This window comes from Micromys minutus (genome assembly GCF_963924665.1).
Source record: "Micromys minutus genome assembly, chromosome: 13".
Taxonomy (NCBI): domain Eukaryota; kingdom Metazoa; phylum Chordata; class Mammalia; order Rodentia; family Muridae; genus Micromys; species Micromys minutus.
The window spans coordinates 45,131,438-45,253,333 of record NC_137982.1 but is presented as its reverse complement, the minus strand read 5'-3'; the positions used below and the strand labels follow the sequence as shown (position 1 = coordinate 45,253,333).

At 39.1% G+C, this 121,896-nt stretch overlaps 1 protein-coding gene and 1 pseudogene across 2 annotated transcripts; one reads left to right on the top strand and one right to left on the bottom strand.

Annotated features, from left to right (window-relative positions):
- Positions 1-4,379: 4,379 nt before the first annotated feature.
- On the top strand, positions 4,380-118,333 carry OLA1 (Obg like ATPase 1). Its single transcript, XM_080927226.1, has 11 exons — positions 4,380-4,494; positions 5,782-5,882; positions 16,080-16,223; positions 19,645-19,772; positions 62,139-62,314; positions 74,149-74,229; positions 74,530-74,627; positions 111,605-111,745; positions 112,431-112,527; positions 114,550-114,672; positions 117,797-118,333. The coding sequence occupies exons 2-11, from the start codon at positions 5,782-5,784 to the stop codon at positions 117,896-117,898; spliced, it is 1,191 nt and encodes a 396-aa protein (XP_080783352.1). The 5' UTR covers positions 4,380-4,494; the 3' UTR covers positions 117,899-118,333.
- Positions 26,031-26,878, bottom strand: LOC308428665 (protein FRA10AC1 homolog; annotated as a pseudogene). The gene has a single exon. The product of its transcript is annotated as a protein FRA10AC1 homolog (transcript).
- Positions 118,334-121,896: the final 3,563 nt, after the last annotated feature.

Genomic DNA, 121,896 nt, shown 5'->3' with positions numbered 1-121,896 from the left:
AGTATACTTACTACAGCCGATGAACTTGGTTGACTCCTACTCTTCAAAGTCCATGCCCTAGAGTTTACTTTGGGGCTGTAAATCCTTGGCTTAGATGCATATCAACTACTTAATAGCTTTATGCAAGGTCGTCTCATTTCTCTAACACCCTTTGTGCTCAGTGCTCCCTCCCCTTTCCCATAGCACCCACAGTGCCCTCCACCCTTCTTCCTTTGTGTCTTTTCATAGTGTTCTAGACTTGGACTTACATCGTGGTTTTGGAATGGCTTTTCTGACTTAAGTTCCCCGAATGTAGTTTCTTCTTGATAGCTTCTTTCTTCTCTTTCTTTCTGAGGCAGGGTCTCATTATGAATCCCTGCCTGGCCAGGAACTGGCTGAATAGATCAAGCTGACCATGAATTCATAGGGACCCCTCTGCCTCTGCCTCTCGATTGCTGGAATTAAAGCATGCCTGATGTTTATTATTCTTGTGTGTTGTATCTACATGTGAATATGTGTGTGCACATGTGTGGAATGAACATAGGACAACTTATTGGAGTTGTTTCTCTCTTTTGACCATGTGGATCCCGAGGATCAAACTCAGGCAGTCTGGCTTGACGGTGTCTTTACTTGCTGAGCCATCTTGCCAGCTCTTGGATTTAATAGGTGTTTTCTTTTCTTTTGCTGGGGGGAGGAGGGTGGGTGGGTCTGGGCAGATGTCTCAGCAGTTAAGAGCACAAATTGCCTGCTCTTGCAATGGGCAGGGGTTCAATGTAAACACCCACATGCCAGCTCACAAACATCCATAAAACTCTAGTACCAGGGGGATCTAACACTGTCTTCTGGCCAGTGTGGGCAGCAGGCTTACATGTAGCACAAACATATTATATATAGGCAGAACACTCAAACACATCAGTACATTTTAAAACAGAGGTGTTCTTATATCAACCCCACAACAACAAAACTAATCATTATCTCCCCAAAAGATTATGTGGTGCTTCCTGAACTCATCTGATCCCACATCCTCCATTCAATAGAGCGTCTTGGAGAATCACAGTTACACAGAACACACCCTGGGAAACTGTTGTATAATTTCAGACCACAGGCGAGAGGAACAATGTGCTTCCGACATACATTAGGATAGTTCTCAGGAGGCTATAAGTTCTCTGCCTTGGCCACTGCAAATACTGCTTGGCTATTGGAAATCCACTGTAAACCAATTTAAACAGAAAATGGAAGTTCTTGGTAGAAAGCAAGGTTATCAGAGAGCCTGGGGATAAAAAGTAAACAGGCCACTCGCTGGATTAGACATTTGGAATTGAACACTTAGAACTTGTGATTGCTCTCTCCTCTCTCAATTTCTCCGGAAGCGTCTTATGATTACTTGCCCCTTTTCTGCCTTATTTTTCTTTCTTTAGAATAGCCTTCTGCCAAAAAAAAAAAAAAAAAAAAAAAAAAAAAAAGTGCCTAACATAGTCCTTAGTCTTGGTTTTATGTTCTTCTCTAAGCAGCCAATAGTATTTGTTATTACGGTTTGACTCCAACTGCCAGAAAGAAAAAGAATCTTGATTTCTTCAGCTTGGATTTGATGGCCCAGGTCCAACATTATGGCCAAAAGGTCCATGTGCTGCAAACAGCAAGGCTTGAGAGGAGCCTCTAAGGGGCCTGGGGTAAGTAGGTGCCATGGTAACACCAGTCATCACATTAGGAGACTCTAAGTAGGGCAGCCTGTGTAAATATGGGTTTGCTTATCTCCAGTCCCAACACTCAGGTAGCCGAGGCAGGTGGACTATGAATTTGAGCCCAGTCTGGTCTAAACAGTGAGACTACATCTTTAAAAGAGAAGGGCAGGGAGGTGGCTTCCGTGGTAAATACATGCTGTGCAAGGATGAGGCTGAGTTTGATCCTCAGCTCCCATATAGAAAGCTGGGTATGAAGGCTATGTATTCATAACCCCAGTGCTGGGAATCTGTAGTCAGGAAGACCAGGGCTCGCTCGTTAGCCAGCCTTCCTAATGAGTGAGCCCCAGGTCATCCCAGTGAGACACTCTGTCCAGAAAACAAACAAACAAACAAACAAAAAAGGCGACTGGCTCCTGGGGACTGCCATCAGGGGCTAATCTTGGCCTTCTTACACACATGCACACATCTACCTAAACATACACATATATTTCTTTAAAAGGGAAGAGGTTTTTTTCCCCCTAAGTTTTGTTTTGTTTTTATGTATATGGGTGCTGTGTCTAGATGTGCACCATGTGGCTGTCTGATGCCCTCAGAGGCTAGAAGAAGGCATTGATCCTATGGGACCAGAGTCACAGTTTTGAGCTGGGAACCGAACCTGGGTTCTCTGGAGGAACAGCCAGTGCTCTTAGCCACTGAGCGATTACACCCCAAATGCGGCATCTTGGTTCCTGTACTATATAGCCCCAACCCCTTACCCGTGGTTCCACTTTCCACAGTTTTACTCTATCATGCCCAATTGCAATGCTAGAGTACTAAATGGAAAAATTCCAGAGGTAAGAACTAATCTCCAAGTTTTATACCATGTCATTCTGAAGAAAATGATGCAGTCTTGTGTTGTTTTTCATTCCATCCTGCCTGGTCTGTAACTAATTTATCTTATTACCTAGCACATCCACACTCCAAATACCCCTCACCTGTGAGTCATGAAGGATCCACTAGTTTGCCCAATAAAATGAAAGGTGTCTGGCAGAGGCTTCTGAGACACGCTTCCTCTTTTCCTAGAGGTCCACTAGATGACAAGCTTTCCTCTCTTCTACTCCCCGTATTTTAATGGTGTCCAGAACTGCAGTGGGCTTTTGGTTGTTAGCCAGGGCATGGGAGCAGATGAAACCACAGATACATAAAGCCATGATATGTGTGGAGGAGGGATCAGAGTAATTGAAAAGGGTTATTTTTGAATCTGTTTGACCTTTGTGCTGTTCCTGCGAGTTAGATCTATGGTGGCTACTAGTGTACTAGTTACCCCTTACCCCTGTGGTCTATTTTACAAATACATTGTTTAATGACAAGGATGCTGGGTTGAGTGTATAGTGCATTAGTAACTGTATAAAGACATAACTGTATAAAGCTCTGACAGTAACAATCTGTAACTGAAGACAATGACCCAGTCTTTAAAGTTCACCAACGGAGCTCTAAGGCTTTCCTCAAATCATCTCGCGGAGTGACAAAAACCTTAATGCAATGTTATTATATTATTATTAATTATAACATGTATTACTATAAGCAGTGGCTCAGCTGCTGTTTATAAGTCACCATTCAAAAGGATTCTGACAGGAAGTGGCCAGTTTTAGATCTGTGAGATGGCTCAGTGTGGAAAGTGATTGTTAAACCTCATGATGAGTTTCATCCCCAGAGCCTGCAAAGTAGGAGAGAACTGACTCCAACCTGTTCTTTGAACTCATCAGAACAGTTGCATGCATGAGCTAATCCACACAAGCACACACACAATAGACAATAAAATAAATAAAAAATAAAATAAATTAAAAAAAAAAAACTCAGATTTTGCAGTGAGATCAGGGTTTGAAATATCTTTTGTCGCTAGTTTGGTTTTGTGATTTTTACCTGATACTTTTCCGATACTATTCTGTCATCTGCAAACTGGGGATTAGCAACCAATTCACACCCTTTCCTTTTATTTGCAACTGGTATGTTTGAAAAAAAAAATTATGTTTTGGACATTCACTTCAACAAATACTTGAACGTCACTGGAGAAAACATAATTAAAAAAAAAAAACTTTTTCCCAGTGGATCTCATAGTGTATAGTCAGGCGACTTTATACATATTATTTGATTTAATCCTTCCAATAACCTCGTGAGATGGATCGCAGGAGTCTCATTTTATAACCAGGAAGAAATCATGTTTCCTTCTTGTGGTTCTTAACCACGCAGAGGAAAGGAACGTACATGCAGCGACGGGTCAGAAGATGGTGACTCTTTAAATGCTTTATGTATTTCTGTGGCTATTAGGTGCATCTTGGATACGAAGTTTTCTTTGGTCCTTTTTTCCTTGAAGAAAGTTTAATGACCTCTCACTGTTAGCCCATCTGAAAGAAGTTACTGGAAAGGGGAGGATAGCGGCGTCCTGCAGGTGGCGAAGGCAGATCTCGGCGCGATCAGTCAGGGACAAGAGGGATCCGAGTAGCATGGGGAGCCCGGAGCCCGCAGTGGAGCGGAAAGAAAACCAGGAGGTTCGGTTGAAGCCCACGTGGAAAGACAGAGAGACGCAGAAGCCTGGGGAGGCTAAGGGCCCGCCCCTTGCAGGCCCCGCCCATCCGGGCCCCGGCATTCCGGCCAATGAGCGCGGATCCCCTTGGGGGCGTGGCCTGCGCACAGGTGCCGCCCCGGCCCGCCCGTTCCGTCGCCTCTGCCGTCGTGCGTGCGGCTCGGCGGAGGGCCGGGCCTGAGCTCTCTCCGCCTTCCTCCCCACCTCCGGCTGCCGGCGACACCGGTCTTTGCAATCCGGGACCCCGTGCGATCGTTAGCCTGGTGCACGGTGAGTCCCCGAAGGAGCCCATAGGCACCTGGGACAGTGGCTCGGAAGCTGGCGCCAGGCCGGCGACCGGCCTCCGGGACGGGCTGAGAGCAGCGGACTGCTTGAGGCATGTGGATGAATGAGGCGCCCCGGACTAGGCCGCGCGGCCACGAGATTGGCCCTGGCCGCAGTCTGGGGGAAAAGCTTTGCTTTAGGGCTGGACGCCAGTGCCGGGTCGGGAGGGGAAAGGTGGTGCGCGGGGGTCCTGCTTGACTGGGCTACGGGGGCACCCCTTGTAGTTCACCCCAATAGGCCACAGAACTGGACGGGTTCTCCCATGCAGCTGCTCATTGGAGGCCCGGAACAGGTGTCAAGACCCTAAAAAGGAGAGATCCTTGTCCTCCCGTTCTGGGATTACAGGTTGGAATATCACTTCTGGGGCGGGCGGGGAGGAGGAGGTACAACCCAGCCAGAAGGCAGGGATAGTATGAGTTTCAAGTTTCTAAGACACGAGGTTGCAGTTCTTCGTTGGTTCCTATTGCAGTGTTAAAAGTTGAGATCAATTTTGTACAGTGGACCTTGGAGCCAGGACAAGCAAGAAAAGACAGAAAGTTTGGACTTGTCAATCAAAAGGTTGAAAGTATTTGAAATGGGGCTATAGTGTACTGGTAGACTTGTTTTTAGCATCATACCTGAAAGCTTTAGGTTGGATCTTAAAAACGGGTGAGGTGAGTGCCTTCAGAGTTTTCAGTTTTGAGTGGGTTTCAAAAGCTGTTTATAAGGATTGATTAGCCGTACCCACAGTGTCAAGGGCGAAAAGGCCTGGGTTGGAAGGACCCCCAGGCCCAGTGGTGACCAAGAGTGTGGTAAACGTTGAGTTGTGGAGAAAGGCAGGTCCCAAGTGGCGGAAGAATGGTTGCTGAGAGGTGACCAAGTTGCTGGTATTTCTGTAATGGGTGTTCTTTGACTTGTGTCGCTGCTCCTGCTTCGAAATGCTTTCCTTCAAATAATATGACAGGTTAAGAAGGCAGTTGTCAGCGGCCAACATGGAAGATTGGAACTAAATTTTGTGTTTAATCTTTGATTTCTGCTGCCTCCGTGTTTCTGGAACTAGCAATGACTCGGGTACAAATTTTAGAATCAGACCTGTTTACAGAGCTCCTCCCCTCCCCCAAAATGGGCTTTGTTCTTATTTTGGTTGTGGATTGATAATATACAGTAGGTTTTCTTTTCTGTTACCCAGTAATATATTCTGTAGACAGAAGTGTGTCTTGTTTGTAGTTTCAAAAGTTTATTTTGCTATTTTAGATGCCCCCAAAAAAGGGAGGAGATGGAATTAAACCACCTCCAATCATTGGAAGATTCGGAACCTCACTGAAAATTGGTATTGTTGGATTACCAAATGTTGGGTAAGTAAAAATGGGGACTTTTCTTATTTTTATTTTATAAACCTTTCTGTCCTGCTGTAAAAACAGAAGCGTACAAGGCAGTAAGAGTTCAAATTGAAGTAAAGGGGCTGGAGTATTGTTACAAAGCTAGGTGTTTACTTACATGCATTCTATTTACTTGATTTTATGCTTTTTTGCACACATTGAAACGAGTTATTGACATTGTTTGCTAAACTCAGGAAGGAGCAGTGAGAGTTAAAATATTATTGAGGCAAATTAGCTACATTTGCTTGAAATGTTGGGAGAAGCATCCCATTGGCTTGGAGTTGTGCTTCCTGCCCACACTGTTGCTAGAAACCTAGCAGTAGAGCCATTTAGGAAGTAGCTTAAAAACCTTTTTATAAAGCTCTTGAGAAGAGGGTTGTCTGGCGGGTGCAATTTTGTTGGAGAAAAAAGTAACTACTTTGCATATACTGTTAGAATGTAAGTAAAAGGTTTCTGTTTCTCCATATTTAAAAGCCAGAGCAGGCAATCCACAGAACAAGCTGGCTAGCCCCCGTTTAGAAAGTCTTGAGCTCCGAGTTCAGCAGCAGACCCTGCTTTAATAATAAGGTGGCCCGCAGTTGAGGAAGACACTTGACGCCAGCATCAGGCTACCATAAGCACCACATGCACCTGTGTCTACACACATTTGAACAGGCGAATGGATGCCACATGTGTGTACACAAAGGGTGTTTAAACTTGGGAATTATGAAAACAAAGTACTGAATTTGTCATGTCTTTAAAATTAAAGTTAACCATGTATATCATATATTTGCACATGAGACAATGATAGAAGATATATGTGGGATTAGTCTTACAGTTTTTTACACATGTAACGTTAATGTTTACTGTCTGTCCTTTTCATTTTTTAAACTATCTTAGCCAGGCATGGTGGGTCACATCTTTATCCTCTCACTTAGGAGGCTAATGCAAGACCAGTACTGTAACATTGAGGCAGCTGGGCTCTAGAGAAACCTTGTCTCAAAAACAAGAAAATCTCCCTCCCTCCTTCTCTTCTCCCTCCTTTCCTCCTCCTCTTCCTTCTACTACTACTACTATTTCTTTTTCTTCCTCTTCCTCTTCTCTCCCTCTTCCTCTCTATCTCAAGTGATTAGGGTAATAGACACAGCATGTGTTTATGAAGATCACTATGGCATTTTGGGATGTACGTTTAGATGTTTAGGTTAGTGGTATATAAGACAACTGCGGTGGTTTGTGTGCTCTCTGGAGCTCCTATTAGAAAATTCTCAGTGAGTAGAGCACAGTGTGTTCAAGTTCCCCAGTTCTTGGATTCTTGTAATATAAAACATAAGCGGATGTGTTTGTCTGAGGATCCGTGTCTTCCAGAGTGGGCTATATTTGAAGTGGTCTCTTTCTTTGCTAGAGTCTACCAGTGGAGTAATAATAAATAAAGAGTGGTAATACAAATATAGCCAAACAGGTAATCAAGCCAAGTACTTGCAGGGTACTGCCAGTAAATTGAAAGCAAAATCTGATCATAATGTTTGCAGGGAGTTTTTCTGCACCAGTAGAAGATCTTAAAAATCTTAAGTTTTTTTTTTTTTTTTAATGTTAGGCTTTTTTGGAGTGCAGTATAGAATATAATAATAATTAGTACTTTCAACTTCAAAATAGTCCTCCTCTTCAGTTTTAGTGAGGCACATTAAACACAATAAAAATTTAACTTAAAAATATTTTCAATTGCATTTTTATGTGCATTTTTTTTGTTTTGTTTTGTTTTTGTCTGCATTTATGTCTGTGTGAGGGTGTCATGTGGGTGCTGGGAATTGAACCCTGATTCTCCAGGAAAGCAGCCAGTGCTCTCAACCACTGAGCACTCTCATCCACTCCAGCCCCTTGAATTGCATTTTATTCCTTTGGTTTGTGGGTAATGACACAAATATTGGAGATGAAAGGACGGCTTGTGGAGGTTAGTTCTGGCATGTGGTTAGGGGATTGACTTCAGGCCACTGGGCTTGGTGGAGTGTCTACCTACTTAGTCCTCCTGCTTGCTTGAATTCTCTGTTTCAATAGGGAGGTCCTGAAGATTTAATTCAGGGCTTATGTGAAAATTCACTTATTTTAAAGCAATAGTTTACTCAATTTTGGCAATTGTGTTTGCTTGCAAAATTCATTTTTATAGAATGTTTTTTCTATTAAACTGTATCAGGTAGGGTTGACTATAAAACACAAATCTTTTAAGCAAGAAAAAAGATGCTTATTAGAAGAAATGAAGGAGTGGACAGCTAGACATCAGAAGGATAAGAGTTCAGGTGAGGCAGGTTTGTACCGGTCCACATGAACTCACCACACCAACTCTTGACCTGGATGAATCTTAGCCGGGATGACTGTTTTATTGTACATACTCCTGGGCAAGAAAGGCCAATTAGGTCTGTCTAGCTTTGAATGGGTTTACAGGAAATGGATCGGAGGTTCAGGGTAGTTTTCTAAAGAGTAGTCTACTGGTTGCAGTAAGAACATTCAATTTAGAAACTGTTTTAGTTAGGGTTTCTGCCATTCTGATGAAATATCACAACCAAAAGCAACTCCTGGAGGCAAGGGTTTATTTGGGTTATGTATTCTGAATCTTGGTCCATTGAAAGAAGCCAGTGTAGGAACTCAAACCAGATGGGAACCTGGAGGCAGGAGCTGATGCAGAGACCATGCAGGAGTGCTACTTACTGGCTTGCTCCTCATGGCTTGTTCAGCTGCTTACTTATAGAACCAAGGACTGCCAACCCAGGTATGTCCCCACTCACAGATAGCTGGGCCCACCTCTGTCGAACAGGAATTAAGAAAATACTCTGCATTCTTGCTTACAGCTGACCTTATTGAGGCAATTTTTCAGATGAAGTCCTCTCTTCTCAGGTAACTCCTGCTTGTGTCAAGTTGGCATAGAACTAACCAGGACAGACACCATCTGAAGAATCTCTTGGTATTAGAGAGCTAAGTGAGCTTGCTTTTTAGTGTGTGTCTGTAAAGCTAATTACAGAAGCTAAATGGCTGTGTTCATAGCTAAGCTGTGTTTTATGTTTTCTGTTTGTTTTTGAGGCAGGGTCTCAGGATGTAGCTCTGACTATCCTGGAATCCACTGTGTAGATCAGGGTGGCCTCAAACCCACAGGGATTTCCTCCCTCTACCTCTTGAATGCTGGGATTAAAGGCATGTGCCATTATACCTGAAGTCATGTCTCATTTGTGACAAAGTCTCATTCATAGCACAAGCTGACCTTGAGTTCCCAGGAATCTTGAGCCTACTGAATACTGGGACTATAGGAATAGATCCCTTTGCCTAGAGAGCTAGTCTGGTACTTATTGAACAGTCTCTGTTCTGACTGTTGTACATACTATCGAATTGAATTAGCTGTTTGGCATCCCCGAATAGACTTTCAGTTCCAAAAAGGAAGTGGTAGTGTTGTTCCTGTTTATTGACATATTTCTAGTGCCTAGACTGGTGTTAGTAAATAGTGAACACCCAGTAATTATTTGTGGAAGGTAGTAATTATTTGTGAATAGGATAATCTCTCGTCTTTGATAGCTTAGTGATATGTAGGCTTAGTGATAAAGAGACGTTTTAATGCAGAGAAAAGAGTATCAGGGTAAGAGTATGGCGATTTGGTTTCTACTTCTCTCGGTTTCTTACCTCAGAATTTACTTCGTAAATTACCTTTTGTTAGAACAGTGTATTGTTGTGAATGTAAGGTTTAGAAGCTCTTGGGGGAAACTACTTAGTGTTTTAGACTTGTTTCAAGGATAGATTTTCTTGTGTGACATTAGATTGAGTTATAGAGGTTACAATATTCCATATAACCATGGTTTAAAGAGTTTATTGTATGTTTTGCACACAATAGAATAAAAGTGTATTTTGCAGTCAAAATGGGTTCGTTAGTAGTAGCAGATCTTCTGTATGATAGTTTTAGGGAACACAGATTCTTAGCTTATAGCTCAGCAGTCCCTAGGATTGTAGCCTTTTCCTATTGGCCTAGGTTGCTATGAATTCCAGATAGTTGGTTACCCAAAGTGTCAAATAATTTAGCAGCATTTTCCTTTAAACTGCAGTGTTTAGTTGCAAGGAAGGTTAGAAAACACATGCATGTACACACATGCACTCACGTGAAAGCCAAAAGTTAATAATGTCTGCCATAGTTGATTTCCATCATTTTTTAAAAATTGAAAATACATCTTTTTCACACAATATATTCTGATCCTTGTTTCCTCTTCCTTATCTGCTCCCTACCTCCTCCACTCATCAAACTCCATGCCTTCTGTCTCTCTTTAGACGTCAAATAGACCAGTATAAAACAAAACAGAAAAAAGCCAAAGAAAACACTTTGTGTACATATAACATATATACATATATACATATACATATATACATACATACATGCTGACACACACAGATTGACCCCATAAAAACACAAAATTGGAAACCATATATAAGCAAGAGACCAGTAAGGAAAAAAAATGTCTATACAAAGCATTATGAGACAAAATTCTCCAAAATACCATTGAGTTTGATTTGTGTTAGCTTCCCTTAACTGTTTTTTTTTATACCCAATGAGACTATTGGAGAAAATGTTTTGAGCATTTGGAACTTGGAGATAGCTTTTGAGTGAGGGATGGGACACCATCTGGCTTGGAGCTGTGTAGACTCTGTGCCCACCACGGTCTCTGAGTTCACGTGTGTCAGTCCTGTTGTCTGGGAAGCACTGTATCCTTGGTGTCTTCCATCTCCTGGGCTCTTACGAGTTTTCCTCCTCAGCCCTGAAGGGAAGGCTTTGATGGAGACATCAAAAGTTGGAAGGTTTAAGACTAAGTTGGAAGGTCTGTCACTGCCCCTTGTCCAGTTGTGGTCTCTGTATGTGTTCCCATCTGCTGCAGGAGGAAGCTTCTCTGATGCTGGCTGAGGGAGACCCTGGTCTTAGTCCAGGTCTGGGGATCTTAGAAAGTGCTTATAGATGTGGGCTGACCGGGTGGGCTAGAAGGGAGGACTAGGAGGGTGTAGGAATGAGGAAAGCTGGGTCCACCGTGAGCTTTGGAAGAGTAGCCAAGGAATAGGGGTTGTTAGGGCTCAGAAGATCTAGACTCAGGTCCTCATGCTAGTATGGCAAGTACTTTACCAAGTGAACCTTTGACCCAGGCCCTCACCTGTTTTTCAACAAAAGGAAAAAATGACTTTTAGACAATTTCCTTTAAAATTCAAGAATGGTATTAAGAGACTAATAATCTGACCTCTACATTTGACCATTGTTCCTGGGTGTGTTACTGAATTTAGGTTCCTTTGCTGAGTAGTTAGAATACGAATGAGCTACACTGACCTGTGCACACACATACATTAGCAATCACTTGTCTTTTCTGTTTCTCTGCTGAATAGATGCTTTTAACAATTAAGTATCTAGGTTCCAAAAAGCAGGGCTGATGAGATAACTCAGCAGGTAAAGGCACCTGAGTTCAGTGTCTGGGACCCACGTTGTGGGAGGCACTGTCCCTAACCTCCATACATGGGCAGTGGCTGACGTGCACCTTGACATACAGGCACCAAAGTAACAAGTGAAAAATATAGTTATGGAAAGAAAAGTCTGAAAGGACATTCTGCTTTATCTGTGCCTTGGATGTGTGGTATAAATGGTTAATTCAGTATGCTGTGGGAATTGCATTCATATTCATATTTTCTCTTACCTACTGAAATTTTCATAAAGATTTTAGGTAAAACCTATTCAATTAGATTATTTTTTTTAATGTACTAAGATGTTATTTCCAAAGTGAAATTTGTATATCTTAGGTAGAGGCCTACATATTAAGTCTAGCTACTGTCTTCTGTTTGTGGTTTTGTTCTTTCTAGCACAGGCTGGCCTTAAAATCACTGTGTAGCTGAGGCTAGTTTGTTAATCCCTCCTGAGTTGTACGATTACAGGCATGTACCACTAGGTAGCGTTTCTTCAAGTCTCATTATTGATGAAAGTCCTTTGTGCAAAGCAGTCTTTCGTTTAGGTTTATTTATTGTTATGTATATATGTGTGAGTGTGTGTAGCACAGATACACCTGTGCTCACGGTGCTCATTGGGGATAGAAGAGCGAGTGTCCCTGGTACTGCAGCTTCACTTAGTTGGCTGCCGTGAACCAGCACATGAGCACTGGGAGTCACACCCTGGTCCCCTGTAAAGCCGCAGTGCTGCCGGACCCTCACCTGTTCTCCAGCCTTCAAACTCACTCACGTTTGAATTTTCTATAATTTGAGTCTTTCTCTTGTTTTAAGTCTTAATAATAACCTCACAGGATTTAAATGTATATGTATGTATAAAATTTCATTTCTCAAAAAAAAAAAAAAAAAAAAAAAAAAAAGCCCATGGATTTTTTAACCCATCAATCTTAGGCCAAAACAAAATTATTTGATTCCACAAGGCATTGCTTGAATATACTTTAATAGATCAAAAATGTCTTTGTTGCCATTGAAATCCATAGTAATAATCTTAAGCTATTTCTAGTTCTTTCTTATTCCCTCCCTCCCTCCCTCCCCCCCTCCCTCCCTCCTCCCTCCTCCCTCCTCTTTCCGTTTTGTGCACACAAAGCTATTGGAAGGCAGATTCTTTAGCCTTCCCTCAACTCTGTAGCGTCTGTTTCCTCCTTCCTCATCTCCTTTTTCATGCCTGTAGAATTACTGGATTTCTAAACTGGAAACCTATGTAAGATGAATTGGTCTATAGAAATGGAAATTGTCTTTCATGTTGAGTTTGAATGTGTTACCTTTTCTCTCTCTAAGAACAGTAGCAGTTTCTTCTGGTGTATGTTTTGGGATATGGCTTGAATGTTAAAAGTTTTTTTTTCTTTTTGTGATGCTGAGGATTGAACTCTTAGTCTTGTCATGGTGCGTGCCACTGAGCGATATTGGACTCGCTTGTACTGTCTTTACTATGTGGACAATGAGAATATATTTTTGAGGTTTATCTACAGTATGTGAATATTAAAATTATTTGATTTGTTAAAAAATGTGTTAATCATTTTGATTGGGGCTTATCTTGATGGAGTTTTCCTTAGTTGGCCATTTCAAATTGCTCCAGGATAGCTTTTTCTTTCTCTCACTTTCTTTTTTAATTTTTGGTCATGTTGTATTACCAAGGTTGATTGATAGCTACTGGGTATAAGCCATCCTCCTGCCTCAGCTCCCTGAAACAGTTGGCACAGCAGGCGTACAGTTATTTTCATTGGACTCTATGACTATCAATAGCTTCTTTGTGTTTTGAGGGAAAAGTTGAGATTCCAGGTTATTTTTTGTTGGTTTTTCTGTGTGGATGAGACAGTAAACAAACTCACAACCCTCCTGCCTCACGCTGGAAAGGCTTGTAGGCATGTAATCAGCTTGTCTGACTTTCTGTTGGTGTTGTTTTTTTGGTGCAGATCTTCTGAGAAGTCTTGACCATTTTTAATAGGTATGACGTTTAAAGGCCACAGTGCAAGTGCAAAATTTCTTAAAAAGTATCTGCTCTCTGGGTTTATATACTAATGTTGTAAATTATGTTCTCCTATAGTCTTTTAAAAATTAAAATATATATTATTTTACATGTATGTATATGGTATGTGTGCGGGAATGTGTGCATGCCTTGGTTAGTGTGTAGAGGCTGGAGAACAACTTTATAGAATACATTCTTGCCACCTGTGGTGCCAGAGATTAAATTCAGGTTGCCGGGCTCCGTGGTAGGCAACTCGTTGAGCCTTCTCACTGGCTCAAGACTTACCATCTTTTTTGGAAGTAAATGAATTATACCTTTATAAATATACATCCTTTAAAAATTAAGTAGTATGACATCTGTCTTCATAAGACTGAAATTAAAGGACACTTCTATAAAAGAAACCAGTGAGTTCAAATCTCTGGTTCATTTTATTCCTAGAGCTTTGAAATTGTTCCTAGCACTATCATGAGGCTTGGGTCCTGGAACTCTGACTAGGGGTGACAAGGAAATGAAGAAAGGACAGGAACGTTAAAGAAACAACATGTGAACAGGAAAAGGTGGGGTCAGGTGGGGTGTGTGCTTTGATGGAGTCACACCTTCTCTTAGTCAGGGTTTCTATTCCTGCATAAAACATCATGACCAAGAAGCAAGTTGGGGAGGAAAGGGTTTATTCAGCTTACACTTCCACATTGCTGTTCATCACCAAAGGAAGTCAGGACTGGAACCCAAGCAGGTCAGGAAGCAGGAGCTGATGCAGAGGCCATGGAGGGATGTTACTTACTGGCTTGCTTCTTCTGGCTTGCTCAGCTTGCTTTCTTATAGAACCCAAATCTACCAGCCCAGGGATGGCTCCACCCACAATGGGCTGGGCCCTCCTCCCTTGATCACTAGTTGAGAAAATGCCTTACAGCTGGATCTCATGGAGGCATTTCCTCAACTGAGGCTCCTTTCTCTGTGATGACTCCAGCTTGTGTCAAGTTGACACAAAACCAGCCAGTATACACCTACTATTTCAGAAACCTGGAACTGCAGTTGTTAGTTTTTTGTACACAGTGGTCATTCTGCAATTGCCCCCCCCCCCCCCATGGAAAGCTTTACCATCCTACAGAGACTGTCCCATGCAGGAACAAGCTTGCCAGTTTACCTGTGTATTCAAGGTCTTGATCTTTCCTTACTGTGGCCATGTGGGTGTCAACAGTGCACATTTGTTCAGGACATCCTCTACTAGGTTGTTACGCATTGCTACTATAAATCCTTTAGCAGTCACTATTGGTTGTTTAGCTGAGCATGAATCTAGCCTCGTGTCTCTAAAACCTGACTTTATACCATGTATCTGAAGTATATTTAAAACCTGGGCTTGAATACTGGTAGGTCCTGTAATAGGCCTCACAATGCCCACCTTTACTGTCTGCAATGCAGGTAGCAGGCCTTCAGAAGCGCTGATTTGACTAGCAGCAGTGATTTTGTCTATTTGGCACACGTTTCTACTTGACTCTGAATGTGGTGTAAGCTCAGTATTTAAGGACTGGTAGGTAGGCATCACTCAGTATTTTGTTGTTAAAACACACTTCTTACTAGTAGCACTAAGAAAAGCTTCGATTGTTACCTTCTTTTCATCATGTTTAATAGGGCTCTCAGAATTAAATAAAAAAGGACTTGTTTCTTAGTTTAAAAGTTTAATCAGATGTGTTGTGGTTAAGATGGTTTTTTCCCTGATGAATATAAGATAATTAGACCTCATTTGAAGAGACAGTTTTACCTTAAATTTTTTGTGGGGGGGGTTAGGGAAAAATCATCATCTTTAATTCACATAGTAACTCAACTTTTATACTTTTTGAGTATTGTTTATCAAATTTAGTCCATGTGCAAACATTTTTACATAATCACATCTAACCAAAGTTTGTAAGTGCTGGCTTTATAATTACTGACTAATCCTTAGCCACTTCCTCAATTCTAAAAAACATTGTATAACAGCAATTCTCACTTAAATTCCTTGTACCCTCTCTGGAGCAAGGGAAAGTTACTGTAGTGAGGTCTGTACAGCAGTCCAAACCAAATCAGCAAAATCTGTAAAATTCCCGTTTTGTTTCAGATTTTACTCCACTTTTTAAAAACTCGGCACATTTTAAAAACATGACTGGTGTTCTATGGGTTGGTGTGATCTTGTGAGTATATCTCACGATATGAATCAGATGATTGGAAAATGGTTAGTTTCTCTGATATGAATACACTTTTTAATCTTGATTTAAATTCATCTATTTACTTTTCTTTTACTTTTCACATATTTACTTTTATTTTATTCATAGTTTGAGGCTTACCAGTGATCTTTGTGTAGTAACAATTAGCAATTAGTATGAGCTCTGACTCAAGTTGGAGTGCTTTGGGAACAGTCATGCTAGCTCTCTGTGTTATGTTAGGAAAGTTAAGTTAGGTGTGATGAAATGATACTGGCGTTATGGATAATGGCACATTGTGCAAAGAATGTTTCGTGACATCATATGGAGCTCCAGATATCTTCTATTTCAAACTCCAAATAGACTGAAATAGGGAATATAACCCGATTATGAAGTTAAATTGTCAAATTTGATATTTTGCGTTAGTAAAAATGTTTCTGCCTTCCCAGATTTGTCCTTATAATATTGAGCTCTAACAGCATCAGGTGTGTGTGTGTGTTTTTTTTTTTTTTTAGCAATTTAAGAATTGACTGAAAGAGCTTTCCTTTATTTTAGGAAGTCCACCTTCTTCAATGTACTAACCAATAGTCAGGCCTCGGCAGAAAACTTCCCGTTCTGCACTATAGACCCTAACGAGAGCAGAGTACCTGTGCCAGATGAGAGGTTTGACTTCCTTTGCCAGTATCACAAACCAGCAAGGTAAGAATACATCACACCGTTATCTCTTTGCTTGTAGATGGGGAAATGCGTGTATTTGTTATGTTCCGGATCAAGTTTCTTCCAATGTTAATGTAGCAGTTCTTTGGATGATTATGAAAGCAATGTAGAACAGAAAAGGAAGAAGGAAGGATCTTCCTTGTTAATGTAGTTATTTTTTCTGAGATTGTGAAGTAGAGGGAGGAATTAGCTTATACGATTTTATAATGTAATATTGTAAGGCTATACGTTTGTTATACATAGGAGGAGGTTTGTAAAGAAGATCCTTAATTTATTGACAGTAATTTCTACCTTTTAGATGGTTTTGCTTGTTTGTTTATTTAACAAAAGGTTTGACTATGTAGCCCAGGCTGGCCTTGAACCTGTACTCTTCTTGCCTCAGCCTGGAATTTACAGGCATGCATTACTACAGCTGTTTAAGGTGATTTTAGTAATCAGTTGTCCCTTGGTATCCATGAAATGGGAATTGGTTCTTAGACTCTAGAGACATCAAAAGCTGCTCACCTAAGTGCTCTAAGCATTTCATGCATGTAGCCTTTGCACCGTTTCCTATGCACCTCACACCCTCTCCACTTTACTTATACGGTAATTCAACTGTTACAGAAATAGGCACACTCTATTGCTTAGGGAACAATGACAAGAAATCAACTTTCATGCCCATTACAGGTGTGGTTTCTGTCTTGTGAATACTTTTTGATCTTTGATTGGTTGAATGTGAGCTTTTATAACCTGTAATACTTAATGCTGGTTTTTGTTTGGTGTTGTTTTTGAGACAGTCTCACTATGTAGCCTTGGCTGGCCTGGAACTCACTGTGTAGATAGACCAGGTGGCCTCACATTTACAGAGGTCAGCTTGGCTCTGCCTTCTGAATGCTGGGATTAAATGTGCACCACTACTCCCGGGCCTAACTGTATTCTTAGTTCTACTGTTGTGTTTTCATACAAGTAGTATTTTGACCTTATAAACTTCAGAAGATAGGCTTCCCTTCAAGTTCTTTATTTCCATAAGTGCCATTAATTTTTTTTTTTTTTGGAAAGGAAAACAAGGATGTTTTTGAGAAATTCATACTTTTAATTTCTAAAATTTCAACAGATTTGAAATTCAAAAGATTTATTGTAACTCCATATCTTATAAAATTTCAGCACATGGCCATGCAGTCTAGCTGTGACAAGGGTCTATACTAGCAGGGAATTCAGTAGGATGAGATGGCAGCATGCTGGCTGCTGGGCCTACAAGGATTGCCTGTTGTCAGAAGCACAGCCTCACAATAGCCAGGGGCGAACGGGAGGGAGGTCTGCAAATTAGATGGAGTGAAGGGGGTGGTTATAAAGAGGGATTCAGCACACACCGGGATCTATTGAGGATTCTCAGAGCTAGAGAAGGGCAAACACGATAAGGAGAGAACAGCATCGACTCTGCAGTGCTGGTCAGGATTAGAGAGAGCTGGTGTCCTGCGCATATGCTCAGAAATAAATGCAGGGTCGTTCATACTCTAGGGAAACAGCCCAGGCTTCCGTGTACACATTCAGCATCTCGTACAGAAGAATATTCCTCTCCATGTAGATATGCCTGTTCTCTCACCGTATAGGGAGAAGAGGTAGCTTTCACTTCTTACTATGTTATTGCTTCTGTCCCCATGTCCTACAATGCATTATCTTATTTTCTCCTTAATAAGGTTTCAGTTTTTCTAATTAAAGATAAAAGGCATACTTAAATAACTTTCTAGATTAACGATACAATTGAAACTATCATTTTATTACCTTTTTAGTACTGTCATATACAGTATATTTACTATTTATCTATTACTACTGATATATACAATATATCATTTTTATTACCTTTTAGTACTATGTCATATACAATATATTTACTATTTATCTATTACTACTGAGAATTTAGTATTCTTTTTAATTTTTTACTAACTTTTCATTCATTGTTGTATTCATTCACAAAACATTTTTATTCACTATTTTGAGGTGCTGATAAATACCAGGTTTCTGTTTTTAATCCTAGCTTCTGCTGAATCCCAAGCATATCTAGCTACCTTCTTGATTTTGAAACTTGATATGTGTATGTGCCAGTAGAACTTTTAGTAATATTACTGATGGGAGTTTTAATTTCAGAAATAGAACAATAGTTTCCTCCCTCATTTTCCTAGGTAAGAAAGTCTTAATGTGGTCTGTGGAAATGGCTCCGTGGATAAGATGCTTGTCATGCAAGCATGAACACCCAAGTTCAGTCTCCTGAACCTACATTTTAAAAAGCCAGATATAGCCAGGTGGTGGTGATGCGCATATTTGATCCTAGCACTGGGGAGGCAGAGGCTGGTGGATCTGAGTTTGAGGCCAGCCTGATCTACGGAGCAGGTTTCAGGACAGGCAGAGGTGCACTGTGAAACCTTGTCTAAAAAACAAAACAAAACAAAACAAAAGCAGGGCACTATGGGCGTGCACTTGTAATTCTAGCAGTCAGTGGCAGACAGGTGACTTCTGGGATTTGCTGGTCACTAGCCTAGCCTAGTTGGCAAGCTCAGATAATAAAACCTCTGTCTCAAGAAGCAAGGCGGATGGTAGCTGAGGAATAACACTGGAATATGGCCTCTGGCTCTCAGGGGTTACATTCACATGTGGACAGTCACAGTTGCATGCATACTTGTGTTCACACATGCACAAAAAAGGGGGGGACACGGGAGCTGGCTCACTCAGTGAGTAGGGTCTGGAGTTCAGAGCTCTAACACTCATGCGCATGCAGTGTGCTGAAACAGAGAGAATCCCTGGAGGAAGCTGGCTGGACAGACTGGCCATGCCTGTGAGTTCTGTGGGTTTGATTTTTGAGTTTTGTTTGTTGGGTGACCTTTCTGAATGAGTAAGGAAGATAATGATTGAAGAAGACTCCTATGTAAACTTTGGGCCACTTCATGCACTTGACACCTGTGGATGCTCCTGCACACTCTCGAGTGTACACACACACACACACACACACACACACACACACACACACACTGGAGGAATAGTGAGATGACTCAGTAGGTAAAGGAGGCTGCCTTCGAACCTAATGACTTAAATTAGACTCCACATAGTGGAAGGAGAGGACTGACTTCTGCAATTTGTCCTCTGACCTCCAGAGTGAACTGTGGCACATGCACGACCCTCCACCCCCACCCCAGTGCCCACTCAGACACACACAGACACACATACAAATAGTAATGTAATAGAAAGTAAAAGAAAGAAGTCACTGCATATAGAAAGTTTGTTTATTTGGGGAGCTATTAATTTATTAAATTAGTATGTACATTCCAAACCTTGTTTCAAGAAGTAAATAGTTAATTTATATGAAATGTATGGAGAATTCAGTTGGTTGGATAGCAGGTTTTTTATAATAAAATTATCTTCTGTATTTCAGCAAGATTCCTGCTTTCCTAAATGTGGTGGATATTGCTGGCCTTGTGAAAGGAGCTCACAATGGACAGGGTTTAGGGAATGCCTTTTTATCTCATATTAGTGCCTGTGATGGGATTTTTCATCTAACACGTAAGTACAGTTGTTTGTTTATTGATGATATTTTTTCTGTATTGCACAAACAGAAGTGAGTGGTTTATAGAAGATAGCTTTGTTTTGCAAGATGAATCATGAATTAGTTTACTGATTTCTAACTTTAATGTCTCTGTCATTTCCCCATAAAGTTACTGAGTAGCAAGTGCATGATATAGTCTGGTTGGAGGTTATCCCTTGTTCTGAATTAGAGACCCGAGGTGTGTTTCTGTGTTTCTGACTTGGGCATTATATAGGCATTTTGACTTTTAAAAAATTGTGCTGGGTTGAGCCCAGAACTGTGTGTGTTTGGGTAAGAAGAACTACACAGGCTTTCCACAGCATTCCAGCTCAGTGGCTCGGGCTCTTCCAAGGGGTTTTCCCGTTACCCTCTGGAGTGAGATGCTGAAGATAGCTGTCCTACACACTGAAGATCCCTTGAGGCTCCATCTTCATTCAGTGCCTGTGCGGGGTCCATGGGAAATTTGGACTAAAATACAAAGTTTTATGAGTTTCTAAGTCCTGTTAGGTAACTGTTGTTTATGTCATTTGTGTTACTGAATTAAACATGTACGATTTAGGCTGGAGAGATGGCTCAGAAGCTAAGCAAGCTTCTGTTCTTCCAGAGGTTCTGAGGTTGGTTCACAGCACTCGTGAACTTCCTGGTATCTAGCTCTAGAACATCTGGAGCCTTCCTCTGGCTTCCACAGGCATCTTCCTTCACACATGTGGTCTACATACATATAAACATGCACACATTTAACTCCCCCCCCAAAGAAAAAAAACCCATGAGATTTGATGGTTTTTATCAGGCAGAAAGTTAGTAAAAAGAATTTTATGGGTCTAGGGATATGGTGTGAGCCTGTGTCCTGTGCTGGGGCCTTGGGGACTAACATAATTTTGGGGTGGGCCAGCCATCACAACCACTCACTGAGCTTTCGATTCAATGAGAGATCTTATTTCAAAAACTAAGAGCATGATTGAAGAAGGTATTTGATATCAACTTCTGGCTTTTATACACACATTGGCCTTTATATAGGTCCCTCACACACATTTACACTTATCACAAATGTGCACACCTACCAGTATACACATAAAACTTACTCATTTCGACTGCCAGTTTAGTTTACCTGTAATCCTTAAAGGAGATTCTGGTTTATTAAAAACTTGTATTAGGGTCTGGAGAGATGGTTCAGGAGTTCAGAGTATGTACTGATCTTCAGAGGACCCACGTTTGCTTCCTAGGACCTACATTAGGTTGCTTACAGACACCTGCAACTCTAGTCCCAGGTGATCTGACACCTCTGATCTCCAGTGACTCCTTTGCACATGGGCAAACCCATACACAGATATGCACATATATACACATAATTAAAAATAAGGTAAATCTTAAAAAACCCACACACAAAAAAATAAAATAACTCTTATTAGGGATGGGTGTATAGCTTGGTGGGAGAGAATTTGTCTAGAATGTTTACAAACTGTTTTGTCCCCAGCAATGCCATACCCCCAAAGGAAAGTGTCCGGTATTTATAAAAAATACTCGAAAGTCTTATTCCAAAGAATTATTTAATAGATTAAGCTGCTTTTGAAAATAAGTGTCTCTTATGCTTAGTGTATATTACTTTTGTGGAAGATTGTATTGTTGGGAACATCTGTTTGTACCAGTTTGTTTATTTTTAAATCTTTTGAAGCTAATTACCCAAAATCTCTTTTTAGGTTAGTCATTTACATGAACTAAAGCAGGTTTTTAAAATAAAATAAAATAAATTGTCAGAGACTTCATTTACAGTGAAGCAGAAATACAAGTAACTCAGAATAGTTTGAAGGAGCTCCATAGGTTAACTGTTTAGGGGCTCACTGAGGCTGCTCTAGCTCCAAGACTGTCACTCAAATGGTAGCATGAAAACAAAACGATCACCAGGTTAGTTTAAATTTGAGGATGAGATAGTTTGAATGAATATAGTGTGTGTGTGTGTGTGTGTGTCTGTCTGTCTGTCTGTCTGTGGGATCCTATCCTAGGTCACTGAATGCTAGCCCTACCACTGACCCATACCCTAATCCTCTCAGCATGTGTTTTAGAATCAAACTGATTGTCATTATTGGCTCTGACTAATAGCTATAAAACTGTGAAAATTTCTGAACCATAGTTTTCCATGTAAAATAAGAGCAGCAGTGCTGTACTATCTGTAAAATTATTTTGTAGTTGAAATAATTTGAAATGAGATATCTTTTGTTAGCACATATAAACTGTTGTTTATAATGCTGCTTTTTTGTGAATATAGGTTTTTAATATATTTTTTGAGATATGGTCTTACTATGTTACTATCTTACTAGCGCTAAATGTTTTGGAACTCGCTATGTAGACCAGGTTGGTCTTAACTGGCGATCTTGTCTTTTAAATGCTGTGATTAAAGGCATATGCCACTATGCCCATGTGTAAATGCAGATTTTAAATGGCAATATAGTTTCTGTTTTTTAATATTATTGAAGATTGTGTTAATAAGCATAATATTGCCTACTTTTAGTCACTGTGATGAGTGATGTTCAGTGTATTATGTGTATGCCAGTTGTCCCATAGCCACTATCACCATCCATTGTTAGAGACTTTAAAAATATTCATGCTAACTATGCTTCTTCTAGATTTTAAAACCGCATATTTTTACTTACATTATGTGTGTGCACTGTGTGGACGCCTGGTCCCCATGGTGGTCAGAAGACAGCGTTAGATCCCCCGGCACTCAAGTCAGACCAGGCTGTAGCTGCCATGCCAGTGCTTGGAATCAGACGCAGGCTCTGTGGGGTACGAGGACTTTTACTTGATGAGCCATTTCTCTAACCCCCACACTTTATTTTTTATCTATATAGGCGTGTGGCCTTTAAATATGTATGTGCACCACAGAGGTCACAGGAGGGTGGCAGATCTTCTGGACCTGGAGTACAGATGCTTTCGAACTTCCATATGGGTGCTAGGAACCTTGTCCTCTGCAAGAGCAGTAAATGCTCTTAACCAATGAGACATCTCTCCCGCCCCTTTAAGGGACTTCTTAATCTTCTCAGACGGAAGCTCAGCACCTTGTCAACAGCATTCCACAGTGCTGCTTACTAGCTCCAGTTCCAGCTCCAGAACCAGCTCTATCTCTGAGTTTGATTACATTGTTTATTTTTTGTCTTTTTTTTCTGAGATGGGTTTCTCTGTGTAGTCCTGACTGTCTTGGAACTCACTCCATAGATCAGACTGACCTCCAACTCAGACTGTCTTGTCTCTGCTGGGATCAAAGACAGGTGCCACCACTGCCAGGCTGAATGTGACTTTATTGAGACTAGCCTATTTCCTGCTTTGTTATTACTTCAGTACTACATCATTGTCCATGGGTTGGCGAATAGTTTCCTATTTATTTATTACTTATAACGTTTAAAAATTGCAGATATTATTGCTAATGAATATTCTTTATCATGACTGTCTTCTTTGTATATCTTTGGTATTTCTCAAAGTGATAGACTTAGCAGAAAGATTAGTAAGTGAGGGATATATAATACACATTTAAAATTCTGTTAGCTATATCTATGAAAGTTTTCACTTTCTAATACTAATTTTTGAAAAATAGGTGAAACAGGTTTAAAATCTGTAATAGGATATATATATATATAGATGTAAATTGAAAATTGTTCTTACTTACTTTATGATTGTTTTTGACTTTTATATCTAATGATTCTTAATAGCTTCCTGGGTGTGTGTGTGTATGTGTGCATGTGTATTTTAAAGATAGGCTGTCATTGTATAGCCAAAAATGACCTTGAACTTCTGATCCTTTTTTTTTTTTTTTTTTTTTACTGTCTGAGTGCTGGGATTATAGACATGAACCACTACTCCTGATATATTTTGTGCTGGGGACTAAATGTAGGATTTTGTGCATGCTGGACAAGCATTCTGGCAGTTGAGCCGTCTGCAGCCTCTCCTGCCTCCTATTAGAGTATTTCTTGGGAAACGTTCTTTAATGGCTAGTTAGTAAATACATTGCTGCATTGCATATTGTGTTTATGTGCACTTGAGACTGTGCATATGTTATGTTTGCTTGTAATGCTTGAAAGGTACAAAGGTCATAATCTAAAGCTGTTAGTGTGCTGATCTCTGCTCTAGAATTTCTTCATGCAATACAGGCTCAGACCGCTGAGCCATCTCTTCAGTTCCCACTGCACAAAAGCTTATTTTTATGTAGTCTCTTCTGTTTATAGTTCAGGCTGGCTCTGGGCTGCATGTTCTGCTCAGGAAGTTCTTGCCTCTTCCAGTGTCTTGAAGAGAATTCCCTATGGATTTCTAGAAGTTTCAGCATTTCAGGTTTTAAATTACAGTCTTTGACTTATTGTGAATTGATTGTACAAGGTGAAGAAACCAAGCTTTCCCAGTACTGTGTATTGAACTGTACTGTGTATTGAACTGTACTGTGTATTGAACAGTACTGTGTATTGAACAGGCTGTTTTTATCCAGCACACGTTTTTATCTTCTTTGTCCAAATTACATGGGCATAACTATTTTTGGGTCTTCTAGTGTGATCCATTTCTATAGCAGTACCAGGGTGTTTTTGTCACTGCAGCTCTGTATGTCATTGGCCAGGTACTGCAGTGCCCTAACAGTGTGTGTACCTTTGGTTATTCATAGTCTTTTGTGGTTCCCTATGAACTCCTGAGTTGTTTCTAAGTCTGTGAAATGTGACAGCAGAGCTTTGGAAGATAAGTTAATTTTGGTAGTATAGCTCCCCAGTCCAGCCCCTCACTCTGTCGGTCTTCCATCTTCTTTGATCTCCTTTTTGTCTTGCAGCAGATCCCTGAAGCTCATTTGCCTTCTGGTAATCTAGAGGAATTGGTGAACTTCAAGGTCCCTGACGGACTGTTTTTAAAAAGTGAAAAGTTGAGAGTGATTGAGGAAATATACTCATTGTAGCCTCTGTCCTCACATGTGCACGCAAGCAAACCAGAATACACATATGCACATACCTACAGCTATGCCCACACATGTGCACGTACACAGTAGAGGGTGAGTAGGGCATCTATGGACTTCTGACCTTTGAACGTACATACAACAGGCAAGTGAGCATGAAAGCCAGGGACGGCAAAGACAGTTGCTGTCCAGTGTGTTGTAGCTAATTTGAGAGCAATGCGTTACACAGGGTTGAAAGCCATCCAAGAAAATTCATATTCCTCTTGTGGGAGACAGAAGATAGAGGAGGTGACAGGAATTTAGTTATTATATCTGGTAGGCTCTTCCTAATTTAACACACGCACGTGCACACACACACACACCCCAAAAAAGGAAAAAAACAGAAAACTTGCCTGTAGTAAGTGTCAACTTAATCAGTGTCACATAAAATTGATGGGAAAAATATCAAAATGAGTTACAGAGATAAATGGATTAGGTTATGTAAATGTCAGGATTAAAGAATACACTTGTATTTTAAAGTAGTAGATATGTTATTATTATCATTATTTAAGAAAGTGCATAGCCTCACAGTCATAAAAAGGAATGTAAAGATACTTGGTGGAAGAAGACTGAAAGTGCATGTTAACATCAGCAGTCAGTGTGGAGGCTCAGTATAGGAAGGAGGGAAGGAAGGAGCAAGGGTTGAAGGGAAGGAGGGCGGGGCTCCAGAACTCAGAGAAGTTCCCAGATTTTGCTGTAGATTTTGAGTTTTGAAACATTGCTATTACCCTCATTTTTCAGAGCTCTAAAGAAGATTGTTTTTGAAATGAGAGAATGAAAGCTATGAATGGCAAAGACATTTGCTGTGTAGTGTGTTGTAGCTAATTTGAGAGATACGCGTTATACAAGTTTGAAAGCCAGCAGAGAAAATTGGTATTCCTTTTGTAGGAGGAGGAGGATGACTATGTGATAGAAGCGTAGGTGTTTTAACTACTAGACCTTCCTCATCTAATACTTATGCCTTAGTTGTTTTGATTTGATGTTATCTCTCTCTCTTTTTTGTTTTTTAGAATAAGACACTAAATAATTTATTTACAGCTCAATGCTTATCACTCCATGTTCAAATGACACTTGAAACAAGTTTATCATATACTGGGGAGCTAGGGCCAAAAACAGGTTTTAGATAAACTACTGAGAAGCCACACAAGTGAAGGAGAAAATGTCTGAAATGTCCCATGCTTCTGAAGTATCTGTCCCAAAGGCTGTACAGACTCAACAACATGGACACGTTGAGTGTGTGTACATTTCCTCATCAAGGAACACGGTTCTCTCTCCCAGCTCACAGAAACAAATCCTGAAAATAAACATCAAATTCTTCTTGCTGTGACTTTTTATTTGTCTCCGGCAGTGGACCCTTCCAGAGCTCAGAGTCTGAAGCACTGTCTTCCTCATCAACATTTCTGTTTCTAGAATCTTCTGACCTTTTTGAGGATGAATGTCCTTCATCCTTGGAGGCTTCCTCTGAAGATGATGATTTGGATTTCTTATGAGGTGACTCACCAAACTCAGTCTTGGTTTTAGATTTTCTTATTTATTTATTTTTTTTGACTTGATTTCTTTTCTCCTGTGATGAAAATTTAATTTAAAGGAACATTCTTGGCACAATCTTAATTTAACATGTGCATCTCTCTTGTCTCGGTGCTCAGTGTAACCGAAGTTGACTTCCCCACTCTTCAAGCCTTCTTTTTCATCACATTTATTTCCACAGAAAAACTGGCCTTTTCCTGAAATTACTTCTTTTTCTATTCACCACCTAAGTCCAAACTTATTTTCTTTGTATCTACTGAGATCAGCTATATAATATTCCTTGAATAATTTATAGTAGTATTTCTTTGCAAGTCTCTTCTCCCGAGTCATATCTGCCTCATCCTCCTCATTCCATAGGAATCTATGATTTTCTCGTATAACATCCAGATCTCTTACCATTCTCCCCCAACCACTTAAAGTCCTCTCTTTTGCCACCATAGTACAAAATATAGTCATTTACAGATTTTGTGTGCCTTTGATAAGCATCCATAGCTATGAGATGAAACCTTCTGTTTCTTAGACTGTCTTCCTCTTTTTGCTGGACCCTCCACCTTGCTCATCATCACTGAGGTCAGAGTCATAGCCTCCATGCCTGTGCATCCCTTCCCTTCCCCTCCTGTCTGGCAAGTTCGCCCCAAGAGTCCTGACAGCTGCAGCGATGAGCCACGGCCTCAGTGAGCCTCTGCAGGTCTGTGCTGGTCCCAAGGTTACCGGCTGGGAACAGCTTCCTTGATGTTATCTTTTAACTTTGTTGACTTGTCTGTGCAGTTAGGGGGTGGATAAGCTCATAGATAACCATTTGATTTGCTTTCTGTTCGTCCTTTCAGTAGCAAGCTCCTCCCCTCCCCAGTGCCAGGCGTATCTCAGAGGCCTGGAGCTGCAGTGTGATGCTGGATGTCCCTTGCAGATGTAAAGGATGCCAGTTTTGGAACATGGAGATATCATAATAATTATAATACTAAGCTCAAGATTTTTTGGCCAGTGATTTATTCTTTTTAACTTTATTTTTGTGCTTATTTCATAAAGTAAGAGTCTATTGTAGGAAATATAGCATTTCAGATTAAAAATAATTGCCAGTTGTACCATGGAACTTTAATTAATTAGTTAATTAGTTAATTAATGACAGGATCTCTCCATTATGTAGTTTTGGCTTTTCTGGAGCTCCTTATATAGATTAGGCTTCCATTGAACTCAGATACACCTGCTTCTGTCTCCCAAATGCTCTCAGATTAAAGGTGTGCACCACCACTACCTTCCTGTGCCTTGGGCTTTTGTTGCTGGGTTTCTTCCCCCCTGAATATACAGTCTTAATCCTTAGAAAACACTTTCCTTTTTCCTCTCCAGATGGGATCGTAAGCATTTGCTAAGTTTGTGTCCCTCTTGGTTGTTTTCCGCTCTTAAGCTGGTCAGCCCAGTTCTTACGGACAGAGCTGAGATCAGATTGTGTAAAGATGGTTTCTTGGTTTCTGTGCAGATGGTTAGAATTTTTGGCAAGGAGAAATAAAGGCCCTTATCCTTTCTCCTGAATTATTAATGGCAGATGTGTCTTCTTTCTGTTTTATATTACTAGTCCCCTATATCTGTTTGAATTTCATATGTCACAATTGTTTAGTTAGATATTTAACAACACAGTTCCAGAGACCTCCTTTAGTTTTGTTGTGGGCGCTTGGCTAAACAGAGGGGAAGGTGGGACTCCAGATTTCAGCTGCCTTTTTAGTTTATTTGGAGTTATAGCCCTCAAGGCACTACTACTTTATTGAACTGCTAAATGAGAAGGTAAAAATGCCTTCATTCAATTGCTCCACCCCCTTAGGTTAAGTTAGGTGTTTATATGTTAGTAAATCACCTTTAATTACTGTGAACATAAATTTCTGTTTTCAAGAGCCCACCTTCCCCCCTTCATAAGCTTGTCATTTAGAAGTTTTAAATGAGTCACACATTTTTGCCTAGACACAAATTGCCAATATAAAGTTGTCTTTGATTGTATTCTAAAATGATGGAGTTTTCCCCCTTGGGTTCTGTAATTATCTTTTTTAGCAGTATTTATTAAATTAATCTAGTATTAGACTTCAGCAAATACTTTGACCAAACCCTATATGTTTTGTTTCTTCAGAACAAATTGAATGTAATCAATAATTCCATAGTAGTTATCCTCTACATATACAAGAGATTCTAATAACCAGCCTCTGTTTGCTATGGAAAATACTATGGTAGAAACAGTTTCTTCTGCTTTAAATTGCAGTACTGTATGGAACTGTTTTGTGTACTAGTTACTTGCCGTTTAATTGTTTGGATATATCCTTATATCCTTGGTGGTCTTATATCTTATATTTTAGGTGATTGGAGCGTTCTTACTTTTTCTCAAATATCTTTTCTGACATAACTTTGAGGTCTCATTTTCTGTCTTCTGCCCATAATAGCCAACTGTAGGGGTCGCTTTGTAACTCTTGTATCATTAATGAATTTAAATTATTTAGGGCTGTGAGAGCAACTTCTAACGTCTAGGAGACTCTCTTGATCTTCAAGCATCAAGTTTTGAAACACATTTTTCTTTAGTTGTCAGAACTCTGACTTTTTTTTTTTAAGATTTATTTTATGTATAAGAACACACTGTTGCTTTCTTTAGACACACTGGAAGAGGGCATCAGATCTCGTTACAGATGGTTGTGAGCCACCATGTGGTCCCTGGGAATTGAACTCAGGACCTCTGGAAGAGTAGTCAGTGCTCTTAACCGATGAGCCATCTCTCTAGCCCAGAGCTCTGTCATTTGTTAAGTTAAAAATGTAAGTATTGGAACAGGCTTGGTTTTGGAAATGAATGCAGTCTTTGTTATACTTGAGTGAATGCAATCAACCTCCCATAACCTGTTCTTCCCATGGATACTCTTAGCTCTCTGTGTGTAAGTGCGGTTCTCCAGCAGTGGTGACTCTAACTGCAAGACCAGCCACACTGCAGCTGTCTGTAATCCACACATGTCCCTAGTTGCCAGTAATTATAGTGGTCCCTTGATTTAAGTAACTGGTGGAGGACAAATTACCAATGGTGGGATAGATTGAGATTTTAGTTAGGAAGATGAAGTATGAAAGGGAAATATGGTGGGTAAAGTAAGGATTGAGTATTAGATTGACTCTGAAAAGAAAATAAATTTAGATGGGTAAAGTAGCTGGGAGGGGAAAGCTGAGATAGTGTTAGGAAACATGATTTAGAGATTGCTAAAGGTATATAATGTTTTAATTAAGAAGTAAAAACAAGGAGTGAATAAAGATGAGAATGAGGAGACAGGATAAGAGGTATTAGAGAAAGATCTTCTGGTAAACAAGATGTAAAAACCTTAAGCAATAGTGGTAAAACCTAACTGAGCAGCATACAAACAAGAACAAACTCACCATAAGATGTATGTAAGAGTGGAAATGAAATATCAAAAACAAGACTTAGAATACTTACCGAATGAGTTGCTGGCATTCCTTCACCGAGTTGAAAAATGTGAAGTTCTCAGCTCCGTCTCCAACAGGCTGCAGGTGCCTTTGTTGGGAGAAGGGGTCATTATAGCCTCAGTGTTCTTGGGGTTCTGGAACATGGGGGTGGGGGGGGCAGTAAATCCTTAATTGATAGTTTCTTGGGCAGCCCCACCCTCTTCTGGTCCTGCTGGTCCCTAATGTGATGAGTAGCATCTCTTTCCCCTCCAATGTCTGCTGCTCTACCCTGAGCAGCTTCATTAGGCAGGTCTTCTAGCTGGGCAGTGCCTATGATTGTCTTGTTTTGTTTGTTTGTTAATGTGTCTGTGTGCACACACACATGTGAATGCATGGTCCAATGTATATGAGCCCATGGGAGTATGCAGTAGGGCATGCATATATTCCCACATTTGTGTTGGGGCTACAGGTTGACACTGGATGCCTTCTTTGTTCATTTTTTATCTTACATGTTAAAGCAGGGACTCTTACTTGAACCCACAGCTTACCTACCCATGTGATTTCACTAACCAGCTTGCTCTGGGAACTCCATCTCTGCTTACAGAATGCTGGGGTATAGCTTGGTCACCATGTCCTTAGGTGGTTCCTGTAACTCTGAACACACATTTATTCTCTCTCTCTCTCTGTCTCTCTCCCTCCCTCTCCCTCCCTCTCCCTCCCTCCCCCTCCCTCCCTCCCTTTCGCTTCTTTTCTCCCCCCACCCCCTGGGGGGTGTTTGTGTGTAGTATCTCTGGCTGTTCTGAAGCTTGCTGTGTAGACCAGGCTGGCCTCGAACTCACTGAGATTCACCTGCCTCGGCTTCCTGGCTGCTGGAATTAAAAGCATGTGCCATCATACTGGGCTTGAGACAGTATCATATGTATCCAGTTTGGCTGTGAATTTACTACGTAGTTGCAGCTGGCCTCAAACTTCTAAGTCTTTTACTTCTGAGTGCCTGAATTAGGCTATAATTCTACATGACCACTTTTCCTGTCTTGTAAGAATGTATTTTTAAAAATGTGTATATGCAGCTTGTATTCTTATAGACTATTTGGCAACATATTGATGTACTGACAATATGTCGAAACACTATCTCATACAAATAGTTTTATCCCAGAATTAACTCTGGTTTGTCTGATTAAGCCTTTTCTTTTTTATGTTGAGAATACTGTATTTCTGTTTATGAAATGTTTCATTATATAAAGATTACAGCAAATATTCTAGGAAATTATATTATAAAAATGTTGATTATGAAGTGATAAAGCTTCTCTTTATGTGTTATGTGTGTGCATCTGAGCAAAGTGCTCATCCTTTGCCAATCATCTTCCGAAGTACAGAAGTGACTTGCGCTTGCTTTGCAAGGTGTTCTTCTGTTTTTGTGATATCAGCTTTTTTATACAACTAAAGTATTATACACTAGAATAATACCAGTTGCCACCACTAAATGGAAGGGCGTAAATTTGTTGACTAAATGTATGTAGCTGTTGGCTACGGTCTAACATGATAGTTTCATTAAAAATCATCTGATTTTGGTAGCAAGTGAAAGTATGGTTTATATTTATATATATTATCTACTTACATTTATTATATTTTTATCTTTTCTAATTTTAACGTTGATCTTCCTTCAGTGTGTATTAGTAACAGATTATAACCATGCATATGTGAAATATCCTGCAGTTGTACAGTTTGATTTCTGATGACTTTACTGCTTTAGACAAATGTTCACTGTTGCTTTAATGGTGTTGTCCTAGTTTTCACACATCTGCTAAAGTGTGCTACAGTTATTTTTATTCCTTTCCCTTGTTGGAAAGAGCAGAGTAGTATAACTATTCCATTAAGGTTTAAGATTGATGTATAATAATATTTAGACTGTTAGCTAACTTCTTTTATACTTGCACCAACATTAACTGTGCACTCAGTCTACATGGGTAAAGACTTTACCAAAGTCTTTTTGATTCTAAATTTCTCCCTTGATCTGTTAAATAATTCTGGTTTTAATTTACTTGCAATGTTAATAACCTTAGAATATTAACATTATTTAAACTTACAAGTCTTTCTTCAGATAATTATTTCAATGAACAGGTTTTAGAAATAATTGAAAATTGCTCAGTTAATTTTGTACTAATTGCTTATACTTTGTTAAAAAACCTTAAGAATGTTAGTATTTAGATTTTATTGTAATAAATTGTGAAAGGTTAATTCAGAATAAGGCATTTGTTAGCAATGACTAGTGTTGTGTCCCTATGATAATATTAGACTTTGTAAACTGCAGCACTGGACCTGTATAGAGAAACTACATATCTTCAGTGATTAAAAGGAAAGAAGCAGTTGCAAACAAGACTGCTTATCCTTTTTAGAAGCAAACTAAATTCAGATGGAAGCTTTGCCATTTACATAAGCAAGATGTAAGATTTGTGTTTGGCTCCTTGGCTGCTGTGATGTGAGTGTTCTAATATAGTGGACATTGGTGCAGAATGAGTAAGTGAGTCATAGGGACAGCATCTGCTCAGAAGGCCCTGGAGACAGCCTGAGTTACGCTGTGAGATCTCCAATCAGCGCATCTGTCCCCAAGACAAGGATAGTTCTCTATTTTGGCGCACTCACTGTATGAAGACAGCATATTAAATTTTCTGTCATGAAACTGGAGTATTTGTGCTGGTGGTATCTAAATAGTAGTGTTACAGTAATGATGCTGAGACTGGAAATACATGTATGTTACCTTCAACTATTTTCTTGTCTTCAACTGGTTGTTTATGGTACGAGTTTTACATTTCAGACACATAAGTGTTAATGTCTTACAAAATACAGGGAAATGTAGATGGAAGCCAGATGCCTAGATGCAGATAGGATGTCTAAGAAGAACAAGAACATAGCTAGGTGCCTCCTGAACCTAGGTGGAGTGGGGTGAGGGAGAGCAGAGATAGAGTGTGTTGTGTTACATATATGTATGTGAACATATTAGCATGCATTTTGTGTTTTAAAAATCACCCTTAATTTCACTGCTTAACAAGTCTTTAAATGGGTGGTGTCCACATGGGATTCTACAGGGAGATGTTACCTTACTGAGAGATCGGAATCTTATTTAAATTTTTCTTTTTTCTTTTCTTTTCTTTTTTTTTTTTTTTTCCTCTGAGACAGGGTTTCTCTGCGTAGCCCTAGCTGATCTGGTACTTGCTCTATATAGACCAGGCTGTCCTTGAACTCAGAGATCCATTTGCCTCTGTCTCCTGAGTGCTGGGATTAAAGGTGTGTGCTACCTACCACGTACATCATTTGAGATCCGAATTTTATAGTTTTCATTATTTCAATATTCTCTAGGCTGCAGTTCTTTATAAATATTACCAAATTTAGTGTATTTTGTTCTTTTAAAAATAATTACTTAAGGTTCTTTTTTGTTAAGATATTTATATGAGTGCACTGAAGCTGTCTCACCAGAAGAGGGCATCAGACCTCATTATAGATGGTTATGAGCCACCACGTGATTGCTGGGAATTGAACTCAGGACCTCTAGAAAGAGCAGTCTGACTCTGCATGTGTGCAATGGTGCACACACATGTGCATACACACAACATAAATAAAAGTAAAAGATATAAAAACTATTTGCTCTGTTTAAGGTATGTGAAAAGTGTTTCAGTTTGTGCTGTTCCCTACAGGGTGGTTTTTTTTTTCAGTAGAAACTTATGAGGCATAGAAGACCAGGGAAAACATACTAATAGAAGAATCAGTGATTGAAACTATGCTCAAGTATTCTATATATGTTTCGATTTCACAAGGAATTTGAAGTAGCTGAGTTTTGAAGAAGTAGACAGTGTGCATGACGGGATGGGCAACTTCAGTATTGATGAAGGATGAGAGGAAAGAGCAACTGGAAGGAACACTGGAGATAGAGACTACGGTGGCTGTCCTGGCTGTGGCATTTTGACACAAGCTGTAGTCAGCAGAAACACCTCTGTAAGATTGAGTCTAGGCAAACCTGAAGGGCATTTTTTTTTTCTTAATTAGTTATTAATGGAGGTGGACCCAGCTCATTGTGGGTGATGCCATTTCTGGGCTGGCAGTCTTATAGCTGGGTGCTATAAGAAAGCAAGCTGAGCATGGGGAACAAGCCAATAAGCAGCATTCCTCCATGGCCTCTGCATCAGCTCCTGCCTGTTTGAGTTCCTGTCCCAGCTTCTTCCCATGATGGGCTACAGTGTGGAAGTATAAGCCCAATAAGCCTTTGCCTCCCCAGCTTGCATTTAGTCAGAGTGTTTCATCGAAGCGATAGAAACCCTCTAAGGCAGTGACAAATTGTGGATGTTTTAGACTCATTAACTGAAACTAAACACAAAGAGAACTTGGCAAAAAACTGAAGAGACTATCAAGAGAAATCACAAGGTCTAACAACTGACATGTAAAGGAAGGGGCATGCTATGTGTCATTTTATAGCAGGGACGTGTTAGGTGATGCCATCATTGTGTGAACAGTATAGTTTGCATACAGAAAACTATGTGGGGGGGATAGCCTACTACATGATTAGACTGAGTAATGTAGGAAATTGCAACACAGTATTAAGTTTTGTGTATCTAAACAGAGTCTTTTTAGTTAGGGTTCTATTGCTGTGAAGAGACACCATGGCCAAGGCAACTCTTATAAGGACAACATTTAATTGGGGCTGGCTTACAGGTTCAGAGGTTCAGTCCATTATCACTAAGGCAGGAGCATGGCAGCCTCCAGGCAGGCATGGTGCAGGAGGAGCTGAGAGTTTTATATCTTGATCTAAAGGCCACTAGAAGACTTTTCAGGCAGATAGGAGGAGTGTCTCTAAGTCCACCCCCATAGTGACACACTTCCTCCAACAAGGCCACACCTTCTAATAGTGCCACTCCCTGAGCCAAGCATATTTAAACCACCACACACAGAAAAATTGTAGTAAAGTACTAGTTAACAGGATTGGTCAGCACACACCTAGAAACCTAGCGCATGTGTAGCAGGAGTATTATCAAATCAAGCCAACCTAGGCCACACAGATTGTGTCTCAAAGACAAGCAGACAGCAAACACTTTAAGTTTAGAAAGTTTTAGTTTAAGTATAATCTCCTGGGACTTTTATTGTATATAGTCTATTGTTGACTAAAACATTATTGTGTGATTCAGGCCCCCCATGTATGTATGTATGTATGTATGTATGTATGTATGCATGTATGTATGCATGTATGTATGTATGTATGTATGTATGTATATGTATACATAGCCAGGTGCTATGGCTCAAACTAAATGCCTTACATATACCAGGCTGTGGCTAGTACTCTACCACAGAGTTAACGTCCCTAATGCTCACCACTATATTTTAAATGATGACCAAGGATTTTCCAGAATGAATGAAACACATTCCAAGAAGCTTAGATAATCACAAACAGTATGAATAACATACACATTAACTCATATACACACGTAGACCCAAGTTGCTGAAAACAAAGTAGAAGGAATTTGGTCTGGGGGGTTGCTTAGTGATGGCACACATGCCTGGCATATGTAAGGGCCTGGGCTTAGTAACTGGTGCTGGTAGAAAACCAAACAAGAAACAAAGAAGGGAGTCTCAAAGACACCCACAGAAACATTACTTACAGAGAATAAAGGTGGAAATTTTGCAGGGTGTGACTGTAGTCCCAGAAACTTTTTTGTTAGAAACTGTGAAAGCGGGGGCCACTCGATGATGTAAACTGGGCATCCAACGAAGGGCAGGTCTTGTTTCCGGCTGGAGAATTCGTCAGGTTTCTGAGGTGGCGCCTCTGCTGGCTGTTAGCAGTGGCTCAGGGAGCCCCTCAGAGCCACTCGGGCCCCAGCAGCGCCATGGGGGGCGGTCCTCGGAGTCTTCTCTTGCCAGCTGGGCTATATTTGGGAAGTACATTCTGTTGAAGAACATTTTCAAAGTCCCAGAATCATGGAAGAACAGAAGATAAGCACTACACCCCCTTTGAGTTGACATTCTAAATGTGCTGTAAGTTTACAAGTAGTTTCCCCAACATTATTGGGGACATTTACCAGCAGAACCTGCTGGAAATCAATATGAGAATTAAGGAAGTAGAAATGTTTCTGTTTGCATCGGCTCCGAGTTTATGAATGCAATCAGTGTGTAAAAGCGGAGTTCTTCCTGTTTTCTTCAAATATGGGAATAACCCCTTGTAGAAAATGTATGCTATAAAATAAAGACTTTTGGTATGGGGTCCTTTCAAAGCCTACACATCTCAAACTCGGGTTATGCAGGAGTTTATTATAATAAGGCAGAAGCTGGATCAGGACCAGAGAACATACTCGGAACATAATGAGTGACTTGTAATGCACACAGATCACCACTGTGAACCAGAATGTTATAAACCTGCTGTCCCACAGTCAGAACTCTGACCCAGAACCTTTTCTGACTGAAAGAACTGCTGGAACAAAGATGGAGAAAAGCTAGAGGGAAAGGTTGTCCAGTGACAGGCCTAAATTGGAATCTAGTTCAGGGCGAGGCCCCATTTTATGATGCTGTTACTGATGCTATCCTGTGATTACAAACAGGAGCCTGTCATGACTGACTCCAAGTCCAGAGGATATTTACTTCCATAGAGGTCCAGTACACACATAGTACACATATAATATATATATATATATATATATATATATATATAAATAAAGGCAAAACACCCATACACATAATAACAATGTTTTGTTTTGAGACGGTCCTATGAAGTCTTGACTTACATGGAACTCACTATGTGGACCAGGCTGGCCTTGAGCTCATAGACATCCACCTACCTCTAAAGGCATGCACTACTAAATCCCACAATAATTTGTTTGTTTTTGAGACCGAGTCTTACTAGGTAAAATCATTGACTGCTCTTCCAGAGGTCCTGAGTTCAATTCTCAGCAACCACATGGTGACTCACAGCCATCTGTAATGCTATGTGTCTGAAGACAGCTGCAGTGTACTCACATACATAAATAATATTTTTAAAAAGAATTGGTTTAATACTATGTCTAATAAGCAGAGTAACAGTAATAGGTTCTCTCCAAGGTGTCTGTCTAGCCAGAGCTTTTTGCCCCTGGTTATGATGCTGCCAGACATATGTATTACAAAATGGGCTTAAAACTAGTCACAAGGTTGTTTGATTCCTCACATTTGTGCCACTATTACACAGTGGGCATATCCTGCCATGTCAGGATTATTGTAGCTCACAGGACTCACAGCTGCGTAAGAAATACTGATTCTTTTCTCTGCTAGTGTGGACAGCATCTTCTAGCACTGTGAAAGTTGGCCATTAGGGGTAAAACTTCCAGGTCATTATCAGCTTGATTTCTTCATTGTCCATGGCTCAAGTATGTAGCATCTCCTGCAATAGGTTCTTAACTCCTCTCTTTTCCCCTTCCCCTTCTCTATTTCCATCACTATATGTATGCATATGTGTATGTATGTTTTAGTAAGGGTTTTTTTGTTTTTTTTTGTTTTTTTTTTTTTTTTTTTTTTTTTCTGTGAAGAAATACCATGACTAAGGCAGCTCTTATAAAGACACCATTTAATTGGGGATGGCTTATAGTTTCAGAGGTCCAGTGCATTTTTATTGTGGCAGGAGGCATGGCAGTGTCCAGGCAGACATGGTGCTGGAGAAGGAACTCATCTTGATCTGAAGGCAACCAGGAGAGAGTATATTCCATAGGGGGTGGAGCTTGAGCCCCAGAAGTCTTCAAAGCCCACCCGCACATTGATGCACTTCCTCTGACCAGGCCACACTTCCCAATGATAGCAGCACTTTCTATGGGCCAAGCATATCTGAACACCACAATGTATATATGTAATATACATTTATATTTAGACCCCTGTTTAACAGATAAATAAGCAATCTCTCTCTCTCTCTGTCTCTGTCTCTCTGTCTGTCTGTCTGTCTGTCTCTCTCTCTCTCTCTCTCTCTCTCTCTCTCTCTCTCTCTCTCTCTCTCTCTCTCTCTCTGTGTGTGTGTTTCCCACATGATTTTTGTAATGTTTGTTTCATGTTGTCTTTTTCCACTCCCATGTCCCACTAAACTTTAGATTTTTGTCTTAGTTTGGCCATGTACTGTGGTAGCTGCCCTGTGTATATATGTATTGATTGAAGAAACACAGCACAAGCACACATACATATAGCCACTTGTACTCTGGTTCTATGGCTGGATTTCTGATGTTTCAGCAGTTGGTGGTCAAATGTAATACTGTTAATAAGAATAAAAATGAATGTACTTTTAAAAATTGTACTAGTGTTACACAAATGTAAAATTGTTTTTTAACTTAAATATATTCATAACAAACTTTTATTATGGATTTTTAAAATCTTTATCGAGGGAAATGTTTCCACTAATGTTAATTAGCTAGTAACTGCTGTTTTCAGTATGCTTCAATTACAGTATGTTGCTTGATTATATGTTACAAAGTAAATTTAAGGTTACCCTAGGCAGTTAGATAAAGTACTTTGTGGGTTAACTCACTGTTAGGCGCAGATTTTGTACATATTTTTTGAGGGAGGGAAAGGTATGAGTAAAAAATAAAGATAATACGAAAACGTCTATTATCTCATTAAATTAATCTATTTGTATTTCTCATTCTTATTGTGTAACTAAAAATTAATTGTAAATTTAATTGCCTGTGCAGAATGTTTCAGAAACACGAGGTAGCTAGAATTATTGTCTAGAAATTGAGAGCAGCATTTATTAAGTAACTAATGTCATATGGAAGCTCCATAGATCCAGACTAGTAAAATTAATAACACCATCCTTAAGTTCAAAAAGAGGAGAATAAGATAAATCATAAAGTCGTTATAACTCAGAATTAGGAAGTAGACCTTACAGACTCTAAGGAGTGTGTTGTTTTATATTGGTCATTATGGTATTGCTACCATCAATAGAGATATCTATAACATGTTTATTCCATTTAGGCCCCTGTTTGACAATAACTAAGCAAAATACTGTTAGGTTCCATGATTGGTAAAGAAATGTTTTAGAGTATTCCAAAGTTAATGTAGAGTTCCCATAAGTGAACCTTTAGGGCGATGAAGATACGTATTTCATGTTCAGTGAATTAACGTTGTTTGGAATATTTAATAAACTAGACTCAAGAAAAAAGAACACTGTGTCTAACCATTTTAAACGGTTTCTGTTTATTTAGACTTAGATTTATGATAGAAATTATTCACACTGACATAATCATAAAACTTGGGAATTAGAATTTCACAAGTAAGCTATTTTTTAATTTAAAAAATTTTACTTTCTTAGTTGTATTATATTCCTAAACATAAAATAAAATATGTAGTGTTAAAAATATACATGTACACACGTATATACATTTTTGTTTTTTATTTTAATGTAAGCATTATCCTTGGTTTAAATCTCTATTTAACATTACTTTGTTCTTTATATATAAATTGATTTTAATGTAAGTTACATAGCTCAGATCGTAAGCCAATTCGAAGTAAAACATGGTATGATTGGCGTTTTTCTCTCCTGCCACCTCCTGTCCCCTTGCTTCCCTTTCCTCCTTTGCTCCCCCAGTGTCTCTTCCTATGTAACCCAGGGTGGTCTTGAATTCAGCAGTCCTCCTGCATCAGCTACCACAGAATTATTGTACAGGCTTGCCTTTCCTCCCCCAGCCTATCTTTATTGCTGTGTTCATTCTTCTGGTGGGAGTTAACTTTTAAAACAAAAAGTAGTATGAAGAATCAAATTTCAAGGTTGAACTCATTGAAACAACTGTCAGTTCTGTTCTCATTCAGAGTATTTACTTAGTCTTCATAAGTCAGTAGTGTCTCCATCTTGTGCTTTTATTACTGCTGTTCTCAGATTTATAACATTAGATAATTTTGCTGTCGTCCTGTTTTGTAATCATTTAAACCAGGTGCAAAGCTTGTATGAAAGATTGTGACCTGACTTCACTTACACATTTCCTCTGGAGACTTAGGTCCAGTTACAAGTTGAAGTTAGTGGCACACTTTGCTTGGAAAATAACTGTCATGATTTGATTGTGTGAGGAGTATGTATGCATTTGTCTTAAGGAGGTAGAATGTTGTATTTTTGTTCATGATATGTTTTAGATCTATGTTTCTAAATCATTGAAACTACCTGGATGAAAGAGGTAGAATTCTTGTTTGTGAATTCTTATATTCTAAAGTTGTCTTATTTCTTCAGAAAGAATTGTGATTCAGCTTAACTATTAACTAGAGAAAAAGTTGTTTCTGCATAGGCTTCTAAGACCCATTGAACATCTGTAATTAATACACCTCCAGGAGTGGTGGTGTGGGCCTAATATCTCAGCATTTGAGAGACTGTCTTGGGGCCCCTAAGGAGAACATGTCTTATAAGTTAAAACAAAATGAAAAAAAAAACCAAACAAACAAATCAAAAATTGGAAATAAATATCTATAATTGGTACTGTAAATGCTGAAAATTAATGAACTTATTACTTACAACTTCGAAAGGGTTTAGATAAATAATTAAATACGGCTTAGTAGCAAGTGGTTGAATCCAGTATTTTAAAACCAGGAAAGTTAGTATAGTTTGGAATTATTTGGGTATTAATGTAACTGAGGAAAGGTAACAAGGTTACTAACATTCTATAAATTATGATTTTTTAGGATATATCTTTTTATAAATCAAAGTTAATTTCCTGAGTTGACATTAATCTTTTATTGTTTGTGATGAAGTGATTTAAAAAACAAATAATCCAGGTACTTTTGATTTTATTTGACTGACTGTTTCTAAGGTGCACTACAATTTGTGTCTGGTTTTTGGCAGAGAATAATAGTGCTCTTCAGTTGGATTAAGCTAACTTTTAAAGGATGCACTTGTTCTAAGTAGTGTAAGAAGTGCCGAGATCCACGTCAATATTCAGAATTCATATTTGTCTTGAACAGAAGGTTGTGATAAAATGGTACATGGTGTGTTTTCATTGCCTGTTGAAAGACTTTCATGCAGTTAAAATAAGCATTTTGATGGTGGTTGAATTAAGAGTTTTTGTCAGTCTCTTCTCATCATGGATGATTAGACTAAAACGTCTGCTTGTCTTGACTTGAGATCACCACAGCTTCAGATAACATGCTTTGTGATTGAAGGTCGAAATATTTTGAATTCTAATAGGCTGCCAGATGAATTGCTTGAAATAGACTGTAAAATTTCAAGGCATCCTTTTCCATCTGCTGTGAAAAGAACCATTGGGAATGGTTGAGCTTGATGATCATAGAATTACTGGATGGTGATTCTAAAACCCTCAAAGGGAAGTTGCTATGGAGATCTTGTTCCAAACTGTGAAATGATTCACCTTTGAAAGGCTGCAGGGTCTGAGAAGCTGAACACATCATTGTTCAGGTGGTCATTGGTTAGGAAATTGCTGGTGCCTGTGTAATCAGCACTCCTGTGGTAGTTAGCGATCTAAAAAGGTTTGTTCTGAGTGCTGTGGGACAACAGCAGTGTGCATAAGGCGATTCTCTCAGTCCCTGTTCCTTTAGTCTGGTGCTTGTAATGCAGTGAACTACGCAGCTCAGAACAAACTGCTTTGTTGAGGAAACCTTTTGAAAACAAGATTTTTGCACCAGTGAGTTTAATGTCAAAATAAAATGGTTTCTTTTGGAAATAAAATATTGATAGAAATAGGATTTCTTGGTTTGTCTTTTTAATCCCCTGTACATGTTGGTGGTAGGGTGCTCTGTGTCTCTTTCGGTCCAAGGCTTACACATGGTGGGGTCACCTCTTACCATGCATCACATGGTCAAGAACCTTCTCAGGGCTGGAGGAGCACCCGAGGAGCACAGAAAAGTCGAGGACACATTGTGATGAGTAGGAAGAGAACATGATTGCTTTTCCCGAAGATTGTTTCTCATGTGTATTTGTAGCTTCAGATTGATTTTTCTGGTTTTGTTAACTTAAATATTCAGAATCAACTTTTACTTCTAGAAACTTAATGGAACAGTTTTTGAAATTTATATGATCACCCAGTAAACTGCTATGCTCTCTTGTAAGATTTTCAAAATAAATCACTGTGCTTGATAACTGTCAGTGATGTTAAGCTTAAGTTAACATATATGAAACTTCCTGAAAGACATTTATATATGAAGTTTCTCTATATGGTGTTTTCTCCATTACTATATACATGTATGTATATGTGTGTGTGTGTGTGTGTGTGTGTGTGTGTGTGTGTGTGTGTGTGTGTGTGTAGTATGCAGTTTTATGGATTCACTGTCATGGATCAGAATATACAAGGTTTTCACGTTCTATAAGTGATTTTTATGTTTTGTTGCTGTTGGTCCCTTCCACTGTCATTCATTATAGTTTTATCATGTTAGAATTTCATGTAAGTCATATGGTATATAGTGTTTGAATATGTAAGTGTTTCACCTCACTAGCAAGCACAATTTTAAGTTTGTCTATGGTTTCCCTGTTGATATTTTATCCAGATAGCCTTTAATACTATTGAATATCACAGTTTGCCCATCCATTTATGGGCTGATGACTTGTAATATGTTCCCAGGCTTTACTGCTATAAAATGTGTACACAAGTGTTTTGTGGACATTCATTTCTATTTTGGGGGGAGGGTAAGTACGTAGAAAGAAAATTGCTGGAAGCGTGTGGAAATGTGTTTATCTCCAAAACACTACCACAATGGTTTTCAAAATGGCTGTAACAGATTTTTACAGGGCATGTGAGTTCCAGTCCCTTCATATCTTGTCTAACACTTGCTAATAAACTATATAGACAAGTTGGAATGATAAATCACCAGTGTTTCTAATTAAATTCACTGTCATAACGATCTTTTTACATAATTTTAGATTTGCCAAGATTTTTGCTTGTGGTCTTTATCTGATTTCACTCTACGGCAATATTAGCCTTGTGAATTCATAGGTGACTTTCGGATGGGTTTGCTGGAGGTTGTTCATTCTCTCCTAAATGATAGAATTTACCAGTGGAGCCATTTCAAGGCCTAGGTATCTTTGTTTATTTGTGGTGAAGTTTCTATTTCAAATTCTGTTTGAATTGATAAAAGATAATTTATATTTTTTGTTTACTGTTTATTTGTTTCTAGAATTTTTATTGTCTCAGCTAGATTATTGAATTTATTAGCATAAAGTTATTAATTTATCATTTGGTGTATTAAGGCTTACAGTAATGCCCCTTCTTTTATTCCTGATATTGGAGCAAAAATCTAATTTTTTACCTTTTGTCCTTTCTTGATTAATGTATCTGCAACCTAGTTAATTAATTAATTTTTTTTCTCTTTGGTTTTTTAGGCAGGGTTTCCCTGTGTTGCCCTGGCTGTTCTAGAACTCATTCTGTAGACCAGTGGTTGGCCTTGGACTCAGAGATCTGTCTGCCTCTGCCTCCAAGAGTGCTGGGACTAAGTTTACCACCACTACCCAGCTTTAATGATCGTTTCAAGAGACCCTGTCAGCTGGTTTACTTGCTGTGCCTCTTGTCCTATTGTTGACTTTATTTAGCTCTTGTTTACAGAAAGCTCTTGGCTTCGATGTGTGTGCTAGGACTGAGCCACACCACAGCTACTTGTTAACAGAAAGCTCTAGGATTAAAGGTGCGTGTTAAGGCTGAATCACACCACAAGAAGAAACCTTTTTCCAGTTCACAATCTTGGGGTTCACAATGCAATCAAATATCCTACAACAAATGTCATATATTTTGAAGGTATTCTTAGGTATCTATACATAACATGCTATGCCTTTATGTGTATATTCCCAGTCAGTTTACTTTTGTCCCTCCCCCCACCCCAAGTAAACTACTGTCCATTGAAACTGATTAATCATCTTTGCCTGCATCTGGGATAACTCCCCTCGTGTATTTCTGGTGTAAATTACTTGAACTCCATACTCAGAAACCAGTTTAGTGAGTCCTTTACTGAAGAGCTCAAGGGCTAGGCTAGCCAGGGAGCATGTCTTCAGTCTTAGAGAACATAGTAAATGTAGGAGTCTGAGAGCTCACCACAGTAAAATTTGCCATATTACTTGATGAGACAGGACTTGGTTGTTGAGCTTGTCATGAATGCTCATTGCCCTTGGACCACTTTCTTTGGCCTTGTTTCCGGACTTGTTTTTTGAGTCTTTGACTTTCTTTGCTGATTTTCTAGCATTTCTTCTTGTGTTCTTACACAATTGCTTTGACAGAACCTCAGAAAGCAATGGCAAACCACTCTTGCTGATGTTCGGTAGCAGTCCCTATCTAACTAGGATTGTTTTCTAGAACCTATCAGACCCTGATTTATCATGCTTGTTTTGACAGAGTATTTATTTTCAAATCGCTTTTATCTGATTAACAGAGCTGTTGTGGTCTTCTATCTGCTTACCCCAGTCTATGCATGTCTTTTATGCTTAGATTGTATCTTTTTGGAAAAAAATTTATTTATGTTTTTTTTTTTTTTAAATGTAGGAGTGCTCTGTCCGCATGTTCACCTACATGCCAGAAGAAGGCATCAGGTCCCTTTATAGAGCCACCATGTGGTTGCTGGGAATTTAACTCAGGACCTCTGGAAGAGCAGTGTCCTTAACCACTGAGCTGTCTCTCCAGTCCCTAGATTGTATTTTATACAATATATGGTTATATTTATTATCCGTTCCGTCAGATACTTGTCCTCCTACCCCCATTCTGAAGATCAAACCCCTGCCCTAAAGTATGCTAGGTGAATGCTCATAACCTCAACTCTGGCCTGTTATTTAATAGGCTTATTTATAGGTTTGATTTGTGAGTGTTTTGCTTTGTTACCATGCTTTATTCCTGAGGATTTTTTCTGTCCGTCTTTCTGGTACTTTTTGGTTATTTAAATATCTTACAATCTTAATATTAATTTTGCTACTTGACTGTATTTGTATATCCATTTTTAGGGGTCCCACCAGTGATTACAATCTATTCTTAACTCTTAGTTTGTGACGAGTGTTCTTAACCTTTTTATAGTTCATGTTGTAACACTTCATATAAAATATAGAATCCTTGACCTTTCCTTAGGGTCGTTTTCTGTTCTGTATGGTGTAGTTGTGCTAAGTATGTGTATCCCAAGCCCTACAACTTAAAGTCTTGAGCTAAAACTCACATTACAATAGGCCATTTGTATTTCTAAGGCGCTCATTTACTGACACTTAATGCAGCCCATAAGCAACTTTCCTAAATGCCGCATACTATTTGTGTGTCTGTGTTACAGGTCTGAAGCTCCGCCTGCTCTACCACCATTCTCTTAGCCCTGAAGACCTTTAGCAAAAGGCTGTTGGCAATTCATTATATAAATACCTTTCTTGGAATAAATTGGGCTAATTTTTATTGATTCTTTAAAAAAATTTTTTGCCATGCTTTTTTTTTTCTCTCCTAGGTCTCCAGTTGGTTGCATTAGGCCATTAACTTCTAGTTGCTGGAACTCTGTTCATTTTTATTCAATTTTATTCATCTGTATCAAACAGTGTCACTTGATTTGAGTGAACACAGTCACTCTACATTCATCACAGTTTGTATATTAATGTCAGTAGTTTCCTTAAAGGTATTTTATCTGTGATTTCTCTCTCTCTTACTGTCTAATGGGGATGTGAATATTTTTGCTCATTTTGTATATAATTTATTGAAGATAAATCGAAATTTAAGGGACATATAAAAAATATGAGCTACCAGTATTCTGGTCATCTCCAAATTCAATCTCATTCATTTTCTTTTAATAACAGGCCTGCCCCCCCCACAGGCAGTTTTGGAGTGTACCTGACGTTTAAATATTATAATTCCCTATTGTTTTCTCCAGTACCGAATGCTTTCTTGTATAGGTTAGACATTGGTCTTAGATTGTCGGTTTCTCATCTTAGGGTAGCTCCAGCCTCGCTTCAGACATAGATCTGCATCGAGTCTGCCTTTCCCATCTCTGATTCTCATAGGAGTCGAAGACACGAAGAACTTTAGGGGTTTTTTACTTTTTTTTTTTTGGCTTTTTCCTTTCCCTTTAGCTTTTCATTGACATAATTTAACAATTTTCTGGCTTTAGTTTTGTTCCTTCCCAAGACAGGAATAGTTTGTTGACTTACTTGTTGAAGTGTGTTGCCAACAATGGCCCCTGCTCAGACTCATAAAAAGAGGAATCATCATGAACATGTACACTCAACAAATATAAAATGGCTTTTGTTAGATACAGTTTTTAGTTCACATCTCTCTAGGATGAAAGAATGACTTTGTCTCATTCTCTTTAGTAAACTTATTCCACCATGAGTAGTTAAGTCACTTGCCTGGTCCTTGAGTAGTTCTGTAAGAAGCTGGATAATGTGATCCGAAACTGCTTCAGTGTCTCAGAAGTGCTGGGGTGACTGGAAGAGGTACGCTGGGGAGTTCACGGAAGAGCAGTCAGCCATTGTCAAACTTGAGTGCTGTGCTGACTTAGAAAGCAAACTGTAAAGCCAGGTATAGTGTGGCACTCTTAATTCTAGCACTCAGGAGGCAGAGTTAGGTGGATTTCTGAGTTCAAGGCCAGCCTGGTCTACAGAATGAGTTCCAGGACAACCAGGATTATGTAGAAAGACCTTTCTCAAAAAGCAAGTAATGAATGAATAAATGAATGGAAAATATCTTTCTTGTCATGGTAGTACCTCATAATACCGGTTTAAAAGATACTGTTATGAGAGTTGAAGCAGTATAATTCTGATGAAGTTTCATTGTTAGAATTGTAATAAAAATATTTCCTCTTCATTAACTATGTAGTAAAGTTCATTGTTCATGAAAATGGCTGTGGGACATTTTTTTGTGGACAACCAAACATAAAATCGAGTGGTACTCAAGGCTCCCTGGTCTCAGAATCAGTTGGTTCTGGTTCTGAGCTGTCTGTACCATTAAAGGATGACATAGTGTGAATCTAATTATTTTTAGTCTTTATTTGGTTAAATGAAGTAGTTCTGTACTTCAAAAGAGGGAGGAAAAGTCTTGGGAGAACCTTTCACACAGGCATCCTGTTTTCATATATCTGTAATACTGATGTGTGGTTGCTCTTGTGAGCCATCTAGTTTGGTTAGTCTTTTTTATTATTGTATTTCTACCACCACTTAATTGATTTTAGTGATAAAATGTTGTTGAGTTCTCTCTCTCTGATCAGTGTGCTCCAGAACCGTCTGTCTCACATACACCTTCTTAATGCTAAATCACAGGTGTGGGTCCTAAGCAAGAAGAGTGCGGGTAGTCAAGCTGATGCTGCTGAGTAGACTGGAAATCACAATCTCCAGACGTTCTTTTTAAACTTTATGTTTCCACTTTTATTGTTATTTTGTGTGTATACATGTTTTACAAGCATGTATGTCTGTATACTATGAATGTGCAGTGTCCTTGTAGGTCAAAAAAGGGATCTGGATTTCTTGGAGTTACAGATGGTTGTGAGCACTTTGTGGGTATTAGGAATCGAACCTGGGACCTCTGAAAGAGCAGTCAGTGGCGCTTTGTTTGTTTGTTTTACTATTTAGAGAGTCTCACATCATGCAGTTCTGCTTGTGCTCACCTCCCAGTCTTCCCACTTCTGCTTCCCCAGCCCCCGAGATCCCACATACACCCTTCCCCCAAAAAATGAAGGAAGGAAGGAAGAAAAAGAAAGAAAGAGAAGGAAGGAAGAAGGCCATTTTATGTTGCTCATATACTCACTGAAGCATAGTCAAATTCCTAGTGGTCAGCCCCCGGGGAGAGTGAGTCTCCATCTGCATCCACTCCAGAATCCAGCAACTGAGGAGAGAACTGTGCAGGGGCTGGAGACCGCCCGGCCAGCTCTCCCTTGTCCATCAAGGGGAGGGATAGCTCCCCTCCCCCTCCCACAGACACTAACATAGCTTCAGGCACAGCTAGTGCTCTTAACCACCAAGCCATCTTTCAGCCCCCTTCCCAACAATTTTTATATCACAACATAATGAATTCTGTCCAGGAAGTTTGGTCCCATACCCTGGTGGGGTTGGGGAGGAGCCTGTTTTTCAGAAAGTAAATTATGTGTTTCTAATCATCTTTAGAAGGATATATTGTTGTATGCTTTAAAATATACATAAATGGAAATCTAGCAGTAGCTGACTATTATTACAATGGCTGTTGAGTTTTATCTGTGCTGACTGTAAGACAAAGATAATGAGTACATGAGCACATTTATTAAATAGAGAGCAGTAATTTCATACTTGGTATGAAGCACAGAAAAGGAACAATCTCATCTGGGAATATAGCTAATATTCCAGGGGACCAGATTTTTTGTGTTCATCACCTTTAATTGTTGGTGATGGAACTGTTGAGAAATTAGAGGGATCACCATTTGAAGTCATTGCACTTGGTTATGCTACTGGAGTTCCTCTTCCTCCCTAAGATATCTCTAAGGCTCTTTGTTGTTAAGAACTAACCTTTTTTTTTTTTTTTTTTTTTTTTTGATTTATTTATTTATTTAATGTATATGAGAACACTGTATGTGTCTTCAGACACACCAGAAGAGGGCATAGGATCCCATTACAGATGGTTGTGAGCCACCATGTGGTTGCTGGGAATTGAACTCAGGACCTCTGGAAGAGCAGTGAGTGCTCTTAACCGCTGAGCCATCTCTCCAGCCCAGAACTAACCTTTTCTAACATGCTCTTTCTGCTCTGGATTTCCTCAGACAGACCTTTGTGTCTTGAATGTGCCTTGTCCATTCCACCCTGTCTTTGCTTAGCAGTAGCACCATTTTCTCCTGAAGGGGTTGTGTGTTTTGTGATCTGCTTTTCTCTACCCGACGTTTGTCCTCTCCTTATGGTCTGGGAGTTCAGAATCCCTCTGAAGGCAGGTTTATTCGTGCAACGGTGTCTTAGTTCCACGTCTACCTATTCTTATTTCATGGACTAGACAGTTATCTTCAAAGTGTGTTTCATGCTGTTTACTTGAGTCTCTCCAGATGCCTACAGTATGCTTTTGATTGAGCGTCAGTATCAGATGATTATCCGTTTCATTGCTCATACTTGTTTCTGCTTTAAAGTAAGCTGGTATAAATTGTGACATGGTAGAATTTTGTACTTCTTTACTTTGCTGCCTAAGATAACATGGCAAGTCAATTTTAGATAAGTGAAAATGTAATTTTTATATTTCAGCCTTTTACATGCATTGTTGGACTTCCACATCACAGGGCTTTATGCTAGTTGCATGTAGATTTATATTTGGCATATGTACAAACAATATAGATACATTTGTACTTACATTGTTAATTTGCATTTGTTATTATTACTTCAATTTTATATTGTCTTCAGTATTAATACTTTTATTTAGGTCTAATCCTTAGCTGACAATAATGTGGTATCATATTTGATACAATTTAGCATATTTTATAGGCACAAATTTATATAAAGGCAAGGAAGCTTTATTTGAAAGATGAACTGTGCTATTTAAAATAGGAATCTGAGATCTTTTCCACATTGCAGCTGAGTTAAACAAATAATCTTTCCACCATTATAAGTAGTACATGTAGTTAAAAATACATTTATACATATTATTTTTAAAAACCTAGTTAACTTTAAAATATGTAAGTTTTCTTGTCGTTTAGGGTTCTGTGAAGCTGATCATCAAGAGGGTTGCAAATCATTGGTGGTTTCTATTTTCAGATTTCCACATCCCGGAGTAATTTGCTTTAATTTCACCCAATTTAACCTATACTTCACACCAGCACCATTCAGCTTTAATAGCTGTTCTATGCATAAGAAAAGCAGATAAATGTCCACAATTAGGCTGCAAATGATTACAACTAGTTAGGGCTTTATGAAGACAAAACTTAAAGGGCTGTGGCGCCAAACAAAGCACAAAGGACTCTGGAAATGCGGCCTGAGAAGTCAGGGCTGCTGTGCATTTGATTTACACTGGTAGTTGATTTTACTTTTCTTAATGTATTGGCAGGTGTGCCTGCTCTGAGAATTGTTCATCGTTAAAGAATATTAGTGCTTTGTTGTTAATTTACTCTGCTTTTAAATTTATTTGCTCCCTTGAATTTCTACATAATCAGGTTTAATCAAAAATATATTGAAATTGTAACATTTAAAAAAATATATAAATAGTTCATTTGAAATGTGCTGGTACTTACATGCCTTGTCAGCGTATTTGTGAAATGAAGACGTTTCTGAAATCTTTCTATGAGTTAGCTGCCCTATAGTACCTGTGCTGGACTTACTGCTTCTATAATTCTATATGGAATTATCTTTTAGCTAGGACTTTGTGTGTGATGTTCTTTCCTTGTGTCCACACAGAGAAGACTCAGAACTTATTTTAATTCTGTCAGTATGCTTTCCCTCCCCTTTCTATGGCTCATGTTCTAGTTGATGGTTAGTATAAATATTGTTTTAATGTATAGAGATTTAGTTTGCTGTTGAGATTTTTTTAAAAAATTAGTCATTTTTAAGTAACAGCATTTTAGAAAATGTAATCATTTTAAAATTAAAATAATGTATAAAATAGCAAAATAACAAAGTAAAAATTATTATTTTGGTTCATGTATCTCATTGCGTCTCATAAAATCTTTCTAATATTTTTCTCGAAGTCTGGGGTGTAAAAATACTTTTCTGAAAATTACTTACAATGAGTATAGACATAATATAAAACTAAAGTTTTGTATTAGAGTTCAGCTTTTATCATCCTGTCAGATACCCTCAGAAAGAAATCTTACACTGATAAGTGTAATATGTATTAATATGTCTTTTTATACTTTCTGTGCATCTAGAGTTTCAATACAGTACTCATTTTATAAATGCCACGTTCGCTGTTGTGTGAGATAGCAAAGTTATTTAAAATATATACTTATTTTAGATACCTATTTTCTTAAATAATAACCAAATAATGTCATCTTAGTTTGTTTAAAGTCAGGTGTAATTGGATATTTCTTGTAGTTGTGTTATATTCGCTGTAACAAACATGTTTATAAGAGCAGACATAGTTGCTAACTTCAGAAGAATGCTCAGGAATTAATCCTTCAGGCACCTTTCTTTTGAAAACCAGTCTATGTGGGAAGGTGAACTGAAATCTAACTTAAATATCCCAATTTTAAAGGCATCAGGCAGCCTTCCCTCCAGAGGAGACCAGCATGGTCATAGCAGGACAATATGGGCACACAGCATCAGTTGTTCAACTAGTTTCCTCTGCTATATCATAAAACTTTCAGTCCAATCAGCAACTAAATTTAAATACTGCAAATTGTAGCAGCAAAACAATAATTCTGCTGATTAGCCCCTTTCCATTTCTTGTAAGTGAACTGTTTATGCTGTTGAGTACCTTTTGAAAAAAGAAAAAGCCAAAACAGCCTTGATTAGTCAAGGAGTAATTGGATGACTTGATTTTAGCAAGAGAATGAATTGGTTGATGATAGCCTGTAACTAAGTGTAGTGGTTCTGTTCAGATGAATACATAACATACAGTCATCAGATCTTGACAGGTATGACTTATAGTAGGTGCTAAATGTCTGGCATGGGGGTGATAGGGTAGACATGGAGGGCAGCTCGTTTGCCATAAGGTCTTTTGTTGGAGAATTTGAGCCAACTTTTGAAGGAGTTCAGAAGAACATTTGTATTTCCCCCACTTTGGGGGCCAGTGAAAAAAATCTTTTATGTCATTACTAGAGTCCCCATTTCATGCTGTAAAGATGGGGAGCGAATATGGGCATTCAGCCCTTTCAATGGGGTCAGCCATGCTGCAGCCTCTCACTTTTGTTGAAGACCCTGGAGTGAATGAAGACCATGGTTTTTAGTGTAGGCATTGGGTAAAGCTTAGTCTACGTTGTATTCATATCTAACTGCTTGAAGTCTTGGTTATTCCAGAATGTTTGTACCAATGCTCTTATTTATATCTCCCTAATTACGTTAGAGGCTGTATATGAAGTAGAATACAGTTTTTTTTAAAAGCATGTACCCATTTATAACTACTCTTCAGTAAACCCAGCTGTACGCTCATCCTCCAAAAGTATAATACACTAATGCCTTCCTGCGCTTTAATGTGCTGTATGGACCTGCAAGTGTCAATTGCATAAAGTATGGAGTCATTTTTTTGCTGTGTGAATGACTGAAATAGCGGGGGGGGGGGGGGGGGTAGGCCTGATGAATGTCACAAGGTACAAAACCTTCTAAGTTGCTCTGGTACTGGCTTTGATTTGGCACCACCTGGTGGTGAGTACTTGCTTTGGCTTAACCATCAGTGGTAATGACTAGATTTCTGTGAGAGGATCTCACAGAGGAGGCTTCTAGAAATCTCTCAAGTAGTCAGTACCTATTTGTTGGGCCAATTTGAGTGGTTGTGTTGGAAGACTATTGGGAATGTAAGCGCCTACTTACACAGTCGGCTTCCAAAGGGCATCTTGCTTATGGTTCTTAGTGTCTCTAGTCTCTACTCCTCCTCCCGTGTTTCATTCACCAGTCAATAACTGTGAGTCATGTTATCCAAGACTACAGGTAGTTTTTGATATGTGTTGCCTGGTTTGGAGGCATCTACTACTTTCATGGTGCTTTTTTGTTTGGACCCACGTTGGGTAGATATCATCATTCTCTTCCTATTCTAGTACCAAGTAAATGGTGTGTTTCTTTCCTCTCTTCCCCCTACTGTATATTAGAAAACTGAATTTGAAGTCAGAATCCATTGATATTTTGATAAAAGCTGTAAAATACCTGTTTTTAAAATTAATAGGGAGCCATTTTTTATTACTAGCTATTACATGTTTACATTTTCAAGCATTTAAACACCAGCTTCAAATTTCAATGGAAACAGTATTTTCTCTCTTCTCACAGCATCAATACATTTAAATATGGCACTAAAAATAATTTGTACTTCCATCAAAATCTGTTCAAGAGTCTGAATCTAACTTTTATTTTGCAACTATATAACACTTGCTTTCCAGTTTGAAACTGTGAGGTGGTTTTTCTAAATTTACTTTCTTACATTTATGTTACGATCTGTCTTTCCTACTTGATTGTAAATATCTTACAAGCAGAAATGAACTATTTTCAGTTTTTTTCCCCTTTCTATAAAGGTCTTATTATGCGTAGGAGAAGAAAGGGGACTGGGCTCTTCTTGGCAGCTGTTTTCCTCATGGTGGCTCAGACACTGCTCAGCCTCTTTTCTGTTGTGTGTCCCTGCCTTTGTTTTGTGAACTAGAGGGTCCATTCAGTCTTAAACACTTCTTGCATAGTTTAGCTTCATGGTTAGAGTGGTTTGGGTTGGATCATTTCTCATGGAAGGTTGTTATGATTGTTATGATGTCTGGGATCTGGGCCTCATCGTACCTTGTTCTCTTGGTCACCTTGTGTGCTCTTCTGAGGTCTACAGTTGTGAGATGGAAGGCTCAGAGTCCTGGAAGCCGCTTGGCAGTGACTGCTGCAGTTTTCTTATCTTGGAGAAGTGTCCTTGAGCTTCTGGTACTCTTTTTACCCAATATCCAATAGAAACTTGTAGAAAGAAGTCTTTTACAATGTGTATTTTTATTTATGTTGGTGTACATATAACATCCAGGATACAGGAGATAGACACGAGGATCAAACAAAAAGTCACTCATCCTCACAATGCATAGCTCGCTCTCCTTCATCAACAAGGCCAGCCTGAAGGAATTCAGATCCAGTTCTCTATCATCTCACTCGTAAAAGAATTATGGAGATTTCTTTGGAGTAAAATACAATAAGATGACTTAAGTAAACTGTCCTAAGTGTGATTCCAGGGACAGATATTTTATTCTAAATATAGTGTCTGAGAAGACGCAGTTTTGTTACTTCCAAGGAGCACTATTCTAAGTTGAAGAAAGCCGAGGAAGTAGAAATGGGTTTTCACTGCCATCTCTGTGTACGGTGAGAAAAAAGGTCACAGGAACTGCCTGTCATTCTGTAAACTGAGCACAAATCTGAGTGTTAGCTTTTCTAGCATTGGTACCATCGAAGCCCACTTCGAGACTCAGCCTTCCCACCTTTCACTTTCTACTGAGAATGTTTTCTCTTCTTACCGTCCACACAAATCCCACACAGTATGTTTCATAGCCTTAGTTTCACTGAAATGAAATCTCCATGACAGTGTTTTCCCTGTCATAAAGGCCTACCCTTTATCTAAATCACTACAATAACATGACCATTCTATTCCTATGACTTGTAACATGCACATTAAATATTGAAGCATGTGTTCCTAGCTGCCTGATTTTGAAGATTGCATGTTAACCATCTTTCCATTTTCCACCTGTGCCTTGGTCAGAGCAGATACACATACAGTTTGGTATGAGGTAAAATAATGAATAAGAGAATCAATTAATGAATAAATTATTTATGCAATTATTCATATTGAGAATAAATAATCCCAAAGACGAACTGTAAATGTTAAGCTAAAACAGCAAAAGATAAATTTTGTAATATGCATTAAAATAATCAACAAATATCGTGATGGAGCTAATGCTAAGCATACCAAACATAAATTAGTAGATTCAGCAATGTTTTTGTAATTTCTCTTCACCTCTGAATTCCTTGACTGGTAGTGCTGGGTTCTAGTCTTTTAGATTATAAAGCACCGGTGTACACTTCCACAGAAGTGATCTTGTGGTGTTTCTCACTTGCTCACTTACACTCTGTCTGAGTGATCCATGCCAGTTTGCATCAAGACCAGTTCTTAAGTAGCTCCATGTTCCTCTGTCTGCATGGCATCCTTGGTGGAATCCAGTGTGAGAGCTCTCTTCCAACCCTGACTGTAAGCCCGGTCGAGCACTTAGGTTCTTGGTATAAAGATGACATGAGAACAGTCAGGTGTTAAGTAAAGTACAACTTACAAATACTTTTTGCTTAGTGGGTAAGAAATTGTGATATCAAATTGAGGGGGAAATGTGGCCAGCTATCCAATTGGAAACGTGTAACAGTTAAAAATGTCGGATGTTTAGCAGGATGTGACTTAGAGAGAAGACAGTAAAGTAAAAGGAGATTGAGGGACTCTCAGGACTAAGGAATCTGATCCAAGAGTTTGGCTTAGCTGAGGATTTACAGACAGGGAAGATAAAGTTATAGAAAGGCATTTCTATAGGCAGAAGGCAAATGTGTTTTAGAAGTTCGGAAAAGTGAGATGGTTATTTTAGAGGTAAGTAGAGCAGAAGTAGCTCAGCATTGAGTTGGGTGGATCTCAATAAACACCACGTTTACTTTTGTGTGTGTAAAGTATCTATTACTGTGTTGTAGAACAAGCGGGGAATCTTGTTGAAAAGTGAATCCTGTTCTCATTAAGGAACTTCTTTTCTGTCTACTTTTTGGGAAAGAGTTGATGTGTTACAGCAACTAAAAATGTAAAATCCTTGAGCAGTTGAATATAATTAACTACAGGTGTTGACTCTGAATTATAATTCATAACTTTTAAGTGACTTTAAGGATTTCTTAAATAGTATGATTGTATAATTATCTGTGGTTTAAGTATAGTTTTAGTAACTGTCAGGCAGAATTTTCTGGTGTTCTGTATGTACATCTGAAAAGTGTGTTATGGATTGTAAGGTCAACCTTCGTGTTAGTCAAGAGGTGTCACTCACAATCAAAGGCACTTTTTGCTTATGGCTATTCCAGTAGAAGCTTACATTTTAAACAGTTTATATTTTTATATTTATTTCTTCTCATCTCATCTTTCTTACCCAAGATTTTGATTCATTGATTAAAAGTATATTATTTTTAATTTTAACGAATTCTTAGGAGAAAATAATAGAGATTTTTTAGAGCTTTCTTAGAACTCAACTGACTCATTTTATCATTGTTTTATGTTAAATACTTACTTGTCTTAAAATCTGGATTATTTTTAATTACAGCATTATTGATTACTTCATTATAAGTTAATTAACTGTTTGGTGCAAAAGCCTTATGTGAATCCATTGATTTGTTTACTTTTAGATTAAACAAGTGACTCTCAAAGTCAGTGACATGTTCATTTTGTTTTACTAACATTTAAAATGTTTTACTTTATGCGTTTGAGTGTTTCGCCTGCATGTATGTATGTGTACTGTTTGAGTGCCTGGTACCTTCAGAGGCCAGAGGAGGGCATCAAATCCCTGGAACTGGAGTTCCAGATAGTGGGTGCTGGGAACCAAACCCGAGTCATTTGCAGGAGCAGCCAGTGCTCTTAACCACTGAGCCATCTCTCCAGCTCCATTACAGAGATTCTCAAGAACTCATCAATTCCTGAATATGTAAGTGGAGTGATAGCTTTCTTCCTCCGTGCCAACATTTGGTTTTAGATCTCCTTAATGCTGGAAGAGGAACACGGGAAAAAGAAAGAACTAAGGCAATACAGCTCACTCTGGATTCCTGTTCCACCACTGAATAGTTAACCTCTAGTATAAACAGTAGGCATTTGTGCTGTGTATGCGTTTTATATGCACACACTTTTTGCAGGATCTCAAATAATAGGCTTTCTCCTGGAAAGTGAAAGAGTTATGAGATACTGGGTTTCAAAGCAAAGGCTTTTTTCCAGAACAGGCAGGCCCTGTGCCAGCCGAGTCCTATCTCCAGCCCTTAGTTGGTTATTTTTAAGGACAGCCTATCCAACCCAGTTATGCTGCTCCATTCATGCTTTTGTGCTGAGTGATTAGCAGTTTATTACTTGACTTTATATTTCTGATTACAAAATATATTATAAATATAGCCAACTAAAATAATTATAATTTAAGTGACACAATTTTTCATTTATTTTAGACTTTGAAGGCTTAATTAAGACTTAAAATTGCATTTAAAGAGATTTTTGTTAATCTTCATTTCTTTGTTTTCTAAAATGAGTTTTGTTCCCTGATATTCTTAAATAAGAAAAATGGGCTACTTACTTATTAATATGTGTGTGTTCACATTCACATTTGAGTGTATCTTGTGTTTCCAGTAGAGGTTAAACGTTGCTCTCGAGTGTTCTTCCTGATCATTCTCCACCTTGTTTTTTGAGGTACTATCTCTCACTGAATCTGGAACTTGTGGTTTTGGTTTGGGATGCTCTCCTCCCCCGTCCCTTCCCGGCGCGGCTATGCCCGACCTCACTTAGGGCTCTGGACTCAGGCTCCCATGCTCAAGCAGCAAGCTTACCTCTGTACTCTTCAAAGTAAACAAAATGTATTAAAGTGCTCTCTCTCCTTTTGTAACTTAAAGTAGTTAGTTATTTTAATCCATAGTTATAAATTACAAATTTTGAGGCCCAGCTGTGAATTAGATTCTGCTTTCTTGTCAAGGTGGGTCCTTTTCATAGGTCAAGACTAGAGTTTCTGTAGATCTCTAAGCTGGGGTTTAAACTGCACTTCTAAAATCAGAACATTAAGAATATGCACTAAATAGCTCACTGCTCCTACCTCAACTACCTCTCTTCTATTCAATGAAACATTCTTGTTGTGTTATTTACAAAAAGTAAATGTGCCCTGCGTTTTCCAGTGTTTGTGAATAAGGCCGTGAAGATGAGAGAATTGCAAGCTTACCTCCTGGGTGCATGAGGCTCGGCCTGATCCTAGTGCCATCAAAGAAGACAGGCGCGGCTGCTGGGCCTAGCCGGCTTGTCTATTGGCTATGCTACGAGAAGGCTAAGGAGGGGGGTTTCTGGAATTCAAGCGTTTGAGTCCAACGTAGGAAACAGCGAGTTCCAGGATAGAAAGAGGGAAAGGGTATAAAGGAGTTGTGAACGGAGGTTTGACTTACATGGAGTTTTGAAGACTTGATTAAAAATTTGAAAAGTTTTAAAAATGATATTCTTGTCTTGATCTCCAACATTGTATTTAATGAGAAATCTGCTTTAAAAGGCTGGCTGTAGCTCAGTGGTAGATGCTTGACTAGTGTTCTCAAGATCCTAAGGTGAAAATTAAACTGAAAAGATAGTAATACAGGAGTAGAGTGTGCAAAGGCCCTGGGTTTGATTCCCAGAACTGATCGAAATAGTAACAGAGCTGTGGCCAGTGAGATGTCTCAGTGGGTAAAGTCACTTGTTGGTATGCCTGATGACATGTTTGGTCTCCAGAACCCATGTGTGGTAAATGACAAATGTCCATATGGTCCTGGGCATTTGAGTGCTTGTTCCAAGTTGGTAATGCAGTTTGGGAAAGATGAAGAGGTGTGATGTTGTTGGAGGAAGTGTGTCACACTGTGTGTGGTGACTGTGGTTGAAGATGTGAGCTCTGAGCTTGCTGCTCGAGTCATCATGCCTGCCTATTGCCATGCTTCCCTAGGAAGGTAATGGACTCATCTGTCCGGAACCGTAAGCAAACAACCCCTTCCTTCTGTGGTTGGCGTGGTCATGGTTTTTCCTCACAGCTATAGGAAATGAACTAAAATAGCATGTGACAGTGGAGAGAGAGTGCTCCACAGATTTATCCCTTACTGCCACATGTGCAGTGTGGCACCTGTGTGCCTCACTCATACAGAGTGGTAATGCATGAAAGCGTCAGAAAACTGTAGGCAGATGGGGACCTCATCACCTTGTATGTAGACTTAAAAATAAAAGCATACGTGCACATATGTCTTCTGCTTTCGGAGTGTGGCTTCCTAACATTCTAGTGGCTTTAGCAGGGACGAGTCAGGATGTAGACTTTTGAGGACACTTGCTAATTTCCTTGAAAGACCCTGGGCTATAAGGTGAAACAGTACAGTCTACAGATGTCCTGATGGTGATATAATAGGACTGTGTGTTGTGTAGTGTTTTATCTCTTTGCCCAGAGCAGTGGCTCTCACCCTTCCTAGGGCTGCAGCCCTTTAGTACAGTTCCTGTGCTATAGTGACCCCAACCATAACATTATTTTTGTTGCTACTTCATAAATGTAATCTTGCTGTTATCATAGCAAATAGTTTGTAATATAAATACAAACTATTTTGTATTTACTTCATAAATGTAGTTTTGTTATTGTCATAGCAAATAGTTTGTTATGTAAATGCAAACGTGTAATGTAATAGTTTTGGAGATAGAGGTTTGCCAAGGGGCTGTGACCCACAGATTGAGAACTGCTGTGCTTGCAAGTATGCATTTGGTTATGTAGTACCTTTTGGCTTTGTACCTGGATTAGGCATTTAACTTTGTATGTATTGACTTTATAGTAAGCATATAAAAAAGTTTCAGTCCTTTGGCTTGAAACTCCATGGTGATCTCATCTCCTCTTTCTGCCTCCCACCTACTTCATTACTGTTTTTACCCCGTTGAAGTTGTTTTCTGTATCTCTCGCTGTTCGTCCTATCTTTATATCTTCCCTTAATACCCATCGAGATTTACAGTGTTTAGAGTGCAGTTTCTATTCCTGGTCAGTCTTTTAACAGTGCTCCTCACACTTGGCACTCACTGCCATAAGGGCCGTTGCTGACATCCTGCTGACTGACAGTAGAGTCCGCACTTCGATCCTGGTATCTAATGATTTCCTATCATCTACCCCGTCTGAGAAGCAAATGCTTATTATCAGCATAACTTCTTGTCACTATGCATTGTTCATTTAAACTTTCATTTTTAAAAATAATTTATTTTTATTTCATGTGCATTGGTGTTTTGCCTGCATGTGTATGTCTGTGTTCGGGTGTCAGAGCTCCAGAACTGGAGTTACAGAAGTGTGAACTGCCATGTGGGTGCTGGGAATTGAACCTGAGGCCCCTGGAAAAGCAGTCAGAACCTCAAACTCATACCTTCGGCTTCCTTTTCTCAAATACGAGGACTCCATGAGTTGCCACTGTACCTGGCCAGTTCCCGTGGTCCTTGCTGTCACGGAGGCACATGGTGTGAATGACAAAGAGGTTAAGATGTGGAGGCTTAACTGCCATAGACAGTGCTTTCAGAATGTTCGCCTCTGAGCTGGGGGAAGGAAAGCAGTGACTAAAATGAAATTAATGCCTGGAATGAGTGACAGGCATATTTGACTTACAGACAATTTTAAATTTACTGAAATGCTTGAGGGAAAGAATTCTTGAAATGGTAGAAGTCCTAATACAGGAGAAAGACATAATAGCTTAAGGTCTCGATAAGTCAGAGGAAGTCTGTGGGAGCAAACATTTAGCAAACATTTATAGGAAGGGAGGGAGGGAGGGCTTAAAAGAAGAAATCACTTCTGTGACACTCAGTGAAAAAACATCTTATACAATTGTCTATTTATATAGAGGCCAGTAACTATAGTGATTATTTTACAACATCCCTCCAGTAAATGCATTAGGAAATTTTAAATGGTAGTTTCTTAATTACAACCCTCAATTTTATCCAAGCAGATAATGGAGAGGAACCTGGTATTTGGAATTCTGTTAGAAGCATAGGAACAATGTTAATTTAAGCTTCTTTATCAGTTTTGTCTCACTTAAACTTTCCACAAAGAACAGTTTTTATGAAAACAAGCCACTCTTTTTCTAAAACACAATAAGCAAATTTGATTTTCAAAACAATATCTTAAGTTGAGTTACAATTTTGATCTTACAGTAATTAGCCAGAATGAGAAAATCATAATGGCTGTATGTTGTGCCCCCCAACCGTGTGTGTGTGTGTGTGTGTGTGTGTGTGTGTGTGTGTGTGTGTGTGTTGAGAGAGGGTGAGTCTGAAAATATTAAATATAACAAACCTTCATTTTTCAAACTAGGTCTAAGTTGGATTCCACCACAAAGATTTCTTACCCAGCATCCTATCATGTTTCCTTTAATAACATTTTCATTTCAAGCCTGTCTGTTTCCCCTGCCTGCTTGCCTCCCATCCCACCTCAACTCTGGTAAATTACCTAGCCATAGGTCTCAGGAAACACACTTGGCATTTATGAAGATCCAGTTACCGCTTTAGTTTTCATCAACATTTCCTCCTTCCTGGAGTAAAGTAGGAAATGCTCTCCTATGCCCAGTGCACCCTGTGCTGTCTACACTGTGCACTCAGATTTCCAGGGGATGATCACTGTAGTCCTTAGAAAGGACTACACCTCTATAGAAAGACAGGTGTAGAGGGTACTTGTCATTCTCAATGATACACTTCTTTTTTTATCCCTACCTCCCTTCTTTTCTTTTCGACAAGATTTTGTGTAGTCTAGGTTGAGTTTACTGTGTCATTAGACATGACTTTGATGGATCTTTTTTCTACCCCATGAGTACTAAGGTCGCGGGTGTGTCCCGCTATACCTAATCTAAGCACTCTTAGAGATCAAACCAGGGCTTCCTGCGTGCCAGGGAAACACTGCTGTGTCAGGCACCCCAGGCGACTCAGCATCCCTGCAGCTGTGCTGCTTATGTGGCCTCTTGTCTTTCTGTAAAGTAAGTCATAGCAGGAAATAGTATTGTGCCCAGGGCGGGGTGGGGCTCTGACATCATCTAATACATCAGTTTTGTGCTGAAAGCACTTAAATATTTAAATACCTATATTATTACTGAACAGTCCACATTAAGATTAAAAGTGACCTTTAAAAATACTAGGCAGTTGCAATTTAGAACTCTTTATAACCTATAACAAGAATATCCTAGTCTATGTTGCATAGAAACTAACTATATTTGCTGTTTCTTTATCAAATTCAAGCTAACTCATGATCTCTCTAATGCCTCTGTCTAAAATAATTAAAACTCTTGTGTTCAAAACCACCTCTTTTAATCGAATGGATGATTTTTATAAAATTAATTTGTTTATAAGTGTTTATTGTTTTGTACCTATACCATTGCTTTCTGTTTATAATATTTCATAGCATTTATTCATTTTTTGTGATACTGTTCTTTATCTGGTAATTTGAGTAAATCCCAATAGAATTATGTTGCCACATTATGTCTTCAGAAGGGCATAAAGTCAGTACACATGCTTCAGTAATATCTGGTTGTTTTACCCTTATGTTTCTAGTTGGCAATTTGAAATTATGGCTTCAACTGCACTTTAAATATGTGATAATAGCATGTGTTTCTAATAAGGGCCAGCACCATTTTGTTCAGATAGTGTGAATGGTTGTCACTCATATATGACAAATGCACCTTCATCTGCTTCTTTGATAGCCCCCTAAAAACCATACCCTCAAATCAGGCCGATGAAATTAGCTGCTGTGTAAATTGTGTGTCTGAGTGGTTCATTATCTAATCACCGTCAGAACCACAGTGATAAAGTAGATTGAAGCAGAGAAGAGGTCTGCCAGATGATTTGAGCCCCCCACCCCCCCAAATCTGGTTTCCCTTGGAAACCCTAATAGTGCAGTTTAAAACTTCAGGCTTTCGTGCCTGGCATTCAGTATCTCTTATATACCACACTTGAAGCAACCAGTAGTTCTGAATTCAAATCTTGTTTTCCTATTTTACTTTGTCTGTATCAGTTTTTTGAGTGTTGATGCTCTTGAACTACTGTGTCTGTGGTTAGTATGTTAAGTATTACCAAATGGAGGCAAATACTATGGTCTGCTTGAAAAGAGTTAAGGACAGTTGATTTGCTGTAGCTGGTCGCCCACTGTCTAAAGTCCTCCACTCTGCACTGTGATTACAATCACCTTCTATATCATGTTTATTGAATTCATTTTTAATTCATTTTAGGTGCTTTTGAAGATGATGATATCACGCACGTAGAAGGAAGTGTAGATCCCATTCGAGATATAGAAATTATTCATGAAGAGCTTCAGCTGAAAGATGAGGAAATGATTGGGCCCATTATAGATAAACTAGAGAAGGTGGCCGTGAGAGGAGGCGATAAGAAGCTAAAGCCTGAATACGTAAGTAGACACTTACAACTTTTAAAGAAACACTTACGTGCGGTTTTCTTGGTTTAAAAATAGAACACAAACTATTTATGTTATTATTGAATTTTAGAACAAAAATTTATTTTTGTTGAAGTTTTTTGGAGAAGTTGCATTTGAGCACACAACCAAGAGTCATGATTATTAGCAAGCCATAGTTAGTAATATTGAGAATTTATGTGGTTATGAGGTTGATTTTTGAGCTATAGTACTTACAGAAACATAGTTTTGCAGTGAAAAACTTAACTGGGTTTAGGAAAATGATGAATATATGAACTTCATAGGTTTGAATTAATGATTTACACAAAAGATTGCTTGGTTTTTCCTAGGGAGGGGCAGAATGAATGTGTGTGTGTGTGTGTGTGTGTGTGTGTGTGTGTGTGTACTCACACACACAAAAAAATACATTTCTGAGTGGAATATAGGTGCACGTATGGTACAGTGAACATGTGGAGGTCAGGGGTGGTCCTTTCTTTCCATTTTCTTTGAAGCCAGGTCTTTGGTTGTTTGCTAGCTGGCCCGTAGACTGCAGTGGACTCTCTTTTTGGCTGAGGAACATTGAGATTACAGGTACTGATCTATTTATTATGTGTGGCCTCATGTGTTTCTAGGGATTTGAGCTTGGGGCTTCATGCTTCCATAGTAAGCACTTTACCTAGTGAGTGAGCTCCAATTCCTGGTTGTGTCTTTTGAGATAAGGTCTTAGTTTGTAATGTAGTGTGGCCTCAGAGTTACCATGTAACCCAAGCTGCTCTCAAATTAGCTGTGATCTGGTGAGGGCAGGCACAAGAATAGGCCAGGCCTGTGACTGGGGAGTGAAAAAGAAAGGCGGGTGGAGAATTTAATAGAGGGATCAAGAGTACAGAGAGAAGAAGGAGCAAGAACATGGAGGAAAAGAAGGATGACCCAAATTCATGTCTATTTACTGATATAAATCTGATAAATTACAAGCCTAAAGAGTTTTGATTTTACCAGCTTACTGAGAATTGTGAGTGAGCAGAGTCCACAGCAAGAGAGCTGTTAGGTAAGCTCACTAGCCATGCAGATGGAGAGACTGCCGGAGCCAGAGAGCAGCCACCAGTAGCGTGTCCTGGTGCCTTTTTACCTTATTTAATATTTACCACCACGGTGATCCTCCTGTCTCAGCCTCCTGAGCATTGCAGTTACAGACACTAGAAGAGGGCATTAGATCCCATGGTTGTGAGCCACCATGTGGGTGCTGGGACTTGAACTCAGAACCTGTGGAAGAGCAGTCAATGCTCTAACCACTGAGCCATCTCTCACCCCCCACCCCCAGCTGAAGTGATGTTGACATTTAACAGCTTCTGGAGAAGGAAGAATCAGGTTTTATTTCATGGTCTGTCTCTTGTTGCATTGCCTGTGCTCTGGTGGATGGCCCATACTGATGATGCAAATTGGACTTGGTGGGTTATTTAAAAAAAAAAAAAAGACAAAATTTCAGTGGTTGATCTTAAAGGAGATGAGGTAAATATGATCAAAATGCATTGTATGAATTATCAAAGAATTAATAAAATATGTTGAAAGATACTACTAAGGACACAAAAATACCATTCTTGTGGATAAGGATGGTGCTCAACAGTAGAGTGCTTGCTCAGCATGTGTGCATAAATATAACACCCTGTCACAGATGAATGTATCCCCCTAGTACACTGCCTAAAAGCCAGGCATGGAGGCAGTTCTTGTCAGGAGAATTCTGACAAGAATAAAAAGGCCTGTAATATACTTGAGAGACCAAGGCAGGAAGATCAGGAGTTATAGACCAGCCTTGTGCATTGCAAGAGAAACGGCCTCATAAGCAAAGTGGGGTGGCTCAGTGGATAAAGGCACTTGCCACCCAAGTCTGAAAATCTGAGTTTGATTTCCCAGAATACACTTGGTAGGAGAAAGAAACCTAATACTGTTGTATTCTGACCACATGTTCTCTGTGGAAAGTGATACACGCACACACATGCATGCATATGTATATACATACATAAATACATGTTTGATATCATCTCCTATCTTGTTTTATATAAGCTTTATTGTTAACCTTCCATTTAAGTTTGTGATCTGTCTAAGATTTATTTTTGTTTTTAGCAGTGTTCAGGTAGTCATTCAGTTAGATTCGGTCCCCCATTTGGAATGCTAGCACCCTCTACTAGGGGAAAAAAAAACTAAAATAATTCTACTCAAATGAATGTTACCGTGGTCATACCTCAGATGGCTCTGTGGCATTTCACCTTTTTGCTGAGGATTGGCAGGTGGTAGCACAGTGTCTAGTGTCTTACTTAGGGTTTTACTGTTGTGAGCAGACACCATGACCAAGACAACTCTTATAAGGACAACATTTATTTGGAACTGGCTTACAGGTTGAGGTTCAGTCTATTATTATCAAAGCAGGAACATGGCAGCATCCAGACAGACATGGTGCAGGAGGAGCTGAGAGTTCTACATCTTCATTTGAATGCTGCTAGGAGAATGCTGGCCTCCAGGTAGCTAGGACTAGGATATTAAAGCCACATCCACAGTGACACACCCACTCCACCAAGGCCACACCTCCTAATGGTAACTCTCCCTGGGCCAAGCACATACAAACCATTACAAGGAGTAGCAGGGATCCCCTTTATCATAACCTTTCCATGCTTGTTTCCTCTGTCCCTCTGTCCTAACAGCACTCTAGCTACAACGATGCCAGTCATACTAAAGACCCACCCCACTTTACTGTGGCTTCATTTTAACTAATTCTCAAGGGGAAAAAGTAGAATTCTTGGAAGGATGTGTTAGAGACGTTTTGAAATGTGTAGCCCAGGCTGGCTTTGAACTATGATCCTCCTGCCCTTGGGCTTCCGAGTGCTGGGATTTTGGGTGTGTAAAAAATGGCTTAAGCTATAAATAGTCTTAAATGACTTAAATATAGCTTCTTGTTACTGTCATTGAGTCAGATTATCACATAGCCTAAGCTGGCCTCAAACTCTGAGTAGCCAAGGATGTACTTGAATTCTTGATCCTCCTGTTTCCATCTTCCAAGTTTGGGGATCTCGGGTGTGACACTGTATCTGGCTTTATGTTCTGTTTAGCATCGAACCCAGAATTCTGTTCATACTAGGCCATCATACTGCCATCCAACTTACCTCTTCAGCCCCTAAAAACCTCATTTCTAAAGGAAAAGATATGAAGAGAAGTAGTTATTGATGCTGAAGAGCCCCCTTTCATCTTCCTGTGCAGTCTCCAGGTAACAGAGGCTAGCTGTTTAAAATGAAACCCTTGTCAGCTAGCCCAGGCTGGACTGGAACTCACTATGTATCTGGTTTCACACTCATGGTAATTTTCCCACCTCAGCCTTCTGGGTGCTAAAGTTATAGGTGTAAGCCACCATACTTTGTTTTTCTTCTTCTCCCCCTCTGCTCTGTGCCGGACAGGCTGCTGTTGTTGAACTCAGTAACTTCCTGCCTCCATCTCCCAAGTGCTGGAATTAACAAGCATGCATTGTCTTGTCCCACAGTCAATGTCTTAGTTACCCATTAAGATAAGTGCTAAAACACAAGATTTGTGCTCTAAAAATGGTGTTTATTATGGTAAATTATACATGATATAGCATTGACCATTAAACAGTTTTAGGTATATAATTTGGTGATGTTGAGTAGTCATCACTTGAGTTTTTCATAAACTCAGTAAAAGAAATTCTGTCGTCTTTAAACATTGACTTCCCATGGGGCAGCGGAGGTGGTGCACACCTGTATTCCAGGGTTTGGGAGGCAGAGGAGGAAGACACATGTGAGTTGGAGGCCAACATGGTCGGCCGAATGAGCTCCAGGACAGCCCGGGGTTCAAACAAACAAACAAACAAACAATTGGCCATGATTTCCTACTTTCTTATCCCCACTCCTGGTAACTTTTGTATTCCTTTCTCCGAAGATTTGCCCATTCTTGATGTCTTATAAATTAGAATTATATGGTTTTATTCTTTTCTGTTTGGCTTATTCCATTAAAAATAATACATTAAGAATGTCAAATGCTTAGGCCAACTACGTTTTTACCACTTTTATTTATGTATTTTGTTTGTGTGTGAGTGCTTTCTTGCATGTAGAGGCATGTAAATGTGAGCACCTGGTACCTGTAAAGGCCTGAAGAAAGTCTCAGAACTACCTGTAACTAGATATGAGCAGCATATGAGTGGGAACTAAACTCAAGTTCTCTGTAAGAGTAGCAGTACTGTTAACCTCTGAGTCACTGCGCTAGACTCTTTATAGCTATTAAAAAGTAATTTATAGAAAGCAAACCCTAAAGTACATTAATCAGTTTAAAACTTCACAATGCATAGGCTGGGAAAGATAGGTCAATTGGCAAAATGCTTGTAAGAGGTCCTGAATTTGATCCCTAGAAGCCACATAAAAAAAGCAGAATGCTCTGGCACACGTATATTCTCTCCCTGTCCTAGAGAGACAGAGGCGGCAGGAGCCCTCCGACTTACTGGCCTGCCAGACCAGCCTACTTGGTCAGCTCCAGGCCAGTGAGAGACTCCCGAGGAATGACACTTAGTGTGTCCTCTGGCCACCCTATGAACACTTACACAAGCACATCTCCATGTGTAAGATCCATGGGCATAAACACACAGAGAGAAGAGCAATGAGGACTGGAGAGATGACTCAGGTATTAAAGATGCTTACTGCTTATCAGAAGACTAAGCTCAACACTCTTGTCCAGCACTTCACAACGTAGAATGCCACCTTGTAGGGACCCAGTGTCCTCTTCCAACTTCTGCGTACCGACAGACACACATACACATATATACACACCTTTTTTGAAAAAAAAGTATTAATCAAGAATGTAGGTAGATTATTATGGTTTATTATTAGAATGTACATAATACATATATTTAGTTTGATGTGATGATGTCAGTGTGGGACTCAAACTTTGTGTCTTTCTTCCCCATTGCCATGTAGTGACACCATTTATGAAAGAAAACACTTCATTGGGGGCTTGCTTACAGTTTCAGAGAGTTAGTTCATGAGCATCATGGCAGAATCTGGTTGTCGGAAGGCATGATTCAGGAGCTGTAGTTGAGAGCTTTCATCTGATCCACAGCTTCAAGGCAGAGAGACTAACTGGAATGGTGTGGGGTTTTGAAAGTCAACAAGGCCACACCTAACCCTTCCCAAGACCATTCCAGCACCTGGGGCCCAAACACTGAAGTACATGAGCTCATGGTGGCCTTCTCATTCAGACCACCACGCCGTGGCAGGCTGAACTACTTCATGGCTCCAGAAGGAGTTATTCTAAATACTGAACATGCTTTTAAGCAGCCGTGGAAAGGGTCGAGGGTTGAGCTAGTTTTTCCTTTTCGCTTTTTGCATGAGAACCTCTACATAACTGACTACAATTAACCAAATAATCTCTTAACACTATATTTTGCTTAATTCACAGTCATTTTTAGCAGAGAACTATTGTTAGATTTTAGAGAATAAAATGACTTCACATTTGGCTGTACAGCATATGAACATATGGCTAAAAATTGCTAGAGATGAAAAACTTCTATGCCATTTACTCTCAGAAATGCACTTTTACTTTTAAATTGAAGCTTTTATTTGTAAGGAACAAGTTCAGCCTAATACTATCTTAAGAAATGGGATTTTATTTTTAAAATACAGGCAATAAGTGCAATGAAATAAAATATTCAAGAGCGGTTTGTTCTATAGTCACCTGCCTTTTAGAGTTGAGTTGTAAGCCGTGCCAGAACAGCTCCAGGGACTGTACCGCTCATAGAGCCAGATATGCTGGTCCTCTGTCACCACAAAGAAGCCTCCTTCCCTTCTGTTGCCGCTAGGATTTATGTCTCTTGCCTTATATATCTGTATTTCCAACTTTTGCATTTTTACAATTTATGCCTACTTCAAGCCAGCTTGCTTAACTTCCGGTGGTTTATTTTTATTCTTTCCGTATTGTATTCTTTCACGAGGTTTTTATGTTTCCTCTTTCTATTTTCTGATCCAGATTCATGAGCCTGAGCATTACATTGCCTTCACTTCTATTTTGGCAGCGCCCTTGCAGGACACCACTGCATAGGGTCAAATGCCCCTTAGAGACTATCTTGGGAATGATTAACCTCAACACAAGTTGTGGGCTGAGCCACATTACTTTGGAAAAGGACTAAGTCAAGTATGAGTCTTAGTATACCCTGTTCTCAACTTGAGGATGGAAGTGTTTGAGCCCTCCCAAGATGAAGCAGAGACTAGACCGATTGACGATCATCAGTTTGTTTAGCATGTAAGACAAAAGTTAATTCATCTAGGAACTGATACAAAAGGCGAGACACTAACAAATTTTGTGAGTTGTAACAATATTTTATAAAATAAACTAATAAAAAAAGGCTAGACATGTCAGTGGTATATACCAGTGGTAGAGCACTTTCCTGGGATGTATGTAGACACCAAAAACAGTGGTTCCAGAGTGGGCTTGGTGGTATATGCCCATAATTCCAGGAGTTCAAGGCCATGTAGGAGTTCATTGTGAGACGCTGTCTCAAAAACAGCAGGAAAAAATTAAAAATAAAAACCAGAGGCATGGTAGCTCACACCTGGGCAACAGGGGCAGGACGATCACATGCCAAGGCCAGCCTAGTCCACAGCACTGGGGCTTGTGATAGATGGGCAAATGACAGAGAGATCTAGGCTGGGGACATAACGGGACATAATGTGGTGCTCTCTTCTCTCCCTCTCTTTCTCCCTCCCTCCCTTCCCTCCCTTCCCCCCTCCCATGGACTCTTTGGTCACTCCATAATCCCACCCATTCCTGATTACCTGCCCCCACCCCAACTCCAAAGACCAAGATAAAGTCTGCAACAGAACTTCTTTTAATTTTCCACCAACCAAACTTGAAGCTGACTTACTCTGCTTATCCGAAGGAAAGCTTCCTTTTTTTTTCTGTTGCTTTAAAGTGGCTTTGTAGACAATTTATATACTAAAATATTCATACTTTTACAGTATACATTTCAATGAACTTTTAGTATATTCATAAAATTATATTTTGTCCAGAAATCCTCCTTTCTTCCCTCCATCTGTCCCTCCCTTTCCCATCTGTTTCCCTCCCACCCCCTTGTTTCCCTGTGCAGATTGCTTGAATTGTGTGTAAATTGTTGGGAGCAGAAGTGTTTCTGATGTGGATTTGTCTTCACATTCTTCATTATTTGCACATTACCTTCTGTTATATCTTGAGCACTGGGTCTAAATTCTAAACATAGAGCCACTTATATTTCATATACATTGTATATGTGTACTGCCTGAAGACAGTTTAATGCAATTTTTGGTATTCCTTCATCTTTACTGCCACTCATTCCATGAGATCAGATGTAGGATTTCTTACTTGTGGACTCAAGTCATTATTCAGAAAGCTGGAGATTGTGGAGGTCTTCCTGCCTCTGTTTGGGACTAAAGGTGTGCTCCACTATGCCTAGTGCAGAGTTCTCAGTTTTATGTAATACTTACTTGTCTCTGTCAAACTAGATTATTTTCAGCCAGAGTTTAATTCTTTATGTAAATACCCATCTCATAGTATGCAAATTGCTCTAGTTTCTAGTAGGTGATAATATATGCATGCAAAAATGGTTTTTAAATAAAATTTTTATAATTATTAGTAAATACTTGGTTCATTTACATATTTTGTATACCTCTATACACAGGGTCATTAAAATTTGCTTAGGTATAAAGAAGTTATTAATAGAAGTCTTAGGAACCCTGCTCTGGCCTGCAGCTCTGAACTCTTCCTCGTTTCTTCTGTAAACTGGTTCCAAATACTTATGAATCACATAGTGAGGCAACTTTGTGTACTGATTACTTTTCTTGCTGCTTTAGCCAAAACCCTGAGAAGAAACAACTTTACGAATTTATTTTAGTTCTATCGTAATAGGGGTGGTGTGGCAGCTCCAGGCCACACTGGCAGGAGTGGAGGCTACTTACTTATAGGTCTGTGCAGCAGGGAGGAAACAGGACAGGAAGCACATCTGGGCTGTAAAGCTGTAAGACCGTCTCCTGATGACCCTTCCCCCAGCTGGGCCCACCTTCTAATAGTTACTCAGTCTCTCAGATAGCAACACCGGTGGGCTGGGCACCAGGTGTTTAAAGACATGAACCTGTGGGAAATGTTTCACATTTAAATCATGACAGCTCTTCTCTTACTATAAAGTCTTTCTGTATATGGTCACATTCATACCTATGGCTAGAATTAATTGTCTAAATATAGGTAAATTTTAAGTTTCTATCCCTAGCTCCAAATGAGTATATTTAATTCCTGGATGATTCCTCTTTGGTTTTTCAAACATATCACAGTAGTGTATCTAAACCCGAGTGCAAGAGCACTGCCTCAACCCAGGCGCCTTCATTGTTCCATAGTAAAATGTGCCGGCCCAAACCCAGAGTCCTGTGTAACTAACCAGTCATTGCCTCTGAGCTCCACGTCCACTTGCCCTGGTCATTATAGGTAAATACTTGGCTCATTTACACATTTCGTACATCTCTGTGCACAGGGCCATTAAAGAGCTCCATCATAAACAGTACATCTAGCATTTGTTTCGATACTAAGCATTATATTGTTAGATCTAAGATTAGTATACCCATAAAAATACAAGTGAATACATAATTCAGACAGGTTTATTCTTTATAATACACAGAATATATTTTTCATATTTTTTACAGTCCAGTCATTGTCCTCCTCCCAGTCTGTCCTCCTACAGTTCCTCATCTCATACCTCCTCTCCCCAACCCCCATGTCCCCTCCCAACCCCCACCAGACCTCCCCACTCCCTGGTGTCTCAAGTCTCTCAAGAATTAGGTACATCTTCTCCCACTGAGGCCAGACCAGGCAGTCCTCTGCTGTATGTGTATGAAATCTTGGGTGGGAGAGATGGCTCAGCGGTTAAAAGCATTGGTTGCTCTTAGAAAGGACTGAGTTCAGTTCTTGACACCTACTGTGGTAACTCATAACCATCTGTATAACTCTAGTTCCAAAGGATCTGATGTCCTCTTTGCACCTCCATGGCACCAGACACACACATAGTACACAGACATACATGCAGGCAAAATGCTCATAAATGAGAAGTGTGAAGTCTCAGGGACTAGAGAGATGGCTGAATGGTTAAGGATATTTGCTGTTCTCCCAGAGTACTTGAATTCAGTCCTAGCACAAACATCAGGAGGCTCACAACTTCTGGATTCAGGGGATCCCATCCCCTCTTCTGGCCTCTGTGGGCACCTGCACACATATAGCAGACAAACTCACACACATGAATAAAAATCTTAAAAAAGAAATACAAAATCTCAAAATGACTAAAACCCATTAAAGATTAACAAGAAGGGATTAGTAATGTCTTTATTGTGTGCTCATTTGTCAAACGTGGGTAAAGTTTATATTTTTCAGCTAACTAAATTTGTTTAAGTGGAAACTTATATTGCTCATTTTTGTATGTATTATTAATATATTGTATTTGTTAATATATATGCTTATATATGTAACCATAAAGGAAACATTTACTTAGCCTATTATGCTAAATAACCCCCTTTTGCTCCAATTAGAAGTTTTTCAGATCGGCTGTAAGATGTTAGTTTCTTACTAGAATTAGTTTTTCTTTTATATAAGAAAGGAACACACTGAAAATATAGCATCCACTTATTATTTACAAGGGATGGTCTTATCTGACTGCATCTATTTCTGGTTCTTCTTAGATAAAACTGGCGTCTTTAAGTAATCTGACATCTAACTGGTTTCTAAGGAAAATACTGCTAGTGGACTTCATGGATGACTTGGTTCTCTTTAGGAAAACTGTAGTGCTCCTAGGTTATAGTATGAAAGGAAAACCTGAAAACAAAAGCCAAATGCCTCTGTGCCTGAAGCAAGACTCTGGTTACTTTTAAATGAAAAGAAACCTTGAAATTCCTTCACTAGTGATCAGCACTCACTAAGGCCCTTTGGCTTTGTGAGAATGTTTATTGTCACAAAGTATTTCATATTTTTTATATGATTAAAATTTAATTCCCTTTCTTATGTTGAATTGGCTTTCGTCTATTTTGTTTTTTTAATTGAAAAGGATTAATAGAAGGAAGTATAAGGTCCCTCTGTTTTCTCCCTTTGTATAATCTTGTTGCATGTCTCTACATAAGCTGTTCTGGCCACTCATCATCGTAACCAGCTGGGCCATTTCACCTGCTGGAGCCATTAAAGAGGACTCTCTCCCCCTAGATTAATCCCCTCCGACATTAGTTTTTTGCACTGACAACTGCAGCAGGCATTCAGGATTTGCAGGTGGCCAGTGTGACGCACATAATTGCCTACAATTTTAGGCAATGAATAAAAATGGTCTACATTACTTGTCAAAGGTTGTATATGCAGTGCCAAGTGAGATCTATGGGAAGCCTTTTAGGGTTTAAAGAACAGTTAATAGCAAGGCTGCACAGGGCTTTTTTAATCATAATGCATTTGTAATATAGCACTTTGATCTTCTCCTTGTAGGAAATGGTGTTACATTAGCCACTTTTAAACATTTATGAGTGAAATTCAGTTATAGAAGAGTAAAAGTGATTATTCTTAAGCAGAATATGTTCAATTTCATTAAAAGTTTTCGTCTTGCCCCTTCCTTGTTAAAATCCATGGGAAGCCCTTTCCCTGGGGGGGCTTCAAATCAGGATCTAAGGATACAGGGCCTTTTCTTTATTTTTCTTGTTGGTAACAGTAAGATTTACAAGGAAGGTATACTAAATATAGAGATAATTTATACAAATGGACATTTACAAGAGAATAACTGGCCATAGTGATGTAAAAATACTCTCAGGAAATCTATTACTAGAAATTGTGCTGCAACAAATTTAAAGAAATGAATATTTAAAACACGCCCATAAATTATCTTTACAAAAACAAAACAAAAAAATGTCCCCAAAACTGAAGGTCCAGATGACTCTCAAATATGCCTCTTCTGGAAGAGCTCAGTTTGACCTTTCAGCCCTGAGAGCCTTTTATTAACACCTGCCTGTAAGGAGACCCTTGCCACACGCAGCTTTTAGATTCAGACCCACAGAACTGATGAGGAAAGGCTTGAAGGGTTCAGTTTGTGTCACTTGCTGTTTGGCGTTTCCATTTCACAGATGATTAATCTTTCTGTGAAGAAAGGCCAGAGAAACAAAGCCCAGCGGCCTCTTCCCGCAGTTCCTCCTTCTGAATGCACACTAGCTTGCTAACTAAAAGGCCTTTAGATTTCCAGCAGAGAGAGATGTTCTGAAAGTGAATGCAGCTGGTTGGAGGTCACCAGTGCAGGGCTCTTGCCATTGTGTAATGGAGGCTTCAGCAGGTTGGGGTAGGGGAGCAGTGGAGAAGTGACAGGGAGAAGGGTTGGCAAAAAAATTAATTCAGAAGAGAAAAGGTTTGGGTCAGTTCATTTAGTATTTTACAGAGTAAATAATCAGTCGTAGGTTTAAAGTTATTTTGTTTACATTTCTTTTTAAGGGAAAACTGCTTTACTCTCTCTTCAGTATACTCCTCGTTCCATAATGCCATGTGACATCCCTAGATAGCGTTGACTCTGAATTTCTTAGATGTGGTCAAGTTGTCTTGCAGCTTTCCTTATTGTTATGTTAACTGATTTTGCTGACTTTGTACACTAAAAATGTAATGCTTCATCAATGTTTCATCAGTTTTTGTTTGAGAAACAAAAATTGTATTTCTGCTCATTACAAGAGTTATCTTTATTTTGAGGACTTGAAACTTTTAGCACTTAGTGTCCGGTGCTTACTGCTCATCTTGCATTTACTTTTTTCCTTGGTTGTGTGCAGGACATAATGTGCAAAGTCAAGTCTTGGGTTATAGATCAAAAGAAACCTGTTCGCTTCTATCATGACTGGAATGACAAGGAGGTACGTGTAAATACTGTTACTGCCTTCCCTCTTGATTTCTCAGAGAACAAATTGAGCGGCTATTATCCTGTAGTTAGTGTTACATAGTTTTACTTCTGTCAGCTGTGGTAAATTCCTAAGCTTATTTCCCCTTTTCCCAGTCTGCCACTTTAAATATCTCATCACATCTAACCCTTTATAAACAAAAGATTATAAAAATGAAAATGTTTACTCAAAAGTGTTTATGTTCAAATAATTCAATGTCTTACTCCATATTTAATAAGCTTTTCAAAAGGGTTCTTTCTCTGTCTCCTACTCTAGATTGAAGTGTTGAATAAACACTTATTTTTGACTTCCAAACCAATGGTCTACTTGGTGAATCTTTCTGAAAAAGACTATATAAGAAAGAAAAACAAATGGTAAGTTTTTCTTCTCTGGATATATCCACATACATATTTCTGATACAAAGCATATAGGTATGTATAGATGTGTGTATGATGTGTTTGATTTCAGTATCTTTTTCTTATAAAATGTTAAGCATTAGAAAGCTTTATCTCATATTACATTTAAAAGGTAAGTCTCCTAGATGATTTGCACTAAGAGAACATTACAAACTGGATTTGATTAGGAAATTTTGAATCATACAAATTTGCTTATCAAATTTAACTTTTTAAAATATTTTGTTTAGTTTTGTTACAAAATTAGAGTAAATTTATTTAGAACAATAAAGTATTTTAAACTGAGAATTTGTAGCCACATTGATATTTCAGGTGACCTTAAAACCTCTCTGAGGGATTGCAGCTGGACATAAATTTTAAATTCCAGATTGAATAGTTGTGGGGAGAGAGAGAGAGAGAGAGAGAGAGAGAGAGAGAGAGAGAGAGAGAGAGAGAGAAGCAAAACTTAGGTGTGGAAATGGATCCTGGTTTGAAACATGCTGCATTTGCATGTTGCCATTCTAGTGTGTAACTAAAATCTGCAAGATTGGCTACCGTTCCTTAAAATGTCCAAGAGAACTCCTGTGTGGAGCTCTTCTGTCGGTGTGGTACCGAGACATTTGCACAGTGCTCAGTGACTTGCCTCACTAGACCCTCACGTTTTATACTATTGAGTCATAGAAACAAATCAAAACTATACAAAGAAAAAGATCTGAGTTCTCCCAAAATATATTGTCGGTTTCTCCCTGTACTTCATTAAGTACTTAGATGCACATGGTTTCAATTTTCCATTAAAAAATTCTCATTTCCATATGATATCAAAGAGTGAGAAGGCTTTAAACTGAAAAATAAACATTCATAGACTGGAAGCCAAAACAATAATTAATGTCAGATGGTTAACTCCAATAAATCATTAGAATAAATTCTGTGAAATTACTGCAACTAAAAATGCCCTGTTGGTATTACTACAAGACATTTTGTGTCCCTGATAGGATGCCGAGTTTAACCTCTTTATTGGCAATGTTCTAGAAAGAATAATTTAGAATAAAAATGTAGTTCAGACTGGTCATTGTCTTCCAAAAAGTAATTAACTTTAAAATATAATCAGTTTCATCTTGTTTCAAACTCTAATAAATTTGATGATTAATGTGTCAAAAATTGTTTGCTTTAAGAAAGAGTTTTAAAATGTATTATTTGACTTAAGTTAATAAATCTCCTCATGGAAGAATGAATGGTAACTTTTCCTGAGGCTGGGTAAAACAATACAGACATCAAAGTTTACATGAAAAGGGATGAGTCAGTTTCCTTGCCCAAAGGGGCTTCTCACACCTGTATTTCGATGATTACAGGTAGAACTCCCTGGCTCTAATTGTATAGTAAATACCATTTCCCAGACCCTAATGGTAGACAGACTGCTTAGGAGACGCCAGTCTGTGATTTAGCTGTCGCCAGACACCCCATGTTTTGTGAGAGCAGTTGTGATGATGATATGGTTATAGCCCATTGAAACTACTCTTGTCTAAATAACAAATTTTAATTTGTAACAACATAGATGTATGAATGGTTCTATTTATAAAACCAAATTTTTGTAGGTTTTATGTCAGCTAATGATCTGGTCTGATGTTGGGATCTGTGTGTTGGGGGAGGTGTCCAGATCTTGTGGAAGTTAGTGTAATTGTAGCTGAAAGATCAAAGACTGGGTAACTGAGTGATGTTCCAGAAGAGCATTTACCACATAGCCATTTTCTGTACAGTTTCTGCCGCCTGCTGTTCCTATTTTCCCTCAAGCTAGCCCTTGACTACCCCCTGTGCATCCTGCTCGTAAAGCACGATTGAGGAAGTATTTGTCATGGATTTATGAGTGGGAAGCACTGTGTGATAGGGAATGGCATCTACTGGAGCCAGAAAGATTGCCAGTTTGCTTCCATCCAGCCGCTCGGCTGTGGCTTTAAATCCTCCATGTAGCACAGCCTTCATAGTAGAGCGCAGACGATTCCTTATTATGAAAGATGAGCACACTGGGCTCTGCAGTGTTACAACACTGTAAGCAAATGTAAATAGTAAAATTGATTTTAATTCTAAGTCCATTTGCTCTGTTAGCATCTTGGTTGTTGCTAATGTTTGTATCTAAGCCCCATTTACATCAGTTGCTTTTTTACCTGCCCTGCAAAAAAAAAAAAAATTGTTTTAAGGTTAACATGTAATATTACTGTAGCAAATAGGACTGATGTGGGAAGCGGTAATAAATGTGCTTGAAGGAGCTGGGACTGCTAGGTAGTAGCACTTGCCTAACTTGTACAAGGTCCTGAGCTGTCTCCAGCATCAAGAAGTAACACACACACACATACACTCCTGTGTTTTAAATGTAGAAAACTATTTTTGGTGGTTAGAAAAGATCAAGAAAAGTCTGTGGCTTTGACCCCAAGAGGAAGACTATATTTATTTCAGGTCACATTTCTAGAGCAATAAACATTTTTGATTACTGGCTAAAATTCATTTTAAATGATAGGGTGTTATTTTTTTAATTCTAAGGTTCTGTTTTTTAGTTTAGTTTTTTTTTTTTTTTAAAGAAGCATTTTGGTAGATAAGGCTATTGTATATGAACTACAGGCACTGACTTTTGAAAGGTAAAAGCTGTACCGACTCTGACCGTCCACCGTATTAACAATGCTGAATTCATTAGTTCATTGATGGATGACCAACACCTAGGTCCTGAAGAGAAGCTGGTATGGCAGCCAGGGTGACTGTAGTTGTGTTATGATCAGATGACAGTAATCAAGACACTGTAAAAGAATCTAGAGAAACCTTTAATGTTATTATTACAAATGAATGAATAAAACTATGTGGACATTTTTGTTGATTTTGGTGGTTGCTAATGATTTTTGAACACTTCATTTTCTAAACATGATCAGTTGTTACAAGCAAGATTATATACCCAGTGTTAATTTTCATTTTAGATTGCCTAGTGAGTCATGGTGTCAAGCAGGTATGGGACATTCAAACTGTCAAACCGCTGCTTAATTGGAGGTTTAAATTTCAATCTTTGTACCTTTGCTGCTCTGTTAGTAATATATGCTGTCCAATTATGGAATCAGTAGAACAAACTAATTTTAGATATTTTTACACCTAAGAGCTACCAATTATGTTTCGTTCATGTGCTCCCTTGTCCTTACCGTTGTGTAAACTATTGATAAGGACAGTTAAGTCTTGACTGTTTGTACCACATAGACATTCATCTAGAAATACAAGTAAAATTTAAAACATGCACACTTCTTACATACATCTTGGTTAATAAGTGAGTCATTTTAAATGATGAAATTGTTTCAAGATTTATAGACAGATATTTGGAAATCTTTTCAAGCTTTAGAACAGTCAGACTATGTCAAGGATACAAAATTTTAAATTCGCAAAAGCCTTATTAGACTATATACATATTATGTATGATTCAAGTTTTTTTATTTTTGTTTTGTGTTTTGATTTTTAGCTTTTCATGACAGTGTTTATTTGTATAATCCTGGCTGTCTTGGAACTTGCTTATAGACCAAGTTGGCCTCAAACTCAGAGATCCACCTGCCTCTGCCTCCCTAATGCTAGGAATAAAGGTGTGTGCCACCACACTAGTCATTAATTCAGCTTTTTGTCTGCCCAACTTTCTGCTTTTGTTAGTTTTTGATGTTTGTTACAAAACCAAAAATGACTTCAGAATGATACATATTGTGTAACTGGTGTAGGGGAAAATCATGGAATAGATTTAATCTTTACTTACTTTACCAAATTATTTTTAATAAAAGTTTAATTGATTTATTTGCATATATATATATGTACATGGTACGTGCCAGGGCATGCTTGTGGTCCTCAGAGGACAACTTCTGAATCATATGATTCCTAGAATGGAATTCAGGCTATCAAGGCTGGTGGCAAGTGTCTTTCCCCAGTGAGCCACCTCACCAGCCTCTCACATTTTCTCATATATGTGTGTTTTCATGCAATATTTGTTTCATGTGATAATATTTGTGAATTTCTGGATTTGTTTTGTTTGTGGTTGTTTTTCTTTGATAAAGCCAGGATTGGCCTTGAACTTGAAGCAATCCTCTTGCCTTCTTAGCTTTCAAGCCCACGAATTATGCATGAGTGAGCCAGACTTCTGCTTGGTTTTCATTAAATGGTTTTTGGTTACTCTTTCAGCAATTTCAAATTCTTATCAAATGGTAATAGTATACTAGTATACATCATGAGGACGCTAATTATAGAAATGTGTCTTTCTCTGTAAAGAGAAGACAATTGCCCCACAATAAATGCATATGTGAAAGCCTGTTTGCATTTTGTTCAGTGTGATTTATGGCTCATTATTTCTATTTGTGAGATAGTTCACTAATTAAAAAAAAATACTATGTTAGGATCATCAGTTGTAATTTCCATGAGCATCATCTCCTATTGGTGATTTCTGAGTGATATAATCCATCAAATGCATAGGATTACGTGTTTTTTTCTCTATAAACAACAAAAAACAACAAACGTTTCATAATTTTTTCTAGCTTCAAGAGAATGTACGGTTTAAGCCCTTTTTAAAGACAGCATTTCATAGAATACTTAGGTGACTTCTATGAAATGGTCATTTGACCCTCCAAGGCAGTGTGACCCACAGGTTGAGAACCACTGTCATACACAGACATACACGTGATCTAGAAAATGAAAGAATTTTGTTTATAATTCTGCAGTGTTCTTCAAATTACCAATGATTCATGTTCATAAAGAATTTCCCTGGTACCCATTCCTACTCATTGGAGGATAGTTCAAGATAAATTCCTTAAAAGCCCATGTATTAGAGATTAATGACCTCAGATCTGATTTTGTTTCCCAAACAATGACTTAGGATAAGCTATAATCAAGAATGGGAGTTCAGGGGACAGCAGGGCTGGCTCAGTGGAGAAGAGTACTGGCTGCTTTTCCAGAGACCCTGGGTTCTGTTTCTAGCACCCACATGGTGCTGGCTCCTAACAATTTAAATACAGTGTCAGGGGTCCAACACTCTTTTCTGGCCTCTGTTGGCATCAGGCATGCACGCTGTATGCAGACATATATGCAGGAAACACCCCATGCACACTAAAAACTAGTAACAGTAATAAAAAATGGAATTTGACTAGTGGTTGGTAGAAGTGGAGAATTTTGAAGTTCAGAAAATCTAAGATTGTTGGAATTGAGACACAGCCTTGTGCAAGTGGAATGGCATCTTAAATGGTGTACATGTTTGTCTGGGACAACACAGAGGAGAACTGTTTGGACTATTTCAGTATTTTGTCCATTATGCCGTCTTTGCAGGATAAGAGAAAGTATTGCTTTCTCTGGCCTTTGCCCTCATGCTACATACTCTCTAGATACAGAACTCACATTTAGAATTATAGTTCACCAGACTTTTTGAAGGCTAACCCAAAATGCTATATATTCATAACATATCTAGTAAGAAAAATGAACTCTGAGACAGTCTGAGCGTATGCTTTAGTTCTAAATTAGGGAATCGCTTTTATCCAGAAGTTGACTTATTAAGAAAAACACTGCTTTGCCAGGTATGGCAGACACCTGTAATCTCAGAACTACAGACAGAGGCAGAGACAAAAGGAAATTAAATTTGAAGTACCAATGTTGTGGACTCTGCTACTTGGTATTTTGTTGTTGTTTTGGTTGGTTGGTTGGTTTTTTACTTAGGCAAATTACATAAGCCATCCTATAGAGAGCAGTTCATTCTATTGCTCATATAAAATATATTCTATAGAAACAAAATTCTCCAGACTTAATTATTATAGCTCAAGAGTAATTTAGTAACAGGAAAAGGGACTTGTTTGTCCTGAAGCACCTTTTGGATACTGGGTATTTTCCTTAGCTTTTCTCTGATGCCTGAGTAAAGAAGCAATATGTATCCCATGTCATGGGAGCTCACAAGCTCAGTGAGACGCCCAGGGTCACTGTGGCCCTATAGCCCTACAGTGTAACTGTTTGTAATTTCGATGGTCTTATTGTTGCTGCTAAGCTTCTATTAGTAACATTTTAAAAATCGTCATTGCATTAAAAATGTCTTAAAATAAATTAGAATTTGTTCTTCTAAAACCCCTTTATGAGAAATCTCTCAGTTTCTCTGCATGTGTGTGGTGTGTTTCTAGTGAATGTGAAGGATGAAGGATGCCATCCCTTGGATGTGCATGGAGTGCTGCATGGAGAGCATCCCCTGAAGAGCCACGCCTTCCCATGCTAGACTTTTCTGTTTCCTTTCACTTTTGCTTAGCATATGCAAAGCACATGCTCTATTACTAAGCTATATAGCCTCTAAATGTTATGATTTTTAAAACAAAATACTGTAAATTTACCAAAAAAAGGTGTTTGTGCAGATATCCAATAGCTTCTAAAGCTCCACATTCTGGTTTGTAGGAATTTCCCTACCTGCAATTTCATGGAGCATCATGCAGGTTGAGCACCCAGCTTAGGAGCACCTTTTCTTGCAAGGCTGGAGATAAGACTTGACTTTTCCCCTAGTCCTGTTCTCTCTTCCCTCAGTTCTTGAAAGTAAGACATTTCCCCTGAGTCTCATGGTGTGCCTTCTTGTCTTCCCTTAGAGTGGGCAGCCGTTGATTTGGCTAGCATTGAAGAAATGTGTGCATGTGAAAATAAAATACACATGTAGAATTGGCATGTCTATAGTCAAGATGAGTAATACTACCTAAATTATTGTGTCTTCATATTTTTAAGTTTTCAAGAACACATCTTTCCATCAGAAACATTAGTCTTGTGACAAGCACCATCAAAGCTTATTTAACCTACATTGTAGCAGACAGTTCAGTTTAGGTGAGACATGCATTGGTGTTTGTGTCCAATTTTATTACCAGTTTTCTGCTCAAAACTATTTCCTGAGATAGTTGACATGAAAACTTTGAGCTCACCCTTATTTATAAGGTTGGCGCTTTGTATAAGTATCCATTCTGTCTTTTAAAAAATACTTTATTATAGCAACGAGAAAATTAACTTCATAAAAAGTGTCATTAAGAATATTTAGTGAGTACATTTACACAATGGAGTACTACTCAGCCATCAGAAACAATGACTTAACCAAATTCTTAAGAAAATGGTTGCATCTAGAGAATATCATCCTGAGTGAGATAACCCAGTCACAAAAGAGCAGACATAATATGCAGTCACTGATAGTGGGATGCTAACCCCAGAGGCTCGGACTGCCCCAGAAACAACTCACAAACTATGTGAAGTTCAAGAAAAAAACAAAAACAAAAAAAAAAAACAAACAAACAAACAAAAAAAAGTCATGCTCAATCCTTATACACCAAGAAAACGTTGACTAATTCCGGGTTACATCCTGTTTTACATGTACTTTTTGCTCATTGTAACTAGTAAGACCTTAATGCAGAGTATCAAACCTTAAAAAAAAAAAGAAAAAAAAAAAAAGCCAAGCACTGACACAATTGTATTTGTATACATTTATGCAAAAATGTTTAAAATTTTTTTCTTTTATCTTTGTTTTTTAAAATAAAGTTTAAAAAAAAAAAAAGAATATTTAGTGACGTGGAAAGATGGCTCAGTGGTTAAGAGGACTTGGTTCTCTTCCGAAAGGTCAGAGTTGTGTCCTGAATGCGGAAGACTTGGAACTATCTGTGACTGCACAATTATTGATGCCTCCTGTGTGTCGTAGGTTATAAATAGAAAAGGCCCTTGTTCCCATAAGGCCGTTGTCTCATGGAAATAGATATTCAACAAGACATTAAACATAATGTTGAGACATTATTAGAACAGCGAATAAAGGCAAAACAGCCTAATGATGCCATCTTAGCTAACATAGCAGACGGCCTCAGGAAGAAGGAGCTCACTGAGGTTCAGAGCTGGGACAGAAAACGGGGTCAGTGCAGTCATGGAGAGACTGGATTTTATTATCTTACAGAGCTTCAAGAAACTACTTAAAAAAGAACTTAGGGGTTCTCATTCAAAGATACTGCAATTCAACATACGTTAAATATATGCATTCTAAAGTTTAACTCTTTATTTTTTTCTACATTGAATGTCATTGGTTAGCCTTTCCTATGCCAAACCAAAAGACACAGTAGATCACCATTTGTTTAATTTCCTGCTGTGTGACAGGCACTTGAAACTCAGAAATTGCTAAGATGTTAATAAAAAGCTGTGAAGCTTATATCAATAATAATATCGTACACTTTTTATAGATGGGACAGTTGGAAAGATAACAGAATATGCCCATTTACTTGAGTGTGTGTAGTGAAAGAGGTCCAGATGATGTGAACATTTATGTCTTTTCCATGTGTGATATAGAAGCAGGTGGTAAGTATGGGATGTACTGTGAATTCCCACAGACTTGAACTATGTGCTACTCCTACGATGCATTTCTCTTGTTGCTGGGTTTGCCTTGCCTTTTGGTTTTATTAATTAATTACTTAAATTAATTAATTTGCCTCACTGCTAAGAGGCGAAAGAAGTATATTTTAGCATTCATTTTTAGACGTGTTATAAAATTCAGGTAGAGAAAATTCTGTAGACACTACCAAAAACTGAAAATTGTATAAAATTGCCGAATCTGAAATAATTGGTGTTGCTACAGTCTAGACTTCCCCAAACTATAACGTCAGTTTTTATGTATTGACATGAACGTATTTCCATTGGAAACAAACCAGTGACAGTGATGGGCACGGCTGTGAGTGTATGTCTGTCCCAGCTGTCTCGGTTTTATAGCACTGCACACCCTTCTGTGGCTCTTCTTGCACACTAATGTTTCTGACAAGGAAATGTTTCCTAAATCAGGCTGGAAAGATGGTTCAGCGGTTAGAGCACTGCCTGCGCTTCCAGAGGTCCTGAGTTCAGTTCACAGCAACCACATGGTGGCTCACAACCATCTGCAATGGGATCTGATGCCCTCTTCTGGTGTGTCTGAAGACAGCGATAGCAACAGTGTACCCACATATATGAAATAAAAAAGTCTTTAAAAAATAGCAAATTATTGTTAAAAAAAAAAAAAACAATTCTTTACTGCCAGACTGAGCAAGCTGTAGGACAGGAGAAAATACCACCAACTAGAGTTATGGCAAATAATTTGTATGACTAATGTTGGACTGTGGTGGGTAATGACAGTCTGCACTTATTAATGAACCACTTATATTTGAGTCCCAAGAACCTTATAAAGTAGATAATATTATCGCTCACCTTTGGAAGAAGGAAATTAAAGATGATGACCAGAGTAGCCACCAGGCAGCGTTAGGATTGAAACCTCAGCCATTTGTCTGCAGAGCCCACTCAGTGTTCTTCACAGCTGTGTCATCCAGTGTCAGCACCAGGTCATCAGAGATGCTGCCAAAATAAAAAGGGCCTGAAAATATGTCACATGCCAGGCACATTCCTGTACTATACATTTTATGTCAGTAAAGCTTTATTATTGCTAAACAATTCACATGTTCTACATGAGTCAGAGATTGGCTCAGCAATTCCAAGCACTGCTCTTCTCCAGAGGACCGCAGTTCAGTTCCTAACTTTCATGTCTTGTGGCTTTCAATAGCTTATATTCCAGATCCAGGGACTCCAGTGCCTTCTGGCTCCTGTGGGCATCTGCACATTCAAGGAATACATACAGAGAAATACATGTACATATAAATTTTAGATTTGAATTTTTTGAGATTAAAAAATGTTCCTAATACAATTAGAAAGTGCCAATTGAAAATAACATAAAAAATATATTTATGGACTTACCTCTAAAACTCTTTTCCAATTTAACAGCCTTTACAGGGACAATTATTGAAATAGTTTATCTGTTGCTATATGGAAAAAAATATATTTACTTGCTTTTTAAGACATCTACTTTCAGGCTGGAAAGTTGGTTCAGCGTTTAAGAATACTTGTTGCCCAACCAATGAGTCCGCAAGGAGAGACCCATGGTTCCAGGTACACATGCAGCAGAGGATGGCATTTTCTGACACCAGAAATGGGAGGAGAGGCCTTTGGTTCAGTGAAGGCTCGTTTACCCAGTGTAGGGAAATGCCAAGATGCTGAGGTGGTAGAGGGTGGTTGGGAGAGGGGGCACCGTCATGGAGGTAATGGGGGGAATGATATTGTGGGAAAGGGATAACATCTTAAATGTAAATGCAGAGAATATTTTTAAAAAGATGAAAAAATAAAGAATGCTTGTTGCACATGAGAGGACCTGGGTTCAGTTCCCAGCACCTGGCATTGCAGCTTACAAACCATCTGTAACTCCAGTCCCAGGGTCTCCAGTGCTCTCTCCTCTGATGTCTGGACACCAGACATGACCATGGTGCCCAGACATACAGGCAGGCACACTCACACATAAAATAATAACATACATAATCTTAAAAGCAAAACCAAAAACCCTACTTTCTCCAACCACTGGTTGTTTGTTTGATTTCTAGTGCTGGAATCAAACTCAGGCCTCATGGCTGCTAACAAGTGCAATACCATCAAACCACACCCCCTCAGTGTTTGTAATTACACACTGATTTACTATATTCATTACATTTTCAATAATAAGGATTCGTTTTTCTATTTTATTTTTTTATTTTATGTTTGAGATTATAATATAATTACAACATTTTCTCCTTTCTTTTCCTCCCTTCAAATCTTTTCATACACTGTTCCTTGCTCTCTTTCAAATCATGGCATCATTTTCCATTCATTGTTGTTGTTGTTGTTTGGTGGTGGTGGGGTGTGTGTGTGTGTGTGTGTGTGTGTGTGTGTGTGTGTGTGTGTGTGTACATAAAATTCCTAAATGCAGGCCATTTGGTTTGTCTGATGTCGCTTCTGTGTGTTTTTTCTGGGCTGATGGTCTGGTATTGGATACCCACCGTTACTGTACTACTCCCTGGCCAAGACCATTTTTCCCATTCTCGGCATCAATAAGGGTTTGCTTTTAAGAACTACCTGAAAAATAGAGATGCAGGTCTGTCTGTCCTTGTGTGTCAAGTGGGTGATTTGTGTATTGCTCTGGGTAATTACTGTTTTAGTTCATAACTGTGTATGTGCATGTTCATATGCACAGATACGTGGGAATGAGACTTGGGAGAAGTAACTACCATCGGTCAGAAGCTCAGTGTGTGCTGACGTAGAGGCATCTCCATATGCTTTTTGCTGTGCTTCATCTTTTCAGCAGGCTCACAGGACAATACGGCCTGTTAGGGACGACAGCCCAAGGCTTAGAGAGGTGAAGTAAAAAACTAGCTAAATATTGGAACATTTCTTTTATTTTGAATTCAGGAGATAAAGTATGAAATGTTTTTGCATTATAGCATATTTTAATGCAAAAAAGCATGCAAAGAAATTTCTATGTTGCTTAAATCCTAGTGAAAATTTACAAAAATTCATGTCTGACAGAGAACACATCTAATTGGGAAATATAGGAAGAATGACAACACAGTTTGATTAGCTTTCTTACAGCCCTTGGTGTCTTCACCTGTCAGAGTGTTTCTCTGAAAAGTCTGTCAGAATTAAATGAAATACTATGTACAACATACTAAGTTAAACTGTTCTATGATAGAATAGGTTCAGTTTCAGTATTGTTTTATGCAGTTCTTCTAATTCTGTGAGAGCACACACGTGTTTATGAACATAAGTAGACTAACTAGTTTCCGGAACTTGTCATTATGTAGTAAAATCTCTTAATCCAGTCCTTGCTGATACAGAACACTAGCTGTGTGTGACTGTCCTATAGATAGATGTTCAGGACTTACACCGAACGGTGGCCTTGAGAAAATCTTGCTCTGTCTTGTTTTCACTGATTAAGATTTGTCCCTATACATTTCTAACCAAATGGAGTTTTGAGTCTCTGTCCTGTATATTTTCTTTTTTAGTCAGTAGCTATGTAGTAGTACTATATAACTAAGTAAATCACCTTCTACATTAAAATAATGACTTAAATAGAGACTGGAAAAGAGAAATCTGTAAGAATACCTTATTATTTGGAAACAGGTGTCCCCCCAATTATATTTTAAGGAGTTATACAGAACAGTTTGTATAACAGTTTCTTATATCATAGAGCTTTAAGCTAATTCAGGCCAGATCTATAACCGAGACAAAAGAGAACAAAACAAGAGAATACGGTGATAGCAACCATTTGTTTTCTTTCTATATTCAAAGATAACATGTGGTTGTCTGCATCAAGAGCTTCTAAAGGCTATTATAATACAGCTGCAAAACCATATCTGAGTAAATACAGCGTTTGAACTAAATATGGTTTAGGAATTATGTTTTTTTAAAAAGTATACAAAGTATGATTGTCGTATTACTAGGATATTTTGTTTCAAATGTTATTAATTAAAATATTATGGACCGTCAAATATTTATTAACTGAATTATTATTTGGACATTTAGAATATATAGTTTCAATACCACCACATTAGATTGGAAGGTTCTGTAAGCTTTATAAGCTTGGGAAAGTGAAACAAAAGGAAAAGCAAGGCTAGTCGGCATTCTCAGCCCTGTGCTGGAGGTGTGCGTGTGGCTCAGCTGGGAATACCTGCTTTCATACAGGGTATCACTTAGGGACTTTCTTTCCTATGAAATATTTAATAGTTGTGGTTTTCAGTTTTATAGTTTATTTTAGTGGCCTATTGACATCAAGGGTTACTGATTGTTGTATTAGTGGTTCCTGACAAACAGAAATTATTTTATATTCTAACCCATTTCTGACAGAAGATATAAAGTTTTGACAAATACGTATGGCACAGCAAGTGTCCAATTCTAAAGAGCAAAATAAATGCAAAGCACCATTATGGTGAACACAAACAGCCTGAGAGCAAGTTATCGGCAGATAATTGTTGAACTGTTATGAATGGAGGAGGATGTGGAAACGGGGCATGATTGGCTGATGTTACATGTGTCCTTGATTACCTTCCTTGTGCTTTTATCCTAATAAGTGACATTCTTTGTATTCCCTGGGATGGCTAGACAGTCTGACACTGAAGAAGAATAAATATTGCATGTGGTACACATTAAGCTGTCATCCCAGACAGCATTTATAAAAAGTAACTGGAGAAATTCATAAGAAATTCTGTAGTGCTACAGTTTCCTGGCTCCAGTCATAATTGTCAAAGTTCCTGACACATCCAGGTCTTGAGAAATGATTTAGGTTTACAGTGGCTTGACGCATGAATAATTACCATGGGTTTGTGTTCTCACAGTGCCTTGGGATGTTAATATTTCTTCCAGAATGTTAGATTTTTCTGACCATTTTTGTTTTAGGAAATGTCTCTATACTGGTGATAGTGTCCTGTACTCCGGCTTTAGTGAGAGGGTTTTTAGTAATTTGTGTATTTAAAGACAAATGAGAGTTTTTTTTTAATGTTTGTGTTTGTTTTTAATCTTAGAAAATACTGCTTGCTTGTTTTAATGCTAGCAAATGACCTTGAAAATGGTATTTTTTTCCAGCAACATTGGAAAGCCTTCAAACAATTCAAATAAATACCATTTTTAAACTACCCCCCCAAAGCCTCAAGTCACTACTTGATGTTTCATTTTTTAAATAATGTATGCTTTTATTCACATACTTTTGTTATTTTAATGTAGTTCCTTGAGGCTGGCAGTATTTTATTTATACCAGTCACTCTTTTCTCTTACAATAGCCTTTCAGAAGCAGACATGACAGTGCCTTAGAGCAGCCATACCTCGTGGTAAGGACTCGCGTGAGCGATCCGTGTCTTCGCCTCGCTTCTCAGCGTGCATGGTTGTCTAAAGATGGCAACAGAACGAACTTTTAAACATGGATTCCTATAATTTGACACAATTATTCTAAACCATTTAAAATTAAGTAATTAGTATTCTTATTTCATAATCTAATCAAGACTTTAACATTCTATGAGCTGATTACTGTGAAAATATGATTAAGTATCAGAATGATTTAGAGCCCATTGCAAACAGGAAAACAACATTACACTTACCAAGTTTTGAGTTTTCAGCCTTTGTTTCAGGCACTGAGAAAGAAGTGAGACACACTGTATGTAACAGTTGTGTTTTGTGGTACTTTTTAAATTTATACTATTGATTTTGTTTTTTTTTTTTTTTAAGGATATTCTTGATACTTTGAAATCTAAAGCATCTATTTGTATTGAAGAAACTTATCTCCAAGTATATAACACTTCGTGACGTTACCTATGGCTTTTAACTCTCTAGGCCACTACAGAGCACAAAATATTTGCCCAACTGGTAAATTGAACTATAAGTCCCACTGTGGGAAATTGCTTTGCTGTGCACCAAACAGCAGTTATCTTAGTAATTGTACCTGAATTCTTTGTGGCTAATAGAGTGTGGATTTCTATTTTAAAAGCAGAAAATTATTTGTCTTAAATGCTTTTAATTGGGAAACACCTAAGTAAAATGAAAGGCAACAGACTATAATGAGGCATTAAACTGCTTTATTTTTAATTGTTTGTGCAGAAAAGTAAAATTCTTTCCCCTTTTAGTGTAAAACTGTGTATATCCGACATTTCACATTCTAAACGGGAGCTCCCAACAAGGAGCTTATCAGAGCAAATTGTCTAGTCCACCCCCTTCCTCACTCAAAACCTAATGACCCTTTATCATCATGGCTTAGATTGCTGGACACAGACGTGAGAAAATACAAGTAATCTGCAGGTAACTACAGCAGCTGCACTGCTGTCCTCAGAGAACTGACTGCTGGGAAGATAAAGAGCTTCCCACAGAGCCTGCGACTCTCCGGCAGCACAGCACATCATGAGCTCATACATGAAGTTTTATTTGCTGAAGACTCACAATAAGATGCATTAGGACATTCAGCAGGGACTCTTCTTAGATGAGCAGAGACATTCTGGAGGGTTATTAGTTGATGCACCAGTGCATAGCATCACTCTAAAAAAGTTCAGCGATATCACTTCTTTCTGTGGACAAGAAGGATTACGGCATAATGCAGCATTCAAGTTGAATTCTTTTCTTGATATTTATATAATCTACTCAGACTTTAATCACTTTCTGTGCACAGAAACCTGAGCTTCTTACTGAGTAGTTTGTTACTAGTTTTTAATGTGAAAGTAGAACAGCAGTTTTTGTTAGCATAAATTACCTTCAGAGGACTTGCGCGTGGCCAGGTGCTGCTTCTGTTAGATTGTAATCAGTGGGGTAAACTCATTTTTCTATTTGCACGCAGTTGAGTAATTTGCTGAGAAAAGAAAAGGACAGTTGGTCTGTGAGAAGGTACTGCACCTGTAGCTGAAGTTTTACAATTGTTGCTTTGTTACTGGATAAGATCATAGTTTCATATTGCTTTAAGAAACTACAATGCAAAATGTATCCAATCTTTTTGTGCATGAGATGTTTGTTTTTAGTTTAATGCATTTGGTGTGAGTTTACTAGATTGAGGTTAGTCAACAGAATTAGACTGATTGAACTCCAGGTGTGGATTTCTTTTCAAAAACCATTTTCTCATCATAGTCTTCTAAGAGCTAAATCGATTTCAGTAAAAGTTGTAACTCTTAGGTTAAGGCTGCTCACATTACAGTCATATGTCAAGATGAGTTATAGTCCCCAGAGTGTTTGACAAAATTACCATGTTAGTAATTGAAGGGTAATCTTCAGCAACCAGTATTGGTTAAGTGGTTTACATGCAGCAAAAAGAGGTAGTGAGTCTTCAGTGCAGTCTTGTGTAGTTGTGTGTTATGTATCTAGCTACAGGTCACTTCTTGTGGAGATTACGGAAGGGCTTGGAAAGTTATTTGGGCTTGGCTCCTACTCGTTTTTCTTGGGAATGTTATGATGTGCTGTCACATCACAACATTGTCCGTTTGTAAATGGAGCCCTAAAGTTACTCCATATGCCTATGATCCTTAAGGATTAATTTAGTATTTGTCTTCTAGTAGAGAATGACCAGTAAGTAAAGTAAAGTTTGTACCAGAAAATAGGAAGGAGAAATTATCTGTACATACTGTTGGTCATTAAAATCCCTGTTATTCTGCTGATGGCAATTAGTGTCACTTCTTCTGGAGATTTGTACCAGTGGTTTTTAGTTTATCTTTATATATCTGAAATATTCATGATGTATGGAATAGATTAAAATAGAATACAGAACATGAAGAATTGTTTGAGGCGGTATTATGCATTAATTCTGTTTTTAGTTTGCTATAAGATCTAAAGAAAAAAATGATACTTGTTTCCATTTAGCAGCAAATAGGAAACACAGAACTCAAAATTCTACAAAGTAACATTTCTTACCCACTCCGTGTTTAAAAGGAAAGAGAGCAGAGGAGCATGTGCGGCATGAGATTGTTTTGCATTTTTGTTTTTACATCACCAGATTAAGTATAATGAAACCCATCTGCAAACTAGAGAGCTGCTCATTGGTTTTCCTTTTTTCAAGGACTGTGTGTTCTGTGGGTTTTTTTCCCCTCTCCTTCTACAGTTTTTTTTTTTTCAACAAGATATACATAAAATTAAAAACCTTGTCTGTTATAAAGTTTTGTTTGAGCTTTTTAAACTGAGTGATTAGCAGAAATAATGACCCTGTCAGCCTTAATCACATTAAAATGTGGTTAACATCATTTAATTTTTTCCACTTAATATGCAAAAATTTCCAGTAGATTTGCAGTGAAGGCCATTGAAATTCCATTAGAACAAGAATAAAAATTTCAGGCACCATTTATTCAGAGAAGAAATAAAGGTCTCGATTGAGAACTGCTGAATCTTTCTATTAGAGACACTATGAATCATTACATTGAACTGTACCTTACATTTTGATAGACCTGTATCTGGCTTTTCAATGGGATGGAAATCATGTTTTCTCACATTTCATAAGGAAAAATATCAACTAGAATTGCCTGATTATTTAAGAAATGTGTAAAAGATCACCAAACAGTTGTTTTTTTCATGTTACTTCATCTTGCTTAGATTCTAAATAGAAAGTTATTTGTACCCTAAAATTGTTTTAAGGCATAAAGCAGACTGCAGAGCAACTTAAGAAATGTATGGATTCTGTTTTCAAGTTCCGTTGGAGTGTGACCTGGTGGCCACAGTCGGGCTCCGGACTTGATAGCTCATCATTCTTTCAAGCTCAGCTGGAGCATTCGCTGTGCTCAGGCTGCACTGGATACAATGGGCGAGTTCCCCACTGGTTCTAGGGTCTTTGCCTTTTCATGGTTACTTTTTTAATTTAATTGTTGTGCTGTGTTTATAGACTAAAAGAAGGAAAGCCTAACTTTTACTTTAAGCAATACTTTCTACTTAAGTTTCATTTGACATGTTTGATTTGCCAGGATCCCACATTTTAGATTGTGTAGAATGTTTTTACACCATGGGGAAGATAACTGTTGCGGCATATGCATGGTGAGTGGGGATGGTGGCTGGGACCGAGCCTGTTGCTCAGTAACTGCGTGACAGTTTGATGCTGCACTTGTCCATGACTTTTGTTTCGGGACCATTTGGACCTATCACATAATTGCGCTCATGTGCACTGTGTAGTAGGGACACCACGGACACTCGTGGGAGGCAGTCGGACCTAGGCTCCTTGCAGTGTCATTTCCTCTGGCATGCTTTTGTGTCTGAGGAAGTCCAAGATACTGCATTGTCAGCAGCAATGCCATGTCCTCCCAGCAAGCTGCTGCCCAGTGCTTCCTCAAGAGAGGTACAGAGTGACTCCTGAGCTGTCTGTCCTGGTATTGTGTGTTTTCTTTGGAACCTTTGTCACAGCAATATGATCTTGTGATCTTGTGTCTATCACTGAATAGAGGGAGATTGCTTGTTTGTTTTATATTTCCTGTGTTGGCGATGAACTCAGTAAGTAATGAATGAAAAAATGACTGAAAACCCATCGATGATGATGATGTTGCTGCTGCTGATTTGAGATAAGAGCTTGCTATGTAAGCTTGGGTAGCCTGGAATTCACCATGTATACCCACCTTCCCCTGCCTTGGGCCTCCAGTGCAGAATTAAAGGCATGCACCACCACACTCAGCCGAAAGTCCATTGTTTCTTACTTCCTTTATTTCAACACTTTTTAAAGAGTAATTTTTTATTTGCTATTTGAGAATTTTATACAATGAATTTTGGTCATATTCACCTCCTTTCCCTAATTCCTCCCAGATTCTCCTTCGTCTTCCTGGCCACCCAACATCATATTCCACATTGAAGAAAACTCTGCTTGCCTTCTCCCAGGCAGTAGTCAAATGCCAATAGTTCCTCAGCTAGGGGCGAGGACTCCTGCCCGCCTCCCTTCCTCCATGCTGGGACTTTGTCTGTCTTGAATTTGTGTGGGTCTTGAGCATGCTGTCACAATCTCTGCGCTCACATGTGCATCTGCCCTGCTCTGTCCTTGAAGTCAGCCACCACCTCTGCACTTCATGCCCTGTCTTTTGCATAGATCCCTGAGCCTTGAGTCACCAGTACTCACTTTCAGTCTTCATTAATAAAACATCTAGATGACTTGGAGTTAGCCTGTTCAGATATATCAGAGGCTTAAAACACAAGTAAAATCCTATTTCTCTCCAGTGAGTCAGAGAGTAAAACTTTTCAGCTTTGAGGACCATGTGTCCATTGCAGCTTCTCAGCACTATCATTGTAAAACTAAAGCAGTAATAGACAACATGTAACCAAGCAGGCATACCATTGTTCCAATAAAATTACATTTATAGGTCCTGAAATTTGAGTGAAGATCATGTAATTACTGGCATAAATTATTGTTTTCTTTAAGAAGTCATTTAATAATTGTTCAAAACAAAATAAAACATTGCAGTGATTTGCTAGCTCCAAGTTATACCTCACCATAACTAGCTTTTCTGCCGTCTGTGGGATGATAAACCCCGGTTCTCTACTGAAATCACTCTTTCTGACCATCAGCTCCTTCCTTAGCTATAACCGTGGTCTTACTTTGCCAGTTTTTGGAACAACTTGTCTTAACTTCACTTGTCTTTTACACTACAGTCCTTTCTTCTTCCTCTTTGAAAATATTGTGAATATAGTTGGCCTTCCCTGTTTGTATTTTGTACCTGTGAATTAGATAAAAATCTGTTTTTTAAGCTAGGCAGTGGTGGTGCATGCCTTTCATTCCAGCATTCGAGAAGGAGGTAGAGGCAGGTAGGTGGATCTCTGTGAGTTCAAGGCCAGGATGATCTACAGAGCCAAGGCTACATAACAAACCCTGACTCAAAAAGCAAAAACATAACAAATCTATTTTTAAAGTTGTATCTCTAGTAAACATGTATAAACCTTTTCCTCCATCATTATTCTCTGAGCAATATAACAATTAGTAATATAATATTTATATTAACTTACAAGGATTAGAAGCTATCAGTTCTTCTCTTTCAAATCACTGTGGTCACAATTTCTGTGACTCTTACTTAGGTTGGGGGGAGACCTATAGTGATGGAGAGAGCACTTCTGATACTTGTCTCCTTCTCACAGTAAATCAAACCCAAACTTCATGGCCTTTTGTTCTGTTTGGCTTTGAGGGCAGTAAGAAGAGTCATGAATTGTTGGGAATAAATAAAAACACAGGCACCTTAGAAAGCGTATAGTTTTTTTCAAATTAAGAGTATGCCTACACCATGAGCCAGTGATTCCAACTTTGCACTTTCAGTATGTACTTAAACAAAATAGAGGTTTTCAGTATCCAAGACTGTAAACCAGAACGTCATTGTAGTATCCCCAAACAGCATGTATACCTGTCAGTAGTAAAATGGGTGAATTATGTGGTTTTTTTTTTTTTTTTTTTTTAGCCAGGCAGTGATGGTACCTGCCTTCAATCTCAGCACTCAGGAGGTAGGTGAATCTCTGTAGGTTCAAAGCCCAGTCTGTAGACAGCCAGGGCTACCCTATCTAGGAAAAAAAAAGGATTATGGGATTTTTTTCATATTAAAAATGTGTGTGTGTGTGTGTGTGTGTGTGTGTGTTTTCTGTGGAAGGGGCAATATGTGTGTGGATCAGATGACAACTTGCAGGAGGTGATTTTCTCCTTACACAGTGTGGTTCCGAGAACATAGAGTGGTGTCAACTGCAGGTGTGGCTTAGGCAAACACACTGGAGAGAGAAAATAGTCCGTATAATTTTTTATGGGACAAGTTCTGTGTATGTATATATATAATTAATCAAACTGAAGATCTAGGATATTTGCATTTTAAATCTTTGTTAATTCTGCCTCAAATTAAAATAATTTTAAAAAGAAATGTTTCTGTCACATCTGTGTAAATACACAGTCATGCATGGCATAGCAATGGAGACATTCCGAGGAAAGTGTAGCTAGGCAATTTCATTTCGTGCAGACATAGAACATAATTCTACAAGCTGAGGTGTGTGGTTAGTAGGCTGTACCATCGTATGGGTAGGTGGGTAACCTTCGTGAGGAAGACACTGCCTTTGGTCAGCGTAATAATCTGACATATATATTAACAGTAAAGACAGTGTGGCTGGGTATTCTCAGTGGGTTATAACTCGTCTCCAGCACTCCTTATGATTGCTGTGTGGTAGTGTACTAAGGGATTCATCCAAGTCTTATGGTGTTTTCTTTTACTTTCCCCCTTTTAAAAACAAAGTGTACTAAATAATGTCATGAGGCCATTCAAGGAAATGCATTGGCCTCAACCCCATGTAGTATTGTGAATTGTCGCTATTTTCATCTTTATTAAGTAGACATGCAGTGATATGTTTCTTTTATTATTGTTTATTGGATCACAAAGCAGAGATGGTACATTCAATGACCATAATATGAATTATTAAAAGATGCCTCTACTGGGGAGGAAAAAAAATTAAATGAATTTAAGTTAATTGCATAGCATTTCTCCTTTGTATTATTTTGTTACCATTTTAAGTGGAAATATTACATAGAAATCACTTAAGAATATTCATTTCATTATAGTATATCTGAATTCAACTTTGCTTTGGCAGTTGTTTCTCAAATGCATTAGGATGACAGTGTGGCAGGATGGTTGTGCTGGCTGGTTTTAGGTCACCTTGCCACAAGCTAGAGTCATTTGGGAAGAGGGAACCTGACTTGAGAAAGTGTTTCCGCCAGATTGGCCCACACCAAGCTTCTGGTGCATTTTCTTGGATTGGTGTACAAGGAACCTGCTCAGTGGTGGTCCTGCGTGCTGGGTGAAAGCGTCTGAGGGGGCCATAGGGAGCAGATCAGGAAGTCGCGTTCCTCATGGCCTGCTTTGAGTTCCTGCTCTGACTTTCCTCAGTGATGGAACTATGATGTGGAGCTTTAAGGTAAAATGATTTTCATACATGTGTTATTAAACTTCTTGTCCATCCCTTTTCCCACTGGGTCGTTCGAATGAATATGGCCTCAGCAACTCATGTATTAGTCCACAGGAGATGAGCTGTTTAGAAAAGGGTTAAGAAGTTTGGCCTTGTTGCCAGAGGTATGACCCTGGGGATGAGCTTTGTGTCCTTGCTGCTGTGGATCAGGATGTGAAGCTCCTCTGCTGCTCCAGTCTGCTGCCTGCCATGATGATCAAGGACAACCCTTCTAAAACTATAAGGAAGCTTCCAGTTAGATGCTTTCTTCTATTGAAATTCTATCTTCTAAGAATTGCCTTAGTCATGGTATCTCTTCACAGTAATAGAACATTAACTAGTGTAAGTTATGCCCATGCTTCCTACTTCCTCCCTCCTCCCCCATCTCCCTTATGCTTCCATGTCACGTGGATTCTAGCATCATCTTCTCCCCTTCGGAACTCTTAAGATACCCTGTTCCCTCTCATAGTACACTTTCCACTTCCACACACACACCCACTTCCAGATGCTTGACTCTAGATCACATGTAGTTCTCAGGTGTGTGCACACTTGAGAGCTGGGGGCAGCGGGGATTGGGCTGGCGTGGAGGGGAAGGGAGTATGGCTGTCCTCAAACTTGAAGATATGCCTACTTCTGCCCCCAGTTTCTGAGATTAAAGCATGCACTACCACTCTTTGCCTAGTTTGAGTTTCTTATAGATTCTAGATATTAAATCCCTGTCAGGTGGATAGTAAAAAAAGGTGTTTTGTTTCTGTTTGTTTTGTTTTGTGTTTTTCCCTATTCTGTAGACTGTCTCTTCGGGTTTAGGATTGTTTCCTTTGTTATGCAGAAGCCTTTTAATTTTAAGCAATCCCACTTGCCTGTTGGGATTAAGTCCTGTATTATTAGAGTTCTTTTCAGAAGTCCTTTCCTAGATCTGAAGTATTTTGTGTATGTGTGTGTGTGTGTGTGTGTGTGTGTGTGTGTGTGTGTGTGTGTATGTATGTTTAAATGATTTACTTTACTTTATGTGTATCAGTGGTTTGCATGCATGCATATATGTGTACCACGTTCATGCCTGGCATCCACAACAGTCAGGAGAGGGCACTAAACCCCCTGGAATTAGAATAATGTGGACAGTTACTGGGCTGCTTTGTGGGTTCAGGGAAACAAACTCAAGTCCCCACTAGAAAAACAAATATTCTAATCTCTGAGTCATCTCCCCAGCAGGGGTTCTTGATGTGGTTGGGTGAGTAGGGTTGTGTAGAAACCAAAAGTCAGTGTGTCATCTCTCTCAGGAGCTAACCAGGGGGACCTGGGCTTGCTGGTCGGCGAGACTGATTGGCCAACAAGCCCTGGTATTACAGGAGCGCACCATCTCAGACGCCTGGCTTTTTAAATGGGAACCGAGGCATTTTGTTTCTTCTGTTCTGAAACTATTGTGGGTTGAATTTTTTTCCTGATTTACTTTTTTTAAATTTTTATTTTTTATTTAGTATCTCCAGTAAAGCAGACAATCTATAAACTAAAACCTTTGGTAACTAGGATTTTTCTATGTACTTCCCAGTAATTTTTTTCTTTTGTCAAAAATTTTCCTTACATACCAGCCGGTGCTGTATACGTGAATATACATACGTACTAAATGAATACAGATGTTCCTATTTGAGACTAAGTTATCTGTAAAAAGCAACGGAATGTTGTATCACACGCTGTTGATAGGGAAAAGGCTAGAAAGTGGGCTGGGTGTTACTTGCTTTAGACACCTCATTTTCCATCCGCTGTGGCTTCGATCGCCATCTTGGACGCTAAGGGCACGATGAAGAGAGGGAACACAGAAGTTTGGATGGGAGCTGCTGCCCATTCTTCAGTGCCCTTGTTTCTTACCCCAGTGCAGAAGCGGTAACTCCGTTTCCCCCGACGACGGCCTTGCTTTTACCTTTGTGTGACTATGGGGCTCATAGATGATCCGTTGTCAGGAGAGGATGTGGATGTGTGGGTCATAAGATGGACTCATAAGGAATCATCTTAAGTGGACTTATGACCAACCTCAGTGAGAGGGTAGGACACTTACTTTTCCTTTGGCATTGCTTTTTTCCTGGCCCCATAAAATTCTAGTTTATTGTTTTTGTTTAAATTATCATTATTGTCATTATTATTACTACTGCTTTTTGTATCTAAGCTCAGTGTTTTAGGAAGATCTCTACATTTGTTGGTTTAATCCACTGAGTGCTGTGGTCTCCTCTATGCCTCCGGTGCCTCACTTCCCCTCTCTTAAACTTATCACGTTCTTTTGCAGTTTCTTGCTTATCTTCTGTTTCTGAAAGTCGTATTCACCAAGATCTGGCATAATGTTTATATATTATATATAATTGTTCAACACATTTCTATAGTCAGCAGGCCACCTTCCTTTCTATAGATTTGTTAGGCAAGCTCTCTTAGAAATGTAGACCTAGTTTAAAACAGCCCCCACTCTTTACCCGTGGGCAGTAACTGAGTGGCCCCAGTCCACTGATACTGGAAGCTTTCTTTTGAAAGAACTCTATTGGTAGGTGTCACTTTTGTAGTAGGTGATTAACTGAGGTTCAGAAACTTTAAATCATGTTCCTGGGATCTCACAGTTACTATGTAGTTGAACTATAATTTGAACTGGCATTTGCCTTACTTCAAATCCACGGTTTTCTTACTGGACTGGACTGTTTCCACAGGAAGTCCGGCATAGAATCATAATGTGGTGCTACTATAACTTTTTTTTTAATCTTTAGATCAGTTTTGCTTACTTTTAGGGATTTTTTTTAAATTCAATTCATCTGTGTGTGTGTGAGTGTGTGAGTGTGTGTGTGTGTGTGTGTGTGCGCGTGTGTGAGTGTGTGAGTGTGTGTGTGTGTGTGTGTGTGTGTGTGTGTGTGTGTGTGTGTGAGTTTGAATTATACACACAAACTCAGAATTTCCTTTTAAGGCACACACATTATTGTTTTTGTTTGGTGTTCTCACAGTGTACACCATCCAGTTTGATAACACTGGAAAGAAGCCTCTGCCATCAACAGCAATTCCTATCACATTCTCCACTGGTCCCTACGGCCCACCTGCTGCCTGCCTGTTTCGTTAGTGGGATCATACATCATGTGGCTCGTTTTCCTCAGTACATCGTTTCAGTCAGTCATCTGTATTGTGGCATTGGCTAAATAACACTGTTTTTCCCGGATACGCCCCTTGTTCTTCTCCTTGCTGTAAAGCTGTGAGTTGTGAAGGCTTTAGTTATGTTCTTCTGGTAATTAGTGTTGATCATCTTTGCATTTGCTGGTGCTCATATGTCCTCCTTGGAGAAACGTCTGTTCAGTCTTTTGCCTGTATTTGTTCAGGTTCTGCTTTTTATTGTTGAATCATTACAGTGGAAGTTCTCTGCGTATCCTAGCACTGTACTTCTTTGAAAAGGTTGGAGTGAGGTTTAATCAGGAGCAACAGAGCTGAAATAATTTTATCCTATATACGGTTTTACCATAGTTAGAAATTTTCTTATAGCTAAGAGGGTTTTTTAGTCTCAGTATATAAATATGGGCCTCATAACTCATGACAACTGTAATTGCAAAACTGACCTATAGGTGATATTTAAAATTAGAGTATAAAATTGCAAACAATATACAGACTCAGTAGTGACTCTTATACACAGGTTGTGAACAAACTATTTTGAGAAACACTTCTAAGTCTCCAGTTGTGCTGTTACTGGGGGCCACTGGTGATCAACACAGATCTTACATAGTACCTGTGGAGTGGAGGAAGCCCTGAGTCAATAAAGTCCTGAGTGTGTGCTGTTGAGAGGGGTGTGGCCATCAGGGACTGCAGGGAAGATGGCACAGCATCACCACGCCCCAAACAGCTTAGCAATATGGCAGTTTGTACAGAAGGTGTCCACCTTAGCTTTCTCCCTCTGAGTGTTGACAGACTGTTTCTACCAGGATTAGTTAAGCCTAGCTAGATCCAGCCTTATACATAGACCCTTCTTATTGATCTGTGTGCAGTAATCCCATCTCTTTCTTCAGCTGTGTGCAATTGCATATTTCCTATAAAACCACTTCCTGTTGCATACACAGTTGCCAGCATATCTCAATCCAGTATCCCAGTCCACCTGACCACAGCGTTTCTGTACATGTGTGTTTCTTCACTTCCTCAGTGCCCCAGTCAGCCCCATCACTGAAGTCCATGCAGAGCACAGCAGGTAACCATGACTGAGGTTCAGAAGCCTAAACCTAAATCCTAGGTTTGAACTGTTCATTCTGATACATGCGCAGTGAAACAATATGATTAGTAACTTGATGATTCCAACCGCAGATGTAAACTGGGAATGAATTTGACTCTACTGTTCTAGTTTTGTTGTTTGGGGGTGTCGCAGTAAATATTTTTAAAAGGAATGGCCTATCTCTTTATCGTTCCCCCTCCAGCCCCCGAGGTCTCACTCCTCAGATGCCACTTTAATATGGAGCTGAACACACAGACTCTGTCGCTCGGTTCAAGCCGCCCTCTCCACATTCCCTTCCCAGGCAGTTCACTCTGCCTGCCCTGGTGCTTCGTCCCCAGGGGGATAGTACCACCCAACACAGGCATTACTCCAAGGCCCGATAGCTTTTCATACAGGTTATATATTAGATTCGAAATCCACAAACCCTTTACACAGTAAGATTAAATACAGTAGACAAAGATGCGAACTGCCCTTCTATAACAGATTAAAAAGACCTATAAAATCCTTTACAGATATTCATATCTACCTATCTCCAATTGGGGCCACCAGGATCTAAGTCTGCTTTCTCCAGCTCCATCTTGATCTCTCTAGGAATCTCCTCCTCTTCCGTTTTCCATGCCTTTTCCCCACCTACTTCTCCACTGTCCAAACATGTATCAACTTAACATAAATCTACATGGGGGTTTATGTTTCTTTGGGTGTTTTGTTTTGGTTTTGGTTTGGTTTGTTTGAGATAGAGTTTCTCTGTGTAGCCCTGACTGTCCTGGAGCTTGCTTTGTAGACCAGGCTGGCCTCAAACTCAGGAATCTGCCTGTCTCTTCCTGCTGAGAGCTGGGATTGAAGATGTGCACTGCCACCGCCTGGCCTATTCTAGTATTTTAAAAATAAAAGGCCATCTTTTATTATTAAGTCATAAGGAGGCAAAAATTATGGGGTAAGACTTAGCAGAATTACTAAGGAAGTGAAAAGAAGTAGAAAGGAACCAGGTGCAGGGCACTGATAAATCTGAGAGCACAAGGAGGGACTTGGAGCAAGGACCTGCTCGGCCTCTTCCTCATCCTTGTCAGCACCAGCTAGCTGCTCTTCTGTCTTCATCATCCTCTCTGTCCCACATCCATCTTGTCCTCACAGAGGCACCACTTTGATCTCTTCTGACATTTTTGTCCTTGGTCTCAGTAAAGATGACAGTGGCACATCTTATTTGTTTCTCTGCATTAGTTTTCATTTCTCCCATGCTTTCTACTTTTTTGTTTTGTCTTAAAGGTCTGACAGTCATTGCTTTCAACTTTCTAGACTTGGAAGAAGATCCTCATTGTCCACTCTTAAATTTGAAGCACTGGCTCTTCACAAGGTTTCCCAATACACAGTGGCATTCAGAGGGTGCACAGTGTAAGCAGTAGGAGCAGGAAGAAGGGGGATGTGTGCAGGGTAACTATACAGCTTAATGTAATACTCTCATTAAAACTCACCGTTGGATCTTCCTTGATTCATATTTGTCTCTATAGCTAGATTAGTATCTAAAATGTAGTCCTTCCTGTTTCACCAGCCTGGGCACTTCTCATAAATGTACTCACTAAAGGTCAAAGCCCTTATAAGCATAAAAGCCTATACTTGAGGATACTTCTAGAAGATTGCCACCTCAAAGGCATTGGGGTTTCCAGTACATACATAGGAAATCACCTTAGATGAGAGGAGAAGGAGAAGAAAAGAGATTCTGTTCCCAGCTCTCCTACTTAAAGGCTCTGTGGACAAACTTGAGGAGGTTGACAGCACATACAACCATGTAGTCTCCATCTGTTTTTGTTGATAGAGCTATAGCAATTGTTAAACCCACCCTTTGCTGCTGTGTATGTTTGGTTTTTTAACTTAGTCTAGCTGAAAAACAAGCCTACCTCCAATTATAGCTTAATATTTTCTGAACATTAATTTTGCAAAACACAGGTAAACAGAATATGTAGGAATTGTATGTTCTTCAGAACATTACTTTAGTTGTTCGTGTGTGCACATGTATGTATATGCAGTTGAATCTACCAGTGCCTCACCATGGATGTCAAGAGTCAGATGTCTCCTGAGCTGCCTCTCTCCTGCCTTACCCTTGAGAAAGTGTCTCTCGTTGAACCTGGAGCTTAGTGTATTTTGGCTCGACTGGCTGGCCAGCCAGCTCCTGTGGTTTTCCAGTGTACACCACCACCCTGGGCTAGTGTAAAAGGTGCGTCCACATGGCTTTTTACATGGTGCTAAGGATCCAAATTCGGTCCCCATTCTTGAACAGAGAGTACGTTCATCTACAGAGCCTTCTCAGCTCTTTTTTTTTTTTTTTTTTAAGAAAAATGTTGAATTTAATTTATCTCTATTGATTGGTTTACCCAACATTTATTTATTGAAGATCTTGTGATGGGTACTTTTTTTACATGGTGTTGAAGATGACTGATAAAATATTCAAATTTTTCCTGGCTTTCATGATGATACAAATGGATCCAACAATGCTGGGTATAAGAATAATTATCAAGGGCAGTAAAGAGAAGTGAGTCAAGGTGTGGGAGTAGAGGGTGGCAGAAAGGGGAAAGAAGCTGTTTTTTAAAAGATACCAAAAAGTGCACTTGAGCAGAAATGGGAAAGAAGCATGTGAAGACGTCAGTGCTGGCTCCTCCTTACTCCAGGCGCATGCTGGCTCCATGGGGGCTCCGTCTGAAGAAAGTCACTCATCAGTGAACTTTACAATGGTTGGAAACAGCAGTTCTGTCTTCAAATAAAGTCTTATTCAGAAGTCCACTGTAAAATGTCCAGCAACTCTGATTGGCTGTGCGGAGGTGGGGAGGGGGGGCATATATCCCAGACCTCGGAGTCCTTTCTGCCACCTCTCTCTCCCTCTCTCCTCCTAGCACCTATTCCCAGGAAGCTTGGATTAATAGTTGCTGACCTAGACCATTTTATAGATGAGTAACCTAAGATGTTACCTATTAAATAGCCACCTGGAGTCACTCAACTGTTTAGAAGGTGAGTAGCCCTTAATCAAAGTGCTTGAGACTCAAAGTCTTCAAGTGCTTTTAGATTTCAGAGTTTTTCACATTTGTTACATGTGTACAAACTGATTAAACATCTCCAATTCGAAATGTGAAGTGTTCGTCATCCTGAAACTTTGTGAGCATCATGGAACTCAAAAAGGTTGGCTATCAGAGCCTGATGTGGACACCTCAGCCTGTCTTCCATGGGCACGAGTGTCCCTTGTGTGGCAGGCACTGTGCTGAGGAATGCTCTGTGAGGTGGCAGGACACAGAAACTCAGTTCTAATCGTGTTTTCTAACCTTGCCTTGTGGTACAGTCTGGTCTCAGCTACTCGGGAAGCCAAGGCAGGAAAATCGTTAAGTCCAAGGGCTGCCTGGGAAACATACAGTGAAGCCTTTTTGTTCAATTCCTTCTAAGGGTGTGGGGCGTCTAGAGGCAAGTTTGATGGCATACACTGTAATCCCAGCACTTGAAGGAGGATCCCAGGTTTGATGCCAACCTGGGCTGCATAGCAAGACCTTGCCCCTCCCCTCAATTGTTTTTCTATAGTAGGAGACAAGAAAGGGGCAAAATAAGCAGTTTATAGTGTAGATAGAATGGTGTGCTAGCTCTTGTTCACATGGAAACTTGTTGGAAGGAGGAATCTGTCTTAAAGAATACAGTAAAGTCACTCTACTTCAGAGTACTGTAGTCACTTGAATGAGGGTAATTCCTTAGGAAGCCGTAGTATCAGAACAGCACACAGAAGTACTGTTCTGATACATAGGAAGACAAAAGAGAGTTTGTATCCTGAGAGGGTTACTTCATTGTCTTGTGCTGTCAAGACCAAGCATCAAGCCATTGTCCCCTTCACATGATGGCTTCTAGTGCACCTAAGTGGTGAGATCCCAAATGGTCACCCCCAGAGAACTACTTTTTTGCTCAAGAGCCTCATGAATATTTTGAAACTTTGTCCCTGGGTGGGCGTGCACACGTGTGTGTGTGTGTGTGTGTGTGTGTGTGTGTGTGTGTGTGTGTGTGTTTGTGCTCCAGCACTCAGAAATCAGAGCTTTACCTAGCTGAAGTTGGCTTAAATTTACCCTGATATTTTCTGTTTGCTTATTAACTGCTAGGAATTTTGTAAAGTTATGTGTGGGTGTATATGCCTATATGTGGTACCGGAAGCCAGTGGCTTTGGATCCCCTGGAGCTGAGGTTACAGAGAGTTGTGAGCCATGTGGTGTGGGTACTAGGAGCCAAACTCCAGTTCTCCAGAACAGCAAGTCTCTTAACCACAAAATTCTTCAGCCCAAAGAATTTTTTTTAATGTAGCTTTTTTGTTAAACAAATTATTTTCAAACATTGGTTGCAAGGCCATCACAGACTTTTTAAGTTTATTGAGGAATAGCTGAATCCTTGAGTCATGGTGAAGTCAAAGGGTTAGGATAAGTGTATTCCAGTGTTTTCTGCTTTGTTTTTATAGCTGCCTGCTGATCCTAACACCTTTCATTTATTTGACTATTGTGATAGCCTTCTAGTTGTTAGTAGAGTCAAAAAGCCTATTGTCCTTGAAAAAGGAATCAAAGTGGACTTTTATTTACTGCAAAATTAGCACCCATTTCTCTAGCATTTGCTGATTTTCATTAACATGCACAAGCATGCACACATGAGGTCTTAGAAAACAGTGTAGTAATATTCTTTTGTTTCACCAAACAAAATCGCTTTGGCTAAAATCTCTCCTAATAGAGTCTGGACCCAAAAGCTAATGTGCTACAGTTGTTCCAGGTGTTGAGGACCATAGGACACAAAGGCATATAATTGTGACTTCTCAGAGGACAGACTGCTAACCACTTCTGTGTCTGGATGAGGTCATTTTAATTGTGAATCTGAAACTTACTTGATATGCCATGGGACTCAGACAACATTTTTCTTAGACTTCTTGAAGTACCAGTAACTTTTTCTGTTTGGTTTTGAACCCAGAAGGCATCGCAGCCGGAATTCACCTGTCGGTCCTATGCTGTGTTGAGATGGCTCACCAGCCTGGCTACCTCGTCTGCTGCTCCGCATTGTCTCATGCATTGGAATAAACACTCTTACTTTCAAGTCCTTAGTTCTAGTGCTACTGAAAATGTAGTATCACATGGATGTCATATTAAAATGCAGGTTCCGCCTTCCCAACATGTCACTTAAGTGAGAGTCACAATTGTCATTGTTCCTCTTACAGCCCCAAAAAGTCAGGCCACAACATCAAAATTTCTGTGACAACATAAGACCCTCTTTAAGCAGAGGATTTGAGTTTTCAGGCATTCGGTAGACTAATACACACTACTCAGAACTAGAATTTACTTTCTTAATATTTCCTTTTTCTTCCTCACTACCATCTTTTAAACTAAAGTCTTCTGTTCTTGTTGTTGTTGATATTATTATCATTAGTTTTTTCAATGTTAAGACTCAAACCCAAAGAGTCACATGTGCTAGGCAAGCGTTCTACCACTAGCTCACATACTTTTCTTTTGAAGTGGGCATTCACTCTGTTGCTCATGAACTCCTGCTTCAGCCTCCTGAGTCCCTTGAGTTACAGACCTGTGTCACCAGGCTCAGTTACAGACTTCTTTGGCAGCTTCCATTTGGAATGTTTACCAAATAAAGTCATACTTTAGTAATTTTGCTTAAGATAGAAATTTTGGAAAAGCTGATATCTGAATCTCTAGAGCTAAGTCTTTAACTTTAAAAATCATATGTCATAAATACATGACATGTTTCAAGTTTATATATTGCTTGTACAAATTGGATTGCAGACCCAACACTCATTGCCATTTGTTTAAAAGATATCCTTAGGGAAATAACTTTACCTTTCAGTAATGGGCCTTGTCTTTGGTTTTAGAACACCAATGAAAAGAAAAGCCTTTTCTCAATGGTCCTGTCTGAGAAATGGGAAGGATAGTCCCGAAGGCACGCTTTGAGACTCTGAGATGGGTTATAGAAGACCAGAGCTGCGGGGGAGGAGAGCAGAAAGGACCTCAGTGTTTGCCAGTGCCTGCATGAGCAGCACTTGCTCACTGCGGATGCGGATACAGGGGCTGGCCAGGCCCTCATGGCACTGCCTGACGGGTGCTGAGTCACTGCTCTCCTTGAACAGCAGCATTTTCTCTGTAGTGGCCTGTGGTTCTTCCTAACAGTTATCTTATGTACAATATGTCACTTTTAAATTCGATTAACTTTGATATTGCCAAGTATAAGAAATTTGAGAAAGTTATGGTGTCCAGCAAAGATGTCATAGTTGGCAATATAATTTGGCTGGGCTGACCTCTAGTATTTTCAGAAAATTCAGTCTGAATTTGAATGGGCGGAGGTTGTTGAAAAGCTTCAGGGATCTGAGTTCTAGAAGAGAACATAAAATCCTTATTAAAATATGCTAGAGAAGACTATCTCAGGAATGTTTTAAGTTGCAAGAATTTGGTTTTAGTGGAAAATATCAAACAACATGATTGAGATCATCCTATTCCCTTTGTTTTAAGGAAAAATATTGTGAGTCCTACATTTGGACATATAAAAGAGTATGTCTCAGTGCTCCATGTTTTCATTGAAATTTAAAGTTTAAAAGTTTCTTAATATTGGTTTTAAGAATAGCTTGAGCCAGCCCAGCAGTACATGCCTCTAATCCCAGCTTGGGAGGCAAAGACCTCTCGTGAGTTCAAGGCCTGGCTAGTCTAGATAGCAGGTTCCAGGGCAGCCGGAGCGAAGCTGTGGTATCAGAGCGCTGTGAGGGGTGTAGTACAGAGAGTTTAGACAAGAGTCTGAGCACACAGACTGACTCATGCTCACAACTCTAATACTCAGAAAATTGAGGAAGGCCTTTCTTCAAGTTTAAGGCCAGCCTAAACGAAATATATATACTTTCATCCTGTGTAAAATAAAGGGGAAGGAGTAGAGTTTTGTTGGTTTTAGAGTATTCAGAAGGACGTGAAGATGAAAACCGGGAGTCTCTGAGAACCAACACCAAAAAAGAAGCTTAGTGACAGTGAGCAGTCAGTCCTCACTAGATCAGTCAGCTCATGTACAAAGCCCAGAAGACAGTGGGTGCCCCTAGGAAGTAACCTCACCTCTTCCAGACAAGAGCTCAGTGACTTGACACTTGTCCTGCACCCAAAGAGACATTGCCCATAACCAACTACAGAAACACTAAGCTTTAAAATGAAAAGTGAGGACTGGGGAGATAGTTCAGTGGTTTAGATCACTTGGTATTGCAGAGGACCTGGGTTTAGTTTCCAGCACCCACATGATGGCTCACGATCATCTATGACTCCACACTTCCAGAAGAGCTAACACTTTCTGACTTCCACAGGCACCAGGCACACACACAGTTGCATGTCTACACATACATACACACACATATACATACATATATACACATACATACATACATACATACATACATACATACATACATACATACATACGGCAAACACTCATACAGCTAATAAAATGAAATAAACCCTTTTTTAAAAAAAGCCTGACTGGAGCCTGGAATGTCCAGGGGTCTTTTCCTTTCCTTTAAGGATTTGTTTATGTATATGAGTGCTCTGCCTTCAGACACACCAGAAGAGGGCATCGGATCCCACTACAGATGGTTGTGAGCCACCATGTGGTTGCTGGGAATTGAACTCAGGACCTCTGGAAGGGCAGTCAGTGCTCTAACCACTGAGCCATGTCTCCAGCCCGAGGGGTTCTCCTTAAAAGAATCAAAACTACTACACTGTAGATGTCTCTCACCTTAGGGATCAACCACCAGACTCCCTCAGAACATAACCGGGACCTTTTTCTCTCCTTTCTCTCCCCTCTTGTCTTCAACGTCCTCAATAAAACCTCTTCCACCATGTTCCAAAAGAACATGACTGCGAGATGTAAATAGAAATTAGGAGGAATTTTTATGTTGAAAGGAACAATTAATTTAGTAAACAACAATATCTTCCCCACCCCCCGAATTAAAATACGTAATGTAGCTCAGTGGTGGAGGATCTGTTACCCGCACAAGGGTCCTAGTCAGTGCTCAGCACCACCAACCACTAGAAAATAAAGCTAATATCTAAGACAGATGTTCAAACAGTGTAAAGCCCCCCAGGGGGAAAGTTCACATTTTGAAATCAGGAATTTCAGCAGGGAAATAAGAAGATTAAAATTATAACAGGTAAATTTTAGACACTTTTAGAGACATTATGCTAATTTAATTCTGGAAAGCTTACTCTGCTTAGACTCTGACAGGTGGCAACCTGATGGTGTATCTCCAGGCCCTGCCCTTCTAGGCTAGTTGTCCCGTCCTTGTCCACCTACTATGTGTTGGCTGCCAGGAGCACAGTGCTGTAACTGAGCGGAGTCTGTGTGATGTGCACATAGGGATAGATAGCACTAGCACACGTGCCATGGCAGCTCTTACAGCTGAACCTGAGCCCTCTGTCCTCACCTGCGCTCGCTCCTTCCAACATCGCGCTGACACACTGTGACACTCTGCAGGTCACTGTGTAGGCCACCAGCAGTTGGACGGCTTTCTTGACATCTTGTTGTTGTAGGCACTTTGGAAATGTGTTTTGGTGGTGACAACTGAGCTCGACTGAATTTTCTGGGTCTGTCAGGTGCCGATAGTGTGCATTTTCTAGACGGCTGGCTATAGTTTGGGGCATAGACTGTAGCAAGAGAATAGACATTTCTTTCTGCAGAAGGTCCCTACGGGGTTCATTGTGATCTTAGGCTCGTTATGACACTTTTGAAGCCATTAGACCTAATAGGCATGTTATATGTATTTCATCTGTAATCTTAAATTAAGTTTAATTTTTTAATTACCCAAGGCTTATTTCAAATATGCAATTAAAAATCACTTTGGGACATTTCTCACTTTTGTTTGACAGTGAAAGTCACAAAAGTAAAGCAGGCAGGCAAAGAACCGAAGTCACTTTTCATCTTCCCTGTGTTGTCTGTGACAGTGAAAGTCACAGAAGTGAAGCTGGCAGGAAAAGAGCGGAACTCACTTTGCGGAGAGTGTGACGGTGTGACGGTCCCTTTTTCTTCAGTGAGGCTGTAGCAGGTCTGATGTCAGTCACTTTGGAGACCTTTAGACCTCAGTGCTCATTTACCGCTAAAATGTGCCCGCTCTGCGTCTGCATTATGAAGATCATCTGTCAACACTTTGAGATTCCCCCTTTGTTATTAAGCGTGTGATGCTCTACACTGTCAGGTTTTTTGCCAATTATAGTTAAGGTACAATAGTGTATTCACCAGATCAAAGTCTTACATTGGCGGTAGAGGAATGATTTGTAAGTCTTTATTCATCTGAATTGTACAGTAGAACACCTGAGGAATGCAAATAGTCCCTCTGAGGGCTCTGCCAGGAAGGCTGTGAGAACAACGGGGTAAAACTATTGTCACTCTGAATTGATGTTTTAGCCACAGTAATTATTCCTTCTCGTTTCCTAACAGTTTTAGCTTTCTTGGATATGTTGACCATACTTGGGACACAAAAGTATGACACTGGACATTATCTTAGCACATGAGTTTGTTCTAGTTCCCTTTCAATTAAACTGTATTTACTGTGCTTTTTAAAATGACATATTTGACTCTAACTTGTATTAATAAAAGCCATTAACAATAATACTTTAATATAGAGATTTGAATATTTTATCTATAAAGAAACTTAAAATGTCATGATACCATTATAGGCAAAAGTTCCTATTTAAACCCCCTTTGCTTTATTAATAATTTTCGATAAGAAAACACCAAGTTTTATTCATAATTTAAGGCCATACACTTTATTCCAAAATAAATCTTAGGGGTTAGTTTTCTCTCTAGGATATGACTGAAAGGATACAAATATGATCAGAAGTCCCTAATAACATCAAATATGTGATTACCCTTGCATGATAAACATGTACAAACTGTGTGGGTTTTATTTCTTTTTTTATCTTGAATCCTGTACAGCTAGGTTTCTCTGTGTAATCCTGACTGTCCAGGAACTCACTCTATAGTGGCCTCAACCACAAAGATCTGCCTGCCTCTGCCTCCCAAGTGTGCTGGGATCAAGGCCTGTGCCACCATTGGGCTATATGTTCTTAACTTTCCAATAGCTGTTTGAATTCCTGCTATTTTGTTTGATATTTGAGTTTTGATGAATTGCTCTTTAAATTTTCCTTTTCTTTACCTTTAAAAGTAGCTTATAACATTGATTTAACAGATTTGTCCTGTAGCATTTTGCCATAATGCCTATTAAACTTTAGTCAAAATACAGGAGTCTGGGGCCAGTGAGATGACCTAGTAGGTAAAAGTGATTATTGACAAGCCTGACGACCCAAGTTCAGTTCCTGGAGCCTACATGGTGGAAGGAGATTCCTGACTCCTTCAAGTTGTCCTCTAACCTCCATGGCTTGTGGGTGCAAGTCTGTGTTTAAATAAAAACAAATATAAAACACAGCATTGTAATCAGATACTAAAACCCCGTTTATCTCTGTTACCATCCAGATGTGTAAGCAGAGCTGGGTAAAAGCACAGAGTCAGAGTGTGCTGTGAGTGTCTGAGAGTGACTAGGGTGCTGCCTGCTGACTTTGTTGTTTTCATGGTTTCTCTACAATGCCACATGACTATTGCTATTGCCTTTTCTACATATGATGAGGAGACAGGCTTAGAAACAGGTACCTACCCAGGAATAAGAAACTATGAGCAGAACCTTTTAATTCTATTTGCTACAAGTGTTTCACTTAAATCCTAATTACTACTTTTTCAAAGCCCTCTCTTTAGAAGAGGGAGAACCGATGGAGCCTTTCTAGGCAACATCTAGTATGTTTCCTAGTGGAGTTGGCTTTCCATAACTTTTTTGACTAAAGGAATTTATTTCCTCTGCATTTCTATTCATGATCCTATAATAATTTGGATTTATAAGAACAGCATGTACCCAACTGACTATATTTATAAATCTGAAAGAACTGCATTTGTGTTGTTGTTGTTGTTGCTACTGTGAGCAGAAGCCTCCCTTGAAACCAATGGCAACTGTTGGTTCTGTTCATTCAGGAAGGAGCTAACCCAGTCAGTAAATGTCTGGATGGGACAAATAATGTGTGTTTCAGGGATGCTTCAAAAATAAGTTGGCATTTCTAAGTGTGATTCCTGTATAAGCAGCCTTATGAGTTCTCTTTGCTAAAACTTATTTGTAAAGGACATTAAAATTATAAAATAGTATTCAGAGGTCCAAGTATTCATACCGAACGAATTCAATCTAACTTTTAAAAGTTGATAATATTTGTAATACACTTCCTATAGGTACTATGCTAAAGTAAAACTAGACTAGAGTAGAAAATTCCAGCGTGTACCTGAAGAAATCGCTGCCTGCTAATGCCTTGACCTTGGAAAGATATACACAAAAAGATGGCATCATAAAACCGTGCAGTTCTTATGAATATGTATGTGCTACTTGATAATAATGAATGTGGTACAGCCATGCATGCACTACAAGATAATGCTCTGCCCTTTTTTGTCTACAGGTTGATAAAAATTAAAGAGTGGGTGGACAAGTCTGACCCAGGCGCCTTGGTCATTCCTTTTAGTGGGGCCTTGGAACTCAAGTTGCAAGAATTGAGTGCTGAGGAGAGACAGAAGTATCTGGAAGCGAACATGACACAAAGGTTAATTAGCATTCATTTTCCCTACACTTTATTATCAACTATTTCCTTGCAGTAATTTAATTGCTTGCGCTGATAGAATAATAAATGACAGAGTAATTACCATTATAAAGAGGGAATCTTCTCCTTTCTTTACCATGAGACAGAGTGAAAAGATTTATTTTAAATTAAGTTTTTAACTGTCATCTGTCATCTCCGTACAGTGTTTTAATTATAACATAGGTATTAGTTATGTATATTTTTGAGGAGGAATGATCGCCAAAACTCTTTCGTCATGTTCAGTGGGGGAGGGGAAAGGGTGAATCACTTGCCATCATTTTTTTCTGAGTAACAATAATATATTGTTAGAAGATTGGGTTTCAATCAAATAATTTTGCTTTCATGGCTCAAATTCTGGAAATAATTAATATTTGATGAGAGTAGTCATAGGCCAGGAAGATATAGATTCTCTTTTTTACTAGTAAACAGTTCAAAATGCTTCAGGCTAATACAATTAAAACCAATTTTAGAAGGGGTTTTTTTAAGAAATAGCCTCTGCTGTCTTGACCTCTTCAAGTGTGCTTGGAAGTGAGTGGTCATTTACTAATATCTTTACCATCGTCTGCTAGGGATGAATGACTTCGGTCCTAGATGGATTCCTGGCATAGTCAACTTCAATGTTGAGTGAATTTGTTTCATTTTATTTCAGTGCTTTGCCAAAGATCATTAAGGCTGGATTTGCAGCACTCCAACTAGAATACTTTTTCACTGCAGGCCCAGATGAAGTGCGTGCATGGACCATCAGGGTAAGATTCATACTTATTCATCAGCTCTACCCAGTTCCACACTATTGAATTCAGATTGATATCACTGACTTTGAAGTTTGTCATGGTGGCGGTTAGCTAGTCATTACAGATGAGGTTTTTGTCCAGGATAACTTTAATTATTTGTGAGCTGCTGAACAGTGAAAGTGGAGCGGCATTGATTGAGGCAGGTAACAATTGATTCTGCCTATTACATAGTCTGAATTTCTTCATCCTGTAGAATCTGTCTACCCTCCTCCTGTGGTCAGAGATAAGACGCACCAGTATTGTGCTTGCTTAATCTGTGTGACTGGGTTTGTCTGCAGTGAAATTGATGTTGCTTTTCATTTTGTATTCGCTAAGTTTGTTTGGGTTGCGGGAGGTTCTTTCCTCCCTTGCCTTGCTCGGATTACATTTTCAGCAATAAAAGCGATATGACATCATTATGCTCTTCATAGACACACAGTTGGGCTCAAAAAGCTAAACTCGGTGTGTAATAATAATTCATTTTTTTCTATCGAATTCATAGAAGTGATGTTTATTTTTACTGCTACATGTTCAACTTCTTCAAGACTGTGACTTATTTTAAGCTGAATGTGATTAGGGAGATAATTTATTCCTATAAGACAATAGACTGAAATATAATGGTTTGCTTCTGAATGTAAATGTATTATAGTAATATAGTAGTTCCTGTTGAAAACACGGAAATATATGTAGTCCTAAACTGTGTACTACAGACTGTAAAAAGGTCAGAACTTTTAGGTCAGCATTTCGGTGAGTCTGGTCCTGTGCTGTTTGAAATACATGTTTGTGCTGATCTCTGTCCTGACCTGTGACTTCAGTACCGCTGGTACGTCATTTTTATTTATCTGAGAAGAAACATGGAGGTGGTCGGCACAATTACATATGCCTTGTGAACCGGAGACTCACTTCCCTTTTATCTGCCCCCTTTGTAAGAAAAAAAATGTTTCATTGTCTTCTAACAGGCTTTTTATATAAACATTAAAAATAATGTCAAAGCAAATCCAAATCAGTAAACAATGTCCCCTGTTTATTATTACTGTGTATTTTAAAGATGTATCTGAAAGTCTTCAAACTCCAAACTCGAGTGTGTGGCACAGGAAGGAGCACCTGCTGGTGAAATGTGAAATGTGAAAGCTGGTTTAAGCTGGTTTGTCTTAAGACTGATTGTTAGTGCCACGGCTTAATGTGTAGATACTTAGTCAGGTGAGCATCAGGGAGTGACCACATTGACCCAATACATCTTTTATTGTAAAAACTGTGCTCTGTGCTGTCAGGACCCTTATCACTTTCACATGCTTTATTAAGCAGCCTGTAGGTCACCATTATTTCTCAGATTTCTTTCTGTGGTTGTGTGTGTCTGGAATGTATGTTCCTGTAATTTTACATATGGGATAATTACAAGACATTTCTCTTTCAATCTTGACTTGAATTTCCTTCATGATTGTTAGAGGCAAACTATATTATTCAAAATTTAAAAAAATATCTTACTGTTAACATTTCTTGATTATTTCAAAATTATTTGCTGTCTGTAGCTTATCTGATTTGCTAGAAATGTCTAAAAATGTCCCTTTATATATTGATTTTTTCTTCTGTTTAGATGAGCTGAATTTTTGAGGGCTTTTTATCTTTTTTAAACCTTTGATAATTCAACTTGAAAGCTACTTTAAAGTCTTTTTTTTTTTTTTTTTTTTTTTTTTTACTCTGAAGAATAGAAAATCGAAGTGAAACCCACACCAAACCAGACCCTGCATCTAAATCAATAAACCGTAGATGACTGTTAGGAAAAACAAAGCTGTGAGCGGTGCCTCTTCAACCTGCTGGTCCGCCTGTGCTCAGGCTGCTGCACAGGCAGCCCTGGTAAAAACACTAATTGTGGAGCCGACTTCGAACTCCCATTAAACTTAAGTTTGAGTTGAGTCAACTGCAGATCAGAGAGAAGAAACTTAATGCTTACAATCAGTCATTTTAAATGCAGTTATTTTTCTCTGGTCCTTTTCAAAGAAAGGAACGAAGGCTCCCCAGGCTGCAGGAAAGATTCACACAGATTTTGAAAAGGGATTCATTATGGCGGAAGTAATGAAGTACGAAGACTTTAAAGACGAGGGCTCTGAGAATGCAGTGAAGGTAAGGATGACGTTTTTTACTTGCACATTCTGTAATTTTAGCAGTAACCGGAAGACGTGCACGGCAGACGACTGCTGTCTCTAAGCTGCTCGCTGTTAGGACACCGTGCACTGATTAGGAACCGCCCGCACCCTGCTCCCCGGTCAGTTTTAAATCGCCCTACGAGGGTTTTTGTTTGTTTTTTTATCTCCTCTACCTAAAAATAAAAATAAACTTTTAGGTCACATAAATACAAAGAATTTGTTGGCTAGTAGCTGATGAAAAAAAATCATAATAACCCATTTGCATATATGAACTAGAGATCACAGTCTGGTTAAGTCAAGGGAACAGATAATGGTGCCTAGTTAGACAAACCTGCTGACGCTGAAACTTTCTGGGTTTCCTTTTTCTTAAAGATCTTTGTAAATTTGATTTGTTTTTTCAACACTAGAGGGCAGGTCCAAAATTGTGCTTTATTTTAGCTAATAATTGTAATTTGATTTGCAGACACTCACAGTAAAGCATTGTTAAATATGAGTTGCAAATGATTTTTAATGTAAGTTCTATTGCAAAATTCATTTTTCTAGCTTGTTTGATTCTTCCCAGAGAAACTTGTTAATATCCAATAAGTATGTAGTTCACCTCACTCAGAGTTGGCCTTGTAGGAAGCTTCTTTAATTTGAAGATGTCATAGATAATGTTGAGAGATTCAAACAGATCTCTTATCTTGGCTATTTCATAATTTAAAAGGAATATGAAAGATATTTCAAGTTTGGTTTATTCTTACCAATATTAGAACAGCAGGGCTTTGATGGGACTGTTGAAACCTTAGAACCAGGAAGGGAAAAAAATCTCCATATAATTGCTTAGATATTGATTGAGAGCCATTATGATTTAACCCCCCCCCCCCCGAAAAAGTCAGTGTCCAACTAAACAAGTCCATTTATTTACTGGTGTCGTCTGTATTGATACAGATAGGTTTGCAAATACTGAGGTGAGCTTCATCGGGAATGCTAATTAAACTTGGAGAATATCTGATTTCTTTTGTCAACATGTGATAGCATGTTAACTTTTTTTTTAATACAAAAAATCAAAATGAGGACATTTTTTAAAATCCAGAGTGGAAGCTTGTCATACTTATAATTATGACAAGTATGTCTAAGTCGATACTTACCAGACCTTAGTTTATTTTCTTATGATAAACCTAAGAGAAAATGAATTGTGAATACTTTAACAATTCAGAACTATAATATACAGTGCAATAATGTTTCCTGCTTATAATATTATGTAAGGCTGAGCACTTTATATCATAAATTGGGAAAGATCAGCTTCTGGCTTTTCCAACCTAGACACTAAATATCTCATGAATTTTGACTTCCAAAACTAACGTTTAAATTTTGAGCTCTGGATAAATGAAGGATTTGAGCTGCTCCTCATCCAACAGTGTTTACTTGGCCATGTCCATGATAAGTTTGAGGTTGCAAACAGGAGTGTGTGTGTGTGTGTGTGTGTGTGTGTGTGTGTGTGTGTGTGTGTGTGTGTGTTTATTTCTACCACCAGTGCAGATAGCTAATTCAGTGCAGTGCTGTGAACTATATACTGAATAGCTCTTTGGGCTTTGTAGTCTACAGGGATATCACACTATTAGCAATCATATCTGCTTAGGCAAAGCTGCCTTCTACAGATGGCTGCTTTCAAGTGCAAATGAACTGGTTAGACGTGTCTTGTTTAATACATACTCAAGATTCACAAATGGGTATTGATTTTTTTTTTCAACCAGTGTTTCTGATAGCAGTGGAAATGGATTAAATGGTCTCTAGAGAATTTAAAGAAACACTGTCACTATTAATAGTAAACTTGAGTGTAATAAAGTGTATAAACTTACACTAATATGTCATGTCGATGTATGTTTCATTTAACTTGTACCTATAGTTTTATAATAGTAGGCTTAGATCTTAGAAGTAAGTACCATATGGCTTTCAGTACATCACATCTTTACAAAAACATGTGAATGTTTATTTTGTATGTCTTTTAGAAAGATAGAATATCATTCTTTTTAAAGATGAACTTCCTACTGATAGCATATTGCTATTAGGCAAAATCCTTTGTACTGTACACTGTCAAAAACATGCTTGTGAGGGTTCTTCAGTTTGGTTTGTTGTTTAAACCTCAGATGTATGATCTTTGTTAGTGTTTTATTGCTAATAAATATAATTTCACTTGACTTTGAACCTTCTTTCAGTATTGTCAAAGGGAAGTAGCAATCTTATATTAGACAAAGTTTTCCTGTTCTCAAGAAAAACACTTTTGAGAATTTGGGTACCCATTGTTGAGTAGTTGGTGCCAGAGTCACAAGAAACTGATAATTGTGTGAGTGTTAAGTAAGTCTGTGCTGTGAGCCTGGTTTGTTGGTGTGTAATTATCAAGAGCATGTCTAGATCTGTACACCAGCAGGTGGAATCATTTCTTTGCTGACTGATTTACCAGTGGGAAAATGCCTGTCTGCAGTTCCAACCTGTAAGCGTCTGCTTGGAAGCCACACTGTCAGAAAACTTCCAACAGGACGCCCATGCCAGTGCCGTTGTCAAGAGTGAGCAGGGCCACAAGAGATTCAAACACATGCATCACAGCTCATCGGGTTTTCTTAGAACAAACTGTCTTTAGGACATCACCAGGGTCACCAAAGAGTTTCTTTAAGCAAACAAAGCGCATGTGGCTTTTTCTGCCTCATTTGATCAGTTTCTCACAGTAACTTGCTGGATGTTTGCAGACACCCCAGAAATGTACCATGAACAGTGTGTAATGAGACTTAACGACATTGGTGTAATTTACATGTGCGTGTCAACAGTTAGCGAGAAGCGTATATGGAGGCTTAGTCCTGTCTAAGCCAGTACGCTTGTTTCTCTGTTTCTCCTCAGGACTTGTATGCCTTCCTCCACCTCTCCTCTTTCTCATTATGTTTCCACATGACTCAGGGCATTTCCTTCCGTTTGTTTCTCATTTTCCCTGGCAGTTTGGATATAAGTAAGAAGTCATTTCTCCTGCTTGTCTGTAGTTTTGGTTATAAGCTGTAAGCCATTTCCTCTATTTTTTCTATGTATTTAATTATAAGTATTAAACCATTTCCTATTTTTCCTATTTGCAGGCTGCTGGAAAATACAGACAACAAGGAAGGAATTATATTGTTGAAGATGGAGATATTATCTTCTTCAAATTTAATACACCTCAGCAACCAAAAAAGAAATAAATTTACTTACTGTCCAGATCAACATACAACTTCTAAAATGCATATATTGGGTTTTGGGGGGCTTTGTTTTTAAATTAAAGTTTCTGAAAACTAAAGAGACAAAGTTAGGAATGGAAATCTTCTACAAACAAATTATTTTTATTTGTTTTAAAATTATAAAATACTATGTACCTTCAATGAAATGCAAGTTACTAAGCGTGAACAGCTTTGCTCTTTCACGTGATTAAGACCCTACTTGAAACTGTAGAAGCTTTTCAAGAGCCATATTACTCTCCCATATTACTCTCCTGATACTTCATTAATCTCCATCATGTATGCCAAGCCTGACACACTTGACGGTGAAGACAATGTGGCTTGCTCCTTTTTGAATCTAAAGATAATGCATGTTTTACAGTACTCCAGATGTCGACACTCAATAAAACATTTGACAAACCAGCCTTGGTGTGTTTGGGGATGTCTGTATTGACTGGCTGTGGTGTGTTGAATGTGATACGGCACCTGCTGGCTGCTGATTACAGATTTTAAGGCGTGTGTGTGACGCAGGAACTGGCAGTGTGGGGCAGCTGCAATTGTATCTTAAAAGTGAGTCTTTCATGGGAATTAGAAGAATAATATGCCAGGGATTGTCTCAGAAAAAGTTAATTAATTTGTAGATGGACAGTTATTGAAAGATGACAGCAGTGTCAGGGCAGAGGTTGTAGGACCCGCAGCTCTGGCCAGCACCCGTGAATTCTGATTGTTGTTGATTCTCTAACCAAATGGGAGCCATCTCTATTCTCACTTTTCTTTAAAATTATCAAATTGTAAAAACTGATCATTTCATTTTTGAGGGGTTGCATTTTTATTTCAATTCTGATTCATATACTGGTTCTAAAATTACCGAAAAATAATTCAACTTTGATCGTTTTTTAATCTTTCTTTACCCTCGCTGTTGCAAGTGGCTTATAAATAAGCTAGTTGAAAATTGGGCATGCACACAAGTCAGGAACCCTTAGACTCAGTATAGTGAATGGTTGCTGACCACTTAGTGACCTGGATCGTCTGCCATGCTGCTCACCCGTGAAGACAGAGGTACCCCAACTCCTTCCTTCCCGAATGCCCCTTTTGCCGCCGTGTGAACACTCTCGTGAGCCCTACTGTGCTCCAAGGCACAAGTACAACCATTTGCCACATGCGTGAGATGAAGGTCTGTGCCCGGACCAGCTGTTGCTCTATTGTATCGGTGTGGCCTGTTAAAGATGCAGAAGTGTGTGACACAAAAGGGAAGGTCTTTCTTTCGGAGATCCAGCTGCCGTGAGGAAAGATTTAACGCAGACTCCATTACCTGGAATAGTAGTACAGGTCTGAGGCAGGAGAACGGTGGACACAAGGATCTCCTGAGCAACATGGCAAGACTCTCAAAAAACAAAATGAAGCTACACATGCTAGTTCACCACCTGTAATCTCAGTGCATGGGAGGATAGCAGAAAACTGGGAGTCAACAAGACTGCAGCTCAGGCTAGAGAATTATAAATAAGCAGTTGATGGGGTGCCGTGGGGTGATAGATATGACCCAGAACCCTGTGGTGACAGCAGTGAAACAAAGCCACATGTAGCTTAGCGACTCCAGGGCATTTGGGTACTGTAAGGAGAAATCAAATACCTTGCTTCTGCATCCGTAGCTGTGCTTAAAGGCTTGAAGCTGATCAGACTCCCGCTCTCTAGCTTCTAGTGTGATGGCTGCGCACTGTGGGAGAGAAAGGAGACCATCTGAGGTAACTACATTGGTTAAGGCTGAAATTAGATGTTAAAAATGTTCAGCATACAAAATTGTATGTTCTACACAAGTTGAGGGTTCCAGAAGCTGTCACCTATAAGTTAAAACAGTACCTGAAATGCTTTCAGTGACACATATGTATCCACTGTAGCTTATATACTTTTAGAAGTAAATGTTTTTGTATCTCTCCAGGTTAGTCCCAAATTTGTGCTCAAGATCTGATCTGTGCCAAAAACTTGGGAAAATGTTTCGGTAGCCTTTGGTTGAACTTTCTCATGTTCCCCCTATGACTTTCACATTGCGCTGTGCATGGCTTGGATCAGAACCAGGGCTTCTGAGGAACTCATCTAGTTCTGAATAAAGGTTTTGTTCACATAGAAATGTTGGAGTAAGTGTTCCTCCAAGTGACTTGTCAACTTGTGGTATTGGAATGCCACACTGCTGACCACTCTCAGCTGTCCCTGTGATGGTTCAAGTGTTCTGATTTTGACTCCGCCTCAGACACCCTGTGTCCGAGGGCAAAATCAATGTGTCATGTTTTCTTACCGGTCTACATTATTTAACAATTTTTGACCCTTCAGACCTGTTGGATCTTATGACTGATTCCTTATATTGGAAAAATGGATCTTGACATATCTTTAAGCTTGTAGAAACAGTATCTTAAAAGAAGGGTTTGGCTTTTGAGTGATTTTTTTTTTTTCCTCCTCCATACAATTGCTGGGGGCAGACCCCTTGTAAAAACCAGAAGTTCTGGGCTGGCAAGATGACTTTGAGGGTGAGGTTACTTGCTGCCAAATCTGACAAAACCTGTTCAGACCTTGGAACCCACATGATGAAAAGAGAACCAGCTGCTTACTGTTGTCCTCTGCCCTACACAAATGTTCACACACTCACAGAAAAATAAGTAATTTTTTAAAGTTTTATTGACAATTCTTTCTGGACTGGGTGGTGCACACATGTATATGAGACCAGCCCGGGCTATAGAATAAGACCCTGTCTCAAAAAGCAAAAGTCACTGAGTTTTTGGATTACCTTAGTGATCTATAAACACCTTGAATCACTTATAAATTAGTACCTCAGTGGAAAGCCTTGAGTTTTAATTCGAAAACTGAAAATAAAAGGGACTCACACCCCACACACACCCCCAAAACATGGTCTGGTCCTTGGGCTGGTAGGTCTGAAGAAGCCAGGTGGGGTTTGCATGCTGACTACATACTTCTTCCCATATCACGTGTGTGATACGACCTTGGTTGGACAAGTTCCTTAAGTAAATCAATACAGGCCTTTCATGAGTGTTAGATTTAGACAGTAAAATGTCAAAAAAAAAAGTCACTCGGTTCCTAACAAGTTCTTAGTGGTTGGCATTAGCAGTTCTTATCATATATAGAATACTTTCTTACTTCCGCTCAACAGACAAAAGTATGCAATTGAAAAAATCGCTGTTGTGAGTGAAGCTGGAAGGGAGAAGTGGACGTTCTCTACTGGGGATACGTTTGTCTTGAACAGGAAATCAGTTTATCAGCCCTGCCACTAGAAGTCATGTGCACAGATAATTGCAGACATTTTTTCAAAAGGCACAGAGAGCCAACACTCTGCCTACTTGGCATCACCTTTGCACATTAGACAGCTCCAGGGCAAAGGAGATTTCCTAACGAAGCAAAAGGAACTCCAGTCCATCATGGAGTTGGGTCCTCAGATCCGGCTTTCTCACTCTTGAGTTTATGTCCCAAGCTAGGAAGGTCTGACTCCAGAGACATCTCCTGTGCACGTCTTTGCTTTCGTGTTGTGAGGGGACAAGTTCCTTCACAGTCTGACAAGCAGGTAATGAAGAAGCCTTTAGGTTGGGGGTGGGTTACATGACCTCCAATTGAAGGTCTATAGGCCAGCCAGGAAAGTCATACATCCTGTTGCCACCAAATATGTAAGAAAAGGGCAATGATATTCATGTTCTTTGACTCTTCTGATCTCTGAGCGTATTGCTTTTATCTTTTTTAGAGGTGGGGTGAGACTGGTGAAGCGCCATCTTGGTTGCTTCAGAGTGTCAACAGTGTGTCACATCTATAAGTTGTGTTCTATTCATATTTTCCTATCCCTCTACAATCCTATTAAAAAGCTACTCTGGGGTCAAAGCTGCCTGCTGCTGGTTGAAGGAGGTTATTTGCAAGTTGAGTATATGTTCCTTCCCTGTTTTCCATTTTCAAGGAAAATTAATCATACACACAAGGTCAACACCGTAAGGCGG

Bases quoted from the DNA above. Each gene is read 5' to 3' on its own strand.
- OLA1 (XM_080927226.1), top strand. From the start codon at position 5,782: ATGCCCCCAAAAAAGGGAGGAGATGGAATTAAACCACCTCCAATCATT. The intron at 62,315-74,148 runs GTAAGTAGACAC...GGTTGTGTGCAG, and splicing joins AGAAGCTAAAGCCTGAATAC to GACATAATGTGCAAAGTCAA. The intron at 111,746-112,430 runs GTTAATTAGCAT...ATTTTATTTCAG, and splicing joins GAAGCGAACATGACACAAAG to TGCTTTGCCAAAGATCATTA.